The sequence below is a fragment of the Colletotrichum jinshuiense genome, chromosome 1 (assembly GCF_051148585.1).
Source record: "Colletotrichum jinshuiense chromosome 1, complete sequence".
NCBI lineage: Eukaryota > Fungi > Ascomycota > Sordariomycetes > Glomerellales > Glomerellaceae > Colletotrichum > Colletotrichum jinshuiense.
Window position 1 is genome coordinate 3007435 of NC_139302.1, and position 137190 is coordinate 3144624.

The 137190-nt window shown below is 54.1% G+C and overlaps 31 protein-coding genes across 31 annotated transcripts; 14 read left to right on the plus strand and 17 right to left on the minus strand.

Moving 5' to 3' along the window:
* Positions 1–8202: 8202 nt before the first annotated feature.
* Positions 8203–10324, minus strand: EsH8_I_000759 (phosphoprotein phosphatase CDC14; the record flags this gene model as incomplete). The annotated part of the gene is made up of 3 exons (XM_083268172.1): positions 8203–9716; positions 9769–10086; positions 10297–10324. 3 exons carry the CDS (start codon positions 10322–10324, stop codon positions 8203–8205), a joined length of 1860 nt encoding a protein of 619 aa, XP_083118610.1.
* A 1258-nt stretch (positions 10325–11582) lies between these two features.
* Positions 11583–11993, plus strand: EsH8_I_000760 (chromatin DNA-binding EKC/KEOPS complex subunit PCC1; the record flags this gene model as incomplete). The annotated part of the gene is made up of 2 exons (XM_083268173.1): positions 11583–11623; positions 11708–11993. The coding sequence occupies 2 exons, from the start codon at positions 11583–11585 to the stop codon at positions 11991–11993; spliced, it is 327 nt and encodes a 108-aa protein (XP_083118611.1).
* Positions 11994–12478: 485 nt separating this feature from the next.
* Positions 12479–14575, minus strand: EsH8_I_000761 (basic helix-loop-helix domain-containing protein; the record flags this gene model as incomplete). Its single annotated transcript, XM_083268174.1, has 2 exons — positions 12479–13957; positions 14012–14575. 2 exons carry the CDS (start codon positions 14573–14575, stop codon positions 12479–12481), a joined length of 2043 nt encoding a protein of 680 aa, XP_083118612.1.
* Positions 14576–19213: 4638 nt separating this feature from the next.
* Positions 19214–20798, plus strand: EsH8_I_000762 (uncharacterized protein; the record flags this gene model as incomplete). The annotated part of the gene is made up of 7 exons (XM_083268175.1): positions 19214–19290; positions 19351–19429; positions 19560–19759; positions 19829–19965; positions 20099–20219; positions 20307–20349; positions 20418–20798. 7 exons carry the CDS (start codon positions 19214–19216, stop codon positions 20796–20798), a joined length of 1038 nt encoding a protein of 345 aa, XP_083118613.1.
* A 7951-nt stretch (positions 20799–28749) lies between these two features.
* EsH8_I_000763 (uncharacterized protein) lies at positions 28750–29223 on the minus strand (the record flags this gene model as incomplete). The annotated part of the gene is made up of 1 exon (XM_083268176.1): positions 28750–29223. One exon carries the CDS (start codon positions 29221–29223, stop codon positions 28750–28752), a length of 474 nt encoding a protein of 157 aa, XP_083118614.1.
* Positions 29224–32879: 3656 nt separating this feature from the next.
* EsH8_I_000764 (uncharacterized protein) lies at positions 32880–34372 on the plus strand (the record flags this gene model as incomplete). The annotated part of the gene is made up of 2 exons (XM_083268177.1): positions 32880–33134; positions 33203–34372. The coding sequence occupies 2 exons, from the start codon at positions 32880–32882 to the stop codon at positions 34370–34372; spliced, it is 1425 nt and encodes a 474-aa protein (XP_083118615.1).
* Positions 34373–34594: 222 nt separating this feature from the next.
* On the minus strand, positions 34595–38902 carry EsH8_I_000765 (AAA family ATPase peroxin 6; the record flags this gene model as incomplete). The annotated part of the gene is made up of 3 exons (XM_083268178.1): positions 34595–35225; positions 35280–38661; positions 38722–38902. The coding sequence occupies 3 exons, from the start codon at positions 38900–38902 to the stop codon at positions 34595–34597; spliced, it is 4194 nt and encodes a 1397-aa protein (XP_083118616.1).
* Positions 38903–41708: 2806 nt separating this feature from the next.
* On the plus strand, positions 41709–43883 carry EsH8_I_000766 (Alpha/Beta hydrolase protein; the record flags this gene model as incomplete). Its single annotated transcript, XM_083268179.1, has 1 exon — positions 41709–43883. One exon carries the CDS (start codon positions 41709–41711, stop codon positions 43881–43883), a length of 2175 nt encoding a protein of 724 aa, XP_083118617.1.
* Positions 43884–44567: 684 nt separating this feature from the next.
* EsH8_I_000767 (ATP11 protein-domain-containing protein) lies at positions 44568–45530 on the minus strand (the record flags this gene model as incomplete). The annotated part of the gene is made up of 1 exon (XM_083268180.1): positions 44568–45530. The coding sequence occupies one exon, from the start codon at positions 45528–45530 to the stop codon at positions 44568–44570; it is 963 nt and encodes a 320-aa protein (XP_083118618.1).
* Positions 45531–46110: 580 nt separating this feature from the next.
* EsH8_I_000768 (bZIP transcription factor) lies at positions 46111–47353 on the minus strand (the record flags this gene model as incomplete). The annotated part of the gene is made up of 2 exons (XM_083268181.1): positions 46111–47126; positions 47200–47353. The coding sequence occupies 2 exons, from the start codon at positions 47351–47353 to the stop codon at positions 46111–46113; spliced, it is 1170 nt and encodes a 389-aa protein (XP_083118619.1).
* A 539-nt stretch (positions 47354–47892) lies between these two features.
* Positions 47893–48867, plus strand: EsH8_I_000769 (uncharacterized protein; the record flags this gene model as incomplete). The annotated part of the gene is made up of 1 exon (XM_083268182.1): positions 47893–48867. The coding sequence occupies one exon, from the start codon at positions 47893–47895 to the stop codon at positions 48865–48867; it is 975 nt and encodes a 324-aa protein (XP_083118620.1).
* A 1102-nt stretch (positions 48868–49969) lies between these two features.
* EsH8_I_000770 (heme peroxidase) lies at positions 49970–51167 on the minus strand (the record flags this gene model as incomplete). The annotated part of the gene is made up of 3 exons (XM_083268183.1): positions 49970–50188; positions 50248–50621; positions 50675–51167. The coding sequence occupies 3 exons, from the start codon at positions 51165–51167 to the stop codon at positions 49970–49972; spliced, it is 1086 nt and encodes a 361-aa protein (XP_083118621.1).
* A 2591-nt stretch (positions 51168–53758) lies between these two features.
* EsH8_I_000771 (uncharacterized protein) lies at positions 53759–56118 on the minus strand (the record flags this gene model as incomplete). The annotated part of the gene is made up of 5 exons (XM_083268184.1): positions 53759–53933; positions 53983–55188; positions 55581–55684; positions 55757–55972; positions 56047–56118. 5 exons carry the CDS (start codon positions 56116–56118, stop codon positions 53759–53761), a joined length of 1773 nt encoding a protein of 590 aa, XP_083118622.1.
* Positions 56119–59054: 2936 nt separating this feature from the next.
* Positions 59055–63259, plus strand: EsH8_I_000772 (SacI homology domain-containing protein; the record flags this gene model as incomplete). Its single annotated transcript, XM_083268185.1, has 6 exons — positions 59055–59689; positions 59738–61030; positions 61079–61614; positions 61686–61795; positions 61852–61961; positions 62014–63259. The coding sequence occupies 6 exons, from the start codon at positions 59055–59057 to the stop codon at positions 63257–63259; spliced, it is 3930 nt and encodes a 1309-aa protein (XP_083118623.1).
* A 2252-nt stretch (positions 63260–65511) lies between these two features.
* On the plus strand, positions 65512–66171 carry EsH8_I_000773 (uncharacterized protein; the record flags this gene model as incomplete). Its single annotated transcript, XM_083268186.1, has 1 exon — positions 65512–66171. One exon carries the CDS (start codon positions 65512–65514, stop codon positions 66169–66171), a length of 660 nt encoding a protein of 219 aa, XP_083118624.1.
* Positions 66172–67014: 843 nt separating this feature from the next.
* Positions 67015–68354, minus strand: EsH8_I_000774 (14-3-3 domain-containing protein; the record flags this gene model as incomplete). Its single annotated transcript, XM_083268187.1, has 5 exons — positions 67015–67374; positions 67462–67549; positions 67612–67965; positions 68070–68077; positions 68343–68354. The coding sequence occupies 5 exons, from the start codon at positions 68352–68354 to the stop codon at positions 67015–67017; spliced, it is 822 nt and encodes a 273-aa protein (XP_083118625.1).
* Positions 68355–72348: 3994 nt separating this feature from the next.
* On the minus strand, positions 72349–73605 carry EsH8_I_000775 (Alpha/Beta hydrolase protein; the record flags this gene model as incomplete). Its single annotated transcript, XM_083268188.1, has 1 exon — positions 72349–73605. The coding sequence occupies one exon, from the start codon at positions 73603–73605 to the stop codon at positions 72349–72351; it is 1257 nt and encodes a 418-aa protein (XP_083118626.1).
* Positions 73606–74518: 913 nt separating this feature from the next.
* Positions 74519–75130, minus strand: EsH8_I_000776 (uncharacterized protein; the record flags this gene model as incomplete). The annotated part of the gene is made up of 2 exons (XM_083268189.1): positions 74519–74702; positions 74766–75130. 2 exons carry the CDS (start codon positions 75128–75130, stop codon positions 74519–74521), a joined length of 549 nt encoding a protein of 182 aa, XP_083118627.1.
* Positions 75131–76593: 1463 nt separating this feature from the next.
* On the plus strand, positions 76594–77293 carry EsH8_I_000777 (60S ribosomal protein eL36; the record flags this gene model as incomplete). Its single annotated transcript, XM_083268190.1, has 3 exons — positions 76594–76650; positions 76860–76960; positions 77131–77293. The coding sequence occupies 3 exons, from the start codon at positions 76594–76596 to the stop codon at positions 77291–77293; spliced, it is 321 nt and encodes a 106-aa protein (XP_083118628.1).
* Positions 77294–77659: 366 nt separating this feature from the next.
* On the minus strand, positions 77660–79264 carry EsH8_I_000778 (uncharacterized protein; the record flags this gene model as incomplete). The annotated part of the gene is made up of 2 exons (XM_083268191.1): positions 77660–79067; positions 79128–79264. 2 exons carry the CDS (start codon positions 79262–79264, stop codon positions 77660–77662), a joined length of 1545 nt encoding a protein of 514 aa, XP_083118629.1.
* Positions 79265–80075: 811 nt separating this feature from the next.
* EsH8_I_000779 (proteasome core particle subunit beta 3) lies at positions 80076–80886 on the plus strand (the record flags this gene model as incomplete). Its single annotated transcript, XM_083268192.1, has 4 exons — positions 80076–80078; positions 80143–80161; positions 80231–80682; positions 80743–80886. 4 exons carry the CDS (start codon positions 80076–80078, stop codon positions 80884–80886), a joined length of 618 nt encoding a protein of 205 aa, XP_083118630.1.
* A 275-nt stretch (positions 80887–81161) lies between these two features.
* Positions 81162–84334, minus strand: EsH8_I_000780 (calcium-transporting ATPase; the record flags this gene model as incomplete). The annotated part of the gene is made up of 4 exons (XM_083268193.1): positions 81162–81252; positions 81307–83930; positions 84001–84158; positions 84217–84334. The coding sequence occupies 4 exons, from the start codon at positions 84332–84334 to the stop codon at positions 81162–81164; spliced, it is 2991 nt and encodes a 996-aa protein (XP_083118631.1).
* A 3087-nt stretch (positions 84335–87421) lies between these two features.
* Positions 87422–87910, plus strand: EsH8_I_000781 (uncharacterized protein; the record flags this gene model as incomplete). The annotated part of the gene is made up of 2 exons (XM_083268194.1): positions 87422–87622; positions 87680–87910. 2 exons carry the CDS (start codon positions 87422–87424, stop codon positions 87908–87910), a joined length of 432 nt encoding a protein of 143 aa, XP_083118632.1.
* Positions 87911–90480: 2570 nt separating this feature from the next.
* On the plus strand, positions 90481–91137 carry EsH8_I_000782 (ribosome maturation protein; the record flags this gene model as incomplete). Its single annotated transcript, XM_083268195.1, has 3 exons — positions 90481–90644; positions 90893–91016; positions 91081–91137. 3 exons carry the CDS (start codon positions 90481–90483, stop codon positions 91135–91137), a joined length of 345 nt encoding a protein of 114 aa, XP_083118633.1.
* A 2125-nt stretch (positions 91138–93262) lies between these two features.
* EsH8_I_000783 (uncharacterized protein) lies at positions 93263–93806 on the minus strand (the record flags this gene model as incomplete). The annotated part of the gene is made up of 3 exons (XM_083268196.1): positions 93263–93322; positions 93380–93696; positions 93749–93806. The coding sequence occupies 3 exons, from the start codon at positions 93804–93806 to the stop codon at positions 93263–93265; spliced, it is 435 nt and encodes a 144-aa protein (XP_083118634.1).
* A 6047-nt stretch (positions 93807–99853) lies between these two features.
* Positions 99854–100403, minus strand: EsH8_I_000784 (uncharacterized protein; the record flags this gene model as incomplete). Its single annotated transcript, XM_083268197.1, has 2 exons — positions 99854–100193; positions 100264–100403. The coding sequence occupies 2 exons, from the start codon at positions 100401–100403 to the stop codon at positions 99854–99856; spliced, it is 480 nt and encodes a 159-aa protein (XP_083118635.1).
* A 573-nt stretch (positions 100404–100976) lies between these two features.
* On the minus strand, positions 100977–101769 carry EsH8_I_000785 (optic atrophy 3 protein-domain-containing protein; the record flags this gene model as incomplete). The annotated part of the gene is made up of 2 exons (XM_083268198.1): positions 100977–101630; positions 101704–101769. The coding sequence occupies 2 exons, from the start codon at positions 101767–101769 to the stop codon at positions 100977–100979; spliced, it is 720 nt and encodes a 239-aa protein (XP_083118636.1).
* Positions 101770–102996: 1227 nt separating this feature from the next.
* On the plus strand, positions 102997–106155 carry EsH8_I_000786 (uncharacterized protein; the record flags this gene model as incomplete). Its single annotated transcript, XM_083268199.1, has 4 exons — positions 102997–103335; positions 103389–103837; positions 103889–105563; positions 105616–106155. The coding sequence occupies 4 exons, from the start codon at positions 102997–102999 to the stop codon at positions 106153–106155; spliced, it is 3003 nt and encodes a 1000-aa protein (XP_083118637.1).
* Positions 106156–113567: 7412 nt separating this feature from the next.
* EsH8_I_000787 (tetratricopeptide repeat protein) lies at positions 113568–115894 on the minus strand (the record flags this gene model as incomplete). The annotated part of the gene is made up of 2 exons (XM_083268200.1): positions 113568–113809; positions 113875–115894. The coding sequence occupies 2 exons, from the start codon at positions 115892–115894 to the stop codon at positions 113568–113570; spliced, it is 2262 nt and encodes a 753-aa protein (XP_083118638.1).
* A 9453-nt stretch (positions 115895–125347) lies between these two features.
* On the plus strand, positions 125348–129082 carry EsH8_I_000788 (chitin synthase CHS3; the record flags this gene model as incomplete). The annotated part of the gene is made up of 3 exons (XM_083268201.1): positions 125348–125489; positions 125547–128597; positions 128649–129082. 3 exons carry the CDS (start codon positions 125348–125350, stop codon positions 129080–129082), a joined length of 3627 nt encoding a protein of 1208 aa, XP_083118639.1.
* Positions 129083–134196: 5114 nt separating this feature from the next.
* EsH8_I_000789 (quinon protein alcohol dehydrogenase-like superfamily) lies at positions 134197–136507 on the plus strand (the record flags this gene model as incomplete). Its single annotated transcript, XM_083268202.1, has 2 exons — positions 134197–135282; positions 135341–136507. The coding sequence occupies 2 exons, from the start codon at positions 134197–134199 to the stop codon at positions 136505–136507; spliced, it is 2253 nt and encodes a 750-aa protein (XP_083118640.1).
* Between the last annotated feature and the right edge of the window lie 683 nt (positions 136508–137190).

Consider the following 137190-nt stretch of genomic DNA (forward strand, 5'->3'; position numbering starts at 1 on the left):
AACACGATCGCATCCCGGGCAGGCTTTGCAAAGACCAGGACAAGGTGCCTTCGCGCCACGTTCGTCTCATCCACTTCCCCACCAGGCTCCTCGCTTCTCCCGACCCCCAAGGGACCTTTGGCCGCTTACTGCACAAGTTTCTCGAGGGCGACAGGCAGGCGGCTCCACCACCTTCCAAAACAGACGCAGAGGACAACGGCCCTGGTCGAGGTCGTCCCCTTGATCTGGGTTCCTGGGCCCATAGGCTGCGCTGATTTTAGACCTGTCAAGGAACCATGTCGACAAGTAAGGACCAGCACCCCCGCGAAACAATTGTGGTTATCTGGCGGGCTTTACTCAGCGCGATGCCCCTTTGGGCCCCGAAGCGAGTTGCGAAATTGATACGGAAGCCCTCAGCCCAACCAAGCGAGCAGGCGTCGTCCTCGTACCCTGTGCGTTGGAACCCAACACATCGGTCCCTTCCACCCTCATATATACGGCTCGCGGGCTCGAGCGAGGATTGTAGCGGTTTGGTGGAGATGAACAACAATTACAGCACATCCTGAATGCTCGGCCGGGACCTCGACGTGAAACGCTGGAGGAACATACCGGGCTCTTTCTTCTCCACGCTCTCATGTCTGAACACGAGAGGAGGTATGACTCCTTCTCGGGCCTGATTACTATGTATGTGATTTCCATCCTGCCGGGCGGACGGTCTGGACAAGTGCGGCGGGCCTTCTCCCTTCTTGCAGGTTTCTCAACAGAAGTCGATCCACGATATACCAACAAGGCTACTCGTTTACTACCTACACTTGCATTGCGGTGGTGCTGCTCCCCACCCACACTTGGGATTCCCCCATCACGCACCTTGGGCCTTTCAGCATGCGCATGCACGCTGAAATGCAGGCACAAATCGTCTTGGGTGGTCGTAGGGGTTGCGGCCCCTGGACCTGGTTGGTCGGCGGAGCCTGAAAGGCGGGCGAGATGTATCTTGGCATCGCAGGCACACGCCACCCGTTCCGCAGATGCTCACTGCTCGGCGGAGGAATCGCATCATTATTCCCCTTCATACAAGGCCGGACTGGGGGGGAGGAACGCTCTCTGGCACTTGTTATCTGTTCGTCTCCGCATGCCGTCATGGTTGTTCTCTATTGTTTCACAAAAACCTGACCCCGGGTAGCCACGCCTTGGGAGTGGAATCTAGTGCGCAACACTACCCTCACGGGGCCGAGCAAGTGCCATATACACTACCTCGTGGGTGATCCAGCCCTCTTGCTGGCCTAGACCGAGACCAACCCGGGGCAGTGCTCAAGGGACGGGCATGCGAAGAGGCCGGTCCGATTAGTTGCTCAGGTGGGCCAAGGCCTTGCGAGGAAAGGTACGATGGGTCGCTCCTCGCCGGGAGACTGGCGGCCTGGGGAAACTCGGTCGACCCTACTGCAGAACGCCAAATGAGGGAAGAACCATTGGGGCCGCGATGCGGAGAAGGGCGAAGAGGCTTGCGGGAGCTCATTTGCGAAATGATTTCCCCCAATTCTGCAGACACGGCTCGAAGAGGAGAGGCCGGCCGGGTCTGGGGTGCGGCACAGCTCACCAACGCGATGCGCGCGTTCTTGATTGCGTGCACTACGGTATGTATGTGTGTGTGAGTGTGTGAGTGTGTGTATGCGGTTGGAAATTCAACATGCAGCCGGCCAAGCATTACTTCTGCATGAGCATAGGCCGAGGGGTGGCGTTCGACAGCATGCCTAGACTATAAGGGAGCAGAACGGCACAGAAAGAAAAGAAAAAAAAGACCAGACGACCACGGACGCGCCCGCGATGTGGCTGCCTTTTTCTACACCCCCCCTGGTTTCTTCGCTTCAATCCCAGTTGGATGGGAGAGGAGAAAGAGAAAGGGGGGGTTGTTCGCGCTTCCTCACGCGTAGTCTGACATTTCATTTCGCAAGATCATTCCGCTTGCGGTTGAGGTTGATGATGGGCGGTGCTAGCGTCGAGACTATTGACTGATCCTCGCGGCAAGAAAGTCTACTCTGCCAGAAGTTCGGTAAGAGACAGCTGTCGAGATTTCGAGATTGTAGGGGGCAGAGAGACTTGGGATCTTCCTCACAGTAGGCAGACAGGCCATCCTTGATGCAACGTCGAGGTCTCGTTGATGGGAATTACCCGTCCTGTTGATCGACATGTCTGCTCCGCCAGGGTGGGCAGAAAAACGACAAAAAAGAGACCAAAGGGTAGCGCAGATTGGGGGCCCGGCGATCCGACGATGAGGGGGGACACCACGTTCCGAGCGGTTCCCCATTTCTACGGACAATTTTTTTCTCTCGTTTGTTTTTTTGGTGTTGCTAACTACACTAAACAATGGCTCTATCCACACCTGATGGAACCTCTCTGGCAAACGCGACCTAGAGAAACGTCTAGCTGTTTAGCCGTAGAGGAAAAAAAGGAAAACCATGGGCCCGCGGCCCCGGGACGGGTCGTCACATCGCGCGCGTTCTGTCGAAAAAAAAGGAACGAAGGGCGAAAAGAAAAGTAAGTGAAGCGCGGCCTTCTTTTTCTCTTTCCCGCGCAACGAGCCGAAAATCAGAATTCGGGTTTTTGTTGAGGGCAACGATCGACATTTCTTTGGTGTTGTTCATCCTTCCCCCCCCGGTCGTTATTGAAAGGGGCCCAAAACATGGGGACGAGTTTCTGCTTTACTTTTTTACTTTCCGTACTCTTCCGGCAACCCACGTCGGCATCCAAGGGTTCGATTGTTGTTATTATTTTCCCTCTTGGGATTTTACCCTCTTTGAATTTTCCCCCTTCTGTTCTTTCGAGTTCCCGCAAGGCGGTGAAGAGGGGTGTGTGTTTCCCATCACCCTCCCTCCCCTTCGCTTGCCATGACGGTTATGCGCGTGGCGCCCCCTTCTCACAAGGCCAACGGCGAAGCCAATTTAACTTTAATGCGATTGGCGGCAGATGCCGCGACGGGGCGATGCTACAGTCTCCTTTTCTTTTTCTTCTGTCTCGTCGGTTGAGTCGCCGAGGTTCGACGACCTGGGTGTGTGTTGGCGGCATGATGGTGGTTCACGAGGTCCCAGGTTTGGGGAGGGAGGGAGGTTATGTTGGTGGAGGGGAGGGTGTTGCCATACCGCATGCCGCGGCGACGGCGAGTCGGGACCGGGAGAGGCGGGAGGGAGGCCGGGGGTGGGAATTGCCGTCTTCAAGTGAAGATCTCTCTTTTTCTCTGCCTTTTGTTGGTTGATCGCTCTGCGGATGGCGAGGCAAAGGGCGGGGGAGTTGCGCCGCTTGGTGATGCCGAGGCAGTTTGGCAGTTTGGCAGTTGGGTTTCCTGGAGGGTGGTGGGTGGGTGGTCGAGGGCTCCCGCTGAGAGGTCGGTCGCGATCCCTCCCGCATGCGGGGTTGCAGGTGGTGATCGTACGAGTTGGCGGGTGGCTCGTTGGTCTCGACGCGCAGAGGCAGAGGAAGGCATCACCGAGTGGCGATGCCTCGGAACGCGGGGTTCGTCTCTGTCGCCTGGGTCGGCGTGTTTGATCACTCGAAAGTATTGTGTTCACGGCAACGTGATATCAGGCCACGAGCCTCGGATGCAGTGTCGGGGCGTCACAGGCGTGTTTCTGGGCCAGGGAGCCTTGATCAAAGAGACGGGTTGGAGGAGGGACCGGGACGATGAGCACGTGTAAGTCACTTCGTTCTTCTCGTCCATCACAGGCAAAAACGTCGGCGGAGAGATTGTTGTGGGAAAGCTGGGCGGTAAGTGATTGGTGGTGCACGGAGTGCATTGGGGAAGTATCGCACCCTCGGCGAGTGTGGCGATCGATGCTTGGAGTCGGGCACACCAGGGCGAGCAGTAAGCAATGTGTGGTTTCCAAGCGGGTGCCCTCGGTTGTGTTGCCCAGGACCGTCTCTTCGGACTCTGGGCCCATTCGCAGTTGTCCGTGTTCCTCGCGGCCGCCCTTCTCGAAACCAGAAAGTACCTGGAACGGAATAGGAGGGTTAACTGGCGGCTCTGTGCCCCATCAGACTTCCGAGAGCCTGTGTCTCTGTTTGTTGCGGACTTGCAGATCGGATTCGTTGCGGGGAACCCGAGTCGGGTCAAGTTGTTATCATGACCTTTGGAGCATGGACGGTCAGGGACAATGGGTACAAGGAGAATATAGTCATTGTAGTTACACGGGATATTGGTTCTTTGAAAGTTTATTTCTCTTACTCACCTTCCCCTGTTCTTGCATATTCTTACATTCTCGTACGTTTCTGTCTTGCTATCAAACTCTGACGACGACAACTATGTAGACACTGGAAACAAAATTGGTTGTCTGGCCTGCATTTGCCATCCGCGAAGTCTTCAAACCATAAATGTCCTTAAACATACAGTGTTTATGTATATATATATATGTTTTGTATATAGATAGAAAAGTACCATAAAACACAGCCTCATAGGCATACAAACGCAACGGCCCATATGTCTCATCGTAGTGTTTCCTGGAACTCGGCCGATGCCAGGAGTGCCTCGCTCACCCTTGCTGCTCTGGCAACTCCCAAACAACCCACTGCATTCTCGGAAATGCCGAATGGTCTCTTGCCCGCCCTTGGCTTGCGATGCCAACAGGCCGAAGCGCGGAAACGAACAGTCGGGTCCCGGCTTCTGAAAAACGCACAGGGTCTGAAGAGCGGGGGGAGGGGGTTCCACGGAAGGAGTATTTCAGCGTCGTCGTCAACCTGCGTCTTGTAAAGCGAGGCCCCGACCAACTCCTTCACACCCGGCTTCTGACACGGGGCAGCCAGTTTGCCTCACAGCCCAATCTAATCGAATGGCTAAACTTGTTTCCAGCCCTTGTTGCAAACCTCTCTGGGGAACACGTAGGGGTATAGATGTATATCCGGTGGGGCGTGCTCGACCCAGCTAGGCCTGCCAAAGCGTCTGACATTGACAACTGTATATGCAGGTCTGTGTGCTTGGTAGCGACCGGCCGGCAGAAGCTTGACGGCGAGAGCCACGACGTTGCAAACAATCGGTCAAAATGGCTCTCTGCGTCTGAGACAGGGAGCCAGAAAGGAAAAGGAAGATGGCTTAAATGAAACAAACAAAAAACAGCATGGATGAGAGGTTAATATGAAATCGGTCATCAAAGTGCTGGCTGTCATCGTCGACATCGTCCAAGGCCGTCTCTTTCCAGTTCCGTGCCTGACAACCGCCCGGCATATATGCCAGAGACGGGAGAAAACTCGGAATGACCGAGGGAGGCGGGTTGATGCCGAACGCGGAAGGCACTGGTGCTTGGCATGGCGAGTGAAGTATGGTCGCCACAAGTCTAGGGCAGTCTCATGATCTCTAATAAGCGGCGAGCCAGTCTTCACCCATGTCTGGTGATCTGGAAAAGTGCGTGGCCTGCGTTTTGAGCAGAACTTGTATTGCTGCGAAAAAGCCGCGCCTTCATCCGTCTTGTTGATAGCATGTCGGACTGCCCAGCCGCCGCCCCCCCGTCTTTGGAAAACCCCACCCCCCTATGCGCCGCATTGAGATGCTCCCACTGGGTGCCCGATATTGTTTACTGTTTTACCTGTACGAAGGCCGGCAAAAGGGGACGTACACGCATTCCCGCCGTGTGTTATGAGGTTGCGCGCCATGTTTCAGAGCCGGTGGCGATGCCCAGCGCTCCTGGCCGCTGCGTTGGCATGTAATGAACAATGGAGAACCCATCTACTACCTGCCCATTGCCCAGCTGGTTTTCTTCAACTTTTGTACGTGGGTTTCAGCCACCCCTTTTTTTTATTTTAAAAAAGTGACTGCCATCCGTTGCGCTAGTCTTACGGCTGGCTCCCGCCCTTCTAGAAGCAGCTTCTGCATAAAACCTCAGGTAGAGCGGTTTCTCTTTTGGAACTACGTCGTCGTTTTTGTCTGGGTCCTCTGGTAAGACTTCCGAGGCTTCGCCAGAGAATCTCCCAAACTACCAAGACATCGTCGAGGGTACAAAAGACTGACATATTTGGACACCACAGCTTGGGTTTCCCTACAAACCTTTTGCCTTATAAGCCCATCAAAAACCCAAAACCAGCTACAAGACATTATATTATTCGAACCTGGCAGCCGTCATATCACGAGGTCTGGATGACGCAAAGGCCGCGCAGCGCAGACACGAACGTCGTAGAACGCACCCAAGCACCGAGATGTACAGGCGTAACAAGGCTTAAACGGATTTGGTTGCGTCCTTGGCAGCACAGCAAAATCAAGATGCAGCTGGTGGTGAACGAGGAAATGATGAGGGGAGATGCGAGAGACGAAGCTTTTTTCGGGAAGCCAACGCAGGGGGAACCACCAGAGTTTCATCAACCAGGTGGTCGTCCAAGGACCCAGCTATCTCGCCGCACATGAGCTTCCGTCTGAGCCGATACAGAGCTCCGCGAGCGAATGAGTCCGGGGTAAATACAGCCCCTTGAGCGTCTGGCCGAGATGATGGCCTCCGTCCTCGAACCCGAACCACTCCCGATGTCTTCCTTGTTCGTCTTGACAACCATCTACGCCTTTTACGGGGTTGAGCGCGTTGGCACCCTCGGGGCCGTCGAGGCCCTCGTTAACTCCTGCGTCAAACATACAACCTGTCGGTCAAAAGCAACGCCGCTTATAAGGGCATGCGACCGAGCTGCGCGCCTCACGCTGCTTTCCCTACGAAAAATATGAGCAACTTTGGGATGCCGAATACAAGGGCCACTATGGAGGTATACACGGTGAGATTCCAATAAGAAGGGAAAGAAAGATGGGTTGAAGTCAAGTGTAGTTCCGGTAAATATGGTAGACGGCCGAGCGTGCACAGACCAGTCGGCACCAAGGGTGTATACAAGCAAGCCGGGGAAAACAGAAAGAACCACGAGCAGTACGCCCACCGACGATCAAATAAATTAAAGGGACTGTTACTCTTCTCTATAAGGTAAAAAAAACAAAAACAAAGAAGGCGAAAAGGTGGATTTCAAATCCCCCCCTTAAATCAAAGAGGCTGCAGAACAGGGCGCGCAGAGAGAAAGCGGCATTGGACCCTTAGGTTGGCCGGCGAATCAGGACAATCCCAGTTCTTTCAACGAACGGGACCGCCGCTAGTTGGTTGTCAACGAAAGCCCTCTCTCTCTTTTTCTCTCCGTGTTTTGTTTACAACCGGGACGAGCGAACATGCTGTAAACAAACACACGCACCCACACACACCCCCACCGGCCAGCCCGTACATCCGCCTCGGTTTGTCATGAACCCCATCATGTTGTCATGACAAGCAGACAGACAGACAGACCAGACCTAGCATCAAGTGCACACGCAATTTGCGTTCGGGGGTTGTGGGATGGAAAATCGTCGAGCGGGGCCTGGCTCGATGCACGAGTGAGAGGAAACAGGAAGAGTGAAGACGAGCGGGCTCCCTAACCAGGCCGACGACGCAAGAAGCCTAAAAAAGGCAAATAAATAATATGCCCAGCTTTTGCAGGCGTCTGTATGTGTGTGTGTGTGTGTGTGTGTGTGTGTGTGTATGTGTGGTAGACACAATTGACCGGATCCGGAAGATCCGATTCACGCAAGCATTGGACACAACGTCACAGATAACTCATCGAGGCAAACAAACATATTGTGTGTACTTTTGTATTGGTGCGGGAAATCAACCGGGCAAAACTCATTCGTCATGTGCCGTTCTGCATCTGGCGACGATGACTGCAACATCTCCCAGGAAGCCGCGCCGGCTGCACCGACTCTTCCTGCTTTGCCTTTGGCCCTGTTCGACCAAGCACGCGAGCGACGAAACAATGTCTGAAAAACAGCAAACAAGCAATGATAAATACAAATACAATACAGTCGAGAACCCAATGCCCTGAACGCCTCAAAAACCAAGCAATTTGAACCTGCCGATTGCCGAGCAAGGTATATATATGCATCGAATGCTTGGGGGGAAAGAGAGAGAGAGATGCAAAAGTCTTCACCAGACATACGCCGAAGTGAACCCGTTCATCATCATCATTGCAATGTCATGGACATCATGCCAGCCAAGCCGGCTTCCACCCGTGAACACCATCCCAGTTTGCCACAATCTCCAAGGTTGCCAGAACCCAACGCCAATTCATGCAGAACAACATGGACCGGTCGTGATCATCATCATCATTAGTGGTTAGTAAGCCATCGGTATGAGTCTAGTGGTCCAATGTAGAGACTCAAGATCGAGGGCCGGAGCGAACGGCTCTACGCGGCTGCTAGGCGCCAGAGACCTTCCGCGCAGTCGACGCTGCCGTTGCGGACATTGCTGAGTTGCCCACGCTGCCGACACGGCCACTCGTCTTGCGTACTCCGTCCTTAGACCTCGGAGACTCGCCCGATCGCTTACTGCCACGAACCTTGGTGAGCACGCCCGACGCGCTGCTGACGCGATCAACTTGCTTGACCCGTGTTGTTCCGATGTTCTCGACGTCGTTGCTAGCATCATTGTCGATGTATGTCTGGTACACAGTGGCGGCCGAGTGACTAACTGACCGCTTCTCACTGCGGCCAGGCGACGCAGAAGGCTTCCGGTGAGAGCGCATCCGGAGGTGCAGTTCCTCATCGGACTCGGTGCCGTGGGATTGCTTGTGGACGGTAATCACCTCGGTGTCTTGATGAATTCCGGTCTCCTCCTCCAATGTTGCTTGGTACGAGGCAGACCGTTGGTAGGGGTGATGCCGATCTGCTCGGTTCGTCTTCCTCGGCTGGCCTGGTGTTGGCGCCGGCAGGTAGTCTTCCTGAACCCCAATGTTATTGCGGTCGTGGTCGACTTCGCTCAAAGGCGTCCGGTTCGATGTGCTGCGGTGCGGGGGTGTGGATGCTTGGCCGTTGCGGAGCGACGTCTTCTGCATGGCACGGATCGGGGTGCTTGGAGCTGCTGCGTTGGCGGCCATCTCCTTCCTGAGCTTGCGCTCAATACGCTCCTCGATCCACCACTCCCGGAAGATGCCCTGGTTGATGTGCAGCCAGTGCTGCTGGGGACCGACGACCATTCCCGGGCGCATGAAGCGCATAAAGGCAATGATCTCGTTGGCCGTGAAGCCGTGGCGGTAGATGAGGTATGCGCCGATGAGGCAACCGGTCCTTCCAAGGCCAGCCTTGCAGTGAACGGCAATTCCCTTCTTCTTGACGGTGATGGTCTCGTGGGCCAGTCTGATGAACTTGCGGACCGTGGTGAGAGGGGGGCACGTGCCGTCGTCAAAGATCATGTCGAGGTGCGAGATGCCCATGGACTCGAAGAAGGACGGGGAGTAGAGAGGCGAGTTGAGGCGGACCACCAAGCCAATGTTCCTCTCGGTGAAGTGCTTGAGAACGTTCTTGAAGGGTTGGGGCAGCGTCTTGTTCGTATCAAGCTGGCCCATCGTCTTGGGAAGCGCGTCCCATTCCTCGGTGCCCTCCAAAACCTTGGCAACTGGCGTGTGTTGAGGCGAGGCAAAGGCCAGGAAATGTGGCGTGATCCAGTTGAAGTCTCCGTGCTCCACTCTTTCAAACTTCTCATACTCGTCGAGGTCGAAGTTGTCCAGGGCGCAGCAGCCCTCCTCCTTGGCCTTCCAGACGCCGTAGACGACGTCCTGAACGGTGATGCCGTAGTCGGCCTGACTGTATCCAGCGTCACGGAAGGGCATCAGAGGCGGGTCGACTTGGGCGATGGGGGCCAGGGCCAGATGCGGCGGCCAGTTCTGGATCAGAACCATGTAGCAGGCGAGCATGCAGGCGGCGTTTGCGCGACCTGGGTAATTGTTAGCAAGGGGATCCTGCAACGTCGGGGCGCGGCGACCTACTTCTGGGATCAGCTCTGCTCCAGAAGACAATTGGGCGGTCCTTGTTCTCCTTGGCTCCGAGGACGTCGTGGAACTGCAGGGCGAAGCGGTACAGATGACCGATGTGGAGCGGGCCAAAGTCATGGTGGAAGGCGTTGTACAGGAGGGTGTCGTCGACAGTGAAGTAGTGGGGAGCGAGGCGCGTGGATGTTGAGACGGGTGTAGGTCCTTCGGCGGCTCTCTGCGATCGCTTTCTGGGGGAAGACTGGACGGGCTCGTTGTAGGGGAAGATGGTTTCGGCCGTGGGAGGGTGAATGTAGGCAGCCAAGTACAGCCGGTCTGGAAGCCAAGTTAGAAGAGAGACGGGGAAGTAGGCGCAATAGAGGTATGGATGAAGTTGCGTCAAGGCATAGACGTAGGCGCCGTGTGTTGCGCTCGGGTCGGCTTGCGACGACCGAGGCGACGGAGACGGCACAGGGTAACAATGCGACATGATTGTGATGATGGGAATGGGCACGATTCGCGGTTGGGGCGCGAGAGGTTACGCACCTGGGATGTACTCAATGACCTGGCCCATGTTGGGGCTCTTGGAAGAAGGCGCCATTGGTCTCGTGGCCGTCGGTTTCCTCGGGTTGTTTCTCGACGGGACGAGGCAGTTGCTCTGGAGGCGGCGCCTAGATTGGAGATGCGAGCGAGAGCCTGGTTCGAAAGGATATGGCAGGTGCCGAGTTGTGCAGAGGCGAGGCTACTCCTTTGTATGCAAAGCAATGCGCGCGCTGGAGAAAACGGTCCCAGGGGTAGTTGCGACGAAAGGTATGTGTTCGTGCGTGGTGTGTGAGGGCGGGTTTCTGGTGCGGACGACAGGAATGTTGGAATGGCTGCTCTGAAACAATAACAACAACAAACTCTGTGGGTTGATGGGTCACCAAAGAGAGAACTGCACGCCCAGCTGAAGGAAAAGCGCACACGGCCCGAAGAAATCAGGGCGACTGGAAGGGAGAATACGGATGAGGTAAAAGGAAGGTATTGCGAAGCGCAAGAGAAGCCGACTGTGGTGTTTTTGTATGGTTTGCCGTGTGTTTTGGTGAAGCGGTCAATATGGGCCCCGGCCCAAAACAGCAAGGGTTAGTTGTTGTTAGCTCCTGGGTGTTGTGCTGCTGCCGGGCTGCCAGGTCGTTGTCAAGACAACCTGCAAGGGGAAGCACCGGCCACCTGCGCCTCCTGGCGAATCATTCGACTGGTTCAGCGCCTCAGGCAAACGCACCCGCCTCACATCCCGCCCCCAGCCCAGCCCAGCGCAGAGGCTCTAGACCCTTTCCATCGAGCCCCCCTCCCCTTGACGGCTGTTGACGACCGCCTGAGACCCCCCCCAAAACAAATCAAGCCCTCCGCTGGATGGGAGTCTGGGCTTGCTTATCGGCGGCACTGCGTCTAAGCTGCACCAGGGCAACCCCACGTTCAGGGACTGTGAGTACGGAGTACCTGGCACACAATCACAACACACACAACGCTGGAAGTCACCTTGGGGACGGGAGCGGTGGTCCTGTGCGCTGCTGCCGGGTGTCACACAACCACATGCCGCCATGGAAACAAGCCCTGTGGAATGGCGGGGCACCTTGTCCCGTCCATCCTGTCCGCCGCCGCGGTCCCTCCATCTCACACTCCCCCCCGGTCATTGTGTCCCGTCCCATTTTATTCCCGCCTTCCTTCGGTGGGCTGCGCCGTACACAACTTCTGCGCCGCCAATGACGACTTTTTGACAACGCCCAGCAGCTTTTCCCATTCCTGAACCCCTCCACCCCCTCCGAGCGCAACGCCGCGCCGACCGCATAACCATGGCCGACAACACCATTGACGACGGGTTTCCATGCTCGCTGTGAGTCGTCGCATTGTTTTTGCCTTGCCGCTTCCTTTTATTGTGTCACAAAAAGCCACCAGACACTGAGACATCGTGCCACAGAACCATCGACGTCCCGTTCCCTACCCCGCGCCTGGCTTCCGTAGCCCGCAAGGCCCTTGCCGTTGATCAGGAGCTGTCGCCGCTCGTCAGACGTACATTTTCCATCGACGACGACTCCTCCCCAACCGCCGACGCCGCGTCTGTCCTCCGCGTCCACTACAAGGCAACCACGAACCGCATGCTCCGCGTCGCCGTCAATGGCCTTATGGAGAGTCTCAACCTCGTTGTCGAGGTGATGGAGGAGCTGGACGTTGACGTCTTGGAGCACAACCGGGACTCCCAGTGACTCGTGTTGCAGGGTCCTTGTGGAAGCTGGACCTGACCTAGGTCTCTGAAAAAGGAAGCATACAACAAAGCACTCGCATGCAACAGGAACAGGAAACGGAACAATGCTTCATGATTCTTTTACATTTGTGATACCCTAGGATATATAGCCACATGATATGTGACGAATTTGTGACACTTTGGAACTTCGTCCATCGTCACCTGGGTGTCCGTCCGGACAGCTCATTTGCTGCTACACTCCCATCTAAAGTTTCTACAATATTGGAGCCCAAGCACGTATGCTTATTTTTTTGCCTTGGAAGAGAAGAAAAAAGGCCCATGTATGGCTGCGGAAATACAAAAGCCAGAGCATGCTGCCTGCAAATTATACAATTCCAAATGGCCCTCTACACCCTTGGATTATCTTGCATGCCATGCCCGTCTCCGACTGGCTCCCCCTTGCGTCTGTCTGGTCAGAAGGCTGTGGGCCTATCTTAATGCCCGCAATTAAGCCTCCGCCGCTTCTTCTTGCGCCGACTTCTCCTTTAGTGCCAGCTTCTTCTCAGCCTCCTCTGCCCGTTGGTTGGCCTCGGCGACCTCCTGCTTCAGCTGCTTGATATAATCGATCGCCAACTCAACGGTGCTGGCCTTGCTGTTCGGTGCGCCTCCCGCCTTGGCGTCTTTCTCTTTCTTCTCATCGCTTTCGCTGCTCTTGGAGTCTTTCGGTGGCTGTGGCAACAGGGTTGCGATTTCCAGCAAAGCCGAGTTGATTCGGTTCCGTCGGCCCTGCTCCGCAATCTTATGGGATGTGCGCTTCGACGTGAGGTTGGTCGACAGCTCGCTTGGGTATGTGACACCGGGCACGGTGTTGCCCTCAAGGATGTTTTGATAGTTCGACTTGGATGCCAATAGCCGGGATGCCGTGTCCTCCGCAGAAAATCCGCCCGGCGTTCCAGGCAAGAGCGGCTTGATGCTGGGGGAGATCCTCGGCCGCAAGGCGGGCGAGACATGTACGGAGCTGACGCTTCCCCTTTTGCCCTTGCTCCCCCTAGCCAAAAGCTGTGGCGTTCTCCTCGCTGAGGGACCCGACGACCCAGGCGCGAGGTTAGGACTTGCGCTTGCCGAAGCAGCAGCAGTGGGCTTTGCGAAGACAGGCGAAGGAAGCGGCTGGAATGATGACGCCCTTGCCGAGCCAGGGTCTGATGGCGATTGGGTTGGCGTGGCCGTGTCCAGTCTCGGAGGCTGCGGTCTTGAGGAAAAGTTGACGGATTCGGGTAGCTCGAATGATTCGATATGATCCGACGTTCCCATGTCTTGGGGGTTTGACGATGTTGAGTTGTTGGCACTGGAAGCAGGCAATTTCATGAGAGAGGCCGGGGTAGCAGGAGATGGCTTTCCTTGGATGTGTGCCGGTATTACGGGATTGGGTTGAGGTTGAGGGTGAGGCTGGATAAAAGGGGATTTGCTCGACTGCTTGTGTTGCGGTAGGGGCGGTGGCGGCATGTCTGACAGGTTCTCGGGCGAGACGGAAGCGTTTTCGGATTCCTCGCTGCTCATGGGGGCCGGCAAGGCAGTCGAAGGCAGCATCTGATCCAAACCATCCTCGTTCAATTCTCGCATCTCCGACAGTGCCTGTGAGACCATCTTTGGTGTGGGCGTTGCCTTCTTGCGCTGAGGCTTTGAGATGGGCGATTGTCGCACACTTCCTTTCGCCTTGGCCCTCGTGGCGTTGGTCTTGCGGGCCTTCTTTGACAAGTCCATCGATGGAGGCTGCGTGGTCGTCTCGACATCCATCTCGGCTGGTGAGTTGTGAGTCGAAAGGGAGGACCGCCTATCGTATAAGAGCCCCTGGTCGCTTTGCGCATGCAGTGCCGGAGAAGTAAGAGGGCTGAAATATGCGCCCGGAATAGTGAACCCGCCGGCTTCCATCTGGAAATGGGGATCCAACGGGGTCACTGCCGGCGAGACCAGCGGAGTAAACGCCATCTAGAACGGTCAGCCGGGAGCTCATATCAGGCTCAAGGGCGGCGGTGCTCTTACGTCTTGCTGCTCCTTCATGTGTTGGTACCTACTGCCAAACATGGGAGTCTGGCTTTGGTCAGTCGAGTAGAAGTGGTTGCTGGCAGGCGGCATCTCAAGACTCTGGGGCGTTGGGGGAACGGCCTGTGTCGGGTTCGCATAGTAGGCAACATGCTGTTCCTGAATCTGGCGATGCTGTTGCTGCATTCGTTGCTGCTGCAGATACTGTATCTGAGCGTCGATTTCCGTGATGGCATCTGTAGGCGTCGGCGGGGGAATCAGCTGGGTCGGTATGGTGGGATGTGCGGTGGCAGTTGTCATGTTGATGAGCTGCGCTTGCATGGCGGAGTTGGCGCTGCCCATGACCATGGATGCGTCCGTTCCCCCCATATGGGTGTCGAGCTGCTCCCGGCCGGCCTGGTGCATCACGCCGGACCCATTCCCAGTCTGATAGTCGTGGAAATTAAACGGTATCGAGTCGTTGAGATTTCCCATTCCGCCCATGTCCAAAAACTGTTGAAACTCCTCATCGTGACTTGGTGCCAAAGCCGGGTCCTGGGGGTTCCAGGAAGTGCCGTCCATCATGCCGACTGATTTTCCGGGTAGGTAGCAGGATTTCAGTCTCTCGACTGCGAGCGATAATAGCACCGATGCGCCGTCGTCGTTTTCGACGCTTCTCTTTGGCGGTTCCAGATCGAATGCTCTGGCTTGTCAGAATCGTAGGTCGATAGTGACAGTCGTGGGATAATTCCGGGGCGAGATCGGTCGGAGAGGGTGGGCAGATTGCGCATTAGGTAGGAAATGTGAGGCGCCGCTTGCCGTGGGGTCGTGTTCGAGATTCGTGGGGAAAGAGGGTTCAGGCGTAAAGCGTAGAGTGCAGAGCGCGGTGGCACGCGCCGAATATGTTCGGTGGCAAGCTTGAAGTCTCTCTTCGCCCAGCAGTAGTATTTCGACAGCACGAATGGAAGATGGGCGAAGCCGAGAAGGGGTGGTGGAAGTAGCAAAACCTGCCTCTCTTGGTGGAGAGAGGCTGGCGAGGGACGGCGAGGGACGGAGAGAGGCAGCGCCGGCGAGCGAGCAGCTGATAATGGTGGGGGGGACACCCCAGAGAGGGGTGGAGGCGGGCGACGGGGTGGTTCAAGTTGCACTGGCATTGGCCGACGGCGACTGGTCGACGAGCCCGTGGACACATTTTTTTGCGCACGTTGACGGATCCAAGCTTTAGGACTCTCCAGGGTACTGCTGCTGCCGTCTGGAACCTTTACGCGGTACGAGAGAACTGGCCCGTGCACAGCGCATTCTTGCTTCCCAGGACTCCCTGGTACAGGGTTTTTTTGTAGCTTGATTGTAGAGCAGTCGTGTGCGAGAAAACGGCTCACCACCTCCTCACCTCGCCTCGTCTCAGTAAGGGAAGCCAGGCATAAATCACCAGCAGGTCGTGACACGGTCACAAGACCGGACTGGCACCCCCAGTCTCTCTCCCTACCTACCTCTATCTCTCCTTTTCTGTCTCTTTCTGCGTTACACACACGCACACTCCTCACTCGCTTCAAACTGCACCGAATCATTTCTTTTGATACGAAACAACTGCCTAACAAGGTTCTATGTCCGGTCGCTTGCCGTTCGGGAATATCCGCCTTCACTTTGAGCACAGTCCGAACCTCGATTCCAGTAGGTGTGTGCAAGCAAGACATCTGAACCTCCGAGGACTGAGGTGAGGTGAAAACGTTGACTAAGTACGTTGTCAAATTGCCAGCCCAACCCAGACCGAGCTTCTCCGTGCAATAAAGCCACTCCATTTTTAGTTTTTATTTTTATTTTTAATTCGTCTGGGCCTTCTGTCTAGATCCATTACCACGCACGTAGTGTAGTACTCAGTACAGATCCTGCCCCTCTCGGAGTGATTGTCGGGGAAATGGTAACCTGCCGTCGAGGGAACCTAGAGGAATATGCCACTCAACCAACAGCCCGCGAGTTCCCCCGTCAGGAGAACGGCGAGTCAATAAGACGAGCAGAAATTTTCTCACACGATGTCTGTTATGGGCAGGCGCTCCGATCACCAGGAGGTCACTGGCCAACAAGATTAGCTTTTGTGGATACAGTCCCCTATCGGCAACGGCGCCGGTGCTGCGCTACCCAAGTTCGCTCGAAGCGAGCTCAACCGTCACCGCTCGCTCCATGCCGAATAGGCGAGGCAAAGCAGGTTGACTGACAGCTTCCCAGCCGCCCAGAAGAGATCCCGCAGCTCTGGGTCGAACTACTGGTACTAGGACTGGGCGAGCAATCGCACCACGGACGACAAGAGACGACGGCCAAGACCGACCCTAAGCTAGAGCCCAAGGGGTTCCGCAGCCTGGCATCACCACATTCCGTCCCGGCTGGCGGAGACATGTCCACACTGTCCGCCGGGCCCCCTTCCGACTTGCCCATGATAGGTGCGTGCTGTACTATGTAGCACCATTTAATATCCAGCCCGGGCTTGGGACTGCACTGCCGCATGTCATGTACGAATATGGGGACCAGACGCAGAAATGTAACCTGTAGATTTTGCCTTAATTTAGATGACCGGTAGTTGGGCGTCGGGATACAGGCGTATCGGCCTCGGGGTCACCTATGAATCGCGAACAAACGGAATCCGACCATGGAAAATCCTTGTTGGTCGCGTCCATCTCATATCAGACTCTGCCCATCTGGCCGATTGACGGCTGGGGTTTTCGCTCCCTCCATCAACGACATCTTGCCCCCTGTCCTACCATCTCACAACCTCGAGGTCTCGCTGGTGTGAAAGGCCCTGCGCAACGGGTGAAGCAGTCGTGAAACTCGTCCCGCTTCTGGATTGGCCCCGAGGAGCAAGCCTCGTACAGAATTCTTTAGGTAAATACGTTCTGCTTCTAGAACAGGTGCCCTCCTCGCTTCACTCGTGGGGGTTCGCCGCGGGGGGGTTGCAGAGCCCCTCGGTCCAACACGAAGGAAGGCCGGGTAGGTACGTACCCGCCCTATGTGTGTGTCTGGGTGACTTACCCACACCGCACATGGCTTCCATTTACATTACAAGCGACCGCGTAATAATCCTCCAAATCATGTGCAGCTCCCGGAGACCAGGAGCCTTTCCCCTGCGACTTATTTCCGTCATCTGGTCCCACCCGATCTGCTGCTGACAGGCGTCACCTTCGTCTTTCCAAGTCTCTTTCGGGGTCGAGTTTCGACTGTCCAAAGTCCTTGGGATGTTCTCGAGGAGAAGGGGCCAACCGCAGACGCTCTTGGCAGCATAATAGTGCGGCTATGACGCTCCAGCTCTTGTCCTTCCCGTAATGGTGGTGGCATCGAACCCACGTACTAGGCCTCAATCGGTCACCGACAACACAATGCCTCGACCAAAGAAGGAACATCGTCCACGCTAGAGATCTGCAGCACACTCGAGGGCTGTAGGAGTCGTTCAACTGTACCTTGTGACCGAGCCTTGTATTTGCGCTATTGGCCAACACTGGCGGCAATGCACATGCAGGCGTTAGAGCTGGGCCTCCGTTGAACCTTGTTCCCATTGTTGGGGAAGTAATGACCAAATTTATAAGAGAACGATCTCCTCGCATAGTTATCCGTTGGCCCCGAAGAAAAGCTTCGATATAGTCGTCAAGTCACCGGCAAGCAAACACTGGACAAGGCTCTCCGGCTACAGAGACATGCCAAGTCCATATTCATCGTCGACACCCAACACCGCTCCCAGGCTAACGAACGAAGCAATGACAACACCATTGGTCAGGCCTCTGCTGACCACGTTTGTTTTCAATGAAAAGACAGTTATCTATCACGGAGCCTAATATTCCTTTTGCTCCCTGGTATGATTTTTCTTCAGATGTCAACTGCAATAATAACTTTGATGCAACTTACTGCCCATCCGCCGTGCGATGGCCCAGCTGCTCCAAGCGGCGAAAAGTTACGGCAAAGAAACTCCAGCGTCTTCGACATTTACTTGCGTATATCGACCGTCGAGGAGACACAGATCCTTTGGTGGAGCTTCTATATGATGCTGGACAATGGAACATTACAAGAGACGGTTGCCACTAAGTTGTTTTGGAATAGAGCTTACCGGAACAAATGCTTCCCGGTGTCTGGATAACCAATATTAACAATTACTTACAAGAATGCTCTCCTTGCCAGGCTCCGAATGGAGAGAAACACCCAGCCTTTTGGTCTTGGGGGCTTGGCCCAAGACAAGGTAGACAGACAATCGAGGATGCGCCACCCGGCCGCACCGGTCTAGATTGAACTGGTCCATTTATGCGCCGCAACGATGCTGAGTGTGTAGAAGAGGCCAGGAGAGTTTTTCGAACCACAAGCCTCGAGAGGGCTTGGGGGCGATTTACGTAGGTAAGGAGGTAGGACATTACCAGTTGAGTAATCACTGGCGGCAAAACAAAGTGGGCAAGATACGCTTCGTGGAGGCGGAGTCTGTTCCGCGTCAAAGTCGGACAGTGATCGCCCGTCGATCGGGACTGTTTTCCCCTTGTCTCAGTCTGTCCAAACGGCGACTGGTTCTTGGGCATAGCCGCCCGCTGTTACTGTAGTGGCCGGATTAGTCTCTTCTTAGGTAGTAGGAGGCTTGACAAGTGAGTTTATGGGCCTGAGAAGGGTACAATAAGCTGGGCGAGCAAGACACCTACCCGGAAAGGTGGTGTCTTGGTGGAGGCCAGCTTAGCTCTTAGTTTCAGCGACAACATGCTGCTTCATGACCGCATGCGGCGAAATGGTTATGATTGGCCGTGGCTGCTTCTCCGAGTGTCGTCTTCGGGACCAATTACCGGGGATGGAGATATCCGTGTCGTTCAATTTCACTTCTCCCCGAGTGCTGCGTGTGTGGGTTTTTGACTTTACAACCGGCTTTGAGCCGGGCTTTGTGTCAAGCCCACCAGAGCAAGTCCTCTCTTGTGATTGTTCTGGGCCGCCCGCCATCTGTCCTTCAACCCGCCGGATGCGGAAGCGAAGCGCTCTGGCATGGGATGCTTTATCGTTCAGCCCAGAGCCTTGAATAATGTTATGATATTTGAACCCTTCCTTGGGGAGGCGGGACCTCATTCTGCCTCTCTGCCCTTTCTCGAATGCAACGGCTCTGTCTTCCGCGTCGATCCTCACCTGGGTTTTTTTCGTTATAAACTTCAGACAGCCCGCATACCTCACGTTGATGTGATAGATGAGCCGGCACTGCCCGTTCCCTCCACCGCCGCGATGGCAATGACAACCGGTACAAAAGCGGAGTGCTGGATCTGGTATGCCCTAGCCATCACTTCGGTCATCCTGAGATAGTGAGTTTGATCACCTCTTCCTCCTCGCCAAACCTCGAAAATGCTGACCTATTGGCGCAGTTCATCCCATTACATCGTTCGAAAGCGCAAGTTTTTCAATGGCATGACCGTGGACGACATTGTAATGATTTTTGTTGTTGTGAGTCTACCCACTCCTCCCGTCCTTTACCGAGACAAACCCCATTTCTGCCCGTCTCCCGCGACCTCGTCAAGCGGGAGAGATCCCGATCGACCTGATCCGCTGACGTAAATACTATTCGTGCGGATAGTGTGTATACACCATCGCAATCGCCAGCCTATACATATACTTTGATACTATCGATAAAACCGACTTCGATCATCTGACTCCAGAAGGGAACGCCGCCGTCGGCCGCAAATTGGGAATCCTGAACATTCTCGCCGAGACGGCCATTCAAACGACGCTCTGGGGCAACAAATGCTGCCTTTTACTATTATACAACCGCTTGACGTATGTGGCCATCGCTGGGACACTTCTCCGTGGGCTTCGATTCTTGGCATGGGAACTAACAAGCGGCAGCCTCTTTGGTCATTATATCAAGCTGTGGATCATTGTCTCGACGTACACCGGGCTAGCATACATTGGGGTTATGATAGCCCTGTACGGGGGATGGTGCCGGCCGTTCTCCCAATACCTGACTCTCCTGCCAACGAACTGTAAGTGACTCTGGAAGGGAAACAAGTTGGGAGAAGACAAAAGTCTGTCGCAAAAGAAAGGGGATGCGCAGAAGAAGAAGAAGAAGAGGAGGAGGAAGAAACCCAAGACCAAAAAGGCTGACATCGTCTGCAGTGGAATGTTTGACCTGGTGGCATTACAACATCTTTCAGCTCACGATGAACCTCTCCACGGATCTCATTCTGTTGCTCGTGCCCATCACGCTTATTAGCGGATTGAACATGAAGATCGGCAAGTATGTGCTCCCTGTCGGCCGCGACTCTGAAATGACGTTACCAAGACCCGGGACCCGTGTGCTGACGCTGCCGCCTCTCGTTTCCAGGAAGCTTTTGCTCATTTGTTTATTCAGCATGGGCGTGTTCGTGGTAGGTCCCCCCGAAGCCTCATACTCGCATGGTCGCAGCTTGGGTTCTAACGGCGATCCGCCAAACAGATGCTCTGCGCAATCCTGACAAAGGTTGCCGTCTTCTCCAACTCGGTGGGGCCCGTCTGGTTCCTGTGGTCCGTCCGCGAGGGGAGCACCGCGATGCTGGTCGGCAACCTCGTCCTGAGCATGCCGGCGATCCGGGCCTGCTTTCGGCCCTTCATCCCCGGCAGCGAGACGTCGACATCGGGGACGAGCGGGACGAGCGGGACGAACGGGACGAAAAAGACTGCGAAATACTCCGAGGGATCGGTGTCGGAGCCAGCATCGTCGACGTTGGGGTCGCCGGTGCGGGGAGTGCACGGCAGGCCGCCCGATGTGGAGTCACACGGGAAGGAGCCGGCAAGGAATGCGAGTCGGCGGTTGTCGACAGGTCAAGAGAGTGTATGAGGCCGCGCCGGCGGAAGGGGGCCTGTCGTTGTTGCCGTTGCTTGGTTGAGCGGATTAACAGCCACCTCGGCTGATAATGTTTAATAAGCTCTTGTGGGAAGCACACCATCTAATCTTACGATATGCATCGTTGAGACAGCCGCCTTCGAGTTCCTTAGCTGTCCATCGGGCGCCGTGGCCTAGTGCGTTTCAACTAGAGCCAACTCCTCCCGGAACCCCCTCCCCTCTTCACAGGATTTCAGCCTGTCAACGCCATCGGGATCCCGAGATATCTCCAATACGTCACTGTTTTACCCAGGAAAGATGTGATGAGTCCCCCTCCCCCCCTTCCTCTGGGGTTTGCTCCATCTGGGCTTTTGAATAGCTGCTTCCGTGAACATTTATCATGAAGCAAATTTGCCCTCTGTTTGGCACGTTGGCTACTTTGAGACGTCGGATACTTTGATAAGCTGTCTCGGATATCCCGAACATGCTTGACAAGTATACTTGATACTTGATCGAGAAACCGTAGACGCGCACATCATCGAACCCCCCCCCCCCCCCCCCCCCCAAGATTCTACGTGGTTGAGCACTGCAATTCTACCACATTGGATCTCTGGGCTAGTATTCCCCCGGGGGTGTTCGACTTGGTCCGAGGCGGGATCGGTGGCATATTCAGATCCAGCAGACCGTCCATCGTTTTGTTCAATTGGCAGACCCGCCTCCAATATCATGGGACTATAGAAAGCACGACGAGACGCAGAGCACGATGTATCTCTGGAATATTGTTATTATATTTCACGAAAATGCAGAGCGGCAAGAGAGCCTCGGAGCGCACGTAGAGGTTCATGGGGAACCCGATCCGCATGGTGGTGATTGATTGAGCAACTTGACCCATTTTGCAGCTTGAGTTTCCCGCCCGCTATAAGCTGTCGAGCCGAACCCCCAATCCCGTCCCTCTCTACTTCCCCGATCACCGCCGTCGTCTTGGGCTCCCCGTACAACTCTCAAGAATGCATTTTGAAACGAAACATACAGGGGGTCGGTCATCTCAGACACCGTTGGGCCTTGTGTTGTGCTCAGGGTTCGCGCAAGGCACCGTCGTGACGTGACCTGGCATACAGAGCACTCACATGCCGAGCAGGTGGCCCTTCAGACGGAGGTTTCTTAAAGGGTGTCTGTTCGACCTAGATGAAGAAGGATGGGAGAGGGATCACACTATACGCCCGTCTGGTTTTCCTGCTGCATGTCGAGGGAAGGCAGCCTGCCTAGGTATTACGGAGGGGAAATGCTTGAGAGGGGGCCGCCCCTTTCTCCGGCAACAACACACCGCCGGGCTATTTTCGAGCTGCTCTTCAGGGCGTGCGAACGCGCCGCCGCCGCCGCCGCCGCGCGCGTGCGTGTGCGGCGTTGATATCATATCTCGGAGTTGCACTTGTCTCAAATGCGACGAGTCTTTTATGTGGCGAGTGTTATTGGTTCACGCGGCCAATTCTATTTTTGGTGGTTTGGGCAGCCTGTCACGGTTGCCGCTGTCCTCCTGTCCCTCGTCACCGCCCGCCGTCTGTCTTCATCGTCCCTCGGTTGGTTCTTCTTGTTCACCGCATCACATCGAAGGGGAGGAGGGGTTGGGGGCGGGGGCGGTGAACATGGACCCCTTCAGGGCATGTCGCCGGGGAAACCCGTAATCTTTCGGGACACGGCGCGCGAGAGGCCAAGATGTTTCTTCTTGGAGGGCGCTTCAACGCAGAATGGCATGGTTGGTATGGCGTCCATCGTAGGTTGCCAATGATTTGACGCAGCTCAGGGGCGCGGGATGGGTAGAAAGCGATATGACACGCAGGCTCGAGCGCCCAGGAACTCTAACAACCCTGCTCCAACGCATCTTGTCTCCCGCATTTGTCGTCGAAGGCCGTAATCGGAATGTGATGTGTCAGGATGCAACGAGCCGCCTGCTTGGTATACCTCGTTGAACGACCGACTCCGGGGGGGTCCTCGGATGTGGGATGTAACAGAGGTCGGCGATCAACTAACCCATCCGCTGCAATCTGATCCTGGGCTAAACCTATGAGACGATTGCCTCTTCACCGGTCCTCGTCGTCATTCTGAGCCTATTGATATCGTGTAACTGGTCTGGATTGGGAAGAGACAGGAATAAGGAAAGCTAGGCGGAAGGAGAAAGGAAAGGGAGGTGGGCGAAATGCCTCGAGCTTCGACCTTCCGGCTGCGGGCGGGCGTGGCCATCCCGCCCAATGCCAGTCCCAAGATCCTATGATCCTACCGGAACGGAAGATTGCCGACATTTGCATGCTTTTTTTTCATCCTTAGGAACCCAGAATCACAAAATGACTGGTCGTAGCAAACAGGCAGGGCAGAGATGTGGCTGCGGACAAGGAATGGTACGAAGGGGGGCCAGAAACGAATCCTATAGCAGCAGCCACACCCAAAGAAAAACATCACCGCCAGTCTTTGTTCCCGTGCTCTACCAAGAAAGCCTTGCGGGGCCCCAATAACTGCGGAGATGTGCTCGTGGGACAAGTAATCTCTCAAACACCTTGGTTCTCGAAGAGAGGCTGTAGCCAGGGTGTTAAACGATATTGGACACAAGAAAGATTGACCAACCCAACCGTTCAGTCGCTTGACTTGGACGACTGCCACTGACCAGCAGACTTATCCGCCACCCCTCATCATCCTTATTTAGGAATAACTCTCAAGATATTCCAGTAGGATTAAGAGGATTTGAAAAAGAGGCCGGACCTGGCCGGGTTGGAAGTTGCGGCGGGCCTTGATGTGAGCTCGTGACAGGACGTCTACTTAGCGTCAATGGAGATATTCAGGAACGTGACTCTTTTCCAGCAAGCCGCTGGGCACCAAGCAAGCAAGAATGAGAGGACGACACGAGAAATGGGAGACCCCAAACATAATGTGGCAACCTCCATAATCACACCGCCGGATCGGCACCCGGCGCCACCATCTATGCTTTCTCGTGCACTAGTTAAGCATATTTACAAACCAAAGATCTCCTATGAATCCACCAGGAGGCAAGAATTTGAGCCATGCCGAGGCCCAAGGACTCTGTTATTGAGCCAATCTCGTGCTCATATTGCTGCCCATTGGAGCCTGAAAATACAGCCAAGAGAAGGAACAATAAGCGCCGCAAAGTTCCGTTTACTTGGCTAGCAACATCTTCGAATGTCCTAGCTCTGCAAGAATGACTATTGGTCGATGCTTGACTCGACACGCATGTGAACGAGGGACATCATGGAACCGGTGTCTTGGTGGTGTCGCCTGTATTAGCCCTTATTGTTCCAGTGGTGGCTTGGAGTTCGAACACACACACATCCCGGCTTCCATCGCGTCATTGGTCCAGGTAACAGAAGCGCTTTTTGAGGTCAAGGTGCTACGGAAATAAGTCCTCCAAGTTGACTCACCAAGAGCAAAGCGCAAACCAACATTGTCCAAACTTTCACTGTCGACGTTCTACTTGCCAAAACCCGACCCTTGATATTTTTGAAGACGGAACTGCTGGATCCGATCACCTGTAAGACAAGCGGCCGTAGCACGCAAATGCATCTTCGAGATTCTGTATGCGGGCCGGATCCAATACCAGTGAACTTTGGACCCATGCTGCCACTCGGCAAAGCAGCCAGGGCATACGGCTAGTCCGGTGCCGCACAAACTTCACCTTCCTAAACCACCAGCTTCGGTTACAAGCATCGGCCATTGGGTGCTACTCAATAGTGAAGACGAACAGTGCAACCCGCTAGGAAGGGGAGGCCCGAATGACCACACCTCTCTGGCCTTCTTCCAAGTATTGTGCAGTACCCCGCCGCAAGGAGTCCTGGAATACGCCCATGTTTCACTCGGGGAAGACGCAGAGTCCTTTCTCTACACTCTGATTGATCCCATCAAGGAACTGCTCGTGTCGCAGCTGGCAGACTGACAGCCAATGGTCCAACAAGTACAACGACAGACCGGCAATATCCTAAGCTGCGGACTCAGCTCCGGTCAGGTCCACGATGTGGGTTGTTTGGAATAGCGATAGAGGCCAATGAGGATCACCAGCTCGTGATGACCTTTCATGTACATCCCGCAAGTGGCAAAGCACACGGCAGGTGAGGGACGCAAGGTCTGCAACCAATGGGCGCTGTGCCGCCTCCACGGCCCTGGCCTGTCATTCGATTCAGAACCCTCAAAGATCCCAGGAACATGGTCCTGATGTGGGGGGAGCGACATGCAGTTTGCTACGCCTTGACGGGAGTATTGAGTGTGAATTGAAAGCGTTCCAAACGACACGCGACGAATCCATGCGTGTCATAAACTTTTTTTTTGCTAATCTTGGCCGTCGCGGCAGAAGGGGTGATGGTGGCAGCCGGCAAATCTCTCCAAGACAAGGTTTTATCACAGTGATGCACTTGTTCGGCGCAGAAAGTTGAAAAGTGATAGCTCACCCCTGACCCCGGCCGGAGAGAAGGAGCAGCAGGACTAGCAGCTTGACACCAGCGTCAGGGAACTTCAAGAGGGTTAGTATCCTGGAAGAGTGGATTTCCCTAACCCCCCGGAAATCGGGGTGCCGCCCAAGTCAGTCTGGCATACCGCTCTATGGCACTTTCTCGGCCATCATAGAGGCCCATCTGCACAACATCCTCGCCCTAATTCTTGCCCCGGATATTGTGTGGTTGACGCATTTCATCGCGAGGATATACGCTAATCCTCACTCGGTGAATGAGGATGTCTCACGAGAGAAACCTCGGTGAGAGGTGAGAGATCGTGCTCGTTAAAATTGTCATGCTGCAGTCAGATTTGTTTGCTTTTCTTGTTGCCGCTTACGATGGCAGAAGATGGAGGGTAAATTAACCCTGTATACTGCAGGTGAAAAGGAGTCGAGATCCGGCAGGCCCCTAGTTGATACAAATGGGCTTCGTGTTGAAATCTGCAAGAAGTCCCCCCGGCCATATCACGTCGGATATGGCAAGGTTTCCACATGCTGCGCACCAGAGTGGGAATGGCTTGGTCAGGTACCCGTTCCTTGATCCACTAATGCACCTCATCAGAAATTTCGAGACGATATTGCGCCAGAACAGGCCATAGTTTGGCCTGGTTGGTTGCTGTTGAGAGAACCAGCGACTGACAAGTGCTTGACGTGAGCTGAGAGCGGAGGATGCAGCTGCGTTAAGAATCATGAATCCTGCTTATCATCCCGCCGAAGCGAGAAATGGCACTGGCGATGTTCTGTTACTAGTAGAAATATTGAAGGGAAAAGCAAAGGTTATACATGTTAGAAGTCTCTGTAACCATTCGGAACGCAACGATTCGGAAGTCCATAATAGGGTCCTAGTCCAGAAGCCGTAAGCTTGTTGTTGCGCCAAGTGAGGCTTCGCCTCATCCTGGCCGACAGGGCCGTTCTGGAAGTCTCTTGCCAGGGATGAGTTTGTGCCTGAAAGGCTCACCGCAAATAAAGAATCGGGGCGGGAAAGAGGGAACAAACTGTGGCCGGGAAAATGGCTAAGCAAAAGTCCTACAACCTTGTGTAGAGTTTCCGACGAGGAATAGCGCACCACAAACGGGAGGTTGGCTCAGGGAAGCGGTGCAATGCCATGGTGCTGGTGCTGGTGCTGGTGAACAGAAAAATTTCGCAGGCCTGAAGAGCGCGGAAATCGTCCATGCATATTGTGTACTCTCGGTGCCACCCTGCATGCCTCCTACGCACCTCGTCGCCCGCATATAGACGCAGGGTCGATTGTCATATGTAAGTGAGCGCATGAGCGTGTGAGCGTGTGTGTGTGTGTGTGAGTGGTGCCGCAGTATGCAAAACATATATAAGCGTATGCATCCGGTCCCTCCAGGTCAATGGGGCCGTCAATCAACGAGAGACAACTTTGTCGGCAACTCGCGCGAAGAGCCATTCGAAAATCGGACCTGCTCAGCCTCAAGGAACCCTGTGTCGTGTTACAAGCCAAGCCCACTGTCTGCCTCCGCCGTCCGTCGCATTGCGCCGTACCTCTCGAAACTTGGCAGCCCCGGTTTCTCCGTCAAAGCAGTTTCAGCGGGCCGAGCCGTGAACACTATTCGAACGGCTGGACAAAGGCGACAAACCCGTCCCAACCTTACGCAAGGTTCATAAAGAGAGAAGATTCGACGAACTTAACCCGCTGCAAACCATGACCAATACGCCGGCGACTTGCGGCCGGTCCCATGTCGAGCCGCAAACAAACGACATGTCGCTTAAATTCTGTGATCACAACTCGGTTTGCGGTTGCGAAGAGCGGATATCAGCAGACAAGAGTCTATGTGACCGGTGCGCCCAGGGGAAATGCTGAGAGATCAAGTTTCAAGCGGAGGAAACGAATTGAGAACTGAAGGGACAGCTGGTTTGGACCCGTGGGAACCCAATTGTCATTGATCCGTTCTCAATACGTCGCCATGAGTGCAGTACTCATGCCGTTTGGCATACCGAGCCGCCTGCATGGCTGCCTTGATTACGATTATCGACTGGATGGCCGCCGGAGCAAGGGATTGGTTTCAGGTTGACTTGGTGCAAGACTCTCAGACGACGGTAGACAGCTGCAGCTGTTGCGCATACTGGACACGGTCACGAGCATAATCTGTAATAAGAGCGACAGGTTTGGTCGGGAGTTATTTGCCTTTGGGGGTCGGTTTTGTGTCTCGGATTCGGCGCGGTGCGTCGAGCTGAAAAGGGGAAAAAGGAATTCGGAGCCTGCGCTACTGTACACCGCATATATTAATTCAAGATATGCCCACATACGTTGCCACCTTTAGCTTGGACGCTACGAATTGACGGATGTGGTTGAATGTAGAAGCTGAGTTGCTCGATCGGTAGGAATCGACATGATCTCTACAGGGGTGTAGATTGCCGGGACCGTGTTGATGATGGTCGATTGGCGCACGACTGTCCGGATCCGAGGCGAAGTCGCTGAGCTTATCTTCCATGCAGAAACGAGGGCTGAACAGGATGAAGAGCAGCCATGTGTGACCGGAGATCAACATCGCAGAAAGGCAATGGAGGGGGGAGGGAGCTGAAACAGAGAAAATAGGACGATGAGAAGTCGTTGGATGTCTTTGTCGACAAGACCTAGAAAGCGGCCCGTTCCTTTCTTTTAGTAAGGTAAGATAGGAAACCACGTGGGCGAATCAGCACCGAGAGCCTGCCCGTAGAACATAATGGCCGCCAAAGGCAATTGCCATTGGTCGACACTGCTGTTAGCAAATATCCAACGGTTGGCAGTGCCTGGCTTTGGGGCGTTTAGGCGGTGGTACTGTCTTAGCCACATTTCGATCTTTTCGCCCGAGAGGCATTTCAAGGCCATTCGCACCTTGGCAAGCACGGCAAGGCAAGCAAGCCATGCTGTTCGGGGAAACGTGCAACGGAGCCCTTACGAGGCGCGTTGCGGTATGGCTAGGCATAGATAGCTACGAGATCCAGGATATGGGTATGTTCGGGTTGGAGTGGCTGATCTCGATAGAGCCCAAGAATCCTGCGCATTAGTGTAGGTGAGACGTTGGACCAATAGAACACACATGAGTGAGTCGGTGTAGTTCCTCGATGGATATTTTGAATTGAAACACCCTTTAACTGCGTCATTCACGAAATTCATCACATGCCAGCGCCACAAAGGCCATGAAAAAATATGGTCATCACAAGGTCGTATCATTCAAAACTTTGAGGGAAAAAAGAGTATGTGCACCATCTGGCGGGTATGGATGCAATCTCCAAATAGGTATAAACTCCTCCAATCCATCCAACGGCCAAGACAATGAAGTCTGGCCAGAAGTGAAGGCCATCCGGTAGCCGAGGCTCCAAACCGCTTTCGAAGAACACCCAGAATAGTTGTTAAAAATAAAAATAAAAGGTCTCCAATCAGCCTATCCCCAGAGAATAACAGTAACGTCGGTCGAGAATCGAATCAAGTAATTGTAACCAGACGTTCATGTAACGAGTGCCATATCCATTTTAGTTGAGTGCGACAACAAGACCAACGACGGCAGCCAGGAGACCGCTCTGGACGAAGAGACCAGAGCCGCCACTAGCAGCGGTCGAGGACGTGACAGCGGGGGATCCCGAGGTAGGGGCAGCAGAGTCGCCGGAGGTCTTGATAGCGGTGACGGTGGACTTGGTCCAGGGAGCAGAAGCGGTCGGGCCGGCGAAGCTGGTGGAGTTGGAAGCTGGGTAGTAGTGAGACGACGAGGACGACGAAGAAGAGGAAGACGACGAGGTGGTAGAGGTGGACGTGGAGGTCGTCGAGTTGATGGTAGGCAGAATCGTCGAGGTCGGCGTGTACAAGGGGCAGGCGGTGTTGGTCGGGTTGCACTTGGTGATGGTGACGGTCTTGGTGGTGGTCGCAGTCAAAGTCGTGGTTGTCTCGTCCAAGGACTGGGCGACGGCGACAGAGGCGGCCAAGAGGGCGAAGATGCTTGTGTAGCGCATTTTGACTGGTTTGATATCAAGAGGGTGGTGGTGTAGAAATGTTTCGAGTAATGATAAAAGTCGATATATGACCCAAAGCTGATTCTCCACCAAATTCAATGCTTGCTTGTTTGTCGGCGTGGGCGGGAATGAATGCAGTGTCAAGGGACTGACGAGACTGTCTTGTCGATAGAGATGGACTAAAAGAGAGTGGTGGGCAACTAAGGCACGACGACGAAGAACAGCAGTAAGAGAATGTGGGCACCGGATGCAGTGGTAATGAGAGCAACGGTGAGGAAACAAGAGCGAGAGTGTAAGGCGTGTGGGAGGGGGCAGACGAGGTATTTCTCCTTTTATCAATTCGGCCGAACCACGACAACGGTCAGCGGGGACTGGAGGACGCCCACAAGCGCTGCCGGGCGTGGGCTGCCGGAAATTTTGCGAGCGCTGGGCGACATAGCGTTTCCTGCTTGTGCCTTGCAAGCTCCTGTCGACCCCGTTGGTCGTCTACGCGGCTGGAGGGTGTGTAAGTGTGGGTGGGTGGGTGGGGGTGGCCGGTGGGTGTGCGCGAGGATATGGGGGGGCCATGCTCTGTGCCCTGCTAAGTTTTGCTTTTTGCCCCTTTGCCAATGAGATGAGGTGCATCCGTTTGCTGGACAAGGTGTGGACTGACCAAGCCCGGGGTTGCTACGTTGCTTCGCCGATCCAACTGCCAGAATTAAGTGAGAGGAGATGAGAGAGAGCTGGCCGCCAGGCAAGCTAGCACAGGCACACAGCCAGGGGCCGGCCCTTGTCACCGGCTGAGAAGTGAGGACCGCGGCATGGCCCATGGGATGATGAGAGGACGCGCAGTAAAACGGAAGTGAGATGAGGCCTAATGGTGTCTGTCTGTCCGATGTCCGATGTCTAGACCCAGGCCTTGGGGCCTCAGGGCCCTGGCCAACGAACCAGAGAAAGCTTGTGAGCCTGGACGGCGACGGATCGTGTCCAAAATTGGGTATTCGGCCTGGACGGACCCTGTCGTCGATGGTGGCCGGGGTGATTGGCTGCGCAAGCACAGCGGCGGACGCGGCAATGCATTGCGCTGCGCAAGCTTGCGCTTCGCTGACGGGACCTTGCTCTGGATTCCCTTAGCTCGTCTCGGCCTGCAGCTCCCACTGGTTCGTGCCTGGAAAGCCCTTGCGGATCGCCTCCGGAATCCCTGCTAGCAGGCTGCAGGAACAGCATGTCCTGGCCCGCTGGAAAACAACTCATCCGAACTTATGAGCAGATGGCAGAGTCAAGACCGACCTGCAAAAGGCCTCAAGGTTATCGTTGTCGCCAAGATGAGGTCGATGCTGTGGTGCTTGATTGCTTGTTGAGCATTGGGCATGCGTGTGCCGTTGTGTCCCCATCGCAGAGTCGTATCCGCAGGTTGCGTCGCACAGGGTAGACCTGGATCCCTCCCGGAACGTGGGAGGCCTGGGAATGCGCCCGCGAATCATTGCCTACCGAACCAAAGGATTTTCATCATAACGCTGATGGTTGTCGGTGTAATGTCGCTTTGTGCCCGCCACCCTCCTCTAGATCCAAGTCACGGCTAAGCCCTCCCGCCATAGCGCCGACGCCGCTTGCTATCCGCTGACCGCTGGAAAGCTATGTTGGCTTAGGGGCGAAGAATTGTCTAGCCATCTTGGCCAGCCGGTTTATTTCGGGAGGATGCGACTAGGGAGGAAAATAGATTTGACCTTGGTCTGTTGGCAATTGTGCCCAACCATATGGTAGATGTATCGATGGGTGCCCGCCCGCAATGACTGCTGTGCACCATCCGATGGTTTTCGGCCGCTCAAGGTTCAGGTTTCTCCCCTTTGCTCAGTCATTTAATGGTTCCACGGCGTATCCCCAGGTCTTCTAGGGCCCTGGCACTGAAACATCAGTCAGGTTGTTTCTCGCGCAGGCTATCTGAGACCCTTGTCCTGAGAAACTCATAAGCTGCTTCCAGAGGGTTTCCTTGTCAGAACAACTGTAAATCGGCAAGAGAAATGATCCCAATCATGGGGACCCCACCGCCATTTCCCGTTTGGAGGGGGGATGCGCAATGCTGTGTGAGGTGACGGTATACTATTATGACGGTCTTTGAATGCGATCGTCGTGACGAAATGGCGCTACCGGCACTGGTACCGCAGCAACCCGATCCGACTTAGGGTGTTGACCCATACACAGCATGTATGCATTGTGGTCAGTTGAGAAGCGGTTTGGGCAAACAGTTGTCAAATATCCGTACCTGCCACGAAATCCTACCAGAGCCCCGGAGCAGCCTTCAACGCTGGTCCGAGCCCCCTGAAACAATTGTTAGTCGCTTCTGGGTCGTATTGTCACATCACTGCGTGGATTGTAACCACGGCAGATGTCGCCAGCGAACCCTCAAATTGCAGTGACCTCTAATAGCAAGGGTGTCCTTGTTGAGTATGGTTGGGGGTTGAGGGGGTTCATACTACCTATGTATGTGCTGGTACTGTTTACCATGAAGTGCCAACTGACTTCCTCAGACCTGCAAGCTGCTTTCATCAATGATTCCTGCAAGACAAAGAGACTCGCAACACAATCAACAGCGTCGGAGTAAGGGCAAGGGATTGACCCGACGCTGCTGCTGAGCAGCACATGCCTGTCATTGCACTCAGTCTTCTGCGACGACACAGCGAACGATCAGCTCAGGTGATGGTCATTCATTCCTCTCTAGTCGCTGGACCAATCGGCGGACCGTCATGGCGTGCCGGTATCGTTGAGAGGTCAATCAATGACAAAGCGATGCGAGACTCGGTGGAGCATCGTGTCCTGAGCTTTTCTGCCCCAACTACCCATCGCATTGAAAGTCACCATATGACAAAGAGACAACATGCGCGACGGTCTTGAGGCATGCTGTTTTCTTGCAGAAGCTGCGGCAGTGCGGTGTTAGTGATGTGGGGTGCGGTTGCTTCTGCGAATGCATAGTCAAGGTGCCAGAATAATCCTCGAGGAGACAGGAAACAGCCCAAATCCGTTTGATCCCGCTCAAGCATCGGCGGCTGATTGGCGTCTGGTGTGATTTGTTTTTCGATTGACACTCTTCAACAGGATGGACTGGGTGTGGTGGTTTTGGTATTGATGTTGGGCGCCACCGCCTGTCGCGCATTCCACTTTTGACCACCTCACCTCACCTTGCAGCTTTTGCCAGCTCAGCTCAGGAGCCACTTTCGAATCATTGGGCAGGTACGATTAGGCGCGGCCGCTGCGTTGTTCAGCCTCGGGCAACTCACGTCGCTGAAAGAATGACCCCGCCCCCGCATCTTAACCGTAAAATACAGAGTGCTACCACCACGACCCTTCGGGTTTCATCTGCGTGGAACCTCCACTGGCTGGCTGACTTGCCCACGTACGCATCGCCTCGTCTGGAACGCCGACACTCGTCATAACCCAGAACCCCAAAGAACCCTCAACCAAAGGTGCGCAACGCGAAGCTCCATTCCATACCATGCAGATCCGTCATCGTGGCATTACTTCCATCTAAATCTCGATGACTCGATTAGCGTTGCTGACTGACTCTCCCCCTCTAGCTTCCTAGCAGCTGGTTCCCATCCTCCCAGAAGCTCTTCCCTGCAACCCCTCCAACTCATCTCGCTCCGAATCGACCCGCCTCGAAGAACCCAGAGCCAAGAACCATGGCAACCGCAACGACTTTTTCAACTGATCCGGCTCTCTGGATCTTCACCTCTTTGACTGCCGGATCCTCTCACATTGTCACCGCTACATCCCGTCTCGAGACAATCCTCCGCGCCAACCGCGTACCGTTTAAGGCCATCGACATCGCGACTGATGACAAGGCCCGCATGCTCTGGGGCCGCCGTGCCGGCAAAGATGCCTCTGGTCGTGTGAGGAAGCTTCCAGGTCTTGTGCAGGAAGGTTTGGTGCTCGGCGTAAGTGACCCCTTTTTCTGACCTCCGTTCAGGTGGAGCCATATTCTGACAGGGCGTTCTTTGTCCAGGACCTCGTCGAGATCGAAGAATGGAACGAATATGGCGAACTCAAGCAGCACGTCAAGATCTATTACGACGAATACACAATTCCCGACATCAACAATAAGCCAAAGGAACCTATCAAGAAGAAGATTATCAAGAAGGTACCCAAGGGCACACTGTCGGGGTCTGCCTCCACCTCCGCATCCGCGCCCCCGCCCGCACCCCCTTTGCCCAAAGCCGAAAGCTCGACCACTGCTGCTGCGAAAGACAAGGCGGCCGAGCCTCCAAAGGTCACTGCTGGAGGTTCTGCTACACTTGCCCACCGCTCCATCGCCGACGAGGCAGCCAAGAAGGCTAAGGAACTCCGGTCGCAGTCGCTGCGCGATAAAGTTTACGGCAAGAAGGACGCAAAGGGCGAGAAGGCTGCAGAGGAAAAGAAGCCGGAGACTGGGGCACCGGCCGCTGCTACTACGCCAGCCGAAGCCAGCACCACCGAACCCGAAAAGAAAACGGAAACCACCGCCGCCGCCTCCGACGCCGCTGCGACACAAGCAACGCCCCGAAAGACCTCTGTAACCAGCATCAGCAGCGGTCCGTCAATCCACAGCGCCAAACCCCCCGGCCTTCAGTCTCCAACGACAGGCTCCTGGGGCGCGTCCACTGCTACCAACCCAGACGCCCTCCGCGAGACGCTGCAGTCGCCGACAACGGCCCGATGGAAACCATCTGACGTTGATAAGCCCGTGACGGTGCACATGGGAGCTGCGGTGGCATCAGCGTCGCAGGAGGAAATTGCAGCAGTTGAGAAGGCCGAGACAATCGAGGAGGAGCCCGAAAGTGAGGACAGCGACGATGAGGTGTCGCAAAAGAAGATTGAGGCTGTAGAAAAGGCCGAGGCTATCAAGGAGGAGCCCGAGAAAGAGGAAGTAGAAGACGACACAAAAGCTGCCGCGCCACAGAAGGAGATTGCAGCGGTTGAAAAGACTGTGATTCCTAAGGAGCAAGACAAAAAAGAGTCAGAAGAGGAAGACAGCGACGATGACGATGATGAGGACAGCGACGAAAGTGAGGATAGCGAAGACGACGACGACGACGACGCAAGTGAGTCTGAGACGAAGACAGACGACACCAAGGCGAAACTGGGGACAGAGGTAGAGGCAAAGAAGGAGGCCAAGGCTGAAGAGTCGAAGAAGTAGTATGCTGTAGGGAAGGTGGGGGAAAGGGGTTGGATCCCGGGTGGGATGATGTATGATAGGAGATTGTACCCTCGCACTGGACAAAGGCTATATTTGTATGCTTTTGCTACATGAGGCGTCAGGTCCTCATCTAGTTCCTTCACCGTTTTGTTGAACAATCGTTCATCCGAATTTACTCCTCAGATGCCAAGCAATGTGCTACATCCACCGACGTATTGCGTTCTAGTACAGTCCTTCGTCATCACTAGCCGTCCCATCCTGGAACCCAGCAATAGCCTTGCCCTTACCCTTGCCCTTTCCGTTTGTCACCGTGACGTTCCCCTCAGACTCGTACTCATCGTCGCTATTCAGGGCCACGGCCTTGCCTTTCCCCTTGGACGACGCAGCGACCGCCTTCCCCTTCCCCTTAGAACTAACCCTCGACACTGCCGACGAGCCAGATACCGCCCTGATCACACTGGCCGTTGGCCGTTGTTGTTGCTGTTGCGCCTGCTGCTGTTTATCCTTGTCGGGCGACCCTTCAAACGTGGCGCGCACGCTCTCGTAATGCGCCAGCTCACCCGCGCTGACACTAGGCACGAGCTCGTTGTGGGCGTTCATGAAATCCTCCTCTGTAACCATGACGGCGATATCGTCCGGCGTGGCATGGTGGTCGAAGAAATACGCCGTAGAGATGGGTCCCTGATGTCGGTCGGCGTTAATCTCGCGAATTTTGGCGTCGACGCTTGCGGCCTGTCGCGTGACGGCCTTGAGCATTGCGTCGCTACAGAGGGCGTAGAAGTCGGCTCCTGTATATGTAAAAGGCAGGCGCTGGGCGACGGCTTTCAATGAGACAGAGGGGTCTAGTGTGAATCTGAAGTAGAAAATTAGCAAATGCATAGGAAAAATAAGGTTCTATAAAACTTACTTTCTGGTGAGTGCCTCCAGAATCTTGAGCTGCTTGTCGTGGGTGTCGGACACGCCGAGGTAAAGCATCTTGTCGAAGCGTCCGGGACGGAGCAGAGCGGGATCAAGCAGATCAGGCCGGTTCGTGGCACCGACGACAAAAACACCGCCGCTGGTATCATCTCCTCCCGACATGCCGTCGAGCTCTGCGAGAAGCTGAGAGACAATACGGTCCATGACACCGCCGCTGTCCCCTTGATTTCCACGCTTTGGAGCAACGGAGTCAAGCTCGTCGAAGAAGACAACGCAGGGCCGGGCGTCTCTAGCGCGTTGGAACACACGTCTGACATTAGCCTCCGACTCACCAATGTACATGTTGAGCAACTCGGGACCCTTGACACTGAAGAAGTTGAGGCTGTACTCCGTGGCGATGGCCTTGGCGAGCAAGGTCTTGCCGGTACCGGGAGGGCCGTAGAACAGAATACCTGATCTCTTCTTCATGCCCTTGGCGAAGAGTTCAGGCCTCTCTAGAGGCAACTGAATGGTTTCCGTCACGGCATCTTTGACGTTGTTCAAACCACCCACGTCGTCCCATGTGACGTTGGGAATCTTGGGGGCTCCAATGGCGCCTGCAAAGTTCTTCCGTGCAGCCTCGACAGCGACGTCGAAGTCGCCCTTCGTGACACACCGGGCCATTGGCCCACCAGCTACTTGAAGGTCACGGACTGTGACAGCCTGGCCAGTAGATTTTGTCTTTGAAGATACCTGCTCCAACCGGAGTCGCTGTGCGATGAGTCCCCGCTCTACCACATCAATAAGGTCGCCGGCCACCAATGCAGCGGTCTTCAGAGCTATGCCATTCAGATCGACTTCAGGGTCAAGATTGATACCACGGTCCTCGACAATGGATCTCAAAATGCCTTCACGTTCGGCTTCATCGGGAGCACCCATCTCGAGCTCGTGACTGAAAAGACCGCGAACCCCATCGGGAACCTTGTCAACGTCGCTGGTAGTTGCGATCAAGACCCTCGTGTCTTGCAGTATTTCTTTCATGGTCGACACCATCCGGTCGGCCGTCAACGCTTCCACGTGCCTGATCAGCAAGGCCGTCGTATCCGGGCCGCAACTCATCGCTCTTTCAGCCCTAGTCCGCAAGAGACCTTCTGTCTTAACGTCACTACCGCTGGTTCCCGCCTCGCTTAGAATGTCATAAGCATCTACCGAATACGTGTGGAGACCAATGTCGGAACAAGCTTCGGATGCAACAGTCGCTTTGCCGATGTTGCGGTGCGTGGCAGTGATAAGGATAGCAACTGGCGGCATCTTGAGATGGATTGCTCTGGTACTGGTGGCTGCGGCAAGCAACTCTCGAAGCCGCCGCCTAAGAGGCGAAATATAACGCTGGTCATGGTCAGGGAGCGTTAGTGCCGAAGCACTTGGCGCCTTGGTGGGCATCTTCTTCACTCCGAGATAATACGGCCAAGTGTTCGACTTGGTTGCGGGTATGCGGCTTGTGGCGAAGCCGGAGCCATGCATCGCGACGGAAGAGCTGTCGATGCAAGCGATTCCTCCCCAGAGCTCATCGGATTGATCATTGTCAGCATCCGATTTCTGAATCTGGATGTGGCCGACCTTGAACCATGCTACTTGGTCGAACCTTGACGACCCTTCCTTTGAAAGAGCCATCACGTTATCCACCTCCGATCCATTACTTCCACTGGGTTGCTCTTGGAGAGCTTTGCCCAGCTGTGTGTCGATTGGCACAGCTATAAGATCCCCCGTCCGTACAAGTCGTATTCTTTGAGCAAAGTAGCGCTTGAGACCACCCAGTACTGCCGACTGATAAGCTCGCTCGGCGGTGATGGGTGACCGAACGTGTTGGATCGTGATGTCGCGGGCATACGGAGGGCGTGATGCGCTGGTAAACTTGGGGAGAGTTCCTTTTCCTTGATACGTTCCACGTTTGATAGGTGACAGCCGGAGGTACGATGGATCGTCGAGGTTTGCCAATAATATCGGCGATATGTAAGCAGCTGGACTCGTGGGTTTCTGAAGCTGGGACTCGAAGAACGACAATCTACGCTCGCCATGCTTTGCACTGGGTATCCGCGTCACAGGACGTTGTGAATACCCCTCGGGGAGGCCATATACTCTTACCGGGCGCCAATTACACTCGGCTGGCTCCAATGACGTAAAACTCCCGAGTCCGAAGGCACCGAATCCGTTGGCGGGAGGTTCTTCGGCAGCCTCGATTCGAACCCAGTCTCCCGAGAAGCAGCCGATCTTGGATAGTGAAGATATATCTACGAAGAGCCTGGCCTCGTCATCGTCTTCAGGGGCCGGTTTGGGGTGAAGAAGGTCGACGGGGATTGTTCGGACCAGCCCTTGGGCTTTGAAAAGCCGGCCCCGAGGCCGATCAGGGCGAGCAGTAGTTGCAGTAAAGTTGGAAAATACTGAAGCAGGAGTTGCGATTCCGTTGGTTTTCCTTCCCCTCCCAATCGTCATTGGTGTTCCGGGTTGCATTGTAGAAACGCCACTTGCAGCAGTCGTAGGCAGTGTCGGCGCTTGTAGAGAGATCATGTCGTCCATGGAATCGTCTGAGAGCTCGTCCTCTTGGTCAATACCAGAGAGCTCTGACTCTTCAGTCTCAGTAACAGAGTCTATCTCGGTATTTGCGGCATCCGTTTTGTACCGGTCTTCGGCAGCCGAGTAAAACTGGTCATTGGCGGTATCGTCGTCCTCATCCTCGGGAACGCCATTCAGGCTCCGATTTGGCGGGATCGACGGGGCGACCTGGCCGCGTTTCGTATGTACACGCCCTCGCATCAAGACAATCTTTGTGCTCGCAGACAAAATTCCCTGGCTTACGGGCTCGCACAGCATGATCTTTCCAGGATTCGGCGGGACGTGAGTGACTGGATGCGGGGGCAGCGGGAGGGGGAAGAGGTCGCCGGAGTGGAGGACCTTCAGACTGCCCAATGCCACGCGCAGAGCCTCGATGAGACGACCTTCAGGCTTTTCTGGAGTCGCAAGACCTTTGCCGTTGGATTGATTCGGGTGGTCACGGTAGAAGGTACCCTCGCCCTGTTCCAAGCGCTTCGTCAACTCGCTTTCAAGGCTAACGAATACCGTATCTAGCGAAAGTGCGACCACATCAAGTATTTGTATTTCGATACCACTTCGACTATTACTCGATAGCTTTGACGGTGCGACTTGTTGGAGAATAGTGGCGAAACTCTGCAAAGACAAGGATGAGGGCGAGAACTGGACGGTCGAGTGTTTAAGAGCCGAGGATTTGACCACTGGCACAACAGTCCAGGCCGTCTCGGTCGCGGACGGGTTCGGTTCCCAGGGAGCTATGGCGACATGGTGAATGTCCTCGAATCCATCCTCGGTAGAGTTTGCTGCGCAGCAATCATGTCAGCAACTGCGTGTGTGGTCTCCTTGGCAAAGGCGATTCTTACCATTCCGAAGGTGGGGGAAGAGGTCTGTGAAGAGATCCTCTGACAGAATGCCGACATCGCCCTTCACATCGTGGTCATCCAAGATCAGTCTAGCAGACAGCGCTGGTTTGTCATGCCGACGTCTTCTCTCCCTCCTGTTCCTCCTCGCCTGCGGCGGCGGCGCCAGCTCCGCGGTGGTCATTCTCACGTACGGCAGGCAAGACAATCCAAAGCGACGAAGCGAACAGCACCTCAGATGTGCATCGCAGGGGGGTTGTTGAGAAGGTTCGAAAACCGCACGCTAGCAGAAAAAGAGGTCTTAACAACAAGCAGAACAATCAATTGGCGTTGAGAGATATCAGTAGTCGCAGGTTGCTGAGTCCATGTCGCGAAGTCCACATGGAGGAGCTAAGCTATGGTCCCTGGACCGGGTTGGGGCTGGAGCCGTCGTCTCCAGCTTCGGCTTGGGGATGTCTTAGGCCTCGGCATTGGCGTACTGGGAGCTGCAGCCGTGAACCCCAACCTCCTGGGGTCTCCGCCGAAGACAGCCTGGACAGCTACAGAGCAATTCGTCTGTGCAGGTGCGGCCAAAAAACCCGAGCGGGGGAAGTATACTTACTAAGCAAATAAAGTTGGCTGGACTCCGAACCAGCTCCGATTCCATGTCCGACGCGCTTAATCAGTGGACAACCTCTCGGTGCTGCGCTGCCCATCATTATCTGCGTGACATAGGCTTCCTGTCCTGTCAAAGTCACGGTCCGTTTCGCTGAATAGACAGGTCTTTTAGTATTCGACCGAACTCCTAATATTCTCATCATTTTGCTCATGAGGTCTTTGGTCGAGTCATTGGGATTCCAAAGGCAATGCAGATGGGCATGCTCTGTAGGCTCCCGTACTCATTCAGTTATATTATGAAACTCGCATCGAAGCGAAAAGCTCTCGAAGCCAGAGGATAGGAATAATGGTCCATGTTGCAAATTGTGCCAATATACCAAGCGCATGTGGTCGCAACACCTTGTTGCACCGGCTGGTCACGAGCTGCACTCTTCATCAGTGCCTACCAATTCTCTGCGTGATGTGTGGTGAACTAAGCCGAGCCATACACAGGCTCTCTTCAGAATATGGAAGAGCAAACGAATAGACCAGCAAATACAAAAGCACCACAAAGGGCAAGAGATACGTTGAAGAAATTCTAGTCGTGGAAGTAGGGATATTACGGTGATGTGCTTCTGTTCGGGTTGCCCGCGGTTTCTGGCCAGTCGCGTGTCTATACTCCATTATGGGGTTGCTGTCTGAGTAAGCAGTGCCTCATCCGCTGTTTTGTAGGAAACTTCCTTGTGGCCAATGATGACGATGGTACCCCATACCAACGGAAGTGTAGCACCCGGACGGATCGTCCTAACCCTACAGATGGAGACAAAAGAATGGAACGCACAGCCTCAACCCGGATAGAGCCAGCCAGTTCGTAAGGTGGCAACTTCCAAAGCCTGTTAATGTTTCGCAAATGGAACTGCTTTTGTATCTGATCAAAGTTGGAATGGAATGACGAAAAAGGGACGCATTTCTCCATGACGCAACCCAACCATCTCTCTACACACAGTTAAGCAACCAGAAGTCGTCATCACAACATGCAAAGATGTAAACATAAGTGAGTAAAATAAATCAGTATTCAGTTGTTTTACAGGCCAGAATTGCGTGGTGATAGAGACCCCTGGTTAAGGTGGCCATGAAGACCGAAGAAACCATAGAAACGAAGAACACATAGAACGGATGGACAGACGTTGTATCTTTAAACAATTGTGGTAACCGGGACTGGGGAATAACACTGCCGGCAGTATATGTACTTGGTTCCTGTGTCCGTAGACCTGACAGAACTTTCCTGTGGTGGAAAGTGGCGAGCAGAGTTCATGATAGCCGCGTGGGATCATGGACTTTTCAATGGCAGTTTCGTAGCTGGATAAAGTGATTGGCAGACGAGACGCGATGCTCTTCCCCGCCTAAGCATTGCGAGTATCTGCTCGAGTCTTTAGTGGCCGTTGAAAGTCCAGTATAGCGGGTTCCTTGCCTTGTAGATGCTGTTGAGATTCCAAGGCATGTGTCGAGATCGTCACATGCTTTTCTGTTCTTCTCTACGAGCGACTCAACAATAGCCAATCAATGGTTGTCATTGAGCAAATGCTCCGAGCAACACACCGCGATGACGCAAGCGGGGCTCACCCCCGGCGCAAGCCACCCACTGGCTTAACAATAGCGATACCATAGCCCGGCTGCAATTGGTCCGGGCTTCTACGACGCCTCAATGCGCTGTCGCGCAAAATTACAGGGAATCAAAAGGGGTCAAACATAGGTTCTAATCGCGGCGGCTGGACCTCGTGGGTCTTTGTTTTTTCTTTGGGGTTTGACTCTGTGTTGTGCTGTGTTTTGAGGTGGTAGCATTGTCACTTGAGACGGCTGCTACCAGAACGCATTGTTGGAATCTGGAATCTAGGCATCATCATACCAGGATTCTTGCGGTGAGACCGGTTGGCCATGATCTTTGCATTGGCCACACGAGCGCATAGGTTAACGTCCGACTTTTCAATTCTGTACCTCTCTTATCTTTGTCAGTCCCAAGTTCGCCTCTCCCGTTTCATTCATCCGCCAACCTCCTCCTCCTCGCTGCTCTCGAACTAAAAGTATTGGTGTGCCATATCCTTACATCCCCAATTTACTCTCCCACCCCTCCCCCTTCTTCGTCCCGGATCTACGCTATGCTCCCCTGCCTTGGACCACCTACACCTCCATGATGCCTGCTCATGCCATCAGTGGCTGTGGAAGGGACATTTGAGAAACCAATTTTCCACCCCAATTCTTTACTTCTCTACTTTACCTCGCATATTCTTTCAGTCGCACGAAGGAACGCGAACAATCTCCCCTTGTCAGCGCCCAAATCCCTGCGTAGCACGAGATTTCATGCCATTTGCGACGCTGACACGACTTCTCGCGACTGAGACTGCTACCGCAAAGACATGGGTAACTTTTCCGACTCCCCGGACCGCAACCGAGACCGAGTACGCAACAATGGCGTTGTACACGCTGCCGTCGAGTTTGCTCAGCAAGCCCAGAAGCTGTCGTTGCAGAACCATGAGAGCAGCGACTCAGAGGTCGCTGCCGAAGCCCGCTTCGTTACACCCCAAGACCCCATCATAGTCACTTCGGAGGGCAACAGGCTTCCGGGAGTCCCGCTCCAAGAGGCGCACAAACTCAACATTCTCAAAGAAGAACTCCAAGATGGTCCTGCTGTGGTCAAAATCAAGCAGGGGAGCGACACGGAAGAAGAGATCGGCGATGCTGGCGAGAGCTCTAATAGGCAAGAAAGGGTCGTCTCGCTGCCGGCAGATCCAAACGGAACATCCGCTGAAGAGAGCTCCCTCCGTCGACAAACGCCGCCATCGCATACCAACCCGCTGTTCCCACCTTTGCCTCTCTATGGGCCGCCGTCGTTGCTTCGCAACCTTCAATGCTTAACTTTTCGCATATCGGCATTTTTTCTCAGCCTGGCCTTTCTTGGAGTAATTGTACTAGGCGCACTCTTTACCAGCATACCGCCATTATGTATGAGAATACTCTACCGTCTGACCCTTCGGAACCCCGACAAGAAGCGGCCATTTTTCGAAGAAGAGAAACGCAGGGAGAATATGCGTAGAGAGCAGGACAAAGAATGGAGGCGCAGAAAGTCCGGCGATAGAATAGAGAAAGACAAGGAGCTCGCTGGTGATTTCGTTCCTACGGAAGGCGGCCCCGACCCAATCGTCTGCGACACCGGTTACTACGCCCGTCGCGTTGGCTTGGACGTCGAAGAAATCACGGTCCAAACCGAAGACGGGTTTTTAATTGAACTGTGGCACGTCTACGACCCCAAGGAATATACGAGGATGAGCGAAGACGACAGATCGGACAGAGGACCCGACATTTTCACGGCCTCGAAGAACAAGCTCAAGGACCCCAGCCAGAAGCGCAAGTTCCCCGTTTTGCTTATACACGGTCTTCTGCAGAGCTCTGGCGCATACTGCACCAATGACGAGAACTCGCTTGCATTCTACTTGTGCAAGTCTGGCTACGACGTGTGGCTTGGCAACAATCGATGCGGCTTCAAACCCAAGCACACCTCGTTGAAGTACAATGATCCCCGAATGTGGTGCTGGAACATACGACAGATGGGTGTTTTCGATTTGCCTGCGCTCACTTCGCGGGTCCTCTACGAGACCGGATTCGAGAAGATCGGGTTGATCTGCCACTCGCAGGGTACGACCCAGACGCTCGTGGCGCTGGCAAAGGAACAACGACCAGAACTGGGCGAGAAGCTGACTGTCTTCTGTGCTCTGGCGCCGGCTGCCTACGCCGGACCGTTGATCGGAAAGATGTACTTTAAGTTCATGAGGATCATCACGCCGGGCATGTTCCGGTTGATGTTCGGCATCCACGCCTTCATCCCCTTTATGATGCAGATGCACCAGCTGCTCCATGCCAAGGTCTATGGGTGGCTCGGCTACAAGGTCTTCTCTTTCTTGTTCGACTGGACGGACACGAGGTGGGACCGAGGCCTCAGAGATCGCATGTTCCAGTTTGCGCCCGTATACGTCAGCGCAGAATCCATGCGCTGGTGGCTCGGCAGAGAATGCTTCGCGAGGCACAAGTGCATCCTCTCCACAAAGGAGGATGTTCGCGCCGAGGAGAAGGAAGACCACATCAATGGAAACGACTCGCATACTCTCAGGGCCGACGATGCCGATGGCATGATGTCCCAGCGGACTCTGGACGAGCAAATCCGGAAACCCAAGGGATCCACGGCGTGGTACAACGAGCAAGTGCCTCCCTTCGCCCTCTGGGTCGCCGGGAACGACGACCTCGTCGACGGCAGGAAACTGCTACGGAGGTTCGCGACGGGCCGTGAGCCGCACGTCAACGTGATGCACAGCAAGGTCATCCCCGAGTACGAGCATCTCGACGTCATCTGGGCCATCGATGCCCCCGAGCAGGTATTCACGGAGGTTCGGGAGGTGCTCTGGAAGACTTGCAACGCGCGGGACAAGTGCCGAGTCCCCAAGGGATGCGAGAATGTCGAGCAATGGGTGCCGCCGGTCAGAGAGGTGGCGAACGGGGACGTGGAGGAGAACCAGTCCAGCAGCGATGATACCGACTAGAAGTCCATCACTGTCCTGTTACGACGGCTTTTGGATATTACCGCGATGAACATAAACGGCGAGGGAGGGATGCAAAATTCGTATATTTCTGTGGCGATGGACATGCATTGTATTCCCAGCATCGCGAAGGAGTAATAGGGTTCGCTATTGCGTTGGATTATTGGGGACAAAAGGCACGGCATACCTTCGCATAATGGTAATGATTGAGTATAAATGCGGATGGGGCTTGGCTCTGAAGGATACAAACGTATACACAAGACTAGACAATACATTTGAATTGCCGAACTACCTGGCGCTCGTGCTACGGGGTGCCTAACAGATATTTCATCCCGAAGCTGGACGGTCTAACCCAAACGACTGGCTCTGCTGGCCAAGGGAAAATAACATGCGCACCACCATGTGAGTAACTTAGGACTTATGGAGGGTGAGTGGAAGGGTAGAGATCACAATTCGTGGTAGGTATGTCTTATTTTACATCTACAGGGTCGTTTGTACACACGCTTCGTGCCCGAGGCTCAAGGACTATGCCTTTCACATCTCGCGTAGTTGGGGCAGCATGGGACAGGGCGCCTCGGCCATGTCCTGAGAGAGCGCTACACGCGCATGCGTGCTTCCTCAAAATGCCTTCTATCTTGCAATCAAGCATCAAATGCCTAGCCCCCTCTCGGTATCTCCACCATCAGATCAACCAATCCTCTCCGCCTCCTCCATCAACTTCTCGACGCTGAACCTCTCATCGCCGTTCCGGAACCATTCCAACAGCCTCTTCCGCTCCTCCGCCCTCTCCTTCCCCTCGGACTCGCCGTAGAATCTCTGCAGGCACAGAACAAGCCACTGCGCATGCGCCGTCTTGACGCCCCTGTCCTCCAACACCTTGCCCTGCATCAGCACCAGCCCCCTCTCGTCCGCGAGATCAGTGTGGTGCGTGATGGTGGTGTGCGGCTGTGCGTACTCGCCCCGGGCCTTGAACTCGGCCAGCTGCGTGAACATGACCGTCGCCGTCTTGGACGCGGGGTCGAACACCCACTGCAGGAAATGGATCTCGGCGCCTTGCTCCTCGTGCGGCACGGGGAGGATGAACTGCGGGTTCTGCTTCGCGAGGGACTCCATCGAGCGGTATACCGAGGCGGGGATTACGGCGCAGAGGGATGTCGGGTCGGAAGCGTGGCGGAGGCGCCAGATTGCCGTGAGTTCCTTGTCGGGGAGCTCGCGCGCCTTGGGGAGGTCGAGAATCTCGTCGAGCGGCTTAACACCATTGCCCGACGAGCTGGGGACCGGTGGTTGCTGGGAGGCGTTCGTCGTGGTTGCGCCATCGCTTGTGCTTATTGTTGAGGGCTTCGACGTCGGCGCGGGCTCGTCGTTGAGGAGGTGCTCCAGCCCGGGCACCGAGATGGCGTCCTTCTTCTTCTGCTCCTGGATCTTTTCGGCGTATGCGGCTTTGAGCTCGTCAATGTTGGAGACACCCTCCTGGCGCGCCTTCTGCTCGAGTTTGGCACGGTACTTTTCGACGACGGCACGGGGCTGCTGGGTCGTGGCGAGGAAGCGCACGTCGTGGACCTGGGCCCAGCGGCGCTGGTTCGAGGCGCGGAAGGCGCGCCCCGAGGAGGTGACGAGGTGTCTGAGGGCGGGGATGCGGCAGGACGCCATTTTGCAGAGGTGTGGTGTGTGCTCTTCCGGCAACTCTGTTTTTCTCGGACAAATTGAAGGGTGGGCGGGCGGTGGTGGTGGATGTGGTGATTTGGAGATGAATAGAAAATGAGAATCTTCAGAAATGTCATTCAGACATGCAGCGTCTTCAATTGAAAAGCTCATGTGGGGCCCCGAACGGTGGGGCCGGTTATCGGCGCGGCCAAAATGCCGACCACAGATCAACTTTGGTGGTAAATGTTTTCAGGCAATTTAAATCTAGCGGTCGGGATGTGGTCACAATAAGTCCAGTTCAATGCCCGAAAGTAGCCTGGATGATTTTATTCTTTGCGCATCCTGAGGCTGGCCAGAATAGACAATTGTCTCTCATCTCGAACGCCATGCGTATATTCAGCCTTCGCTCAACTCTCATAAAAGAACTGCAATCGCCTCTTTGCCTCCTTTTGCGTTGCTTTCGTCATGTTATCATCGTCTAATTAGCCCTAGATCGGCGTTGTTCTTGGAAAAAAGCAAAAAAGAAAAAAAGCCTCAGGGCCAAGTGGCGACCAAGAAGCCTTTACATACGCTCAAATGCTTCGTGTTAGTCCTCACCCCTCATACTCCTCCACCACGCCGAAGCTCTGCCCACCTCACCCTCCTCATCCCCAAGCACATACTCCCACTTCTTCAAGAACCACGGCGTCGCCTCCCAGCTCCTCATATCCCACGGCGCACCGCTTCCTACCCCCGCTCCATCACCTTTCGACACCCTGAGCCCTCCCCAACACCGCAGTCCCTCGAGAGCGTCGATGCAGAACTCGTCCACATCAATCTCATGCCCCACCTCCATCAGCCGCTTCCTTGTCGATGGAAAGGGAAACAAGTCAACGCTTGGGTGGTGGCTCGTTGTAATCTGTAACTTGGTGGGGCGAAGGTCGTACTTGATCGTGCGGAAAGTACTCTGCACCGAAGCAACGACAGCCTCCCCGCCATCAGCAGAGCCATCAAGGTGTGCGCGGTAAAACGGCGACTCGGAATCGTCATCGAAATACATGTGCTCCGTGATTCCTAAAACCAGGCAGTTTGCCAGAAATGCTTCGACAACGCAGAGCTGGGGAATCCGGATTGTGTTGGCATACACGTCGGGAAGCGCCATGGCTCGTTGGTGGGAGAGGACGGTGGTCGGGTTCGGCATGACACTGACGCTAGCACCGATAACGCCGGCGCTGTAGAACACCTTTGGTTCGTGGTCTTCCCTGCAGGAACAGTGTATCATCGAGAACCGGGGCCCTTGGGGCGGGGCGCGGGATCGCGGAACCTCGATCACGTCGTCGGCTTCCCCCGCGACTACAGTTTGAGATGGAAAAGACATGTCCCAATCCCATATGTTTGGGGTCCAAGCACCGTCCTGTACCTGTGTCGTGGAGAACGGGACCAGAGAAAATCCGTCAATGGCACTGGTACTTCCTAGGGTTATATCTAGATCCCCGCAGAGGAAATTCTCTACGTCAAGGTGGTAGTCGCCTGCCGCGCTCAATGAAGGCTGCGGCGTTGGTGGTGGTCGATGTTGCGTCACTTGTGCTTCTAGGAGACGCATCTTTTGCCTTTGCCGGTCCCCTGTGTAATAGCATAAGAGTAAGCCTCGTTACTTCCCCTTTGCAACCCTGGACCGCCCGCATTTTCTACTTACTGTACGCTTTCTGCGCCTGCCTGTTCTGCAACCGCCGCTTCTCTGGGTCCCGGCGCGGGGCCTTGTGCACGGCGGCTGCCGTAATCGACAGCGGGGCCGGGGTTCGGGTCCCTTCTGAGCTCGACGTAGACGACGATTCGCTTGGTCCCAACATCTCGGCTGTTCCCGTTTCCAGTCAAATTCAAGCTGAGCACGATGCCACGTTCGTCAGCCAGTGATCGCGAGAAAGGCAATGGCTGAAGTAAGCCATCCATGGCTTACTCTCCCCCGCCCACTGCCTAACCCCTACGTATGCAGGTGCAGTGTCCCAATAAGGATAAATGTGGGGCAATAGTAAGCCATCGTCAGGGGGGGGTAGCTCTGGCTTAGAACTGGTACTCTTGCATCCGGCATATGGGTTCTGTAGATGAAAGACCCTTCTTGTTTTCTCACCTGTCCCCGGCTACAGTATCTACAAGCCCCGACAACGGCTCAAGTAAGCCACGATGAGGTGTACGTTGACTTACACGTCGATGATGGAGAGAAACGATGGCTTTCGAGTGGATATATATAATGGGAGACTCGTTCGAATAGACCGACTCTGTTCGACACAGATCAGACAGCATCATCCGCCTCATCAAGATACAAGACCTAAGTGAACTTTGAACTCTTACCTCTATTTACCCTTCAAGCTACATAGCCACCTCATCCACAATGCCCGGTACGGTCTTCATCACAGGTGCCAACGCCGGTGTAGGCCTCGCGACAGCCCGCCTCTTTCTTGCCCAGGGCTTTTCGGTCGCCGCCACCGCCCGCAACCCATCCTCCTCTCCAGAACTTCAGGAACTCCTCTCCCAGTACCCGTCCGCTCTCCTAGTCCTACCAATGGACCTTCTTTCCCCGGAATCTATCGACTCCGCCGTCTCCTCGGCCCTATCCCGCTTCGGCCGCATCGACGTCCTCGTCAACAACGCAGGTTACGGACAATACGGACCCCTCGAGCTCATCTCCGCCCCCGCAGTCCAGAATCAGTTCGCCGCGAACGTGTTCGGGCCGATCCAGCTCATCAAGCTCTTCCTCGCACAGACACCGCCCGCCGCCTCCAGCAAGGACGACGGCGCCGAGCGCCCCCGGCAGCCGACAATAATCAACGTCTCCTCCGGCGGACCGTACTTCGGTTTCCCCCTGGCCTCTCTCTACACCGCGTCTAAGGCCGCCCTCGACATGCTAACCGAGTCCCTCATGTACGAGCTCTCGGCGCTGTCGTCCCCCGTGTCTGCGAAGCTCGTCGTCCCCCACGGCATCATCATCGGGACGACCTTCGGCCGGAATCTCGAGGCGATGGGTCCCCTCTTCGCGCAGGACAACGAGGCCGCGGCGAACGTCGGCGCTCAGGCCAGGGCGGACTACGAGGCCCTCGTGGGGCGCCAGATGCAGATGTTCCAGGCCCTTGCGAGCAACCCTGCCGCCATCAGCGCCATGACCCCGGCGTCCCGCGTTGCGGAGCGCATCTTCGAGGCCGCCACTGACGGAAAATCGGACAAGCTGCGGTACTTTGTCGGCCCGGACGCCCATGGGGGTGCGGCGGCGGCGATGGATCTGAGGTTTGCCGGGCCGTCTTTTGAGGGGGAAGGGTTCGATGAGATTGATGAGAGGTACGTGAGTGGAGTCAGGAAGATTTTTGGATGATCGAGCTGTTTGGGGGTGACGGGGTCCCAAGGAGATGGTTCTCTCCGTCCGATTTAATCTTGTGAGCTGTTGGGGGGTTAGCCATCTTCTACGCCCGGGGAAGTGATGACGCTGATCGATGACGGGGGAGCTGCCCGGATATAAACACCCTACTCAAGTTTCTACTATAGGGGGAGACGAGGCCACATTACATCGACCACGTCTTCCCGCTACCATCTCATCTTGTTCTAATTGGTATCTTATTAATATATATAAATCTGGTTGAGAGACCTCTCGGTCTTGCGATGAGACTGCTTCTGCTGATGCGTCACGTCTCGTCGCCAGAATAGTGCAGGACTGAAACAAGTTCAGAAGAGGGGTATGTCACTGTCAGCATCGTCTGCCACGCTTCTTGATTAGACCATTATCCAAGATATCGAGGCCAGGAGATGCAAACAGAATGCGAGACCCTTCCCCTCTCCTCCCCCATGGAGAGGTCAGAAATGCGGGGGAAAGCCCATGTTCTCCGTCCGGGGGGGCCAACACTAGGGTGAGATGGTGATAGTGGCTAGCTATCAAGGCGCTGGGATTGGCCACACCACCCTCGCTCCAGACCGCAAATGACGCAACGAACAGGCCCGTCCTTCTGGGACCTGCAAAAGGAGTGTGCGACGCTTGCCGTGCGCGGGAGACGCGGGAAGTGGTGAGGGGAAACGGCTGTGCTGGGGTTGTTAATACTAGTGCAGACAATCCGAACCGACTTCCCTCGTCCCATCTTTATTTTAACTTCATGCCACCTGAATCACTTCATTTACGTCTCCGCGGGATGATCACGACTGGCAGCAGACAGTAACGGCAGGCCTTTCAAAGTTCTTGTTGACGTTGTACAGGAACTATGCATATAAACAACACTATAGAAACATGTCCAGGAGTGGACTATACGGTAGTCGCATCGCTCTAACCAGCTGGGGCATCTCGCCGCCGCTCAGTATCATCCTCTCTCTCAGTACGCTGTTCGCGCGGATATCTCTCATCTATGTCTATACCTCTCCCCGGGCTTGATTCACTCTCTGTCTCCAAACTCCAACCGCCATCTTTACAGCCACTTCGTTGAAGTGACTGTTTAGTCCTGCCAAGTGGGCTTGAAGGTCCAGCGCTCCTCGCTGCCCTGGGAGAAAGGAACTCCGAGCTCGAACAGCTTGACGATGACGTTGGAGAAGTCCTTGAAAAAGGCGTCGTTGTCATTGGCGTACTGCTCAACGTACTTCTTGAAGGTCTTGTCCTGGATCAGGGCATAGTCGGCGGGCAGCATCATCAGGGTCTTGGTGCTCTTGTCCTCGTACTGCAGGCTATCGTTAGCACGGTGTCCATTCGTCACGTTCGTCAATCAGCGAAGCTTACCTGGGCGGGCCCATCCCACTTCTTCCATTGCCACTTCTCGCCGAGGAGTAGCTTGTAGTAGTCGTTGGTCAGGACAGTGGGGGAGAAGGTCCAAGGACCGGTGAAACCGGAGCGGTCGGTATGGCAGCGGCCCAGAGCGTGGGCACCGGACAGGGCAACGATCTCCTGGTCGTTGAAGCCCATGCGGTAGAAGATGTCACGGAGGTGCTTCTCGCGCTTGGAGGCGTCGGGGAGACGGCCATCAGGGGTGCAGGCGGCGACCTCGCCGTCCTTGCGGCCAGGGCGGTAGGGGATGACGGGACCCTGCATCTCCTGAATAGCGGCAACACCACCAAGGATCCAGAGGTCAGAGTAGCTGATCCAGGGGAATTGCTCTGCGAAAGAGTTAGCGAGGTGCGTTCATTGACAGCAGAGCTGTTCTACTTACGCTTAACAGGCTCGAGGAAGTCACGGGCAGCCTTCAGGCCGGCGTTGGCACCGTGGTCGGCTTCGGGGGAGAAACGCATGGTAGCACCGTTGCTGCCACCAGTGCCGGTCTCCTTGTCGAAGGTGCCGGAGGCGTGCCAGGCCAGACGGACGAGGACGGGGCCATAGCTGCCGTCATCGTACTGGTCGTTCTCCTCGAGGCGGTCGGCGATGACCTTGTACACCTTCTCGTAGTCGGCCTTGGTAGGGTTGACAATCTTAGGGGTCGACCCGGCCGAGACGCCACCCTCCTTGGTGTAGAAGTAAGCACCGCCGGCAGCGGCCACGCCCAGACCAGACAGCCAGAGCCAGGTCGAGCTGCCGGACTTGGCGGGCTCTGAGGAGTAGAAGCGACGGCCCTGCTGGCGGAAAGCCTGGCGAGGGGCGCCGGCGAAAGCGGTTCTGGTGGAGGTTCTCAGCGCCGCGCGGGCGAATTGTCTAGTGGAAGCGGCCATCTGTTTGGTCATAGGTTGTTAGAAAAGGTGTTTTGTGGTGTGGTGTCGGGGAGAGGGAGAGGTGTTATCGGTGAAGGGCAAAGATAACAGCAGCTCAACAAGAAGTATGATGTATAAGCTGAGGTAGAGATGGCGGAGGGTAGTTACTAACCTTGCTGGAGCTTTCGTGATCTGGTTATGGAGTTTCAAGGAAATTCACAATCACAATGGCGATACTGAGGAAGAGAAGAAGCTTTGGGGAGGAGCGGGAAAGGGAGCGGCCAGCAAATAAATCTCGAATGTTCGTTGCCCCGGGGGCGTTTGAGAAATACCTTCGTACCCTGCCTGGCCTACACTAGAGTCAGTCCTTTGAGGGGGGGGTGGTTTGCGCTAGGGACCGAGGGAGGGGACCTGTGAAATGAGAAATTGGTGGCCTCTGAGTGGCCAGCAGCAGGAGCTCCCAGGCTGGACCGGGGGGTGGGGTGTCCCAGGTGCCACTTCTTTTTGTTCCGGGGGGCCTGCTTGCAAGGATCGTGGACGTGGACGGTTCGCGATGTGGGCTCCCGTTTACGTTTGCTGGCTTCACTGTGGAGCCCGTTCCATCTCGCGCTCGCCTGGTGACGGAGGGGCAGGTGTGCGCGGTTGCCATGTGTGTGAGCTTTGCTACGTTCCCACGTTCCGTATGCAATGGGGCTGGCGAGCGTACATAGCACGCTAGGGATTGATATCGACGTTCGAAACGTGCCGGTCCCCGGTGCCGCCGTATCTGTAAGAGATAAGGCCCAGGACGAGCCAATGTACCTTGCGCTACATGATAGGAGCCCGAGAGGGCTGCGAAAGCTGACACATGCCGTATGGCTTGCTCCCACTGCATGATTTATTTCGGCTCAGAAAAAAGTTGTTACCATAATGTAGGGTGTACCCTCGACTGAGCATCTCCGAGGGACGCGTTCCCCAAGTGAATGAGTCAATTTTAGAACACGACAAAGCTCGGTATTTAGGACTTGTCGTTGACGACACACTCTCTCCACGTTGCCAAATGACATTTGGGTGTTCCCAGTTGCTCGGCTAGTTTACCGATGTCTGGCCCCGCTGACCGCAGATACGTTGCCTTTCATCCAGCAGTATTTGTAATACATCTCCCGGGTCCCAGTTCTCCATCGTTGAGTCAGCCCCCAGAAGCCGATGTAGGATGGGGCCGGGGAGGAACAGACTATCGGGGAAACTGGCTGGAATCCCAATTTGTAACTTTTTGTACCGTTTTCGATGGTGAATGTGTTTACGCCAGAATGAAAAGTCAGACTCGGTACTAGCTGACTCGGCCTCGGCCGCCACCCGCCTCGCCAGAAGCCTCGGCCTTTGCTCTCGGGCCGTCGCACCTCAGAGTTAGTGTAGAAACCCTCGCCCTGGGCAATTGTGTCAATCCAGCCCGTCTACGCGTGGCCGTACCTTCCGCCATACACTCGGCTATTCGGGTCTTGCATCGGACCCTCAATGACGCCCAGAGGCATGCCGTTGTCGCCATCCACAGCTGCCTGCAATTGCACCTCCCCCCCCTCCCAACACACTCCATTTCCCGCCAGTTCGGATGCTCCCTCTCCTAGCTCATACCATGTGCAGACCAGGCAACGGCCGAACGGCACAATTATGAGAGCCTCTCGGAAACTTTCCTCCCCTCGTTCCGATTCGAAAGACAAGGCAACTGACTGTCTGCGGGTTCCCCTCCGAAGGAATCCTTGGAAGAAAAAGTAGGAAAAAATATGCATCTCATCGGATGAGACCTCAACCCTTAGCCTCGTGAGAATCCCAAACGGGCAAAAACTTCCTAGAAACTTTCACCCCCTAGCTATTGCTTTAGTAAGCAGCCATCATTATGGTTCGAGCCTCCGGCGTGTCTGTCTGTGTTGCTGCCCGTACTGTGCATATGTGGCTTGCTGACGTCTTACGCCTATCGCATGTGCACCAGAGGAAGAGTTTAAATACAACCTCACATTCGTCACACGTGCTTCTTCGCGTGCACTCGTTTACCATTACATTTTCTGGACCGTTTCCAATCCTAATGCTGCCAAGGCCGGCATCATCAATCCTTGCCCTTCCCCGCGGAGCCATTTCGGGAACCTCGGCGACTCCCGGGCTTCATCGACGGTGCTGCCCGTACCTGCGCCGCTCTTTCACAGGCAGCCGAGATTTACCATGATCACGTTACAAGAACCCAGTCACGATCTGCCATGATGTTATAACACTGCAACAGAACCCCCCTTTCTTTCCCCTTTTCATTTACAACTTGAATTCAACTATGCTTGTGCTATTATTTCATTGCGTCGATGATCGAATCGCAAATGTGAGAGCAGGAGTCCTATTGACTCGTGCTCGAAGCAACCCCCCCCTCTGGCCATGGTCTATCCGTGTGGACGACACGGTTTCCATCTAGACCATCTCATAATCACTGCATACAATACAATTTCCCCGAGGCTAGCCCACCCGCGCATATTCTGTCGTCAAACTGGGTCGTATAGTACAAGATAGTCGAGGAGTAGCTTCCAAAGCACTGCCGAGGTGCCGGGATCTCCTGAAGCAGGAGGAGAAACGCAACCAATAGATTGGGCATTTGCTTAGTTAAACAGCGCAGTTCCTTGGCCTTCGACGTCCGGTTCGCCCTGAAGCTCGTAGTACCTGAGGTACCTGGCCTCAGCTCGGTGTCTTGTTGCTTCATCCATCTCGGCTCCAGCAACTCCATTTTCTTTCCCGGCAGAATTGGCTTTGGTCAGCACAGAAATTGAACTTGGTCTGTCGAATCTTGTTAGCGCCATTTAAGCATTGCTAGATGGTGACTTACCCGTAAATCTCCCTGTCAATGGCCAAAAACTGCTTCATGGCGTCCTTGCCACCCCGCTGCTGTAGGTACGACAGGTAAATTTGATACAACTCCTTCTTTGTCGAAGCTGATAGTCGGCTCTTGGTACGAAGTTCGTCAAAGATCTGCTTCAAGCGATCGCTATGCTGATCCTCCACTTCCGTGCTCGTAGCCTGCTGCAACTCGAACTCGAACCACTTGTCCCAGAAGACACGGCTGTCGGCATACCATTGTACATTCTTGAGGAATACGCTGCGCGCTTCTTCGACTGAGCCCTTGACCTTCCACAGGAAGAAGGCCCATTCAGTGACCAGAGCCGCCTTGGTAAAAATATCCACTTGTGGAGAGTCAATCTGCGCCTTGAACACCTCAATAGCCGCATCCAGCCCGCTCTGGCGACGCTGGAGGTGGGCCCACGAGGTGATAGCCTCGATGCAATCGGGAAGCTTCATGAGAATGGCTGCGTGGATGTCCCTCGCAATGTCGATGCGTCCACAGCTCTCCTCGAAGTAGGCGAACTGCAGCCTTATGCCCGGTCGGCTAATGGGCACAAACATGGTGGAAGCCCGTTGGTAGATGATCCTAACCTCTTCCTCTTTGCCTTCCTGCGCAGACATCCATCGGGCGTACCGAAACCAGAACTCATCGTAAAAAGCGCATGTAACCAAGCATCGCTCATAGAGGAAGATGATACGTGTGACGTTTCCTTCAGACTCTTCAAAGTCGAGATATTTGCGCCAGTTGGCAAGCTGCGAGTTCTCGAGCTCTGTAACGTGGAAGTAAGGTCGCTTCATCTCAGATTCGTAAGTCCATCGCTTGTTGGTCTCGGCTTGAGTCTGAGTAAAGTATTCATAGTACATGGCGTCGATCTTGGTGCGAATGTCGCGCTCAACCTCTAGTTCTGTCCGCTGCACACCGGCAAACTGTGCACTCTCTGCCTCAACCTCGGCTCGGAATCTGTCCAATGTCTCCGCGGGGACCAACTCGCTGATTGGGCGGCTGTGGGACAGTTGGCGGAATCGCTCAAAGTACCGGGCATACTGGTGCATTGGGATATGAATGACGCGGGAAAGAATGGCGAAGATCTTGTCTTGGGCCTCCTGTCGCTCTTCATACTCGATGTACTTGTCCCAAAAGGGGTGGGCGAGAAAGTCTAGGCCGACACAGGTCGCGCCGCGTTCGAAAAGCCTGAAGCAGATGGTCAATACACGGCCAACGGCGGGGGGAGGGGAGTGATCAGGTTTATGGGGGAGGCGGGATATACAGGAAGGGGTATCAGGTGAAATCAACTGGCGAATCCAAGTCCAAAGCATTCCAATGAGAGCGGTATGGTGGAGATGCGACGTGAAGCGGGAGAACGGATCAGTCATCGTCAAGTGGAAATCAGCAGAGCCTGGTAACTACTAGCGTGAGATGGCATCCCAACAATGGGGCTGCTGTTGGCATTTCTCACCGACGGATACTTGAAAGACGGTGGAAGAAGTCCATGCATCGCTCGATCGAGGTCTTGAGCGGCCGGTAAGGCATGCTGTGGTGATGGTGATGTTAAGGGGAAGGAAAGCCGACCATCAAATACTTACTCCCTGACGAGGTGTGGGACGTGAGTGGTCTCCATTTTGAAGGAGCAATAGTCGGTCCACAAGTCGACAGAATTGGTGATGCTGGCGCATCCTCGCTCATAGACCTAAATGAATCGCGCCATCAGCCCAGCTCGGAAACAAGGGAGTGCAATGCGACGCGATGCGACACGACTCACCATCTCGGCTGACTCGGGTCCAGCGATGTTGAACTCGAGGTCGGCATACTTCTTCCAGTAGCCGAAAAGCAGAGGGAACTTGAGAAGAAAGCGGTCATAGGCATCGCGGAGAGTCGCAAGGGCCTGGGGGCTGGAGTTGCGGTTCAAGCCGCCTTCCAAACCTTCGCAGGCGCGAACCAGCTTCTCCCAGGTCTCGAAGTTATCGGGATCGGCATCCTGTCGGCGCGAAGAGGTTAACCATTGTACAATTGATAATAAAAAGCAAGTGCGACACTGTTGCAGTCACGTACCACGTCGGCTTGGAGCTTCTGGATCTCGGCGTGCTCCTCTTCGGAGCTCCCGAAGTTGTCGAAATCGGACATGGTGGGTGTAAATTGGATAAAACGAGTGGCGGAACGGGTTTACTGCTGAGGAAGGGGCTGGCAATGCGCAAGACCGTGATGAGCTGCGGCGGAGGGCAGAAACGGATTGCAGATGGCAGAATGAGGGCACTGCAAGTATCAAGGCTGTGGCCGTAGGAGTCGTTGATGGCCGGGTCAAGCTTCGTGGTCGCGAATGGAAGGGGGGGCTGGATTTTTTTATGAACGGGCACCGCACCTTGAGGTAAGGTACTTCGGGCTGCATGTAATGGGAAATGGGGCTGGGGCAGGTGCTGTTCTGCGAGAAAGGCACTGCGCAAGTGGAGGTACTCAAAGTCTATGTACCTTGACAGGCGAATCCCTGCTCCTGGTGCTTTATCAGTGACGCGCGGAAGCGAATGAGATCAGCCAAAGCTTGGAGACATCAGGTGGCCGGCAGTCAGCCTGCACGAGCACGAGGCAGCCGGTACAGCGGCCGTAGGTACCTTCTGTAGCCAGCTTTACAGTGTACGCTTTGTACATACTTGCAGCTAGACCCTGCTCTGCGGTGCTTGGAGGAGCTTTTCGTGCATCAGTTGCCCATGGAGGCAGCGAAGGGTTGGGTGGATCGTCCTAACCATATCAACCAACCTGCTATCTCTGCACCTGATGGGCATAGAGGTGTGGAGCTGCCTCCATCGTCTGGTCACTTCGCTCGCTCCACGTCAAGTCGTGATTTTTTTTGCCGGTATGTCTTAGGTAAGCAGACCGCCAAACGGTGGAGCCTATTTGACGTCCTATTCATGAAAAACCTTTCCGTTCTCTTTTTCTCTTCTTCACAATAAGGCTTATGATGATTACAAAACAATACATGATAGGAAGAGAATGACTGACCACCCAAGGTGGCAGCGTGATCTCAACTGATTTTCTGAAGCCTAGTCTGCGCAAGCATTGACACTGTCCTTTTACCCTCGCATGGGATTCCCCCAGCTTGGCCATCTTTCCGCGTCTCATCTTTATCATTTCCCCCTTTTTCATGTTTCCCCCGCACTCTCTGCTCGGAGACTACGTTCATGCCCATGATCAAGTCTGGAGCACTTTTAATCTAGCAGCTCTGCATTTACCCCTATTTGATCTGCAGCATCTGCGCAGTTCAAACAGCTGCCGATTATCTATCAGTTCGGTTAGCGGGCCAAGTATGGCTGTTTGATGTCTTGCGAGACTGGTGCTTCAGCACATTGTAAAATGCGATGAGTTGAACTGATATCTGTGAACATGCACTTTATTTTGCTATTGCTGCTGTTCATTGACCGAATCCGGTCTTTTGCTGTACCGGAGTCTAAAATGGGCAAGTTCAGAAAACGCTGCTGGAAAAATGGAGTGCGTCGTCAACCCGATGCCCCACGCCTGCTACGAGATGTCTACGGATACTGGGCGCGAAATCTGTAATTGTGCCACCATCAAACGTCCACTCAGTATGTCCACGTTCTTGGCCGTACAGGCGGGGCTGTGAGGGTAAATATCCCAAACATCTCTTCTTGGCCTGTCAATTCCAACATACGGAAACCGTACATCAGAAAGCGCCAGAAATACTGTAGGCGACCGTTGAAAGGATGCGCGCCAATAAGGTTGTCTTTCCCAAGAGCGAGATGTTTCGATAACCTTAACTTGGGCATCATCGCCAGATCGGAGAGGCTCGTTATAGTATTCCCATGAAATGGCACCGGGGAGCAATTGCCTGTAGACTACCCGATGCAATCTTTCCTTGAACACGCGGTAGCGTGTTGGGAATTCATGCGTGTCTTCGGTGTGCTTAAGCATTTTCTTGATGCCGGGAGATAATAGACACAAGTAGCTGTGCTCTTTGATGTGATAATGTGTACACTATATGCAACAAACCCGGCGGTTGAATCCAAGTAGGCCCAGTGACTCTGGGAGACTAGTATTTATGTTGACGGAGCCGAGACGCTTGATGTATGTGGCATCATCCGAACCACGTGCGCACTCTCATTCGTTGTTCGGCAGTATCTGCTGGTTCTGATGTGCAACGTGAAAGCTTATTCGTAGCCATATACTGGAATGTTTCCTCTGAACCCAATATTTAAGAGACATGAGGGAATAGCCGGGGTTGTATGATAAGATCTCTTGTTTTGTTTAGATGCTTGTTAGATGTTTGTTTTTCCGTAGTGTTTACTGTCCCGTCCCGTCTAGAGGGGGGTTCGTCGCATCTCTAGCTTTCTCACCCTCCGACTCTCAACAGGAGTTGGTAATGGTGCGATGCCGCCTGCCTCACTTGTATAGATATTGTTTCTCGCGTGTCTTATCACTGTCTCTATCCTGCAAATTGAGCCAGGAGAGTTTAGGTTGTTCAACTCATCCACTGGGCTCCACATTTTTGTCAAATGCATCCTGAGTTCCCAGAGGGTCTGCAGGGCAGCAAGGTACGTACTCCCCTGTTCACCTTCTAGAGGTCCTTGTAGGCATGTGCCAGTCAGCTCCTTGCTCTGCCACCCGGGATTTTACACTATTTTGTTAACCGCGTGCCTGCCCTGGGTTACAAGTTGGTCTGTGAGGCTGAAACGAAGGAGGAGCTGCCAGGCCGGTCGGAGCTAAGGCGGTAAGATACAGCGACCCAGCCTCTAAAGCCCCTTGTACCCCCGGCGGGACGGACGTCATTGTCGGGCTCCGCATTGGCATCCCAAATCCCGCTACAGTCAGCCACGACATCCTCCATCCCAAACCTTTTGATGACCGCAAGCCATTGTGCCTGCATTCACCTCTCGACAACGACGACGACGACAGCTCCCTACGAACTGCTCCCCTCCGAAGTCATCCCAGAGCCCTTATCACCTGCTGCCAACGACGGCACCCCTCGATGAACGCAGGCCAGCACTCTCGTTCAAGCATGCTTCGCAACATCTGCGCTTCCCCAAACCCTTCAGCAACACCTCACAACCACCATGGATTACTCCAGCAGCTCCGGATCGTGGCCTGCCCAAGTGCCGGCACCGGAGAAGTCTAGTCAAATCTATATTCGAGATTACCCGCATCGCTCCATAGCAATTGTCTCTTCGTCTCACGCCCTCATATTCCGATACAGCTCCGCCAGTATCGGCGCAACCGCCAACGGCTCCCTTACATCCCTCGCATCCACTCGGTCGCGACCCAACGGCGATGGTGCTGCCTCAAAATGCATGGTCGAATTTACTCAGATCACTAAAAAGACACTGGCTGACTACCGACCTCTAACCCCGCGACCGATCTTTGGAACATTGGGTCTTATATCCGTCGAGGGCGACGTCTTCCTCTCTGTCGTAACACATGCCACAAGAGTTGCCACACTTAGACCGGGGGAGACTGTGGAGCGGATTGCGAGCGTCGCCTTCTTCTGCCTCAACAGCAGCGAATGGGACGATGTTGTTTCTCTAGACCCTGTAGACTCCGAGCTGTCGGACGCCAATTCCGTCTATGGCCAGAATCTCAGGGGGCGGGAGGTCACGGTGGAACATCCATGTACAGACCTGCGCAAGCTTCTGGCAAATGGCACTTTCTACTACAGCACTGATTTCGATCTAACGAACAGATTGCAAGACAGGTAAGGAGGAGGTCTCCTCGGGTGCGTACAGTTGGCTGACTGTTTCAGGACGGTGAACTCTTATGCATTTGACATCGATAATTTCGACGACTCTTTCTTGTGGAACTCGTTCATGATTAGCCCATTGGTTCAGTTTAGATCCCGACTGCTCCCTCAAGAGCGCGAGGCTTTAGACTCATCCAGGTTTCTGACTTCTGCTATTCGTGGCTTTTGTCGTACTATGGCGATTCCGCAATCAAGCGCTCCTTTGAAGACTCGGTCAACTGGGCTGCCTTCATACCTGACTGTCATATCGCGGCTATCTTGTCGTAGAGCAGGAACTCGGTTTAACTCACGAGGCATCGATGACGACGGCAATGTGGCCAACTTCGTTGAGACGGAAACCATCTACTGGAGTCCCGGCGGCACTCTCTTTTCCTATGCTCAAGTCAGAGGCTCCGTTCCACTGTTCTGGGAGCAGACGGCGGAACTCATCCCCGGCAAGCAGAATATCACCATCATCAGATCGCCCGAGGGGGCACAGCCAGCCTTTAACAAGCATTTTGCTGATTTGGAGCAGGCTTACGGTGCCGTGCATGTGGTCAATTTGTTGAGTGAGGGTAAGCCCGGCGAGGCACAGCTCAGTCAGTTATACCATCTTGGAGTTGAGCATTGCCCCTTGAGCCAAGTTGGAGAAGACGAATCGCAAGACCACGCGCTATTGAGAGAAACCCACTATGACTTCCACGCGGAGACGAAAGGTCCAGGGGGTTACGAAGCAGCGCGCCAGATCCGCAGATACATTGAGAACTCGACAGATGGATTTGCGTACTATTTGGCCGAGGAGACGGAGGATGGTGTCGCCGATACCAACGACAATCAGGGCCCAAGCCGGATGGTAGTCGTTCTTCAGCAAGAAGGCGTCTTCCGGACGAACTGTCTTGATTGTTTGGATAGGACGAATCTGATTCAAACCCTCATTTCCCAGATGGCTACAGAAGCCTTCCTGAGCCACCGAGGCGAATACGCTACTTCAGACTTCTGGATGAGACACTCCACCCTTTGGGCTGACAACGGCGACGCTCTTTCCAAGATTTATGCTGGTACTGGTGCACTCAAGTCCTCTTTCACACGTACCGGCAAGATGTCCTTGGCCGGCGCTGTGGCAGACATGCGCAAATCGGTGCAGCGACTCTACCACAACAATTTCACGGACTCGGCAAGGCAAACAACGATTGATCGGCTTCTTGGACGTCTCGTCAACCAAACTCCTGTTCTTCTATTCGATCCCATAAGTGACTATGTTTCCGCCGAACTTACCAAGAGAAACGCCGAATTCTCGTCCGTCCAGGACATCGCCATGTAAGTACCCCGTCCATGATGTCAGTTTCTACGTACTCATACTCCTAGGTTGGTTGGTACATTCAATCTGAATGGTCGCACCGAGGGCATTGACAGTGACCTTGCGTTGTGGCTATGCCCAGAGGAGCTTGGCAATGTGCAGCCTGATATTGTCGCCGTGGGATTTCAAGAGATCGTCGAATTGAGCCCGCAGCAGATAATGAACAGCGATCCCTCAAGGAAACAAATGTGGGAGGCCGCAGTGAGAAGGTGCCTCAATCAACGTGCTCAGGTACAAGGTGGTGAGAGATATGTCTTACTCCGAAGTGGACAGCTTGTTGGTGCGGCATTGTGCATCTTTGTCAAGGCGTCGGCCCTCGGCAACATTAAGAACGTTGAAGGAAGCGTCAAAAAGACTGGCTTGTCGGGGATGGCGGGCAACAAAGGCGCGGTTGCCATCCGATTTGACTACGCGAATACCCACATTTGCTTTGTAACAGCCCATTTGGCTGCTGGATTTTCAAATTACGACGAGAGGAACAGGGACTATGCGACAATCCATCATGGTCTGCGTTTCCAGCGGAATCGTGGTATCGACGATCATGGTATGTACAGGAGTGAACCTCTTGGACTTGACTCTTGCACAACTGCAGTATCAAAGCTAACCTCGGAACAGATGCTGTTGTATGGCTGGGAGACTTCAACTACCGAATCGGTCTCGATTCCGAGGCCGCTCGCGGGTTGATTAAGAAGCGAGACCTGGAGACGCTGTATGAGAATGACCAGGTATAAGCGTGTTTCCCCTCAAGGCGACAACCACGCTAACAGTACCCTCTCTCTAGTTGAATCTCCAGATGATTGCAGGCCTTGCGTTTCCATTCTATTCAGAAGCCCGGATCAATTTCCTACCCACATACAAATTTGATCTTGGGACGGACGAATACGACACATCGTATGTTGCACAAGCTGGTACGGGCTACTGTATAGAGGCTGACTTGAAATAGTGAGAAAGCACGAATCCCAGCCTGGACCGACCGTATTCTGCGTAAAGGTGGAAACTTGCGCCAGCTGGCTTACAACTCAGCTCCACTGAAGTTCTCGGATCATCGACCAGTTTATGCCGTATTCCAGTGCAGCGTAAACATCATTGATGAGGCTTTCCGAGACCGAATCAGCAAAGAGCTTTACCAACGACGGAAAGCAGAAGTTGGAGACTCAACTGCAAATCTGGATTCGGAGGAAACCGACGATGAAGATTTGATTGGATACGAAGCCATTGAGCCAGGATTGCCTCCTGCAAGCTCTGACCGTCAAAAGTGGTGGCTAGAGAACAAGCAGCAGGCGAGAGTTGACATCAAACAGCCAAAGGCTCCCGATGGACACAGTACGGTCCTCAACCCCAATAGGCCACCGAACCCATTCACGCCAACAGGGGAGCCGGACTGGGTAAACGTGCCGAGGTCAAGATTGTCATCATTCTCTAGCGTGTCCACGTCACCATACGAGCATGTCTACGCTCCAAGTGATCTCTCATCGTCAGCCACCAACAGACCAACTAGGAGGCTGCCACCACCATATGATCCGTCAGCCTTACCATCGAAGGTCGGCGCGCTGAACATCAAAGATGATAAGTCACAACGAGGGGAGACACCGCCGCCGCCACCGCCGCCTAGGAGGCAGACGGGGGCCAATGCATCAATGCAACAACCTCCGCTAATCCCGTCAAACAAATCGCAGACTCCCACACCGCCTCCTCCACGACCATCCTCTGCGATATCTCAAATTTCGCAGTTGTCACAACAATCCAAGTCGAAACCAGCGCCGCCTGTTGCAAAGAAGCCGGCACATCTGGCTACGGCGCCCGCTGCAACATCGCCGGCGTTAGTCGGCAACGGATTCGGCCAGTACAAGGATGACCCAACAGAAAGACCGCCGCTGCCGGTCAGAGCCTCGACGGGCTTCAACAACCCGACTTCGGGCACGGGTGGCGGCTTTCCTAGGAAGCCGGTTCCTACACCGGTTAAGCCGCTGAAGCGGGCGGGAACGTTGAACATGGAGGTTGGAAGACAGTCCCCGATGGCCGGGGCGGTCGCTTTGCCGGGAATGAGAGCTGGTGAGGCACGTCCTAAACCACAAATCCCGGCCAAGATGCAGAAGAATGCACCAGTAGACTTGCTAGACTCATTTGGTGATGACGGACCCAGTGACATGGGAAGCTGGGAGACGCTGGTTCCTACTACGCAGAAATGACGGGTTAATGTCTAAGATGTTTGGGATGGACATCATACACCAGCGGGCGGGTGTTGTTTACACAATAGACAAATAAGGGATTGTAAAGGTTGGCCGGAAAAGAAAGGATAATGGCTGCTTTGGACGAGTTTACTGATGCCACAGCACCACGGGATTGGTTGTAGGTGATAAAGAATACAAAACAACCGCCACACAGCCTGGCTCGGTTTCACACAATATCTCCCTTTCCGTGTTCTAGGGACAAACTGGCGCATTCTATTGCTAAGCAGGTATGGTATTGATGTTGGCGGAGGCCCAATGTTTACCTCGCCAGAGCGTCAAATCTCGAGCCGACCCAGACCCCGATGTGGGTGAGCTGGGGGACCACGCCAACCGTAGACACCCACGCGACGTCATTTCAAAGTAACACTCACTTGGCCACAAACGGGTTTCAACGAGCTGGATTGACCGTGAGTTCGACATCGTAGAGGGGAGGCGATTTCTTCCTCCCTTATCATCACTCGCCTCCCTCCCTCTCATGGGCCGTTGGACACAGGATATCTATCTCGTATCAACACCACTACACCTCATCCTCCCATTTCCACCCCCCTCTTTTCCTTTATAGGTCATTGACATCTGACAGCGGCACGACCAAGCGCGACCGCCCTAGTCCAAGTCTAGGTCACGCCTCAAACGCCACACTGTACGAGGGGGTGTTCAGGCCTGGCTGAATCACTCATAGCACGCGCCGCGCCGCCCGCACCACTTTCTGTGTCCCTCTTCACCCGCGAAAGCCGCTTGCGGAACCCACTCAAACATGGTACCCAGGACCCCAGTTGGGTCAAATCAAAGGGCTGCTGCTTCCTGCTCCCAACACCACCTCTCTGCACTAGTGCAGCACGCCGGCAGTGGTCAACTGGACTGGGCCTGCCGATCGCGGGGCAGGCGAACCCCGAACCAGACAACGTCCCAAAGGATCAGGAGCAAAAGCAGTAGTAGCAAAGCGCCCTTCTCAAACACTTGTCTGGTCTCCTTTTGTTCAAAACCTCGACTCCGTACGAGCGGCGCGCAAGCCGGCCTGCTTCACCTTCCGGATCGCCCTCGTCCCGTCCCATCCTCCTTTTTTGTTTGTGATTTTTTGCTTTGCCTCTCGTTCCTCTAAACAAACCTTCAAACATCCCAAATTCGCAATCCTGTGCACTACTGCAGTTACGTACTCTAGTCACCTGCCGATCTCCCTTCCCTCCCCCCCTCTGGGATAGCTCAGCCCTTAGCTCGTAGGGCCGAACGACGGACGGACAGCCGGTCGTTGTCGAACGAAAGTCACCACCCCACCGCTACTTACCATCATCGCTCGTGTTGTTTTGTTTCCTTTTGAGACCTGCAGCAACCACCAAGCATCGACCATACCGCTTCAACTCCTATCGCCCCCACCTTACCACCTACCAGTCACAAGCCAACGTTGCCGTTGGTTTCCTTCTTCTTTTCTGGGCCTTGCCTGCTACTTTTCTTATTCCTTCTGGTTGGCTCACCAATCTTTTGTTTCATACGCCCAGAGGCGTTTTCGCTAGGGCCTCCCGCCATTTCCCTAAGACCGGATGACAAGAAAGAGCTTGACTCGTTCATCCATCCTACTGCATCATTTTGCTACCCTGGATCCAAAGCTTCGTCCACTTTGTTCCCTTAACCCACCATCAAACTGTGTCGTCTGCCCCATGCCAACTGCGTCCCCCCCCAACTAGGCTTTAGAATCCGGGGTTGGCGCCGACTAAACGAAGCCCAACCAAAGGAGCACATGAACGGTGTTAGAGACGATCTACCAAACAGTGGCAGACGCTCATAACATTCATCGGTCCCGTGCCACATATACAGAGCCCGCATATCGCTAAAATATACCCTCTTATCTTCTACTCTTCTTTTCTTCTTCCCCCCCCCATTGTTTACACTTTTGCGTGTCTTTGACGAAACCACCAAGCGGACGGATCCTGGCGACGCCCGTCCTCCACAGCAATACCTAATTCCTGCTTTGCCCAGAGAGTGCAGACCTTCTCGAAGCCAACCAAACCTTCTGCTTTCGGTCTTGGCTCTGAAGTATCATTCTCATTCCAATACTGCTAGCAACGCGAGACGTCCCAATCACCGCTTGCCGAGGACATCTCTGGAAGCCCCATCCATCGCACAGCACCTGATAGCATCGTACCGTACAAACAATTGCGAACAGCATATTCTCATAATCCCCTAAACTTGTCACCAACCGAAACAAATCCTTCAAAATGTCCCTCCACGACCCGTCCATCACCAAACAGCAGCGAATCCAAATCTGGCGCGAGGAGGTCGCAGCCTCAGCGTCCCTCTGCACCTGCCCCCCCTCTTCCCCGGCAGCGTCCGCCTCGTCGACGAACATCTCCCTCTCCGCCGCTTCGTCCTCCGCCTCCTCTTCCGCCTCGTCGCCGGGCGCAGGCGATGCCTTCACCTTCCCGAGAACTGATGTCATTCCGTCGCTACCATCACACTGCCCTACATGCTCCCGCCTAGGTGCCCCGCCAGCAATGGGTCAGGAACCCTCCGCCGCCTACCTCGATCAGACGCAAACTCTTCCCAGCGGGCACATCCCGGCGGGCAACTTCCGCGCGAAGCACGGGAATCGCGCAATCTTCCGTGGCATGCGCAACTTGGTCCGCAAACTTAGCGGGAGCAGGACCGGACTTATGCCGCCCCGTGGCGCGGAGGAGGCTACCAACATGTACCGCCGCGCAACCCACGCAACGATCCCCAACGCCGCCGCCACTCAGGATGCGGATGCGGATCTGGATTATGCCGTCGATGGGGCCGACTCGGAAGGGCGGGGCCATGTACCGAAACTGATTGCTGAGAAGCAAGCCAGACTCAGGAGGGCCGAGAGACTGCTTTCCAGGACACACGAGAGCCGTTGAGTATTGTACATACGTGAGGGGGCAGTCCAGGCTCGGGGAGCAGGGTTGTGTTCAGGGCGCTTGTCGAGGGTGAAATATGGAATGGTGGGTGCCAGGCGTTTTGAAATGTGTCGTTCACATAATTATATATCTGCTGTACATGGTCGTAATCGGGAAATACCAATTTGTTCATTTATCAATCATCATCCTGCTGATCCCTGAGACGGGATACATTTGAGCCATATTCGGATTACGTGTCAAATGTGCAAGGCTACATTGGCTGGGTATCGGGCCCCGTGGGCAGAATTGTTGATGAACGTTTGTTATTTTCTTTTTTGTCTTGTAGACTGAATAGACAGGGGCATTGGGGGGGAAACTTTCTCTCTCTCCGTGAGAAGACGCGCGACAACTGAAGGACCACTATGAGGAAAACCGAAAAGAGAACACGAGACAGCCGTAAACCATCCAGCACAGGGGTAAAAGCAGGATTCGAGGAGAACAAAAGGAGAAAGACTCTGGGCATGGACAAATATGAAGAAGGGGAAGGTTGGTAGTTAGCTGCCAAGTAGAGCCCTCAAAATACCTCCCGGTCCGAGACGAAACTGTTCCAGACCTGGATGGACATCCAAGGGACCAAAAGAGGACCATGCCACGCATTATTCCGTTCTCCGCGCCCAAATCCCCAAAGGCCTCCCCTTTCGCCAAGAGACCCAACGCGAGTCACAGATATCATGAGCCACCAATGTGGCGGCCAGATCCAGCCATCAGCAGGTCCGCATGTAGCGCATACCGACGGCCGAATAGACGAGCCATCTCAGTCTTATCGCAAACCGAGATGGAGTGGTATCAGGGTAAGACAGGAATTTAAGAGGCAGCAGGGGTCTCCTCGGCGGCCTTGGGCTCCTCGGCCTTGGGCTCCTCCTTCTTCTCCTCGGCGGCATCGGCGGTGCCCGAGGCAGCACCCTCGGCGTCACCGCTGTCGGAAGAGGTCCAGAGAGTGAGGTTGTCACGCAGGAGCTGCATGATGAGGGTGCTGTCGCGGTAGGACTCCTCGGAGAGAGAGTCAAGCTCGGCAATGGCATCATCGAAGGCCTGCTTGGCGAGGTGGCAAGCACGGTCGGGCGAGTTCAGGATCTCGTAGTAGAAGACGGAGAAGTTGAGGGCCAGGCCGAGACGGATGGGGTGAGTGGGGGTCAGCTCAGTCTGAGCGACATCGGTAGCACTCTATTAAAAGACCATGGCGTCAGCTTTGGTTTTGAAGGCGGTGACACTAAACACAGGGGGGGGGGGGGGGGGGGGGGTTCTCCTTACCTTGTAGGCCTCGTGGGCAGCAGTGGCAGCACCCTTGCGCTTCTCGCCGGAGGCGAACTCGGCAAGGTAGCGGTGGTAGTCACCCTTCCTGGATTACGGGACGCAGCGGTTAGTTCCGGATATATGGCAAACATGGGACACGCAACGTACATCTTGTGGTAGAAGACCTTGGACTCGCCGGTCTGGGCGTTGGGAATGAGGCTGTCGTCGAGGACGTCGAGGACATCCTGGCAGACCTGCTCGAGCTCGAGCTCAATCTTGGTGCGGTACTCGCGGATGGTGCCGACGTGCTTGTCGGAGCCCTTGCTCTCCTCCTTCTGCTCAATGGAGGAGATGATGCGCCACGAGGCACGGCGGGTACCGACGACGTTCTTGTAGGCAACGCTGAGGAGGTTGCGCTCGTCGACGCTCAGCTCACCGCCCAGCTTGGCGACCTCCTTCATGTAGCCAACCATCTCATCGTAGCGCTCGGCCTGCTCGCAGAGGCGAGCCAGGAAGGTCTTGCTGTAAGGAGATAATCAGTAAAACGTTGCGCGCAAGACCCTTGGCCAAGGGTGGTCTAGTTGATGGGTGGAGGTCCATCGACGAGGAGGCGGCTCGGCACAAACCTTTCACGCTAGAAGAGGGGCAGAAGTCAGCATACTTTCTTTCCCAGGGGATAGCAGTCATGAGTGATTTGAGGAGAGGGGGGGGAGTAGCAGGAGAGCGGCACATCGGCCTTGGCCACCTCAAGTGAAGCAAAAAAATCGAGGCGAGCGGTATAGGCGGAGGACTGCCGGTCGCATCATCATCGCCATCGTTGCCGTAGCACAGGTAGGCAACGAGGGGCGACAGAGGGGTTTTGGAGTGGTGTTGGGCGCCGTGGGGAAAATGGTACTTACATCGCCAGACATATTGAGCTCGGGGATTGAGGTGATGTGACTAGGTAGAGGTAATAGAGATCACAGAAGGTGTGAATGGATGTTTGGTAGGCGTGCGTCGGGGGGTGGTGAGAAGTTGACGCGGCTTTGTTTTGTTGATGAAGAGAGAAAAAGATGTGCGGTGGGAGAAGGAGGGAGCAAGAGGGTGTGTTTACGTGTGACGAATATTTTGGGAGGGGGAATCTCAAAGGGAAGTTGCGAGGCCAGTGAAGATTTAATCGGGTTGGCCCAAGTTGCTCCTTCCTCCTGCTGATTTCTCAGGTTGGGGTCACTGGTCGCTACTTCCTCCCCTACCACTTTACCCTTTACCTTATTACCTCGCCGTAACGTGCTTGCCCTGTGCCTGCTGGCTGCACCTGCCGCCGCAACCCCACTACGTGGTTCCCCTCCCCCCCCCTTCCCCTTCACTAACTACTGCTTGTGCTGGGCAATGGGCCCTGGATTGGACTGGACTTGACTGGAGTGAAGTGGTCAGGCTCTCGGGGGCTCGGGGACAGTTGTGCAGGTTCCAATTTGGTGGGAGGGGAAGAGAACTGGGGCGCCGGGCTGGGCTAGGCACACCTGTACCTTGCGCCTAACGTTACTAGAACGGTACGGCCAGTGAATGAGGCAAGGGAGGCGGGGGGAAGGGGGCCGGGGGTTTTAGTCCTCTCACTGCTTTTCTGTTCACATCACTATGCTCTTCACTGGGCGAAAGCTCCTTGCTCTGGTAAGATAGCAGGGCACCCGGGCAGACTGGGACTGGATGGAGACACCAGGGCCAATTTGCGTTAGCATTTCGGCAAGGTCCCTTTGGTGGACAATAGCCTTGAGATTAGCTTGTTGAGCATCAAATGTAAGATTCCGTGTCAAGAGCGACCTTGGGAGGCAATGTATCGCCCTTGTAGACAAGTGCTAGTCAGCCAGCAGAAAGAGCTGTCGATGTACAGAGGGGGTACTTCAACGACGATGAAAAAGAAAAGGAAGGGGAAAAAAAACACCCCCCTAAAAACCACATGCTGCTTCCCTTATTTCCCAAGTACCTCGCTGATGGTGCCTTCAAAGTCAAAGCCAATGAGTCCATTCTCCCCGGACCAGTGCCCATACGCCAATTACCGCTCGCAAGGACTGGTTGCCCATTTGAGCTCTTGTCACGAGGCCACCGGGTCTCGAGATTACATATACAGAGCCCAGGAGATTAAAGAAAAGAAATGGGCTGTCGAATCCGAGCCTGTGAGGGAGGGGGGTCATTCAGATAACTCAGGTGAAGGTCATTTGCCTGGTTTGTTGAATGTGTACTCAAGCGTGTAGGTGGACAGCCAGCTCAGCACAACACAGCACAGCACAGCATAGCTAGCACAGCACAGCAACATGCAAACCCTGGCTGCTGACTGGCTGACTGGACGTTCAGACACTAGACCTACCCTCCCATGCAGCTCCCCCGCTCTTGCTTTGAGACACGCCCACCATGTACGTATCTTTCAGCTTCAGCAGAGCTGCCTTTTTTTCCTGTCTCGTGATTCCTTCTCTGGTGATTCTCTCTTGTTCCAAGCACATCTACGCGTGATAGAGCCTGCTGGCCTCATACTGACCACACACCCTACAGTCAGCTTATCAGGAAAAATCCCGCCCCTCACCTCACCTCCCATCATGTCACATTCACTTCACCTGCTTTGCCCTGCCCAACACATCGATGGCGTAACCTTTAACGATACAAATCGACATTAAACAGACACCCGAACATATTGGGCAACTGATTGGGTTTGCTGACGTACAATCCATTGAACCTAATGGGTCCCAGGACTTCTTGTAGGTAATACGTCTGGATTCCCATTCAAACTGTGTAGCCTATCGAAGCAGGCCCCGGAATTCCAGACTGCGTCGGCTCATCTCGCACCAAATCTCGGGGGATGAGCATCTGCTCCATCACTCAAATGCCATCCCATATTGTCTCGGATCATCATCTCTTCCCTGGCTATGTCAACCTACACCCACAGCTGGCTCGTGAATCACCCTTGACTTCACTTCCTACCTTTGGCTCCATCGTTGTCGTCCACCTATTGACCGAGATGCACCGCACAACTTGGTCGGGACCATACGAGATTGCTTGCCAGACGAAGTTAAAAGGGAAGCGAACGTTATTATGAGCGCCAACCGACCCTAGACGACAATCCACCGGATTACCCTGGGAGGCGGGAAAAGACAAGGCCAGCGGAAATTCCATAGCAATCTGCCTCATCTTCCATTGCTGTTCACACGCGAGTTGCCCTTCGTCACCAACTGCTAGCCGTGCCCATGCTACCTGCGTATCTTGTAGAGCCGAGCGCCTTACTGCCGCCAGGAGCAGCAGCCACTCGGCCGACTAAGCCATGATGCCAGCCGACTTGCCGTCCAACCACGACGGCCCTCGCAACCTCTCAAACGGTTACCTTGCCCTGTGTTGGTCCTTGCTGCATCTCGTGCTGCTTGCACGCATGCTTGTCCAGAGGGTCATGCACGAAACCGCCTTGCCCACCCGGCTGCGCCCAATCTACAAAAATATCCGTTCGTTCATCATCAATCTGTTGTCGTCCCTCTACCTTATCCCCAAAGAAACCGGTTTCAACCCAAGGGATGATCCCCGTTCGATCAGCGCACTATCCGCCATCCCCGTCCTCCCCTCACTGAGAGTCCCAGCGAGTGAAACGTCGAAGGCTCGAATGCCATCATATGGTCATCCTTCTTTGCACATCAACCGAACCAAAACCAGCAGCAAGACCCAGCATGCAAATTTCCCCATGTCCAGTTCAGATCAGAAACTCTTTTGATCTCTCACACTTGACCTCTGATATCTAGTTTTTTCCCGGCACCCCTCTCCCTCCCCAGTTAGGCCATTCTCACCCTCCAACTCGTTGCCATCACACAGACATCGGTGACTCACATCCAGCACAGCCCATGGGGGGATCCCCCTCCATGCATTCGGGTCGAACAAGCGATTCGTATGCAACAGGCCCATGGTTGCCGCCTTATCGCGTGGCATCCTCTGGGCGGTTGCAGCACTCACAGTTCAAAACATCTTCTGCGATCCCGAGCACGCATTCTTGATGGACCAGCCCATGCGTTGGCAGTACCCCGTCCCCCTTTACGAGCCTCGCCCTGCTCTACCCCTCATCTTCCACCCCGGCATCCTATCTCCAAGTGGCATGAGACCTTGAACCCGGAGACGCGGGCGAAAAAAATTCATGCGGACAACAAGCCTACCCAGTCCACGTTGGGTCGGCGCGAACAGTAGAAGGGGGCCGATAGCCGCGAGGAATTCAAGCGAGCTTGGGATGTTACGGGCCATACCCACCCGGGCTGTACCCGGCGTCCGCATATTGCATGCTTGCGTGGAGTCCAACTCAGCGTAGAACCAGTGGAGCGGGAAGACTGACAGAAGATCACACGGGTGGAGAGGGGGGAGGAAAAAAGCCTGGTGGTAATTTTCTTCCCCCTCGTGAGAGAGGCAAACAAAACCCCTTGGTCAGCAGCCTCGTTTTCCCGTGAGGACTAGGCCTAGCTTACCATCATTGATCCATCTAGACCGGTCTCCCCCCCAAAGACCTTGTCTTCCGATGACTGCCTCGAGTTTCCCGCGTGGCAAATTTACTCACTGAGTAACTAACCCACCCGTTGGGTGGCAGGCGTGGCCGAGGAGGCCTCGTGTGTTCGTTGCCGATTCGTACTTCGGCCAGAGCGCCGAGAATTGGACCGCCTTGGTTGGCGTGTGCAGCGACTCAAGCCAGACGTGGTTAAACACCATTAGGAATTCTGTTTTGCCATGCAGTCTCAAGCTACGAATGGTTTTATCTAAAACAAAACGCCGGCTACCCGTTGAACTAAACGCCTCATCACCTTTGCTTTTCGTTGGCCTTCCGAATACACAACTGCACATACAATACTGTAACAACAACGTAAGATGTTTACACACGCTTCGAAGAGTGTTCAATGTCATCGCCTGCATCAACGCTTAAAGCTCGTCCGATATTACACCGTCGTGTAGACTGTACTTGTCTCTCCCCCAGTTTGCCGGGTCGCCACCAGGCATGCATAGCCCGAGTCTCCAGAAGTAATCCCTGTGGGCGAAGAGCAGCTGCCAAAGCTTGAGCCGAGCCGGAAAGCCCGGCAGCCTCTTCATCAACACAGCCTCGTCGTGCTGTGCCTTTGCAACCTTTTCCAAGTCCTGCACTCTAGCCCCGAGGAAGCTGCTGTCCCCTTTCGCGATGCAATTCGCATCACTGTCGCCGCTGCAGACGACTACATCTTCGAGGGAGGGCGAAAGCTCCGTTTTGGCGATATAAAACTCGCCGCCGTGCGGCTTGAATCCCCACTCGGCGAGAGGGAGAAGCGGCACCGGGTCGTCGGCGTGTGTTACGCGACGGTAAGTTCGCATCAAGAAATCCTCTTCCTTCTCGTTGTCCAGTCCGAAGACGGCATCGAGATAGTCACATAGGCCCTGGTTGCCGACTTTAGGCTCGCCAAACGTGGTGACGACGATGTTGTCCCAGCCGAAAGACACCTTCAGCTCAAGAGAAGCGAGCATCGCAACGGCACCGCCGAGACTATGACCAACCAAGTGGATGGGGTAGTCGGGGTATTGCTCTCTCAGCTTCTTCAACTCGGGGATGACCAACTTCCGCGCCTGACGCCACGATGCCAGGAAGCCCATGTGGACGGTGCAGTCTTCGCACTTGTGCTTGGGTTCCTTGGGCGCCTCTCCACCATCATCCGGAGACGGATAGGGCACATACTCCTGCGGTATAGTACTCAAATCAACAATGGTGTTGGAGATACTATAGGTGCCGCGGAATGCGACAATGATGGCCTTCTCCCCAACTTCACCGTTGAGCCTGTCCTCGTCCCCCGGCCTGCGAGTGCCGTGGTCCACAGCGATATAGCCGCAGCTGTCGCTCAGCAGAACCCCTGTATTCCATGTTGAGACCAGGGTGAATGATGGAAACTCCTTGCAGCGCGATACACAAGAGAATGGCTGCGATATGCCTGATGTGCCGACGCAGTAGGTTATATCGACGATTCGCGATGTGCGCTCGAGGGATCGGAAGAGTTTGACGGAGACTGGTGGTGGCGGTACGTCGTTGTTGCTATTATTGCTCGGCAGCAGTTCTTGGTACGAGTTGCCGGGCGGTGTAGCTGAAGTAGCTGAAGCAAGGCCAACCAGTGGCACGAGCTGGAGGAGGTAGAGGAGAGGTCGCATGGGGAGGAGCATGTTGTCGGTTTGAGATCGCCTTGCATCGACTTTGGAGAGATGTGAGCTATGGTCAATTGCACAAGCTGGAAAGCATTGCTCGAAGTTGTTTGACTTCACAATGTCACCGTCCGATTGAAGTGGGAGAATCGTGTGATATAAGTGCAGCGATTGAGGAGAATGGGCGTTGGTAAGTTGGTTGAATTGAGCGAGGATGGCCACGATCAATGGCAAAAGAAGCCTCAGAGCATGACCCTCCAGTAGCGCATGACGACGATTGCACCTGTGAGGTTCCTGCTAAAATAGTCTTTGTTGGTTTGGGTGTGCGTGTGCGTGTTCGGCGACGAGACGCACAGGACGGGAAGGATACCGACGTCTCAGGGTGATCTCGTGAGGTGAGCGTGGTGAGGTCATACGGCCATGCAGGAAAAATATAGGTAGCTGTAATTAGGTAAATGCTACGAATGCGGAGGCGCTCGGCCAAGCGACGATTGCCGATAAATGGTTGGCCCTGAGCGGCGCTATGCCCCTGGAGGTGGGAAGCGGCTGCCGGGGGGAAGCCTGGGGTTGGGCTGTCATGCCCCGCGAAATGCTGCCAATTCCGCCGCCTCCTGTGCTCTCCCCCACGGTTCCCTCCCTCACCTGCTTAGGGGAGCCCTTTGCTGGAGAGTTCTATTTCGGCAGTCTCAAGCGTACAGTGTATGGGCTGAAATCAATGATTTTATATCGGGTCTTTCGTCAAGGAAACCCGGTCTTGTCGTCGAGGTCTGCAGTTTCTATGTACAATCCCCGAAAACAGGAGATATTAGCCTGCTCCGGTCTGAGATGCATTCGTGACCCTTCTGCGTGATACGCCTCAGCGTACGTTTCTTTGTTTGCTACATTATGCATGGCAACACTGTTTCCTTTTTCCATGTTCGTCCCAAAATTGCCTTCAAACGACAGGAACTGGATTTATGCTGGAGAACCTCGATCTGATGTCGTCCGAGTTGGACTTGCATCCAACGGCTCTCCTGGCGCGCCTGTGCGACCGGGCAGCGTTGCTTGTGCCGTTCCCGGCGCCACCGTCACACACAACCGGAACAGCGGCCTTCCCGGACGTCTCGTAATCGGCAACACTGCGGAATAATCTTGTTAATTTCAAGCCGGGCAAAGGCAAGCAGGTTATGTGGTGTACTTACCCATCATCACCCGGGCAGACCTTCTCAATGATAGTAATCGTCCCGTTTTGCCATATGAACTGCACGAGGGGGTTGTCACAGGCATATCTAGCCGTCCTTCCATCGCTTGGCACTGGTACCGATGAAGAGTTTAGGTGGCACGGCGTGTTTAGGATTGTGCTGTCGTCGTTGAATGTAAAGTCCAAGGAGTCCACCGTTTGGCCTCCGTCTTGTGACTCAGCAGCGAAGGTTTGGATCTGAAAGTCGTCAGGCAGGTTGCAGTTGGTTGACTCGACCATAGCCATGAGTGAGTCGGGGACGGCTTCCATGTACGAGACCATGGCATGGGCCGCGGGGGCGACAACCAAGAGAAGTGACAGCTTCATGGCTTGCAGTATGTCGGCGCGGTGTTATCAAGTACTAGAGGATATTTCAGACGAAGGATGCCGGGTTCTGATCCAGGGTGTGTTGAGGTTTGGAACAGTAGTGAAGACTGAAGAGGCGAGATGGTTTACTACGCTGGTCTTTTGATCTGCTGCTTCCTGTAGCTTGACCTTTAATATGGCTGGGTGAACACAGGATCAGACCCAGATCTCCGTTGTGTACCTTGCAGATATACTCTCAGGGGCATGGCTAAACTCTCATGAAAGGCCAGCCGCCTGCCGATCCTGATGCAATCATCCGGGCCGCCCGCGTATACGGGATGGCTGAGGAGGATTCCTAGCTCCAGTTTAGGGGGACACAGATAGATACCAGCCGTCATTACGGAGTAGGATGGGCTTGTATGGAGAATGGGCTCCGCGAAAGTGAGAGGTTGATGCTCGCATAAACACACAAAGCGTTGCGTCGGTTGGCTCTATCCAGGGGAAGCCTGAGTTCTGATTGGCTTCTGTATGTTTCATGTTTCCCAGTCTGGCATCCTGCACTGGACCGCCGGCTGTTAATCCCCGCTGCTCCCTTTGGGAGAAAGCAAGGTCCTTGCTGGGGCAGATCCTTGCCCGTCATTCGTGGCACCGGATCTTGTTCGGGTGCCCCTACGTAGTAAAAGGGGAGCACGGGAGGCAGTGCTCAGGGGGTTGGCTGGGATTAGTGTACCGGTATTCAAGGGCAAAAACCTCTGGCGGTTGGGTGCTTCAAAGGTAGAGCTGCAGAGGACCACTTTGTCAGATTATCGAGGAAAGCGGTGAAGCAGACTCTGCTGGGTTGGCAGAGATGCCACTGCGCGTCTCTGGAGCAGCTGGCTTCACTTGGCTGGCCTACAAAAAAAGACCCTGCTGGACTTCGGGCCATCACTATGTAACTTGCTGTGTCTCTCAAGACAATCGTGCCTGATGTAGATACGAGACGCATGAGTTGCATTGAGACTGGTCACCAAAGACATAGCATATAGTGTAGCGGTCTAGATGTGTACAAGGCGTGCTGATTCGGCGTGCCAAAAAGCCGGCGAGCTGCAGCAGAGGATCTATACCCTACGATACTTGATTGTCTATATTCGATTAACGATGCTTTTGTCTATCCGTATTCAAACTCAGTATTGAATCATTTGACCTCTCCCTCTCAAGTTCTTCCACGAAATGAACAGACCAATCAACACTCGGCGGTGAAAAAAGCACCAGCCCCTCCACTCCACTCCAGTGTCCCGGCTGGCACCACGACTGGACCCGTCTGCAAAACCTGAAGCGGAAGGCCAGTCAAATCCTTTCGCTAACCCCAACCACGTGACCACACAAACCCACACCGAAAATCCCATCCACCATACCGCGAACTTTTTTTTTCGAGAAGTTCTCCTCTCTCGACCATCACGACTACTAACCCGCCCACCGCCCATCAGCAGCCAACATCGAGCAAGATGGCCAAGGAAGCGCCCGCCCGCACCGGTCTGTCCACCGGTCTTAACCACGGCCACGTACGTCGCCTCACCACCCCGACCTGAACAAGTTTTGCGAAGCTTTCGAGAGAAAGATGGACACAAGACTTTTCAGAAATATCATCCCCGCTTCGTCTCACCTCGTGGAGGATCTCTGCACATGCCCTCTCTTCCACGAGGGGAGCGAGCACTATGCCGCTTTTGCAGAAGATGGACGCTGACCGGTTGATGTGATTTCGGTAATATAGAAGACCACCGCCCGCGTCGTCAAGCCCCGTGTCTCCCGTACCAAGGGACACCTGAGCAAGCGCACCTCTTTCGTCCGTGACGTCGTCAAGGAAGTCGCTGGGTAAGTCAACAACACTCTATTACATTTGGAAGTGGGAGAATCCCGGGCAGAGCAGAAGGCTGGAGTCGCGGGAAGACTCGACACTTTGCCCAGGATGGGAAATGCTCGGGATGCGAGACGTTGGGCACCTATCAAAGAACCAAGTGCTAATTCTTCGTCTCTTCTTACAGCCTTGCCCCCTACGAGCGCCGCGTTATTGAGTTGCTCCGCAACAGCAAGGACAAGCGTGCCCGCAAGCTCGCCAAGAAGAGGCTCGGTACCTTCGGCCGTGCCAAGAGAAAGGTCGAGGAGATGACCCGCGTCATCGCCGAGTCTCGCCGTGTCGGTCACTAAACAAATCAAAGAATTCGGGTGTACTGGCATTTTTGGGTTGGCATATGGGTTAAGGCGTGGTCACAAAAGTGGTCTTTTTACAGACTCCCTCACGGTTTCTGATATGCTGCATCAAGGAAAAGCTGCAGCTCACGACAAATACCAAAATTTCAAGCATGCCCATTGCTACCTAAACTGCTACTTTGAACTTGCTTGGTGCATTCTTCTTCATGGTGACGCTGCTATTGCATGTATGCTTTAAGGGAAACGACTCTAGACACCTCTATTCCAATGACTATGCCATGTCATTCCAAGGTCAACCCCTTATTAGTTGAACTTATGAGCGACAAACTGTAATCAGATCTGTACAAGGAACAGCTGCCCCGTCTATTTCTTTCCAGGCAGTTTAAGCCATTTAGGAAGCTTCTTTGCAACGTTGCCATCTCCACTTCCTTCTCTCTTCTCCGGTTTTGATGATGAAGCTGCGGGATGGTCCTCGTCCCTGTCATCGACGCCTCCCGGTATATCTGGTATCGTAACATCTGTAGCCTTCTGGGCAACGCTGCCTTTGAGGAAGGGCTTCTTGCGGATGTCTGTTGGCACGCTATCATCCCAGACCAGGCTCAGAAGTACGCTACGCGTGAGCTTATAATCGTGGATCAGTCGGTTTTTTGTACCATCCTCGTCTTTGACGACAACCTTGCTGCCGGGTACAACTAGCCTGAAAGCCTGAGTGTTGTGTGCCATGACGGACCTAACTCCCTGGTACAAAGTTGCGCCGGTGGCTTCGTGTCCAAAGGTCCATTGCGCAGAAGTGTTGTCTGGGAAGCGCACTTTAACTGCTACCGTGGAGACAGCAGCTAGACGGGCTTCCTCGGCTTGCGCTTGCGCCTCGAGTTCCCTGTCAGATAACAATCTCTTGTTTTGCGAGCTTTGCTGAAGTCGACTCTGATGCAGCTGTGCATGAGCGATCGTCGGGGTGTAGTCGTTTTCTTGTACCTCCGCAAGAGCTGCTGCCGGCGTCGTACCAGTTGGCGCACGGAAGACACTGACCGGCTGCAAGGGATCTGCTGGTTCTGGCCGATCTATTTCCATGGCATCTGCTGCTGTATCTGTCTGTCCTAGCACTTCTTGCGCTGGCGCTTGCTGTTTTTGCTGGGTCTCTGAAGCATCTGGGCTTTGTGAAGCTTCGGCTTCTTCCTCGGGGGCGGAAGACTGCACAGCCGGCTCGGCTGCCACAGACTGGCTTGTTTGCTCGGCAGCAGCCGTTGGTGCTTGACCGGTCTTTTTCGCCTCAGCCTCAACCTCAGAGAAGAACTGGCTGATGTGCTCCATGGCCTCATACAGAGTCTGGTCCGTCTTTCTAAAAGACAGTCGGATCAGAACACTGCCTGAATTGTATCCCAGTTGTGATAGGGTCTTTTGGAAGTCGCTAAACGTAGCCAGCTCCCGGCCCATGATGTTCAGAACTGGCGTTTCGTAATACATCTGGCCGCTCCCGCTCGCGCTTCCGCTTGTTGTTTGTGCAACCCCTCGTGCAGTAACGTTAAGATTCTTGCCTTGGCTGACAACGCCGCTCTCGAACTGGCGCAAGACCTTCCATATCGTGAAGTCGCTAGGGAGCTTCTCGACTAGCCGGCCGTTCGGGGCCGCGTTGGCATCTGGTGCTGGCAGTTGCAGTGCGACGGAAACGACGGAAGGCGTGTTGGATTTCTGAACGAGCTCGAGTTTGGCACCAGGAGTGAGACCGCTCACTCGCCAGACGGAGGACAGATCTACTTGCTTCTGCTTGTGTCTGTCGTGACGTTAGCTTCCCAGACAAAGTGACGTGTATGATTTGGTTATCTTGGCATACTTCAGGAGGTATTTATCACTTGACACGTTGAGCTTTTTGCAGGCTTCTTGGAGAACATCTATCAGATAGGTGCCTGGGTTGACCTTGACAGTGGCTCTCCGCAAATCCGTGCCGATTACCACCACATGTGACGACATTCTGACGAAGAAGAAACGCCTTTTACAGGCAGCCTAGGATTGTTCTCGGCAAACGAAATACCAGCTTAAATCGAATCGTAGATTGTCTTTTGGTGTTTGGGGTGATGTGTCGTGTCCGCTGTGGTGTTGGCGGGGTTGAGTGCTAGGCGGGGGGGAGTGGGCAGCTGTGTTGCGTCAAGCTCGTAGGTGGTGCTGTATTAGTCTGGTGGAAGATGGCGGAAGAGCGAGGAAAGACAACAACCGCAGATCCTTGGCGGCGTTCTGTGGCAAGAGGTTCGAATATTCCTCCAAGGAAAATCACTGTTCCGTTGAATACAGTCGTTGCGAGAAAAAAACAATCCAGTAAAGTCGAGGCACTTGGCTTGTGAGGTGAGGTCAAGTAAGGTAAGGAGCAGTACGCAAGTCCGAAGGCGGTAGGCAGTTAGATGCTCCGTCAGCGAAGGCAACCAGGGGGCGTGCATCATCGCTGAGCACCCGCTGAAAGCTGCCCAGGAAGCTCGGGCCAATCAGCAAGCTTTAGACCGCTGTAGGTGGATTTTCCGACCGCTTCGGCCGCGCCATGCGTGTTTGCCTTGCCCTGCAGCAGCAAGAGCAACAGCAGGTGCTACGCTACCTCAGCATTCCGATCTGGTCAACTTCAATCGCAGCTACCTTACCACGACCCGCCATCGACGACATCCTTCGACGCAACACCAAGGCTATCCACGGCCGATCCCGCGATTCGTCACGACGTAAATTCGAACGATAATTTCATTTCGATCCTCGGCCGAAGTATCCAAGTCCCAAGCGGTCCCTCGCTCCAGGAGCCAATATGGTATGCTCTTCATCCCCCTCCCCTCAGCCTCAAGATGCAAACCCCCAGCTAACTCAGTCTCCAGAGCTCCCCCTTCTCCATCAGTCCGTCTCCCCCTTCCCGTCTCAATACCGAATGATCCAAATGCGATATCCTAACCCTTACTTCTCCAGATGGCGGCGCCTGCGTCGCAATGGTCGGCAAGGACTGTGTCGCAATAGCCTGCGATCTCCGCCTCGGCCTGCAGGCCCTGACTGTCTCCAACAACTTCCCCAAGGTCTTCCAGTATGGCGACGTCTTCCTTGGCCTGACCGGTCTCGCCACCGATGTCTCGACTGTCGGTGACCTCTTCCGCTACAAGGTCAACATGTATCGTCTCCGCGAGGAACGCAACATCGCCCCCACCACCTTCGCCAACCTCGTCAGCAGCTCTCTCTATGAGCGCCGTTTCGGCCCTTACTTCGTCTCGCCCGTTGTCGCTGGTCTTGACCCCAAGACGGGCAAGCCCTTCATCTGCGGCTTCGACAGCATCGGTTGCATCGATTTCGCCAAGGACTTCATTGTCTCTGGCACGGCGTCGGAACAGCTCTTTGGCATGTGCGAGAGCTTATGGGAGCCGGATCTGGTATGTGGCACCAACCTGCGGGTGAAAATTCGCAGAAGCTAACATTAGATTCCTGCACAGGGACCCGATGAACTCTTCGAAACTATCTCTCAGTCACTCTTAAACGCTGTTGACCGAGATGCCCTATCCGGATGGGGCGCCCACGTGTACATTATTGAGAAGGACAAGGTCACTAAGAGACTGCTCAAGGGCAGACAAGACTAAATTTTACGACGGGGTTTGCTGTGAAGGGGAGCTCGATAGAACCGCTACAATGAGAGACGGTCTCTAACTTGTACCAATAGATGGAGGTGATCCACTATGACAGGGCTATCGAAGCCTACATGAACTAGACGAATGACCTTGATTTACAAGACTATGGTGACGGTTTAATGCCTCGATGTAAAGCTGCTGTGGTCTATGTACAGCTCTGTGCCGAAATGCCAGTGCTTCTATGGTACAAGTGATCTATGATCCAGCTTGGGCTGGGCTTTATCCATCTAATTCTCCTTCTTCGCCTTGGAGGACACAATCGTCTTCTTCTGACTAAAGAACGATCTCTCAACAGCCTTGAGACCCTCATCGATGAAACTGTGGGGTAATTAGCGCTTATTCATTAGTAGCGAGAGCTTAGGATAAACTTACATAACAGGGGCGCTGATGTACAAGACCGCCTTCCACTCGGTCCAGTTCAAGGGCAGAATGGAGAACAGGTTCTGAAGGAACGGGGTGTAAAGAAGGGCAAAGTGAAGAGCCATCGAGAGAGTGATGGCGTAGACAAGCTTCATGTTGGCCCAAAGAGGGAGCGTCAAGAGGGACTCGCTGGAGGACAGTGCGTTCATCGCATTGAACATCTCAATAGTGACTAGGATGGAGAGCGATACTGTCGAGGCTGACTTGGCAGAGCTGTTTGAGAACATTTGGCAGCCGATTTCCGGGAAGTCGGTAGAGCAACGGTGGAAACGAGCCAGGTGCGAGAAGTTGATCTGAGGACCTTCGGGGTTGTACATGAACCACCAAGCGTAACCGGCCACAGTAGCGACACCGACATAAGTACCAATGATAAGGTAGCGGAGGAAAAGCCAGCCACCGATGAGAGGTTCGTCGCGCTTCCTGGGCTGGCGTCTCATGATATCATGGTCGGGGGGGTTGAATGACAAGGCAGTGGCGGGAAGGCCGTCGGTGACGAGGTTGACCCAGAGAAGTTGAACGGGAATCAATGCCTCGGGCATGCCAAGGGCGGCAGTGAGAAAGATGGAGACGACCTCGCCGATGTTCGAAGAGATGAGATAACGAATGAATTGCTGGGTGTTGTTGTAGATTGAACGTCCCTCCTCAATGGCAACCTCGATGGTAGCGAAGTTATCATCGGCAAGCACCATGTCGGCGGCGAGTTTGGCGACATCGGTACCGGAACCCATGGCGACACCAATATCGGCCTTCTTGAGTGCGGGTGCGTCATTGACACCATCACCGGTCATGGCCACAACCTCTCCCTGCTGCTGGAGCAGATCGACAAGCTTAGACTTGTGGCTGGGTTCAACACGGGAGAAGAGAGATGCGTTCTTGGCAGCCTCAATCGCCTCGCTGTCGCTCAGGTTCTCGAATTCTCTACCAGTGAAGCTCTTGCCCTTGAGATCCTCGAATTCACCGAAAACGCCAATCTGCCTGCAAATGCTCTCTGCAGTGTTGCGGTTGTCTCCAGTGATGACAATAACGCGAATTCCAGCATCCTTGCACTTGCGGATAGAGGCGGCAACCTCGGGGCGAGGGGGATCCAACATGCCAACCAAACCGAGGAAAGTCAAGTTCTGCTCAATTTGAGCGTACTGGGCAGTGGTTTTCGCCGACTTCAACAGAGGGTTCTCGCCAATGTTGTCAACACTAGCGAGGGCAATGACACGAAGACCACGGTTGCCGTAATCAACGATTTCCTTGGAGATTAAATCCGAGAGCTTGCTAGTCAAAGCCTGTCGCTTTCCATTGGCTCCAACAAGAGCGTGCGAACACCGTTCAAGGATAGACTCGGGAGCACCCTTGACGAGGAGCTTCTTCTCTTGGCCATTTTGGACAACGACAGACATGCTCTTTCGGTCTCTGGAGAATTCAAAGGTGGCCAGACGGGGAAGCTGGCTCTCGTATTGAGAGCTAGCGTAGTGGACGCAGTCTTCGGGGTTGCTGTGGGATGGAGCACAGGGTCCAAGCTTCTCAACCAGAACTCTGAGAGCACCTTCGGTAGGCTCGCCGACGTTGGAATAGGTAGCACTCCTGGCGTCGTATGCAAGCTTGGAATCGTTGCAAACGGCAGCGACCTCGGTCATCTGGCGAACGGTAGCAGAGGAGCCAGGCAGATCCGTGACCTTCTCGCCACCAAGAGAAATTGAACCCGTGGGAGCAAAGGTGGTACCCTCGACATCATGCTCGACAAGACCTGACCCATTTTCACTGAGGTAGACGAGCTTGCTCACACTCATCTGGTTTGTGGTGAGTGTACCGGTCTTGTCGGAGCAGATAACACTGCAGCTTCCCAGAGTCTCGACGGATGGCAGGCTTCTGACAACAGCATTCTTTGCAGCCATCTTACGAGTACCAAGGGCCAAGCAGGTAGTGATGACAACAGCGAGACCTTCGGGGATAGCAGCAACACCAAGGGAGACAGCGATTTTCAAGTAGTAAATAGCACCCTTGGTGAAAGATCCGTGGCTGGGGTCGCTGAAGTGGGGGATGTTGATGAGCCACACCAGAATGCAAATGACCGTGATGACCTTGGCAAGGCTGTCGCCAAAGTCATTGAGCTTCTGCTTGAGAGGAGTTGGCTCCGAGATCTGGGCGGTGATGCTCTCGTGAATATCACCGATGGCAGTCTGAGAACCAGTGAGAACGACAACTGCCTTTGCGCGGCCAGTAACAATGGTTGTTCCAGAGAACAGCATGTTGACTTGGTCCTGCAACACAGCCTTCTCATCCGCGACAACATGGTCATGGTGCTTGCCAACACTCTCGCTCTCTCCAGTCAGGATAGCTTGGTCAACGGCGAAGTTGTTGCTCTCAATGGTAACGAGCCTGCAGTCGGCAGGAATACGATCGCCGATGTGAACAGAGACAATATCACCAGGGACGAGGTCCTCGGCCTTGACGCGGCAGACTTGGCCATTACGAATGACGTTGGCCTCGTTGGCCGAGTATTCCTGGAGGGCGGCGATGGCTTTCTCGGCGCTGCTCTCCTGTGAGACACCCACGACAGCGTTAAGAATCAGAATGGTCAGGATCTGGAATATCGGCATTGTTAGCTTGGGAAAGTCTTGGTATTGTGGGTATCTCGCATCAAGGATTACGTACCACTGCTGGGTCGACGAAGGCGCTCCAGCCTTCCTCGTCGTCAAACAGTGCGAGCACAAATGAAACGGCAGCTGATCCCAGAAGAATCAATACGAGTTGGTCCTTGAACTGCTCGAGGATGAGCTCCCAGAGGGGCGTCGGAGGGTCTTCGGGAATGACTACGGAAGGATAATTAGCAAGGAACCATCGCGGGGTTCGCGTCGCAAAGCAACTCACCATTCTTGCCGTACTTGGTCCTCGATGCGATGACTTGGTCATCGGTCAGACCAGTGGTAGGATTCACTCCCAGAGTAGAGAGGACCTTTTCGGTGGGCGAGGCGAATGCGCTCTCCATCGCGAAAGCTGCGCCGAGCGCGGAACGTGGCTTATTAGGAACCGGCAGTGTCTAGCCGATCTTTAGCGGCCGTCGGGGTTGATGCTGCAGCGGTGATGGACAGGAAAATCTCTTCAGCAGAGATGGAAGAGAAGAGAAATGTAATCCGAGCCAAGTACGAACGACGGTTTGAGGTATGAAATATATGAAGGAGAGAAGGTGCTGGAAAAGTTGCGATCAAATAGCCAGCATATCTTATTGCAGTCGCGGTGGGGCAAGAAGCTGAAATCGTCGCTGAACAGCCAGTTTCCAATACGCTCTACGTGTTCGTTCAGTGGCCCAGATTGCCTAGCTCCCCCTTCTGGAACCTTTTCTTTGCCGTCGAGGAAAGATCCCGAGCTTGTCCCTCTTCGGCTAGCGTCGGTGGGGGCCCCTGCATCAAGAATCAAGGCTCCCAAGGTCCCAGCATTCACCTGTGCGTCCCTGTCCATATTGGTGCGGCCGCGAAGTAAGAAAACGTGGGGCAATAGCCAATCAACATTACACAACTACAGCCGATAATCCGGAGGCCGTAGGGCAGGAGTGGAGGGGGATAGCTCTTGGCCGGAGAATCTCCACTGGAATTCCCCCCAGCTGATAAGCCTACAGTCTACCGGTATGTACTGAAGAAAGGCGCTTACATAACAATGACTTCACGTGACTGGTTACAAATTCCCGATCCGATTGTGCACTATCTCGCCGTCCCCGTCTTTCCTAGGTTGGGACTAAGCCGCTCCGGAAGCACTTCGTCTCCTGCCGAGACCGAGTCAGCTTTTGGAACGAGGCCGACCTACGGGGAACGGCCCGCATGCATTGCATCGTCCTCATTTCTTGCGTAAGGTAGGACGAAGGCGTGGGTCATTGGGGCAACTGACACCCACTCTCGAGTCTCGGGGTCTCTAGATCTCCCACATATCCAGCGTCATTTGGTATGGAGATGCTAGCAAGCCACGGAGGTCCATAGTTGGCTGCAAGAGCAAATGACCGGTACAGACAACTAGACTGATGGCCAGAGTCCTTTGTCTCTCGCTTGCTACGCCGCGCATCGAGACATGGCGCTGATGGGCTGCCGCCTGTCACCGCCATATCCAGTTTGTCATGTACGGGCGCGCCACTCTGAATCAGGCCCGCATCGAGCTTCAACAGGTACTCCGAACAGGCCGCAGCTTCATGTTCCGGCCAGACGTGTACTACGATACTATCCAGGTCCCATTGTCGACGCAAGATGCACAGATCTTGACCCGACAACGATGTGTACTAACGACGCATCTTCTAGTCCGGTGGGTTAGCTGCATGTTGCAGCCCAATCCCTCCCGACCGGTTTGTTGGTAGATTCGCCGGGTGCGACTTTCCACTGCAGGTCCGTACCACGCCGCGACTTCTCGTGGGAGCCAAGCCATGCAGCTTGATCGTCGTCAACGCCTTGAGGCCGGTCTAGCAAGAACGCTGAATATGTACTCCCGATGCTGTGGCCTCGGCTGGGGCCTTCCATCGGTCAATTAGTTACTTTCCTTACTTATCTCCTTCCTTACCTTCTCCGTGCTGTGCCTCCGCTGTGAAAGAGCCTTTCCCACCCTCAAACCCTCCTTCCCTCCTTTGCTCTAGCGACCCCCGCTGGCTAGTCTTCCCGTTTCTTGACTAAGGAAGTCCATGCCGGCGACATCATCCCGTTCGGCTTCAACCCTCTCAAGTCTCCCGCGGTTAGCAAGCAAATTTGCACCACTCACCTCTGGTGTTGCTACCGTACATCATGTTTTGAATCCTCTTGGACCTGCTTTTTGCTTCCTTTTTTGGTGTCTTGGAACCCAGTCTTACCTCTTCTTTCTTGGACTTCACAATGGCTTTGCCACCAGACTCTGCATCTCTTGGATCATGTTCCCGCTCCAGTTCTGTCCGAATCAACCGTAAGACAAGTCACGCCACGTCAATTCCCCCTTCGCCCGATTCACAGCAAGCTTCGACCAAGTCGGACGAGATTTTCGAAGATGTTGACCTTTCGTCTGGTCTCGACGGTCTGCACATTGACGGTTTCGAAGTCTGGGATACTCTGAACAGCATGGTTGCTTTAGGACTAGAGCCCAGCAACGGCGATTCCCACGACAATCTCATTCCGTTCCCCAGGATTTCAGTCGACGATAGTGACGACGCTCCTGAACTCTCTGATTCGGACATGCCTTCCAAATCCCGTGGCCCCTTTCACAAGTGGATGAAAACCCTCCAGAAACGAGCCAAACAACGGCCCCGACTCATGAACGCAGAAAGCACTTTGCCATGGAAACTCCTTGACCCGGCTGATAGGTCAGCGCTTTCTCGGAAAACCCGCCACAGGAAGTCATCATCAGGCTCGTCTTTCGGTTTCGTTGCAGCGATGAAAAGTGCTAGTGTCAGTCTTGCTAGTGGCAGCGATGTAACGCGCGTTCGGGGCAACAGCCGTCGTTCATTGGCATATTCCAAGACCGATTGCAGCAGCCGAGCCTCCTTCTCCGCAGCAAGATTCTCAGAAGACAGTTGTTATGTCGAATGGCCAGCTGAAGTTGACCCATTATCAACCGAGCGTGCTTTGCAGCGCCGGCGCATCTTGGAGGAGCTAATCAGCACAGAAGAAGGCTACATTGGGGATATTCGCTTTCTTATGAATGTAAGTTTCCAAGTAGAGCTCATGAAGAAACGCGGATAGCTAAGTTTGGCAGGTTTACATCACGATTCTTGCTTCTCTTCCAACTTTGCCCATGGGACTCAGATCTTCGATCAATCGGAATCTCACGGACATTGTTGAACTCCACGAAGAGCTTTTGGGAGAGCTTCATCGAGTAGTGCCGGACTCGGAGTACACGCAAATTGAGATTCCTCCAATGACTAACAAACCTGCCGGCCGTGGTCATCAGCGATTACGAAGCCTCGATTCTGTACCGGAGGATGACAGGGCCATAAGCTGGCTACAAACCGCACCTGGGATGATTTCAGAGGCTCAGATTGCCGGCGACGTGGCAAAGGTGTTTAGCAGAAAGGCAAGTGGCACAGCGATTACAATTGTCTCGGTGAGGAAGACGGCACTAACAGAATTTGCAGATGAACCGTTTCTTTATCTACGAAGAGTACGGGGCCAAGTACGAGATGATGATCAAGGACGTCGCCTCAGCTCATCGTACCATGCCGCAATGGGACAATTATCAAAGGGGTATTGAAGCATTAGCCTCGTCATTGGGTTCTGTGAACACCCATGTGGACCAGTCAAAGAAGTCACTGACAATTGGAGATCTACTCGTCAAGGTGAGCGGACCCTCGTCATGGATATGAATAGTGTCACTGACATTCACATTCACATAGCCAATTCAGCGCATCTGCAAATACCCGCTCCTGTTCGCCGAGCTTCTGAAGTACACACCCGTCGCAGACTGCCCAAATTCCCACATGGAGGTCGAAAGCGCCCTCCTCCGACTACGCGAGGCAACCGCCGAAATCAACCGAGCAACCAATGATAGTCGGATGAAATCCACCTTGGAAAAGACGTGGATTCTCCAAGATCGTCTTGTTTTTGCCGAACAGGTAATTTCCTAATCTACCGCCGTCGGAGTACTGTTGCTGACTGCATGAGAAGAAGCTTGACGCAGCATCAAAGAACCGGATCAGATCATTTGGCCATGTCGACCTCTGTGGAGCGCTACACGTTTGCTGGCAGACCAAAGAAGGCCCCAGGGGGCAGTACATGATTTGTCTTCTGTATCACAACGTTCTGTGCCTAGCCTCAGCAAGCAAGGTTGACCAGATTTATACGATCCAAGCATGTATCAACCTGAACAGCATCAAGATCGAAGAAACGGACAATGGACGAGGTATGTGCTTTTTTCCAAGCGGTCTAGGCCTCAACACTGATTGATGTGAAAGGTCTTCAATGCCACACAGCCCCGTTTTCGTGGAAACTCGTGTTCGAAAGCGACTCCCAGCTGTACGAGATTTTAATGACTGCATGTTCACCACGAGAACAGGACGAATGGCGAGGCAGGCTATCGAATGCCGCCAGGGAAGAACAAGAGCAAATTGATCCAAACTTATACAGTTCCATGTCTCTTAGCATGAAGAGCCTCGGTACAGTGTTTAGAAAACCAGGTAGGCCGTCAAATCCTGTTGGCCACCACTATTCATAACTGACAGCTAAACAGGCACTGTTGCTCGTCGAATATCGATTCATCGCGCCACAACGGTTGGCCCCAAGTCGCCGTTATGTCAAGTCATCTTGAAAAACACCAGCGTTTCACGAGATAGTTCAGACGCTATTTCCAACCCACCCATCAACCGCTCGCAGTCGTTGCTGATGACAAATCCTCGCATTCCGATTCTTGCCCCCCCGCGAGGTGAAAGAGCTAGGCTGGAGGCTCTTCTATCCGACATTTGGAGTCGAGACATACTTCCGTTTCCTGGCATGACTGGCAGATCCCGCAGCGAACATCTCGTGCGAAGCTCTGCGAGTACCATGATGCGGAAATTGAGTGTTGCGAGCATCGCTAGCTCTTTTGCAAAAAGATCCAATAGCGTTGCCAGCATAAGCAAGCTTGTGGTCGACGACGATACAGGAGAAAAACAAGAAAGCATGCATCACGGACATTCTTCTAAGCTCTGCAAAGCCGAGAGTACTAACGTCGAGCACGGTCCCGATGACGAGATTGATGAAACAACAAAGGCTCGGTTACCCAAAATCGACGACGATATCGAGGTTACAAGCACGGTTAGCGCACCAGCAACCCCGATGTTGAATCCCGCCAAGATTTTTGTGCACGCAGACCCCATGGGACAACTCCGGTTAGGACGTGGTCAAATACCTGGAGATACATTCCCATCAAGACCGACAGTTTTGCGCACCGCGTCTGGAAACAACCTGCCGCGAATCCGTGGAGCCCCAATTGCATCAAAAAGATCACCTTGTCCGTCAGAAAGGGATGGCAGAGATCACCAAGACCGGGCTCCAAAAGCACCTAAGCTCTCCCACAAGGCATCGATGCGCTGGGGGAAGGTTGGTGCATTAAACAGAGAGGATTTAGTGCAGGGAATCAGGAGCTTCTTCCGGTGAGTATCACGATCCAAATGATAGAGGGAGAGGTGGAGGTGGAGAGGGAGAGGGGAGAGACCCCCGCCCCCCGGGAGGTGCGTGTATGTGGGCGTTTGTGTGTATGATGGCGATTGACTTGGGTTTGGATGCCAGAAGTATGAAGATACCACATCCTTTATTTGCCTCTCCTTGGCTACCTTAATTTATGGCCTCCCAAAGGGGACTTGTGTGTCCATAGCTATTCTTAGTCCAGGCTGTCTGGTCGTCTTATTGACGAGAGTATAACGATACCCATCCATTTTATGATGCCCCTAGAACCATTGAAGCACTTTCGCCTTGTGATGTCAATGAGGCCATCGTGACTGTTTGCTAAAGTGGCTCAATTGCGTCCGCAATGCCTTGCTCTGGGGATGTCCGTCTCCTAGGTTGCAACATTCAGCTCCCGCCCCAGCCCCACCATAGCTTACTGCCACGGCCAGTGAGGTGATTTGCATTGGGGTACATCAAGGCAGGGTGGTGCGGCAACCGGGGACATGATTTCCAGGGCAAACGTTCCTTCCCCATCTGGATCATTCCAGCCGCAACGTGTGAATAGCCCTTTGGCCTATTTCTTGGTCTGAGATTAGTAGTGACGTACTTCGCTGGTTCGATGCAGGAACGCTCATAGTTCCCGGGTACCTAATGGCTACGTACCCGAGCAACAGGGCAAGCACGGATCACGCTGTTGCCCCGCTCCCTGCCTGGGCAAGCTCCCAATGGCGGGGCAGTGATGAAAGGCAGTCGCGTGTTTCCGCACCTATGACGTAGCTCCCGAATCACGAGCTACCCAGCTCCCGCCCTCTCTTCGCCCAGCTGAGGGAGCTCCCCTCTCTGTCTTGCCAGTTTAAAAAGCCTACAGGAAACTCTTCCCCAACCTTACTCTACAGATCAATCAATCAATCATCTACACATTTTAAGATACCCGACGACCTTCGTCTTTGACACACATCACTACAAACCAAGAGACCTCTAACAGAGCTCATCAACCAAACACCACACACCAACCCTTCCACACCACACCACCACCCCACACCCAACAGTCAAAATGGTTCGCGGCGAGGCTCAGCAGACTAAGGTCCACTACAAGGGCAAGGAGGACGACTTCATCGTCTTCGTTGAGGACGCCGAGTTGTTCAAGAAGTGGAAGAGCGACAAGTCTATTCCCCTGGCACACTTCATCTCCTCATTCAAGATCTTCGTCACGCACAAGTAAGTAACCCAATTAACTCTCACTCTCCGCCCATACATAATCGATGGTGCGATTTCCCACCGGCCCTTTGTGACGAGGCAATTGGCCTAGTCCGGCAATCGGTCGATGTCTCGTCTGAATCGTACTGTACCGCTGGGGCAATTGTCACCCACAGATGACGTGAAGCCACGCCATTGCCGCCGACTACTCTCACGGCCCACCCCCGCATCATCTCAAGACATTTACAGTGGCTAACCCATCAAACCAGGCAAGGCGCACAGGGTGCTTACGACGCCGCGTCCAAGTCCACACTGGAAAACGAGTTCGACACCAGTGTCGATGATGAGGTGATCAAGGCCATCCTGGAGAAGGGTGACGCTCAGAGCGTTGAGGTAAGTGTCGGATAGCACCTTTTGCTTTCCAGGTAGGCACATTGACTAACAACACCTGCAACAGTTCCCCGACCGTCAAGGACCCAAGAACGACTCGCAGGGTGGCATGGTTGCCCACTAGAGTGTTTATGAACTTACTACACATGACTGCCGTTGGCGTGGTACCCGACGGCGTACTGGCTTGAGGCGTTATGTTACGGCGGTGTTGTTGCGGCAATTAAAGCGAAGGAATTGCGCTTGGCAAGAATGCCAACAATGACACCTGGGATGGGATTATTCGAAATGAATATGAATCGCGTCTCTAATCACGATTTTTACCATGCAACGGAGGATTATGTATGAGGCTTGGCAAGTCGACCTACTATGAGAATGGGGGGCCGTCTTTCCAAATAACCTTAAAAAAGTCTCCGAGCCCACTCGAGGGTTCAACATCGACATCTAATCAATATGAGTCGATTGCATTGGGTTTACATAGCTACTAGTTAGCTGAATAAGAGTTCACGACTTCTCAAATTAATATAGGTCTCTTCTTGGCGTGCTATTTATTGTGCCAAGTTAGAAACTTATCAGAGATAAATTACCGCGCTGTTATGGCCAAGCTACCTCAGACCCAAAGCTGGCCCGGTCGCCCTCACGCTGCTTGGCCAGGCAACCCTAATACCTGCCGCTTGGTCATGAGGAAGTAATCAACTGGAGACCCGGTCTATATAAAGACTCGACTAAGTATACCAATATACGGAGGGCTGCGAGAAGTGGGGGCGGAAGTCATCTCTCGTGTTATGTGGTGCGCCCGTTTCTAAAGTGTTTCGGCCAACGCTACGGTCTTGGGGGCATGGAGCCGCGCGACGGCCCCTGCTTCCACCCCCAGCGCATCGCCTTCGCCTCAAACTGAAGGGATTTTTCTGGCCCCCTAGGAGTTTTCCCACGCTCCTTTTCCGGGGGCATTTCGTCGATTGTGCATGCCTACGCACACTCACACGCACGCGCACACACTTGATCGGACAAAAAGGATGTGAAGAAGGGGAGGGCTGCTCGGCCGGTTGCTGCCTCAAAACTCGGATGCATCACGAGCCAAGACCCTTGGCGGCCTGCCATCGGTCTAGCGGCGAACTGTCACCCGTGTCAGCATCCTTAGGTTTGAATCCCACCCCTTGACCCCCAAAAGACTAAGAGACACAGACATCGTCATCTCTTTGTTTGAAAAGGCCCCGGATGGAAGGACGAATATAGTGAGGGAGATAGAAAGGAAAGAAGAACGACAAAGTTTAGGGTAGGAAGGGAGGGAAAAATAAGTCGAGATGAATGCCGGGGATGATACTTGTCTGTCATGTGCCATGTGCACGTTTGATTGCCGTTTTGGGCACCACACCGAAGTCAATAGGTGGAGAAGGACGACATGGCATGCTTGGTTGGGGAGTTGGTTTTTTTGTTATTATTCTTTTTCTTACAAACTTTGGGTTTTTCGTTCTTTCTTGGGGTTTGACATTAGGTGTAGAATTGGTACGTTTGGTTGATCGCTATAGACCAAGACTACGTCTCTTGACAGCGTTGGCTATTCCGGACAGGAGTCCGTTCCTCTTCCCTCTCTTTCCATCATAACTCATCCATCCCGGGGCCGGCCCCACACAAAGTGGTGTTGAGCCGAGCGGGATGATACACCACACCCTTCAAGACATGGGGAGGGTTGTTGGCCCCTAAGCGCGATGCCAAGGGACCTCCTGTCTCCGTCTTGTTCCCAACTACATGCCGGCCACGCACCATACACGCACCACACGACCCTGCCACACAACGTCAACCCATGGTCCATATGTCCTAATCCGCCAGTACGAAACAGGATGAACGAGCAAGGCTACCCTTCTCGTCCAGGACACACGCACACCACCACCACCACCACTGCTACTGCCGCCGTTGCTCCAAGAAGTATGCACACGCTTAGATGACTTGAGAGAGAGGCTCGGTTTCCGAGCCGATTTTTACCAAGAGTTGAGGATAATAATGAGCCGTTTCATGAGGAATAAACGCCGATGCTAGATGCCGTGATATCGATTGTATCGTTAAAAAGAAATGTGTAAAAAAATGATAATGTTGCTCAGAGAAAGAACGGCGAGGGTTCGCTGATTTATCCGAGGTTGTTTTGGGGTTTTGCGCGTCATTGAGTATACGGTGTCCCTCTGTCAGGTCGAGGTACCATGCGAGGTCGAGACGGTTGTATAAGTTGACTAAGTTTAAGGGCGGGCGAGCTATCTTTAGACTCGAGAGCCGTTGCGGCCTCTTTGGGGGAGTGTCCAGGGCTTGGCGCAGATGATCTAATCATTGGGTTAGTTTTTGGGTCGTTGGGTGTGGAATGAGCCAATGCAACGTACCTCGCCTTCACTATAAGCCCAGAAGTAGACGACTAGTCCGATAAGGTAGTATAGAGCGGCGTTCGTGCCCTGGTAAATAAGTGCCGCGGCGAGGGTGGTGAGAGGCAGAATGATGAGGCGGAACTCCAGACTGCGGTGGATCGACGAGCCGGCGATGAAAACCAGAGGCCACTCCAGGGCTACCATAAATAAGGCCATGACCAAATTGATGATCTGTAACACCGGCACAGGCTTGACGGCCGGGTCCAGAGTCTTTGTCAGGAAGTCCCAAAAGATCTTGGGCCAGAAAAAGCCTTCAAGAGCGGCGGCAAACTGGTCTATCCACGAGGTTAGTATTGGCTACTTGGGTCCGATGGAGTGTTTACTTACAGGCTGCCGCGCTCATGACAATGAGCCGAGCCCAATGGTTCTTGATAAGACGACCCATCTTTCCAGATTAAATGTTGTTCTTGATCTTTGTCTTTGAACCTTCTTTTCCTCTCTCTTTCCGATTGTTTAGTTTCGTAAAATCTTGCGATCCTTCGGCGTTGATGTGACTTCGATGTGTCGTCCCTTTCCTCTTTTCCCAAAAAGAAAAAAACCCGTAATACCAGCGAATGAAGAGAACGAGAGAAGCGGTCGTCGAGATCGGGGTCCTCTCTTGTAAATAAAACGGGTAAAAGGCGACTCAGTCGAAAGAAACCGTACAACGGCGAAAGGAAAGGAATAGGTACCGGACCTGCGGGGTGAAAGAAGAAGTGAAGGCGTCGAGCAGAAGTATGTCGATATTAAAAGAAGGCTATCGACAGGCTAGTGCACAGCGCTGGCGAGGCAAAGAAGAGAAGGTGAAGTGGAAGGACAAGAAAGTGTCAACCGAACCCAAGGCGGGGAGGAAGACAGATCTATATTGAGATGAGAGTCGGGACGGATGAGACGACCTGAACTGAAGACCAGACCAGGGGGTGTGGTTGTGAAGGAGGTGGGGGAGGGTGTGGGCTTGTCCAGCCCAGAGGGCAAGACGCCGAGCCGCACAGAAGAGTGGTTGAAGCTTGTATCAGGATGGGCCCCGGGCTGGGTTGTTGGTCAGGGTATCACTACTGGGGGTTTCTGGCTCGATGGTGGAGCGAGTGCTCTTGAGATCCAAGTTCGAGCAATCTGATCTATGATGACAGCGGGCATCCGAGCGGCATTGAGACGTTTCTGGTTGCACGAGGGTCCTGGTTCTGCCAGAGTTTGGCCAGGCAGGATCAGAGGCGGAGCCAGGGGGTGGTCAAGTGTAAGTGGTGGTTGAAATGGTGGTTGTGACGGCTGTGGCGGCGTATGATGTTCGTGGGAACTGTGGGATCCGAAGGCTGAAGCGTTGAGGCTCTGTGGGAATTATCCTCCTAGTGCCGGGAAGCTCTCGTGAGGCACGGGGTATGAGGCAGAGGTCGGGGTGGTGAAGTGTTGTGGTGGAGTCTATAGTACGTGATGTTCGTCAGGGATCTGTGCTCTATTGCCCCCGTCGCATGAAGGTTGTTTGAAGATCAGACAAAAAGTTGTCAGGGACACTGGCGAGGTAAGGAGGTGGAAGAGGGGACAGAAACAACGGATAGTCGCACACGCGGAAGATGGAGGTAGATGAGTTTTAAGAAACGCCAGCTCTTGGAGCCGGGGTGTGCATTTCTCCATCTGGACGGGATGGGATGCAAGAAAGAAGTGCAGTGCAGAAAGCGGCATCATACGTCCGTCCAGCATCGCAGCGTTACCATTACCCGCCCGACCCAGCCACGGCCGAGACCGCCCATCATCTCAGTCGAGAGCCAGTTGAAAGTGGTCACACACACGCGCGCGCAGATTGAAAGAGGGCGACTACGCACTAGCCAGGCCAGGACACAGGGGGGTTGTGGCCGTCACTTGACTGCAAGATGGGGATATACGTGGGTGAAGGATGTAGGCCGGCGGGTACGGATGCAATGATGGCCGGGATGGGGACGTGAGAAGAGGGACATGATTCCTGCAAGCAAACCTGCCAGGCGAGGCGAGGGACGGTTGAAGGGCTCTTGGGCAGAGAGGAATCGAGAATAGCAGACGAGGTTAACGGCCAAGGTGATTGGACTCGCACCCAGAAGTCGTGGGCGGTTAGAAAACGAGCTCAGACCAATAAGATCCATCGCCGCTTCACTCTGGTGATGTGCCCCTGCCGCCAAGGGGCCAGGGGTGAGACTGGGGTCGTCTGGTCTGCCGTCAGATCAGCACATCCCAGCGTCAGAGGGGACGGGATGGCTACCTGGCTTCCCTGCCAATTCTGACCTGAGAGCAGGTATCTGTCCTGTCGTCCCAGGTTTCCCCTCGCTCCTACCACACCGCAGCTCAATGCCTGCCCCTGGTCGTTCGCGCACAAACAGAGGGGAACGGCACAGCACAGCGCAGCGCAGCACCCACAGCACTCCCCCCAAGCAGGGACTGAGTGCCCTGGAGACACCAGCCTCCAGCGGCCCAGCGTGCTAGAGTGCTGCTCTCCTCCCCACCCACTTTTGGAGGAGAAAAACAATGATTTACGGACCAGCGGCCGATTTAATTAATTTATCTTCGGTCGCATCCGCAAATGAGAACCCGGACAAATCTACGATAGGCAATTGGGACGCAATGAAGCAGGTCAAAAGAAACAAATACCCGCAATTGCCTGTTCCTGGGCACTCAAGCGTGGTCCAAGAAAAGACACAGAGGCAAACGTTTCCTGCTGTTTGTATGCCCAACCCCTCTGCAGAGCCACACCAAGCGGAATGAGTCCGAAAAGACAATGCAGCCGGCTCACACCCTCCTCGGCCTCCCGCTCTCCCCGCTCCTACACGCTTCTCTTGTCGCACGAACTCAATCCATCTTTTCCAGATGGCGTCCCAGGCGTAACGGTGATCGCGCACACACAAAAAAACTGACACAGCCCAGGCCATCCCGAACTTCAGGGCCAGAATCACCTTCCTCTCCCAATTGTGTGTTCATGCCATCTGAACCTATGCAAAAGCCTGAGACGGCTGATCAAAACCGCCTCAGACAGAGGTGAGTTCCAGAATCGCGATGCTGAGGCACATTTGGTTTGAGAAGATGGGACGGCTGCCCACCGCCCGGTCGCAGTCACGGTCTCGTCCGAGACCAACCCTGTCGTCCACTTGACCGCTACGAATTGCCTCGCTGCATTTGAAGGGTTCCTACCGCAACAACAGAGGGAACCCTGTAACCGAAGGCTTTGGTGGGAGGTACTATAGTAGACCCTGGCCCCGTTGCCCCAAGAGAATTCCATGCTGGCTGGAGCCCGGACATGCCACATGGGAGATATTGGACATGGGTCCGGGTTTTCTTTCCTCTACCCCTGCTCTTCTAGCCTTGGGGGCGGGCGGGCACCGTCTTCAAAGTTGACAGCGACCATAATGACGACAACCACGGCCGGCAGTGATAGTGGAGAACGGCGAGTCCATACCCGAGGAGTGCAGCCTCAACGGCATCGTCCACCGAGAGACAGAAGGGAGGCCATGACACCCACCGCTCGCTGCTAAGCCTAATGAAGCCTCGCCCCCAGTACGAGCTGACGGCGCGGGTGACAACCAAAAGAAGACGGTTGCGCCTTGTTCAGCAAAGCTTTAATCTGCATGAACACCTGCCTCCCTGACGCCTCCCGTCTTACGGGCAGGTCCAGTCGACACCGTCTTGGCCCGATCAACAGACGGCTGAGGCAATAAGGATGAACGCTGCATCTCACAGGCAGAGAACAGACCACCGTGAGGACAGTGACGTTGCTTACATCAAATGCTGCCAAGCAACCCATGTCGAAAAAACCTTAAAGTCGAAGAGGAGAAAGGGGGAGGCTTTGCTTTGCTCCCGCTACCAATGGCGCTCAAGTCTGGCTGGTCCTCCTGCTGGCTTGCCCGTCCGCGTCGCAACAAAACCGAGCGCCCATGATTCTTCAGACGATCCTTTTGGGATGTAAAGCCGTTGTCCCCAAAGCGCCGAGGACCATGGCTGGCATCGTCAGCTTTCTGCGGCAAACGCCCGAGTGTCAATGCTGACAGCCCCGATCGTCTATTCGAAGCCCATACTTGGCGTAAAGGATTCTGGGTGCAGTCGTTGCACTTCTCCACACCTTGGCCGTTCACGGTATCAGCCTCTCGCCGCCATATCCTCACCAGAAAAACCTTCGGTGCAAACCGTCTTGGCGTAGGCACGCGTCCTTGTGTCACCTACGTCTCCGCGATATTGTACGTGCTCGAGTCGAGCACGGTGGACTGCAAATAGAGTGCTCAGTCGTTAATGGCTGCTTGCTTGATTCAGCGTTGTTACGGCTAGTCAATCGGGACGCTGAATCAATAGTCTCGGGCCAAGAACTTGGAGGGACGCAAAAAAACTGCTCAGAACGAGGTCGGCTCAGCAGGCGAGTCGCGGGGTTGGCTGGGCCTTTTTGATTCTTGTCAATTAACAATATGCACTCTTGCCGAATTAAAGAGCCTGCATCGCATCTCGCCCAACCCTCTCTGCATCCAAAGATCGTTACTGCGCAATGAGCACTAAAAATAAAGCAGACAGGGAAACCTAAAAACCCGCCGCTCGCTACAAGTGTATTCAACTCTATTTTGTCGGGCGGCTCAACGCTGCTGCTCATTGGTTCCCCTCACAGCAGCCCACATGGCCTCGACCCATCTGGCCAACCAGCAAAGCTGGCGCATCCGGTTGGAGGTGGCATTCGTCACTTGTGCTACTGCAACCGCCGACAGCAATCACAGTAATCACAGCAATATTGCATTCTCTTCGCAAAGAATTATGGAGGCTGGAAGTTGAGCAGAACCCTGGACCTGGATCTCGAGAAGCGGTCTGCATACTTTATCCACCGTTCTTGACACTCGGCACCTCAATTCACACGCCAGAAATAGCGTCTCCATGGTCAGATGGCTCCGGTGGCATGGCATGAGCAGATCTTGCCAGCCATTCCGGTGGTGCCATGCAACGCCAGCTCCTCGCCGAGCATTAATTTGCCCGAGAGCTGGCTTCACCGACATCGTCTGTCAAATGGCCACACAAGGTCGTGACAAGGTTGGCCACTTGCCTGTTGCGGGGGTTCCTGCCATCACTCGTCGCCCAGGGCGTGCTCACTTCACAATGTCACCTATATCACATCACAAAGCACGAGGCCATCACATGTCCAAAGCTCTGGCCAGATAGGCATACCGGCGCGGAATCCAGACCGGACCAAGCGTCTCGTTTTCAAGCTTTTGTGTGATATCGCATACCATGGCATAGTACGGGTGCAATACGGCTACAATATGGATGCAATACGGGTGCAATATGGAACTGCCCGTTCCCTCACTCTTAGTCCGGACAACTTCAGGGTCTTGCCTGGTAAGGTTTACGGCCATTTACCGATGATTTTGCACATGGTTGGGTGTGGCCTCTGCGGCACGACTCGGGGTCGGCTGCCAAGTGCCGTGCTGAAGTCACAAAATGCGCGTGCCTGTGTCAGTTTCTCCCCTCCACCCCGGTTCGCAGAAACCAAACCCTTGGAAAACCAGGCAATCCCCACCCAACGTGACCTTCGCATTGCAGCAACCCGGCGAGGCGGGGAGCCAAGAAAACTTCTAGAGCTTTCGGCAAAGGGTGCAAGATCGTCAAAGGCCAAAAAGGCAACAAAACAGGCGTAAAACTGACAACAATCATGGGTCGGGGGCAGGAAACTGACCAGTGCTTCGAGAGCAGCACATCAATCGAGAGCCAAGACCGGATAAGCGCTGGATCGGTCCCATAGCTTGCTTATCAATATGCGCTATTGACGTTGGAAACCGATCCTCCTCGATCAAACACGCACTGCTGCACGCCTTTCTCTATCTAACCTCTATCTCTGATCTTCGTTGGGTAGCAAAACACACAAGGGCCCCAGGTTGGCTTCTTGATCAGCACGGCCTTTGAGCAGAGCCGAGAGGGGAACCACGTCTGGCTGTGACGGCTCCCACCCCCCGACATCAAGTGCCTCACCTTTTTCCTGGCTGGCAGGGACACATCACACACACGGACACACAGATCCTTGCCTTTCATCCAGACTTTGTGAGACGATAGACGAGAGTTGGCAGGAGCTCCAAACGGTTTTCCCGCGGTGTCAACCGGTCTTCTGAGGCACGAACGACTGTCAAATTCTTTTGCTTTCCCTCCTCTGCCCGAGTGGCTCTTGTGAAGGATGTCTAGGCCTTCGCCACAGCTCCCCACCACGCGACATGATGGCATCGGCCCCTCTCGTCTCAATTCTTACATGGTGATGCACACGGAACACAGCCTCCCCGAGTCCTTCCCCATCTCCCCCATCGTATTCCTCTTCGCGGCTCAGCGAAACCCCAAGATCCGAACATTCCTTCAAGCGAGCGGCCGGAAGTAAGATGCCATCCGAAGCCAGCGTTGCATCGTGATCCTCCCTGTTCATCCTCGCTCCAAGCATCGAAACCGTCCCCCCCTCCCCTCGGGCCCCCCTTTTGTTGTTCCTCAAGTGAGGATCACATTCTCCTGAGCAAGGAAAGAGAGAACCCGTGCCCCCTCCGCCGGGCCCAGTAGGTCCAGGATCTGCGCCTTGCCCTGCTCGGTCTCGGCGAGGGCGGCCACTTCATGTGGTGACCTTCCAAGTTCGCTAAGAAGGTTGGTAGTATGCTCAGAGAGTGGTGAGCATCCGCTAGCCATGTGCTGGAGGAGGGAGAAAGGGGTGGGCTGTGCCGAAGAGGCGCTGGGATTTGCTGTGGAGAGCGAAGTTTGGAGGGCGTTGAGAGTGTTTGGAAGATCCGAGACAGAGGACAGAGGGATTAGAGGGAGGTCAAGTTTGTTCAGTATCCTTTGTTACGGTGTTGTTAGTCTTACACATTTATACAACTTGTTAAATAGGATTGGTGACGCTCTCCTACTCAATTTGCAGCTTCACAAACGCCCCCGTTGGATCGGCATCCTGCCCCCGGCCGTCGAGAAGGAAAATGATGGCCGCGTCCCGGCCTCCGTCAAGGTGGTAGAGCCGATCCAGCCGTTGCTCCTTGGCCGGCGCGCCCATGTCTGTTGGCGAGAGAAGGACGAGACGGAAGACACGACCATTTTCAGAGAGGGGCAGGGCGATATCGTGCGTGTTCAGCTTGCTCTCTGCGGTCGTTGTCAGTGACTGCCGGAAAGACAATGCTGTTTGAGTTCTACATCACCCTTGGCCTGCGTGGCGCCTTTGGACAGCAACGGAATCGCCGGAGCCCACTCCGGACGCTTTCGGAGGGAAGAGCAGAACATAGCTTCGATGCGGGTGAATGCTATTGGAGTGAGTTCAAGAGAATGCGTAGTCTGGGACTGGACCCCAAGTTGAAAGTTGAAAATGCTTCTTTTTTTTGTTGATTTGATTTGTAGCTATTGTCTTCTAGGTGAGGTGAGTCAAGTCTTTAAGGTTGACAGGAGCTACCTGCCCGCTCCTGCCTTTTAGTTAGTTTTCTTTCTTTCTCTCGAGAGTGAGATCCCGTCTAAGATGTCGCCCGTAAAGTTACATGTGCCGTACAAGCACAACAGGGGCTCGCCCGCTAAATGGTATCATTGAACATAGTACAAATCCGCGCCTCTCTTCTAGCCCCCTCGCTTCGGTAGCGCCCTATGCAGCAGACGCTGTCGGCGTCGGCGTCGGCTCCGGCAGCAGTTGCAGACTCGGCAGCAGCGGCTTCTTCGTCTTCGGGTCTCTCAACTCCTTCAGCGCAGCCTGCAGCGCCTCATACCTCTCCGTTCGCTGTTCCTCCCTCCGGGCCAGCTCCTCCTCGCGCCGCGTCAACTCCTCGAGCTTCTCGTCGAGAATCTTGATGCGCTCCGCGTTCTGGTCAGGCTTTTGCGCCGCCTTCCAGTACTCGTAGACAATAATGGCACTCGCCACACCGAGAATGAAGGCATCGCCAATGACGTCCGCGAAGAGGTCAACGGCCTTGGCCTCGGGCAAGGACCTGAACTTGCGCCGCCACACGCTTCTGGGCTTTTCCTTGGCCGTGCTGCTAGCAGAGGAGGCAGTACGTTTCGCGGCTTCGGGGTTCTCGGCATCGAGTTTCGCCTGGCGCGCCTTGGCGGCTTCTTCCTTCTCGATCTGCTCCTTCGTCTTCACCGTCGGCGCCTCGGCCTTCTCCTTGGCTCTCAACTCGGCGTCGGGGTTGCGGAGGAGCGCGACAGAGAGGCGCATATTGAGCTGGTGTATCGATTGGCCATAGCGGGCGGCGAGGGCGCGGAATTTCGGATGGTCGTGCGCGTGTGCCTTGATTTGGTTCTGGGAGGAGCAAGATGAGTCAGACTGTGTTGCTGGAAGAGCACGTTGGGAAAGAGGCAGAGTTTCAACTTACGGCGCCGTACTTGGACACGTGCCGCACGAAGAGGGCAGCGAGCTTGAAAAGCGGTAGTGGCACCATGGTGGGGTGTTTTTGCGAGGTAGATCGAGCGAGGGAGGTTTAGATGGGAGAGCTCCGGGAGCTTTGTGCTACGGCTTTGCTTGGCCTGGCCTTGGCGATCTCGTTTTTCGTCAATTGGAATGGAGTAAGTCAATTGACTATGGTAAAGAGCAATCCAGATACCGCGGAGACAGAGACACTATTTACAATGTCGAGGGACTCCGTGGGCCGGATTTATCGGTGTTGCTTTAGGCACCGGACGTTGATGCCGCCCGCAGTGGAAATAATTCGGAACACGCTCATTTGATGTTCCGCTTCTTTAAGCTTCCAAGGTTCGGAGCCGATTTCTGTCAGCACGGGCAACCCCGGACTGAGACCTTGAGCGTGGAAAGTTCCAGCTTAGGGAGTTGTCTGAAGGTGTCAGCCTCCAACGAAGGTTCTATTACAGAAGATACTTACTGTTCAATGCTTTTGGGGACATTTTGAACCTTTCCCCGAAGGAAACCTTTCTGGGTTGCTACTTCCTTGAATATCAAGCCATGATATAATTGATGAATGGTCTTCCGGTCCATACTTGCTTACCTAAGTCGCTCATATTAGCGGTTAAACAGCAGATGCCGTCTGTGGGGCCACAGTGGGCAGATTTAGTGGGCCCCCAGTACTGAACCCAGCGTTTCCAGCCTGTTGTTTCCGGGGCAACGGCACGCGAAGCGAAGGTCAACAGCGACGGCACACACCAACCCGGTCCTTCACTCCACCCCCATCACCAAAAGTTTACTGTTCGTTCAACAGCGCATCATCCCGACAACTCTTAGTCCGGTGAGTTTCTGCGACGGTTTTTTTTCTCGTCAGCAGCAGTTTGTTCGCCCTGGCCCTCGATTGCCGCGAACCCTTTGCCCAACATCTGTTTACACGCATGACAACGTTGCGAGACTGGTAAGTAAACATTCTCTTCGCCTTGTTGCTGCTTGTATTCCCGCTTGTGTTTTATCCCATGCGCTCGATGTGGCGGGCAACGCCTGCACGGAAATACTCTGCTCTTCCCAATTCCTCCCGGTTCCTTCCCATTGAATCACGAAAAGCGCTTAACCGTCTTTTCACCCACCGTTTTCCCCATGTTCTGACCGACGATCGCGCAACAGGTCCTTCCTCTCCACCGTTCGGGGCCGATCTTGATTTTGCTGTACACTTTCGAGAGTCCCTCCTCTCGAGCCTGCGTGGACCAAAAACACACTCGAGGCCACAGCCATGGCCCATAGACTCGTGGCAAAAGGGGGCGTCGATTTGGAGGCCTTGTCGCCTAGGGACGCCAACGCTCAGCGTATGCCCAAGGCAATCGAAATGAAGACGTCTAAGCCCGTCGCCCAGCTCAAAGCTGCCAAGGATAAGGAACCACCACCGCAACCACCCGCCACCGTCGACGAGCCCCCGAGCACCGACCGTCCCAATGGAGCCGTCTACCAGGTTGGCAGGATGCTCGGCAAGGGTGGCTTCGCCGTGGCCTACCAGGGATATCTTCTGCCGGAGCGCAAGAAGTATGCTCTGAAAATTGTGCGGAGCCAGATGCCCTCCAAGATGCAGCAAAAGGTCAGCATTCCGTTTCCGTATCTCGCAGAGGCCCATTCTAACCCGTCGCACAGTTCCAAACCGAGCTCCAGATCCACTCCAAGATGAACCAGAAGAATATTGTCCAGTTCTTCAGGGCCTTCGCGTTTCACGACTGCATGTATCTGGCTATGGAGCTCTGCTCCAACGGCTCTCTCATGGACATGGTCAAGAAGCGTAAGGGTCTGACTGAGCCCGAAGTTCGGTTTTACTCCATTCAGGTGGCTGGAGCCATCAAGTACATGCACGGAAAGGGCATCATCCACCGAGATCTGAAGATGGGCAACATCTTCCTCGACCACAGGATGAATGCCAAGGTTGGTGACTTTGGACTGGCTGCTTTGCTGGTTACGGGCCGGGATATGCAAACCATAAGAAGGACCACATTGTGCGGCACGCCCAACTACATCGCTCCCGAGATTCTCCAGAAGGGCAAGAAGGGCCACGACCATATGGTCGATATCTGGAGTTTGGGCATCATCATGTTAGTGCCTTTAAAAAACGATGTCGCCAGATCTTTCACTGACTAAAGCAGGTTCGCCATGTTGACATCAAAGCCGCCCTTCCAATCGACGAGCACCGAAGAGATTTACCGCCGAGCGAGAGAGCGAGACTACGAATGGCCGAACCCGGAAACTACGCAAAAGTACATCAGCGAACAAGCCAAGGACTGCGTTGCCACCATGCTTGAGGACGCCGATATGAGACCAGACCCTGATGTCATCGTCCAACACCCTTTCTTCACCTGCGGCTTCATGCCAGTGGAGGCCGACATGACGACTAGACTCCTTACCCTGCCGCCCGACGGTTCAGAGTTCTACACGGACCGTATGAGCCCTCAGTTGCAAGCGGTTACCAAGAGAAACATGGAGAGCATGTGCAGAGAATGCGGAGTCGGACCCTGGGCCCCTGTTCAGGTTGTTCACACGCAAACATGGAAGGAAATGGCTGCGGAGGAGAAGTCGGGTCTGACACCCATGATTCCTCTGGGAGAGGACGTTGTATACAGGCCCTTTGACGACTGGCTTCGCGAGAAGCGACAGGCTCGTGCTCTCGCTGCTTCGTCGTCGACACGCCCCGATGCCACGACAGAACCTCAGCTGAGCGCTTCGCAAACTGCCCCCACAGGCCTGCTGCGCCAACCTCCTCAAAGCTTTGCCGCGCAGCAAAGGGCACAGAACCGGCCTCCTGTACCGGTTGGTAGCACCAGGTCACGACCCCAGCCAGAAACGACCTCTCAGCCGGTAGAGGCAGCACGCCCTAGATCAGTCAGACAGTATAGCGCACCGGAATCTAGAACGAACCAGCTTGCCGAAGCGCCATTGAGAAAATCGACTGCCAGTCGAAGGACCCCGCTTCCGACAACACAGTCGGAAGGCGCTCTGCCCAGCCAGGCCATGGTCCCCCAAGCTTCGAACCAAGCCACCGTCACCATGACGGGTCTCCTAGACAATCTCAAAATCTCGTCGGACCAAACCGAGAAGGCATCCCTCTTCAGCCCGGCTGAGTGCGCCGAACCGGTAGCAGGCTCAAAGCCAGATGTTGTACTCGAGCGCCTCCGCCGGCTCCAGGCCGAGCTGGAGCGTGCTTTGAACGCTCGTACCATGGCCATTATCTCGTCCAAGGACACCACCCCGCCCCATCCCAACGTGGTTGTCAAGTGGGTGGATTATACTAACAAGTTTGGTCTTGGCTACATTCTGAATGACGGCGGTGTTGGTTGTGTTCTGCGCGATATCCCCACGACCGAGAGCAACAAGACCCTTACACTGCCCTCAGCATGCATGCTCGTGCGTGATGCTGAACGGCACATTGAGCGAAGACATGACGAATCATACCCCGAGAGGCACCAGCCGCTGCCACCCAAGCAAGATATCCACTTCTACGAGAACAACGGCGAAGCGGGCCTGTCCCGAGTATCTGTTTCCTCGAAGCAGTTCCGCGTGCCCGTTTACGAGGACGGAACGCCCGGGAAGCTCAACCCCGGAAAGGATGTTTTCGAGCACAGGAAGAGGGAGCGAGTCATTCTTTGGAAGAAGTTTGCCAACTACATGATCGCCTACGGCAGAGACGAGCCGGTGCCTGCCGAGGAAACCGTTACCCGTCCCATGGAGCTTTCTGTCAACAGCGCCCAGCCTTCGGATTTGGTCACCTTCTACCAACGGTTCGGCGATGTCGGCTGCTGGGTGTTTGGTGACGGGCATCTTCAGGTAATAATTTCACCATATACACTCAACAAGACAAAACTAACGATGCTACTAGTTCAACTTCCCTGATCACACTAAGATTGTTCTGAATGCCGCGGGAACATGGTGTCATTTCTGGCACCTTCCTATTGATGCAGCAGAGAACCTCGCCACCACTGGCAGTCTAGGAGCCGCCGCTCTTGACGAGAGAGCCATGCTGTCGTACCCTCTGCAGACGCTGCTGAACTTCCAAACTAAGCCCTCGGCGGCTCGCTCTACTCGCACGACTACGACGTCGCGCCGGCGCCCTGAAATCCCCACCGACCTTCAAGGAATTCCTGCTTCTAACGATTTCCGTCGAAAGATTGAATTCATCAAGAACGCAGTCAAGGAATGGGTTGGCAATGGCGGCCTGGGCAATAGCGCCATGGACCGCGACCACAGACTCCGCTGGGGAGGTCACCGTGAGACCGTCATGGGCAACACCTTTATCAAGGGTGTTTGGGTGACTGTCGGTGCTCGATGGGGCGACACCAGGCTATCAGCTTACATCGATCCCGCCAATCCCATGGAAATGGGAGAGGAGATTGACGAGTCCAAGAGACGACGCCACTGAAAGATTGCATTTGTGTTTCCTAATGGAGTTATGGGCAACATGGGAGCGAGGGAGAGAGAGACATGCATTGTTACGCATATTTATGGATAATTACATTTCAGCCAGTCCGGTCAGCCGGCTGGCCCTCACGAGTCACGCCATGGTCACCATAGCAGGGGATGGCCTTTGGGTCGGGCATGATTGGAGTTTTGAGGTCTTGCGGACATAGCAATGGCGTCATGGGAGCATAATATATTGTTACGAGTATCTATCTATACAGCGCTGCTTCGACGGTGTTTTGTCTGTTGCCATGTGAAAGGGCCGCAGGGTGTTATATTCGCTGTCCATTCTACTCAGCTAGGCTTGTCCTTGTCTTTAAGATGCAATATGCCGCTTATAATACCGTTTAGCGGGTTCACTGCCAAACCAATTTTCTTTACTTGCAGACCAAGCATCGATAGGGGACTTGTTGGGGACCCAACCAACGCAGATTCCCATTAGAATTCGATTCTCATTTGTTAGTTGGCTTAATTATTCTTATTGTTTTCACTTGCTGCCGAAGTGCTCATTTGACAGGCTACATACCGTGTGCGATGAGAGAACCACCACCGGGTGGGTGAGCCAATTCCGAAGGGAAGCTCTCAGCTTCGTGGACGAGTGGCTCTATGCAGGCCGACTCTCTGTCGTCTCTATCTCCTTCAGGATTCGCCGGGTGTTTTTCTTATTTTCATGTCTCCGAGTTTGGCTGATTCAGGGGGTTGCCTGGATTTGGCAATCGGGCTCGGGGGTCGTCGGCACATTATTACTGGCCTGCTTGAAAGAGAAGTCGCCGACCGAATGACTACAGCATTGATGACCGATTTGCACTCTCGGCTGATTATGATTATACGCAAAAACGCCAATCTTCAATAACGTGTATTCGGACGTGTTTGTGTTCAAGCTCGTAACTGCACAAACACCTGCTTTCATGAAAAGTGAGGGTAAATTTGCAGGCTCAAGAAGAAACATCACACCAAGGCGAGTTCCGCCGTTCCCAATTCTCAAAGAACCGGGCTGTCTCTGCGTGAATGGTCGATTCCTGCAGCTAGCAGTGTGAGTCTTTTCCTCGCCTCTTTCTTTGATTCGACTGGGTTTGAGAACCAACCTGCTAGACTGCTGCGCACGCCTTGATACGATACATCTACATGCTGTGGTTCTGTTGGTATCACAGGATACCCGTACGGGTAGTAAATCGAACGAAGAGCAAAACCGGTACTGTATTCTGTAGTTGTGTGTGTGTAGATGGAAGAAAAGAGAGGCAGCTAGCGGAAGCAGCAGTTGTGAAGATATCGCTGTTGGCGGCCCGGAGGTAGAATCTCCGGGCCCGACTGCTGCCGCTTCCCACGAACTGACCGCCTGCCCGTATTCTAGCTGGGTAACCCAACAGGTTCCATCCGTTGGCGAAATTCCATGGCCCAAAAATTGCTGCCGTAACAAACGTTTGGCATTGCCACGCATGGTAAAACTTCTTGTCTCCAGAACATAGCCGTAACCTTTAGGTTCATTCGAGATCTGACGTGGTCACTTTGCAACTGCACAGGCTATCCGGGTGTTACCCCAGGGCTATGCAACGTGTTCTGCGAGAATACTGTGAGTGATTCTAGACCAGAGTGGTGAATAAGCACTCACTCGCTAAAAGCAGAGGATGTTTGAATCACCCCCAACGAACTAGTATTCGCGACCACGAAAGCGTATGCATGTAAGTTTGTGTCCCCCGTAAACTATGGGGTCTACAACTAATGTGCAGCATGTAGACATATAAAACGGCAGCATCAACGGCCGGCCAGCATATGTCAAGTCGCATGTATTAGATACTGGTGACAAGTACGAAGTCTTGGCATCGGATCGCGATGTCGAGAAGCATCGCACGGCACGCAAGCAGTGGCACCTGCGTTTATTTCTCAGTCGCTCAAGGAATATGAGCATGTTATCCATCGCACATTGACGAGCTTATCCGCGAACTGATGGAATATCCTGCTGTTCGAGAGGGCATGGAACTTACTCCGGTTAGTTTGGACTCCTCTTATCTCGGACCATGTTGAAGACGTGTTACCAATAGAATTCTCAACGTCAGTGGTTTGGAAGGGCGACTTGTTATATTGGCGGAGAAGTTACCATGGGCCAAATTGTGGCAACGTGGAAACAGGTACGAACGCCTATTCTGTACGTACTCCGCTACTTAAGGTTGGTTGACGATGAGAACGTGGGAAAGGGTGAATCATTCAACCTAGAAAACGGTGCCGACATCTCCCATCTTCAAATGTACACTTCCCTACAGCCCGCGAACGTCACGTCTACGCAAGAGCTAGTAAGCTATGCCTTCCCAGGAACATCCTGATTCATTATATATCCACGGCGGAAGTGGCCATGTACACAGCTTCCGCGACCTTCAGCAAGGCTTTAGCCAAGAACGGGGATATCGGCGTAGATGTAGAGGAGGTCCCGTTGGACGAATGGATCTTCCGCACAAGGGGGGCTGGATTGTTGAAGGTGGTGGCTGCCGTGTCTCAAGGTCTGGGTAACGGGACACAGATCAATTTCCTGAGGCTTCTCACGCAAAATATTCAAGATTGAAGGAGATATCCAAGTTTCATTACTTTGAACAATACCTTTTTTTTTCTTCCTATTTGGCTCCGTGCTGATTCTGGCTGGGATGGTTATTCTTGTTGTAGTCGATGTGATCAACAACCAATGTGTTGCGTGTCTCGCGAACTTTTCTAGTGGCTGCGGCTAGTTATATTCCGTGTCACATCATGCTTAGCGCACCAACAAATGTTTGAATAAAAAGGCGACCAGTTGACCAGTTAGCTAGGCAGCTTTACGTGAATCGAATTTGCTGCAACCTTCCGAACAAATAAGTATATATCTACTATTGTTATGGCTCATTTATACATTGCGTATAATCTGATCTGAGGGGTTAGACAAAGTATAGAAACAGTAGAAGTAACAAGTCCTGTGGTTTAACCTCTGAGCGGATCCAAACACACATCCGTCCTATCCCACTACTTAAATGATAATAATACTAGCAACAGTTCGTAAACTGCAAATAATTAAGGTTGGAGCCCAACAAAATGCCACTGGCTGCCTTGAATATCTCGACTATATAGAATCCAATGTAGATTTTAAAAACTATTCCCACATAGTTTTGAGTTGTCCAAACTGAAGCCCGTAGTCAACTCTTTCTGAACCGACCCGCCCTTATATCCACAACTCCGAACCCAACTCAAGCACCCCACACCGCAAGCTTACCTAAATGGGAAGAATGTCTCCGCAACGCGGAAAGAACACGAAGACATACCTACATGAGCAATTAGGACGACGTCCTCTAGCATCCACTTCCCCATCCTAGGATGCGGGTTCTCAGGTAGGCCTTGTGGCGCAACGGTAGCGCGTTCGACTCCAGATCGAAAGGTTATCCGTTCAAATCGGGTCAGGGTCATATGATGAGGTTCAATGAAGTCTATCTTCAACATCTTTTTGCTTTTTCGTTGGTGGTGACGATTGGGGAGTCGTAGCAAGACCACACGTTGTTTTTGGGCGAGGTTTTGTGAGCCTCACTCAGCTCGCGGCTTATGGAAGTGGGTCCATTCAACTGCCTATGCAAACCTCTGCCTATGACTCCCATGGGGAAGGAACTTGGGACATTGTACGTTGGCCGAGGTGGCCTGAGAGATCATGCCAATGTTCAGTGTTGGGGGTGGGTATGAAAAAGGCTCTGCGGCGACCACTTCAGGCAACATATAGAAGACAACAGGAGCGGCTGCCTGTAACGTCAGTCACGAACACGTGATATGATTTACAAACTGTTAGCTGCTCGGGGGTTGGGGCCTAACATTAAGTTGATCGTTCAGTGACAAGTATCTAGTTTGATGTCTCGTCTGCATATGGTACCGTGCTTTTCAAGCTAGGACATTGACGGCTGCCGAAGCATCAGTAACCCCAAGTTTTCTTTTGAACAAGGATCCGTCCGCTCTAAGAGCAGATCTTTCTTTTTTGCCTGCTCAGAACCACCTACCCCGAGCTGGTACTAGTGATTGTCTCGATATTAACTTCATCTTGGTCAGGAGGCCAAAACTCAGCCTTGAAGCAACGAAAACGAGTTGATATTACTAGGTCTGTCTCTGTCTCTAATCGTCGATTCACTCGAAAGATATCCAAAGAGGCACTAGATATCGAGGTCCAGATGGAAGAGCTGAAGTGACGGCAAGCAAGCATGGCAACAAAACTCTGCCAAGCCACTGTTAGGTTTGATGAGCAAACAGAGAGGTTTGCCGACAGGCGTGAGATCGGTCTCTCAACCACTGCTCAGAGTATTGAAAAGGCCTCAATATGTCCTTTTCATCTAGTTTGACCCGGGTTTCTGTCCTCTTAAAGTGCTTGAAATGGACTTGTTAAACTCTGCGTCTTTGTAATACCTTGATGAGGTCATACTACTGGTGAATGCTCTCTGGCTTAGCCTCGCAGCTGACTCATGAGTATAGAGACTTCACCCAAGTACTGTGTATAAGACAACGTCACCTGCTCGACAATGCAAAGGAATATTTCTTGGTGTCGTCGGTCAGCCCCTTTCATAAGGTGCCAGAACCGTGGTTGGACGTAGCTAACCCATTGGTTTGGCAGACAGAGATCATCATTGTGTTCCAGGTTAGGCAACGCGAATGATATTGTTTAAATCCTACCAGAATGGTCACCTATAGGTGCTGAGAACCGAGATGATGGGCCCACCTGTGGGACAGTGAACGATGTTGTACACTTTACACTTCAGACGCCGTTTGAGGTGTTCTCTTTTGTGGTGAAGGAACCGCTGATGACAGTGTTGCAAGTTGACCCCTGCCAACAGCTCCGCCGTCGTCGTCGCCGTTGTCTGTCCGCCCCATGGCCACCTTCGAGCGATGGATATTCACCGAAACACATATCACATGGCAGTTTCGACGCAAAATCATCGATGGGGCATGTTACCCTCACTCAGTGAAGAGAGGGGTGTCCGAGTCGTCATATCTAGCGAGTTTAAACAAATACTTGTTGAATAAGAAAAGTGACGTTGCCCCGATCCTGAAAGGGGGTTGAGATTTTCATGGGGAGAAATCGCCAGTTGCACTGGCATGCAGTATATATGGCTGTTGCGATGCCCGGAACACCAAAAAGCCAGACGACAATCGAATATCACAAGAGCGTCATTCAGAAGGAGGGAGTCGCCGACAGTACACGCGAGGCCAATGCCAAAGAACGGCGAACCAAATGAAAGTGCTTCCCGGCAATTCCAAAACAAAACATCTGAATAGCCGCAACTTAAACAGTCACTTTTTTGGTCTTTAAGAAGAAGAAAAAGGCTTTACATGGATAGTCCCGGTTACAAAATTGGCAAAGAAACTCGAAGCCGAAAAGACCCCTCCACAATCTGCCAGTCAGGTCAACCCCAGATACTGCAGTTCAGGTCTATCAAAAGGTTCGAGACTTCCGCCACCCATGCATCTTTTCAAGACGATGCAGTGACGACAACTACGGGCCCTGCCAATCCAACCCCCCCTCGTTACACAGAGACCTATGTCAGGTATTTCTCCGCGACCGCAGTCCTCGAAGTCTATGTCAGCAGCTCGGCCCTGTTACATATCTAAACCATGAAATGTATAGGAAGTCGAGCAGAACACCCGAAACATCATCGACAATTTGAAAAGCGATGCCCGTCTCAGGAGTGAAATGCCTGCGGGGCCAATCTGTAACCGACAAAATTTCTTCCCTTTGCTTCTTCTCTTCACATTGAATTCACTAACACACAACACGGCAACGCCACCGCCAGTCCGAGAGAATCTCGCATTTTCCTCGGAACAGCGATCTCGGACTTGCCCCGTCATCCCAGCTTCGGAAACAGAGGGGGGCCCGGCGGGCGCCTCGAAGAGAGGCGAGACAGCGGGGACGCAGAAGAGACGACAACGGAGATTTAACAAGATGGAGGGAAGGGGGGCACCAAACAAAACGTCCCGTCTCAGCCATAACCTGGGCCACATTTTCCTACTTGGACCGTTTGGCCAATCCCTTGTATATTTATGAATATTGCCAAAAAAGAAGAAGAAACAAGTGATAAAATCAAATCAAAGGTCGACGCCGCTGATGTTGTCTTCAAAAACATTTTGAACCACCATCCCCTCCAATCGAGTCCGTCTCCCCACAACCCGGATCCAATGAGGGACGGCCGAGCATTCTACCGCCACCAGATAGAAAGAAAGGAAAAAAAGCCTCTTTCGCCCTTCACTCTTTACCATCCATTCAGTGTGAAATAAAAGACCATAAAGGCTCAAAGTCTCGGCACTCGAATCCTTAATCCTTGATGCGGGAATGCGAACAAAAACACCGCGTCCACAATATCCGGTATTTTTTTCCGCACTCGTATGAGAGTCCGCCTCCCCTCCTCATGGGACCTCATTTCGGGCCGTCTCTCTTGGCTAGGGGACGGCAGCATGTGTGGAACGGCGGCACTCGCAAAACCTCCGACACTGGTTCAGATCCTGGACCACTCACGGAATGGGGCCGAACAGGGACGACGACGCGCAATGTCCTCCGCGGATAAATTCTGACAAGCTGCCTCAAACAAAAACGAACGAGGCGCGCAACGGCCCGAACCCCGAAGCTGCGGGACCGAACCAGGAAGTTTTCCTAGTCGTCGTCACCAAACACCGTCGTATTTGTCTCTGTGAACATCGTCGTCATCACTGGATCAACACGAAACTGAAGTCTCCAAGACGCCTGTCCAAGACAGGGGATTATGGTATCTTGTATGTACAGGCTCCTCTGAATGCCCATCCAGGCGTACACACAAGTTGTCTGTCTTTGTCGCAATGCGGTTCCCTTCCCGAACGCCCTTTTCGCATCTAGACCGGGCATACGTTGTCAGAAGCCCTGACCATGAGGCATCTGTGTAAACCCGGGCCCCCATGCCATGCAGATGCAATTTCATGAAACCACCTTCCTTGCAGAAAAAAAAAAGAGAACAAAAACTGGAAAACCCGGAAAATGCGGTGGGGTGAGAGAGAGATGGAAAGTTTTCAACCCATAGAGACAGACATGCAAAGGGGCAAACAAGTCGAAACCATTCATTCAATGCGCAGCATCCTCTGCACTGAGTTCCATCAAAACCGCCCCAGAAACCGTCCTCTTTTTGTAGATGCCTGGCGATGCGAGTAAAAAAAAGAAAAGCCAGAAATATGCCGATAGGTATGGCCTCTGTGCGTTATCCAACGGTCGATTTGACGTCGTCGGCAAGAGGTTGCGCCTCGGAGTATTCGCGAAAATGGAGGCATACCTCTCAATCATTAGTGAAGTTGAATTTTCTTGTCGTCCCGCCCAACGCCGGTGTGGTGTAGCCGAGTCCCGTCGATGTCCACCCCGTATGTTTTTTCTCACATCACTATGCAATCCTTGTCGTCGGCGTTCTTCTTGATCTTGCCGCTACGTGGCGGTGCGACTTCCATCGGCGTGCCGCCGCTAACAGCCGCCTGGATGATTGCCAACCGCTGTTTTGCGCGTTCGTCGCCTGCGTCCGCAGCCTTGACGTACCAAACGTTGGCCTCAAGAATGTCACGACGGCAGCCGATGCCCATTTCTGTAAAGTAGCCCACAGCGTATTGCGCCTTGACGTACCCTGGAAGTCAGATGTTAGCCTTGTCGCTTCCCGGCATTTGCAAAGTACCAAAAGTCATAGCTTACCTAACTCGGCTGAACGCCGCGACCATTCGTAAGCCTCCTCCTCGTCCTTCTCCAGGATCGGTTCGGCCCCAACCATGTACCATGCGCAAAGGCCCATCATGGCGCCTGCGTGTCCTCGCTCAGCGGCACCTGTGTAAAAATGCACGCTCAACGCGGGATCCCGAGGGCAGTTGAGCTTGCCGTGCTCATACGCCTCGCCCATGCGGAAGTTGGCCTCCGGATGACCAAGCTCTGCCGCAGCGGTGAACAGTTCGGCTGCATAGCTCTCGTCTTTGAAGATGTCGTCGCCATATCCCGTCTCGAATAAGCACCCCAGCTGGTATGGAGCTGCGCTGTAGACGGTGTCGGCCGACTCGACTGCAAGCTTTACCCACTTGATACCTTCGCGGTACCGCTTCTCGCCCAGATCACCCGACAGACATGCCTTGCCGAGGCGGGACATGGCACCAGGGTGTCGCTTTGATGCAGACATGCGCAAAAATTGGACAGCCTTGGCCGGGTCCTTGCGACAGCCCCATCCAAACTCGTAGCACAGCGCAGTACGGTATGCAGACTCGGCGTGGCCGTGCTTCGCGGCGAGGACAAAGAGGGGGAATGCCTGGTTGTAGTCCTCCTTTCCTTTGCTGAACAGACCAGAGGCGTACCCGTCGGCGAGATAATACTGGGCAAAGGGGTAGCCGCCACTGGCGAGCTTCTGAAGAATACCCTTTGCCTCTCGGAGTAGTTCATGAGGAGTGGATGCTGAGGTGTTCTTGGGGCTCGAGTTTCCTTTACGCGGTGCTGGCTCGCTAGGATCTAAACCTTGTTCCTGGGCAGTGGAGATCAAGAAGACGGCGAATGAATACAGAATGGAGGCATCGTTGGTCTTCTTGACATTTTGGCGATACATCTCCAGCGTCTTTTGGGCGCTGAGAAGCGACGCATTGTTGCCGATGGCATTCCGTAGCTGGTTGTTGTCAAAGCTGATGGGAGCCGGTGCTGGTTGCGGGTATGGCACGTTCAATAGCTCTGCATACGATGCTGGTCTCGTTTCCGGTGACCTGCGAGTGCCCGACGGTGTCCGCATCTGAGATCCTCCAGGCATCAAGCCCGGGGAGCGCCCTCTAGGCGCATAATCAGAGATTGCAGAGTAAGCCGACGACGGCCGTGGCATCGAGGTTCTCCTGGCGAAGCCAGTCGGTGTCAGATGACGGTTGACAGGAGTTCCATCGGCGTTGAGGCTAGGGTTCGAAGACGACCGGCGGGCATCGAGTTCCTGGGGAACACTCGAGACACGCTGAGGATGGGGGGGATATTCCTGGTGGTGGTAGTACTGGAACATGGGGACGGAGTTGTTTCCTGGCATGTTGCCTTCCACGACTGAGCTCTCTGGAGACTCATCTTCCCTGTATTCAGATGGTTCGTTGATGCCAGAAACCGAGCTTGCACTCGTTGTCGCGGATGATTCCGCAGATGCTTGCTGCTGCGTGGTGCTTGAGGTGGTGTTCGACTCTCGACTATGGCGGTTGTCATCTTGGGTTCTTGGTGCGCCGTTGGCGCTGAAGCTATCTGACCCTTGGGTCTCCCTCTTTGACTGGTAGCCTTGATCTTGACCAACTTGGTTGGATGGGGGCGAGTTTGTAGGGCTCAGGTAATCGGATTCGGCAGTGTAGGAGGTCGAGGTCGCAAGAGGAGGCAGTTGTGTTCTGTCATGGCTGTGCATCTGGCGTCCAGGTTTGTCGTAACTCGAGCTGCGCGGAGGGAGAGGGGCGTTTTGTTCTCGGGAATGATCAACCGTGGAAAACTCTGCTTGATAGGGTTGCGCCAGTTCAATGTTCGCATTGGATGGCTGGGCCCAGTTCTCGGCTTGAAAGTTCACCCTGACCGGGGAGACGGGAGCCTCCCGAATTCTTGCTGACCCTGATTTGCGGCCCGCATCGTCGCCCAACGTTATCCGCTCGGGGGACATGTGCGTTCGAAGATGGTTTGGGCTTGCAGTCGGGGACATGACGGGCGGCGTCGAAGCCGTCGCGGCCGCCATTGAAGCAGTATGGAAGGGAAAGTTGGATATTTGAACGTCTCCTTTTCGCAACGACTGGCGATGGAAAATGGACTCGACCCAGGAGTATTGGGTTGTTATTTGGGGCCGACAACACCGTTCTTTACTGATATTCGAATCTTGTTACCCGCATGAGGGTTGAGAGATGCTGTTCCGTTAACCCTGGGTGTTGCGAGTCACCGTGGGGGTGGGGGACAGAGAAAGGGGACGGCTGTTTGACGGATGGGCTGTTGATGATTCTCTAAGCTGCCGGATGCGAACGAACGAGTGACCAAATACGCAGAAACCCAGCAGGTGGGTGCGGGGGTCGAGGAATAAGTGGCTAAACAGAAGAAGTGGGAAACTCCCAGATTAGTGGGAGCCAGACAGATGCAAAACCACCGGCGTGTATGAGTTATTGATCAAGCTGAATACTTGTAGACATGGAGTTGAGGTTTTGGAAATGGGCCCTTGGCAGCGCAATGCGTGGTGCGTGGCATGCTTGACTTGTTATGTAAGTCAACGACGGGGGAACCTGGGAGACGAGGAGGCGGAGGCAGCAGTAGCAGCAGCAGCAACAGAGGCAGCAGCACGAAGCAGAAGCACCTCAGAGACAGCCCAGCGCGGATCCCAAGCACCAATCCACCCACGCTCACCCACTCAACCCACCCACCCACACACACTGCGGTGGGAATCCAGGATTGATACACACAAGGCACCATGGCACCTTTCCACAGCCCAGCAGCAGGCGGGGGCCTGTTCGGGTTGGACTGACCAGGATTGGATGGCATGGTGGATGGTGCCTTGCTAGGGGGCGCCTGCTTCTGTAGCGCAGAGGGACCAAAGGAACCAGAGGGACACTTGCACCAAGAGGGGCTAGGCCGGGCTTGCTTTGGGAGAGAGGGAGGCACGGCTGACTGACGAACCAGCCCCGACCACTAACAAGGCAGTTTGAAGGGGACACAAAGGGAAGAGGAATAGGTACGACACAGAGCACTGGCAGGGTACTGCAAAGAGGAGGAGGGAAGGGAAGGGAGATACGTACACTGCTACAGAAGAACAGGGCAAGGCAGCACAGGGGTCCTTTGCGCTGGGCTCCAGCCAAAGTGACGTCGTCGTGCAAGCAAGCAAGAAACCGTTGACGAGTCCGAACAAGGACGGGTCGGACGAAGAAGAGATTGGGTGGAAAAGAGATGGCAGCGGATGAGCAATGCCCGAGATTCAGACAGTAGAGCGGACAATGGGACGGCGCAGAGGCACGAATAATGTAGTTCTGTTGGATCTGATTAGGTCGGCCCAAGACCTGCATAGCAACTCGGACGGAGAGACAGCACAGGGCACTTCTACCGCATGGTCAAATTGCTTTCAAGTTGGAGAGCGGCCGAGAGCGGCCGGCAAGAACGGCAAAAAGGGATAGCGGCGTAGGAATGGGGAAAGGTGAATATGGTGAGAGAGAAAAGATGGAGTTGACCAATGTGCTGGAGAAATGAGTCCGGAGGCCAGGACATGGAGGCCGAAAAAAACAAGAACGAAACAACCCGGCAAGGCTGTCAGCGAGGCAGTCTAGTATGGCGTAGTAGCGAGCGCCAAGCTGCTGGAGCTGGAGCTGGAGCTGAAGCTGAAGATGAACCGGAACCGCCATTGGCCGGAGAAGGAACAGTATGTGATTCCGTGGCTTCGGCCGCAATTCTAACGTCTTTCTCGGCTCGTCTCATCTCATCTGATTCTCAGGCTACCAGGCAGGCATACCGCGAACAAGACGAGGTGAGATTTCTTTATTTTTTATTCGTTTTTGAATGATTTTTGCCTCCTTGGGGTTGAGGAACAGGCAAGGTGTAATTCCACCGGCCGGCGTAGTTGGGGTGGCGTCTAATGTTTGTAGCGCTGCCAAGCGGCTTGACTGGAATCGACTGGTTGCGAGGGAGCGTCTCGGACGGGCCGGTCTTCACACGAGGCTCCAGCCCAACCTGGTGGGAAAGAGGCCCTCGATTCCAACGCACAGTAAAGTGCCTCGAGGTAGATCCTGCCCTGAACTAGACTCCAAAGGGCTTTCGTATCATGCCTCGTGGCGGATGGCAGTAGTGGTATTGGTGCTGGTGAGGGTGAATGTGAGGTGGTTGGCGGCTGACAGAGGGTCTGGGTACGGTTGCGGGCGGAGTAAGGCAAGACCAGACCTCTCTGCCTGCACCATCCTGCATCTTCCTCCAGCTATGCCACCTGCCCTTGCCCCCACCCGTGTTGCCCGAGTCCCAGTTGCAGCTACTGCAGATGCAGAGTACGGTCTGCGAACTGCAGCATATGGAATTCACCTACGCAGATGTGCGTCGTCGGGTCGCAACAACTGCCCGTCAACCAGTCATCCATGGGCCGCCCGTATTCAGAAGGCAAGGCGGAAGGCACCTTGGCCTGGTTTGCATCCGAAGGGCACCGTGGTATCCGTCCTCTCTGGGCCCTGGCTGCCATCGTCAGTCACCCTTTCACACAAGCAAGCCCTTACCGCTTCTGTTCGGCACACAGACGGTAGACGCGAACGGAACCCCTCCACCGCCAACGTCCTCCCCGACCACAGTAGTCAATTGCCTCTGTCAAACCCGGACCGTTGTCGCAACGCCGCTACGCTGTCATGTCACCTCGGATCTCCGCCTCTCCGTCAGGCCAACTGTCAGTTCTTGGACCAACTCTTAGAGAGAACTGGAACACAAAATATGCGCGCCAATTCCGTTCGCCGAGAGGGGGCTGACAATACACTCGCTCCTCCAAATGGCACTGGCAGAGGTTGATGGCCGAGACCCCAAGTCGCAACACGCAATTTGGTACTCATCTCCTCTCATCCCTTTTCCCTGTGTCTCCTCGCCTTCGATTCAGTACGTCTTGCTAATGAAGCAATAACGTCGCCCGTTTCACCTTGAACCGAAGGGGTGCCGAGCTCTCGGCCTTCTATTCGCCCCATCCTCACACTCACCCCTCGCCCAGCCTCACATCCCGTACTGGCACATCCCCCCTTCTGGGCATCTACTGGGATGTCAGAGAGCGAGAAGGCACGCAAAATCACCACCCTGCTTACGAAGATTCATGTCTCCGAGACCCCTGCCCTCACACACCTTGCGTACACTCGTCTGGGATACGGTCCCTTCCCCGCTGCAGCCCTGTGTAAAAGAAGGAAGAAAAAGAAAAAAGAAAAAAGAAGGGTAGCCTCCACCCACAGCTGAGACGCCTGCCAAAAAAGACGGATCCAACATGATCCCCGCAAGAGAATGGCTCTAGGTTCGAACCCAGTCAATCAATGTCATCGGCTCGGGCTAGGATACACCACTCGGAAGAGAAGCTACTCCCTGCGAGATCTGGCTCGTAACAAGATTCGATACGACGGACTTTTTGTGCATCCCGCCGTTCCCGTCCTCGTTTCGAAACCTTTTTGCGCAGCTTTTCTCAACCAATTCTTTAAAGCTTCACATTCTACCTAAACAGTCGACTACTTGGCCCGTCCAGGGGCGGTGGCATAAGTGAGAGTTGAGTGCCATCGCATCGTGGAAAGTAGGCGCACAGCTTTCCAATTTTGGGTGTGTCCAGCTTTGCCATCTCCCGTTGTTCCATGAATACTCATGTGGATTCTAGTCAGCCCCAGCGCCCCGGCGCCCCAACGTGGGTCGAATGGTCGAATCAGCGAGTTTTGGGGTCTAATTGATGGCCGCGCCAACTGACCCTGCAGCCGCTATTGAAAAGAGGAGCGAGCTTGGATAGGGGGAAGGGGGGGCTAAGGGGCAGAAAAAATAGTGCAACGAGCACGCAAGCCGCTGGACTACACTAGTTGGCTAAAGAAAGAGAGAGCTACTGGCAATAAGTGAGAAGCACCGTTGGTTCCGCACGCGCCTCATCCGAGTCTTTCGTCATCTCCATCCACTTTGTATGGTGTCGAGGAAGTTTTCGGAACCGCTGGATTCCACGAAGAAAAGCGGGTGGTGCGGATTTTGCTCGTCATGTGAGGCATCATCCCACACGAGCTGTCGCTATCGCGAAGTCGTATGCAGAGCAGACATGGATGACTGACCGACCTGGCTATGCCCCTCGTACAAGCAGGCACTGGCTACCTGGGATCACCACCGCAAACCCACTATTGTGCATTGCCAAGTCGACAGAGCCCGGTGCTCTACACGGCATGAGAGCCCCTTTTTCGATGCCGGACCAACCTTGTTCTCAGTACCTCACCCCAATGGGCCTTGTTGCTCGAATATTTCCGTTTCCTCTGTTTCCCACGGCGGGCCAAACAAGAAAGATCCAGATCTAACATCGCCCTGTCGTGTCGGCCCGGTCGAATCTCGCGCGTTTACCTGTTTTGTACCACAGGTTACCCGCCATTACCTTTCAGTTTGGAGTCCTTCGATGGCCCCGGTCATCCGTGGGTCAAACGTTAAATGGCGGCGGCCACGGCGGACATCGCGGATCTCCAGCCACTGTGTGCGACTGCAACATGGCAGACTTCGGCACCAATCATGATCGATTCTCTCGTTCCCCGCATAGCTAGAGGCGGCACCTTGAGCCTGGAGATTAAAGGCCCCGAAACCTTGGTGCTGGTTCTTCAAACTCTCTCTCGATTGGCGAACTTGGAGTCCCGAAACGCTGTGCTTCTCAGAAGTCTGGCGCCCGAAATGACGATGTGATGGCTGTCTTGTGTATCGACCGCCACCAGTAAGTCAGGAAGAGTGATGGCCCTGTAATAATCCCAGCCTCTCGCTGGCTTGACGAGAATCCGACCGAAGATCTCGGGGAATGAATAGGGGGCTCGTTCTAAACGCACCACAGATGCGCCAGGGTCAAGTTCATTTCTGGGGCCTTGTGCGAATCTAGCCAACAGAAACCCGGTGCTGAGACGGTGTTTATTCCCTAGGATTTTGGAAGAAGCACAGGGCGGCCGGCCTACTTCCATCCGGAGGTCTCGTATTTTTTGCGATGGTTAATGGTCTTGTCCAACGCGAATTGTATCCTTTTGTCTTCCACAGGCAGCCCGACTCAGCGCGGCGCCAGCTGTGTGCCAAGCCGCCGGCGTCTTCAACTCTCGGAGCACTCGACATTCGTACTGTTAGATAGAGCTAGTCCCTAATCTCACGCCGCCAGCACGGCCAACTCGAAGCCTTCATCAATACCTGATTACTGCCTGACTGTCACCAATATTATTGGTGCAACAGTCCTGCGGAAATGGCAACAAGCTATGGGCCACCCGCTGGACGAGACGCCATTGAATGAATCCATACGTTAATGGAGTCGCAGTTGATCCCAACAAAGTGCCGAGGGGCATATCTGGAAGCTCCAGCACAGAGGCTCGGCACTTGGCATGCCGGCTCAGGTTATTTTCAGATCAACAGCTCGGCACATGCTGTCTTACCGGATTGTCATTTTATCGCGTTCGCGTGTAGCTGATGACCGACAATCGCAATCTCGACACATCAAGCATCTGCTGTATAGGACCCTATTATCGGCCATCATAACAGACCTTGGACTGTTTATTTGGGTGCGTGTCCAGTTACGTCACGATGCTGATCTAATGTGTTGTGGCACCAACGCCATATTGACGACCTGCACAATATCTTCCTACGTGAACAGAAATAAAAATTGGAACTGACTTGCTGCATTCCATCCAACGCGAGAGACTCCGCCGTGATTTCCGATGTAAGGCGCTGTGCTAGGCTTGATATTTTGAGATAAGACAGAGGAGCCGGGATTAGCTGACTTGTCAAGCTCCGGGCGAAACAACCTCAGAGACAGACCGAACTGATGTTCGTCCGATAGCCAAGCCGAAAAGGTTGGACATCATAATCTAAACCGCGTACAAGCGAAGAAATTCGTACGATGTTATCTCACATCCACAAGGTGGGGCTTAAAGTGACGGATGTTAAGCAGTGAGTGTTTGATCTGCAACAACCTGCCTCGGATCTCGGGCAACCCATGAGGCAACTCAGCGAGCAAAAGTTTAACCCCGCGATTTATCAATATCAAAAGCTCGCTGCATACGCAGCTATTCGTCAGAGCCGGCAGGAATGGGTGGGACAAGGAAACGCGGAGAGCAGAAGAACGTGCGGCTATCTGTTGTGGATTCCACGATAACAACACAGGGCTCGAGTGGACGCTCCAGAGAGAGGCTCAAAACCAGGATTTCGTTCCAAGCGGAGGCGGCAAGGGGGACGCAGGGTGCCGAGAAGGCCGGTGTCAAGGCTTAGGCTCAGCATTGGTACGCCTTGCTGTTGCATTCGTCCACAGTCGACTTTTGGTGACGGCAGTGACAGCTGCAAGGGCAGCATACGTTGGGAGGAAAACATGAGGGATGGGGCACGCGTGCCACCCGACTGCAGACGACCCGCAAGACGAGGTGCGGTCTTATCCTTATCTGGCTTGCTATGATGAGGGATGCCAATGCGCATCGAAAAGGGGATAGGCAACAACTGAGAATGCCGTATGTTTGGTAAGGGAGGACATTCCTCAGTCGAACCCTGATCCAGCCGGACCACGAGACCGGCGACTATCTTCTTGGCTGTGGCATTGTACCTGGTGGTGTAGTCGAGAAATTCAATTCTTGATGACCATAAAGATAACGAAGGGTGATGTTAAATTCCGTATTCGGACTGGATTTGGCCAAAGGCAACGGGGGAAACGTCGGTCCCGGCCTCGCCCAGGACTGTCAATTACGAGAGAGGGCCCAGGGCGACCGTCAAGTACAATGCCCAGTCGCTGGACCGGTGCATGAACGGCCGGCTATTGACAATCGGAATTGGAAACTCGAGGTATCGGCCCTGCTATAGGCGGAGCTGACTAAGGACCGACAGCACAATCAAGACTGCCTTTTTCGTCTCCTCCCCAGCCCGTCCCACTTATTTGGCACCTCAGCACATTACCGGTATAGCACAGGTTAAAAACAGGAACGGCTTCAAAGCACAGGCGTAGGACCAAGGTTCAAGATGCAGATGCACGTAAGCAGAGACAAACTCTCTTTCTGGCCTGGTGGACATGTTGAAAGGCCTTTGGGGGCGGCTGGTCGGCTAGGCAACAGGGGGTCGAGCTTGAAAATAGCAACCCTGTCCTGCATGCTGATCTAGCTTCCTACGGCAGGCTAGTACGGGTAGAGTGCGAGCGGGTACCCGCACAATATATGCTTTGAATGGCAAGGCTATGAGTGGATGAGTGCAGTGCACCCGGCGCTCTCTCGTATGGGGTCCGTATTTCGGTGCCCATGCCCTTTGCCCCTGGCGAATTACAGAGTGACGTGGGTTGTAAATGGCATGGGACAACAAGTGCAGCAAAAGTGGCGGAGTTCCGTCCAGATTCGGCCATTGCGAGTGGGAGAGAGGGAGAGAAAAACACAGAAAAGCATGAAACAGACGAGTCGGGGCTGCAACGGATGGTTGGAAATCGGTCATTTACGTGCCAGAGCCATGTCTCTATCGATATTATGGACGCTGTATGGGGTAAAGTACCCATACTTGGCTGGTACTTTGCACGCGTCCGTGGGCTGGAATCCGACGCATCAAGTCTGCCACACAGAAGCACCCCCCCTGTTTCTTAGCGGAGGTATCGACCAGGTCTAACCTACCTTATCCTAAGCCATCGTTTTGATCTCCATCGGTTCAACGCCGTCCACGGCCGTGCCACTTTCTTGCACTGAATAAGATGACGGAGCGAATGTCGAGATGGCTTTGCATCCTCACGTACACAAGTGTAGCACGGTGAGGGCGAGCTGAGGACCAGCGGGTGTAATGGACGTAGTAAGTAGTAGCATTGACGAAGCGGGTACGCCTGGCAGCGTAGCAATGTACGCCAACTGTCAAAAACCACCAATACGAGATGGATGAGGCGAGGGTGCCGCCCGGCTGTGGCGGTTTGGAATGGGCTGGCACCATCGGGGGTGCCAGGACGGTACTTGTCCTGGGCGGCGTTTGCTTGCTTTGGAAGAGGTACCGATAGACCAAGACGGCGTCTTCGCCGGACTGGCTTCCCCTTTCCCGCATGTCGTCCTAGACTGTCCCAGAGTAATTCTCTGTGTTCGTCCCCATCGCCCATCGCCCATCGCCCATCCCTTCCCTCCAGGGCGCCTCACCAAGGAAAGGAAAGCGAAGTGCGTTGTCGCCCCCCTCAAACATCTCGTCCCTTCTTCCCGTTCCTTTTTTCTTACCTCTGATCTCCTTCTCGTCTCCTTGGCCTTGCGACAGCCGACTCACCTTCGTTTCCTCGTCTTGCCTCTTCAGATCACAGGCATCTCGGCGTCATTTCCGACGACTGACTACCGACTGCCCTGCTCTTCCCGGCCCTCACCCAGCCGCAGCGGCATCAGTGGTACTGGCAGACCAGGTTTTGCGCCCGATCGCGTCAGTCTGCCCACTCGCTCGCTCGACCGTTGGTGCACCTGCCTTCCACTCCAATTGCCAATCCCTGGCTCACGCGCAACCAGCCCAAGTTTGTCAACTGTCGAAACAGTCGGGTCACCATTGCCACCATTCTAATTCACCTGTCACCTCGCTGCCATTTGAAACTTTGTCCGCTGCACTCGCGCCGCAACTTCTTTCCGCCTGGGCTTTTCATCCGCCCAATCCGTCCAAACCGTTTTGCATATCGTCTCGCATCATCCCATCGCTTTTCTCTTGAGACGACTCACGACCTCCCGGTCCCAAGTTGTGCAGGGAACCAAGTTAAACCGCATAAACCGTGCGTGTGTTTGCTTGGCCACGCAGTCGCGCGAACAGACAGGCAACAAGCAGGAACAAAAGGAAAAGGGAGGGAAAAAAAGACACGGCAACATTCGTTGCGCCGTTCCATCGCCCGTTGGTCTCGCCAAATGCTGGGAGCTCCACTGGAATTGCCCACGACCACCTCAGCTTTTTGAGTTGCAGCAAGCACAAGGTAGCAAGCAAGTCGCAGTCCTGCTGTGCTTGGGCGAAGAAGGCCATTTGCTGGCAACTTCCCTGCTTGTCTTGTTGTCACCCCCGATTTGCTGGCGCAGAAACAGTGAAAAGCCGGGTCGAAGAAAGGGACGGCTTCCCCATTGATTCGCGGTCTCCCAAGGAACAACCCCCCGCTCTTGACAGGGGTGCGAGGCCTGGACATCCACAAATCCTGCCTGGAGGTGCTTTCCTCCCAATAACAACTCCTGTGAGTATGACCTCCTGTCAACGATCTGCTGCAGACTGTCGTCCTTTTATTGCTGTTGTGGTTTCTTGACACACAACTCCCCCCAAACCTCGTTTTTTTCTGCGAGTTTTCTTCCTCTCCCCTTCCTTGCATTGCCTCGCACCACCCTCCTCCTTACGAGAAACGAGCTCGGATTTCTCTGTCGCCTGTTTCAACGCGCGCGACGGAACAACGCTCCTCTTCGGAAAGGGTGAAGTCTCCCTGCCCTGAACCCGATTTTCAAAGCTGTCGCTACGCTCTTAAAGCTCTTGTCAGACTCCAAGCTAACGCCCGCCCCTCAGGACCATGTCTCTCCCCGATAGACCTGGAGCAGGCTCTCCCTACGAGAATGGAAATGCCTACAGAACCTCGCCGTCGCGACAGAACCGACCTGGAGATGTAGAGACTGGCGGCTACTATCCCGTTGGAGGGCGACCTTCTCATCAACGTGGGCAATCTGCGACTTCCTTCCCTGAGACGATCTCGTCTCCTAATCTCAACACAGAAAATATGCCTTTATCCCCGACCTACGATACCTCCGCCGCAGGACCGTCCTCCGCCGCCGCCGCCGACCAACCCTTCCAGAGAAAGAGAAGTTTGATTCGACCGGAGCGACACAGAATCGACAAGGACCACCCCAACTACTATTACCGGAAGCATGCCGCCAACATGAACGTTTTGCCCTCGGCGACAGGAAACGATCCGATAGTCGAGGATATGGAAGGAACGACTGACGTCTCTGGGCGCTCGCAGACGAACGATAACTTCTCGGATGCCTCCCCTCCGAGAGGAGTTCATAGTAGAAAGAATAGCGAGGAGGAGAAGAAGATCCCAACTCGAACCAAAACAAAGCGCTTGAGTCGCCACAAGTCTGGCAAGCTCACCAAGGACGGGAAACGGAAGCCGCCAGCCGAGCAGATTCGCGCGCCTAGTTTCTGGAACGTATATTGTGCCATCATCACCTTCTGGTGTCCCAACTTCATGCTGAAATGCTGCGGTATGGCGTCCAAGGACCAGCAGAGAGCTTGGAGGGAGAAGGTGGGCTTGATCAGCATCATCTTGCTCATCATGGGCTTCGTTGGCTTCTTGACTTTCGGTTTCAACCAGGCTGTGTGCGGAACCCCTCCCCCGCGTCTTCGAGTCAACGATGTGTCTGAGGGATACATGATTTTCCACGGAACGGCTTACGACTTGTCTGGCTCTCGCCATCCTCCAGCCGACGGCGTGCCCATGATCAACAGAACCCACGGCGCTAACGTCTTGTACGACTTGCCCGAGAAGAACGGTGGAAAGGATGGTAGTTTCCTGTTCCAAAACGTCAACGGCCGGTGCAAGGATCTCATTACGCTCGCTGATAAGTCGGATGTCCCGACAAACAGCGCCGGCGACCTGGCGTGGTACTTCCCTTGCACGGTTTTCAACCAAGACGGATCGTCGAAGCCCAACTTGACGATCCCTTACTACCTGGGATGGGCCTGCCACACCACGCGAAAGTCTCGTGACAGTTTCTACCTCGAGCTGAACGGCGCCGCCGACGTGTACTTCTCTTGGGACGACATCAAGAACAGCTCTCGCAACCTGATTGTTTACTCGGGCACTGTTCTGGACCTCGACATGCTCAACTGGTTCAACACCACCCAGGTGAAGGTACCCGATCGTTTCAACGAGCTCAAGGACAAGAGCTCTGCCGTCAACCGTGCCATCCGCGGACGCGACGTCACCAGGGCCTTCCAGTCTTCAGCGGATAAACAGATTGCCGAGTGCTTCGAGGAGATCATCAAGGTTGGATCGGTCGACACGGACACTGTCGGCTGCATTGCATCCAAGGTCGTTCTCTATGTTTCGCTGGTTCTCATTCTGGCCGTCGTGTTAACGAGGTTCTTCCTGGCCATTTTTTTCCAGTGGTTCATCAGCCGAACCTACGCCGCTGCCAAAACATCCCAGACTGGAGATAAGCGCAAGCGCAACCGTCAAATCGAAGACTGGTCTGAAGACATCTACCGGGCACCTCCTAGGCTGCCTGGTGATATCGGAAGCAGTGTTAATGGCTCCTCTGATCGCACCACCAGGCGTGGCAGCTCCTTCCTGCCCACAACATCTCGGTTCTCCACTGTTTACGGAGCTGGCGCAGTCCCGCAGGCTGGCGGGAAGCGGATGCCTACTACTATGGTTAGTTCGGGCGCTGGCAGCAACCTGCTCCCTCCCAATGCCATGTACCGCCAGGGCAACGATAGCCGGACCAGTTTCCTTCGCTCGGATCCTTACACGAGCAATGTCAGCCCGGCTGAAGGTCCTGGGCCAGCCGGCTTCATTCATGAGGCTGTGGTCCCCCAGCCTCCTGCCGACTGGATGCCGTTTGGATTCCCCCTCGCCCACACGATGTGCTTGGTAACTGCGTATTCCGAAGGCGAACTTGGTCTTCGAACCACACTTGACTCCATCGCCATGACCGATTACCCAAACAGTCACAAGGTCATCGTCATGATTTGCGACGGTGTCATCAAGGGCAAGGGAGAGACGATGTCCACTCCGGACTACTGCTTGGCTATGATGAAGGACCACACCATCCTCCCCGAGGAAGTCGAGCCGTTTTCTTACGTCGCAGTTGCCAGCGGTTCCAAGCGACACAACATGGCCAAGGTCTACTCTGGTTTCTACGACTATGGTGCCAAGTCGGCCATTCCCCTTGAGAAACAGCAGAGAGTCCCTGCCATCCTTGTGGTGAAGTGTGGTACTCCCGATGAGGCAACCAAGTCGAAGCCCGGCAACCGCGGCAAGCGTGATAGTCAGATTATTCTCATGTCTTTCCTACAGAAGGTCATGTTTGATGAGCGTATGACCGAGCTTGAGTACGAGATGTTCAACGGTCTTTGGAAGGTTACGGGCATATCCCCCGACTTTTACGAAATTGTGCTCATGGTCGACGCCGATACCAAGGTCTTCCCCGACAGTTTGACTCACATGGTTTCTGCCATGGTCAAGGATCCTGAAATCATGGGTCTTTGTGGCGAGACGAAGATTGCCAACAAGCGAGACAGCTGGGTTTCTGCCATTCAAGTCTTCGAGTACTTCATCTCTCACCACCTGTCCAAGTCCTTTGAGTCTGTCTTTGGTGGTGTCACCTGTTTGCCCGGTTGCTTCTGCATGTATCGCATCAAGGCACCCAAGGGAGCTCAGGACTACTGGGTTCCTATCTTGGCCAACCCGGATATCGTCGAGCACTACTCGGAGAACGTCGTGGACACTTTACACAAGAAGAACCTGTTGTTGCTCGGCGAGGATCGATACCTGACAACTCTCATGCTTCGGACTTTCCCCAAGCGAAAGCAGGTCTTTGTACCACAGGCCGTCTGCAAAACAACGGTGCCCGACTCATTCGCCGTTCTGCTTTCTCAGCGTCGACGATGGATCAACTCGACAATCCACAACTTGATGGAATTGGTCTTGGTCCGTGACCTTTGTGGTACTTTCTGTTTCAGTATGCAGTTCGTTGTCTTTATCGAACTGATGGGAACCCTCGTCCTACCTGCCGCCATTGCCTTCACCTTCTACGTCGGTAAGTAACCACTGTGACCAACCGCCAGAGCTCTGCTAACGATTTCCCCAGTCATCATCTCCATCGTCAACCAGCCTCCGCAGATCATCCCCTTGATTCTGCTGGGTCTCATTCTTGGTCTCCCCGCTGTGCTTATTGTACTGACCGCCCATTCCTGGTCCTACGTTTTGTGGATGCTTATCTACCTGGTGTCGCTACCCATTTGGAACTTCGTCCTTCCCACGTACGCGTTCTGGAAGTTCGATGACTTCTCATGGGGTGATACTAGAAAGACGGCAGGCGAGAAGACGAAGAAGGCCGGTCTCGAGTACGAGGGCGAGTTTGACAGCAGCAAGATCACCATGAAGCGATGGGCTGAGTTTGAGCGCGACCGTCGGACGCGCACCAACTACTGGGGATCCAAGGAGAACGTCGTAGGAGGTGGCAACGCCTGGTCGATGCCGCCGGGTCATCAGTACAATGACGAGTACTACTCTGACGCATAAAAGAAACCACACGGCAGGGCGTTTTTGTTTGAAGCATGAGGATACAATGGGTTTATATGAAAGGCGCGACCATGGGCCCTTTCTCTTCCGATGACGAATTTAAAAAAGGGGAAGCGAACTTATAGTTGAGGCTTGGCACTTGTAATAATGGGGAGGAGCCGAGTGTATTGTGTCGACATCATTGTTTATTTGTTGCTGCATTTTTGATGTTTTTTGTTGGTTGCCCGTAGGATTAGCATTGTTCGGCCCCCGATGATGGCCAACTTGTATACACTGGCTCATGGCCACCCTGAATGGAGCATTGGACCTGGCATTGGAAGGCGGGCGCTTTGTGTGTATTGAGAAGGTGCGCACATTTTCATGAACTGTACATAACTTGGAACGCATCAGTTCATCAGTAGTAATAGTAGCAGTAGTAGTAGTGCGTAGTAAACCAACCTCCATCCATCCATCCACCACGAGAAGAAAGATGTTGAACAAAGAGAGAGAGAGAATGTGTGTTTCGGTGACTGGGAGAAAGCGGCCAAGAAAGAAAGAGAAAAAAAACCCGAGGTCCGAAGATCAGGGTACACGTTTAGTTCCACGATTGTCTTCGACCGAGAGGCCCCCGCCCCATGTTTTGACTTTTTGTCTTCGTTGTCTTTGCGCTTGCCTGCCTCCCTCCTCCTCCTTCCCTCCTAGAGAGCTCACCTGGCCCGGGGGAGGGAGAAAGAGAAAGAGAGAGAAAGAGAGACGAGGTCCCGGCTGTTTCGGGTAGCTCACCAGATTGCGCCGACCCGTCGAGCGAAATGCAAGGGTCGGGTGGATGGGAGCTCGTCGCCGGGCATCCAAATCTTTTTTTGTTTTTGAAATAGTTTGGTAATTACCATTTGGTATTCTTCTGGGTCACAATGGAACAAACACACACGCACCCACGCACAGCTAGCCGCTATTAAAAGAAGCAACGAGGGCAGTGATGGGCGACCCTGTGTAACCACACGAATGGGTGTGATTGAACAGGAAGGGCTGGGGAGGCGAAGGCTAGAGGAGGGAAGAAGGGTAGTCATGCTGACGGCGGCCAGCTTCATTATTATCGTCCTTGAATTGAACTGGGTGTGGTAGGAGTAGCATTCACGAGTTTCCATCCCATCCTGGCCGTACCGGACGTTGAAGGGTGGCCTGCCCTGCATGATTCTCCCCCTTGGAGGCAAACGAGGGATGTGACGGGACGGATCTTATCAGGGGAGGCGGTATCCCGGCAGACCGGTGGGAAGGTGGAGAAAGAGCCCAGCAGACAGGTGGGAAACGACACTGGAACGAAAGAGGACAAATAATGATGGCGCCGTGATGCCAGGCACACAGACATCAGACGGGGGGTCAAGAAAACGAGGGGGGAGGGAAAGCATGGCTGCAGGTAGCCGAGACATGGCCATTTGGATTCTTCCGTGGCACTTGCGGTTACTTGCCTTGTCTGGTGATGTCTCTAGCTGCTGGCGGTCTCGTTCACCTGCATCTCGTTCGCCTGCGTCTCGTTTCGTCTGCATCTTATTCGCCTTTTGGTTGCATTTACAGCCTTGGGGGACTGATCGACGCACGGCCTTTGCCCGGCGAGTCTCACTGCGGGACTACGGGAGACTGGGACCCCTTTTCAGGTGTTGCTTTTTCTTCGTCATATCCGGTATGTCGTAGGACGGTTATGTGCTGGTACCCGAGGACTTTAGGTGGTTGGCAGACAGGTATTGGTCCTCGTTGATTTTTTTTTGTTTTTTACTCGTAGTGGTTCGGTTTCCCGCCCTCCACCCTGGTTTGAATAAACTTCCCATGTAGGAAACGTTGGTCATCTTGATACGGGACGTGAATCAAGCTGGACTCTTGCAGCTGAGTCGTCCAGATGTCCATCTAAGACGAACGAAAATAAAAAATATATAAAAAATAAACCCTATTGCCAAGACCAATTCTGGTAAATGGTTGCAGGTGGCAACACCAGAATGAGCCTTGCCATCTGTTGTTGCCAAAGGGGGTTGAGTTGGCCACAAACTTAGCCACAGAGAACGATTGCATATTTGCCGGGTTCCGGTTGCTCATGCCAAAATGTCAACCTTGGGCAACTCTGATTTGCCCAGTTCTCATCATGTTGGTCGACTGCACTTGCTGAAGGATTTAGCAGGCTGAGGTGATGGTGACTGGAGCTGAGGGTCAGTTGTGCGCATTTATTTGAGCAACAGACGTCTGTGAGAGGTGGGAACAGCCGTTCCCTGTCGTGCATCCTAGTCCCTGCGTACTAAGCAGGGGGCGGGCAGGCAACCAGAGGTTGAAAGCAGAGTCTGAGAGCAAAAAAAAGCAAAGACATGCGGAGCTGAAAGCCGGAGTCACGGAGGAGATGGGTTAGCATTATGTGGTTGAAACTCGGCAACTGCATGCTGTCAAATGTGATTTATCATCTCAACGGTCCTTCCCTTCTGTCACGCGCGCGTGGTTGGGGTGGACTCGCAAGTGGTCTCAGGGATTTAGATGCAGTCAGGCGTCTTTTGGTACGTTGATGTGGCTTTCTGACGAGGTTACTCCAAGTAGTTGGTCAGATTTGGAAAAGGTGCCGGCTTGCGAGTTTATGTCAGCTTCTATAGGTTTGTCTAGCGAATGAGACGGACGGGAGCCATGTAGAGCCAAAGAGCGCGCGTGGGATGTGAGTCCTTGCGAGTGTAAGTCTGCCACCCGCGAGGACGCCATTGTTTTTGGTCGTGACGGGAAGAAAACAGGCCGACAGATTAGGAAGAGAGGGGCCTGTTTCTGTTGTTTCTGCCCGGTTTTGCTGCCAGGTGGCAGTCGGTGAGTGTCTGTCTCGTCCGACCTGGACGGAGTGGGAGGGATATTTCCTAATCCAACGACTTACATGAGTGGGCTAGCATCCTAGGATGGCCAAGGCTATAAACGTGACCCTAGTGACAGGTCATATCGTGCGTAGTCGGCTTTTGCGGGACATTGTAAATGCTGCGTTTCGTCAAGAATCGATTCTGGCCAGCAATAAAAAACAAAAAGGCTGTCATCGAGTCGCTGGGAAGAGATGCTGAACTCAGAAAGGACCGTCGTCTTTTTGAGAGGGTGGTCGATTGAACTTCGGAGGATCTGCAGTGTTCTAGTATGCTTGCAGCAGGTCTCGAGTTTATTCGCGCACTAGAACAAGGTTGGGGCGTCGGCCTCAAGATGGATGGCTTCTTTGCGTTTGCTCATGACCAACTAGTGCAGCGCGAGAGTCAGTTTTCGTCGAGGCCGTTGGATGCCATTGTTGACCCGTCATAACGGCACCTCGGCTGTGACGTCAGTGCAGGTAGAAGGAGCGAAGCCGGCCCACGACATAGGCGCAAGGCATGTGAGGTGAAATGAGGTGAGGTGTGAACTGCGTTGGGATAGTGCCAGGTGCGTATCCGGAAGCAAGAGTCGATCGCATTCTCATTCAGTGTGAGACTCATGGCAAGAGCCCCCTGATTTTCTATTTGTGGCGACGTGCTTGCCGATAGTAATCCCTTGGACTGAGTGCAAGGACGCTTCTTGTGCGACATGGAGCGGTAGGCCTGGCCTGGCTAAGTTAAGTCAGGCAGGAGGCGGGTAGGGATAGTAGGGCGCTCTGCTCATGTATGTATTCGGACTGCGACACCGCACTGCGATCCATGCTGGGGGGGCTGCGTATTCTGTTGGGCTTGTTGCTGTGGCCATGTTCCCTTGCGCTCAGCTCAGCACACCATTTCCTTGTCAGAGTCAGCCATGCATACGATATTGGAGGTGGCGTCCATACAGCCGCCGTGGGGCCTGTATCTGAATACTAGACCGGGGTCGGTTTCCATAGTGGTCCTCCCTCTTTGCGCAGAAAAGAAACAGGTGCCCGTACAGCTCGAGGTCGAGGTTCCCAGTAGACAAGGTTCTTTGTATCCACGCCATGAGGTTGGCTGGCAAGTGAGAGTGGGCGTGCCCTAGCGTCGTCGTGGAGTTGTCGTCGCCGCCGCCGCCGCCGCCGCCGATGCCATCCCGTGAAATACAACGCACTGCAGCGGGTGGTTTCGCTGGTGTTGTTTGGATGCCTTCATATCGTAGTTGCAATGGATTCAGCGATGAACTCCGTGTTCAAGTATTCGGGCTGCGAAGCGGACGGTGGTGCAGGAATACAATGTCAGCTCTGAGGCAGAGACAAGGGCGGCTGTTCCTAACATCGAGTAATTTATTTCCGAGGAGAGCTGAGGGATCAGACCTTGTCACGGCAGCCCCAAGACGAGTGAGAGCCTGGTCCCGCACGCATGAGTATCGACTTTGGTGTACACCGAGCCTGGTGCATTTTGCTCACGATGCCAGGTACCTTTCCCTGATCGATCAAGTACCCCCGTACCCTCCCTCTTTTTGCTCCAGAGTCACTCATGTGCCCTACAAAGGCAACTCAACCGCCATGTCGCCTCACTGTAGCGTGCTGTGCTGAGCTGTGCCATGTTTGGTTGGTGCGCCTTTTTGATTGCCAGTGCCAGCGCCAACGCCCCATACAGAGAGTAGGCCCTTGGATCCCAGCGAAGGACATCCCGCTCGGGTCCCATTCCCGCTCCCGCCCTGCTACAACACCAGCTCTGGACTCGATCTGGTCGACTCACGCCTGTCTGCATTCCCAAAACCCAATCCAAGCCCAAAGTCCAGCGTCCATTCTGTCCGTTCGCCCAAACAAACACCGTCGACTTCCGTCACATACGTAACCTACGAGTACACAGGCGAAACGCTCACGTACCATCTTCAAACCCCCAACCATCGTCGACTCAAGTTTCGCTAGCCCAGACCTCACCGTTGTTGCCGTCAACAAAGACGTTGTACGCCAGTCGTCATCCGCGCCGGATTGAATTCTGTCTAGTGCCTTCGAGTCGAACAAGGAGGAGCAGGAGACGGAGCGCTGATCGGTCAAAGCCTGACGTTTGGTCCCCAATACCGCCCTGTTCCAGCGAGGGTTCCGGTCCTGGAGAAACCATCCGTCATCTTCTCTCCGGCAACCGCACGAGAGGACGCATCTATCCGACCCGACAACAGGTGCTGCTTCTTCATTGTGCAGCGAACCTCGATGTTCCTCACTCGGCCGCCACTGGCCACGGCATAAACCTGACGAGAGCACAATGCGCCCGAGAACATCAGAAACCACCTCCCAGCCTTCTCAGGCTCAGGCGACTCCCACTCCCTCAAACCATCATCAAGGATTCGGCTCTACCCCCCTGCCACTAGATGCTCACCAAGACCAGTACACGCAATACAGCCATCATCGCGAACCCGGTCAGCAGCAGCAGTCTCAAGAATCATCGACGCAAGGCGCAAACCTTACCCAGGCCTCGTTCCCTACCTCCACCTCCGCCTTTTACGAGCAGACATTCCCTGTGATACCGCCTTCGTACTACCACGAGCCCAACTCGTTCGCCAACGACGAATACGACGATTATGAAGACTACGACGACGACGAGGATGACGATGACCTGGACATGAGTGACAGTGACGGAGGTGCTCCCTTGGATCACGTCATGACAGTCACCAGTCTTCTCTCTCCTATGCCCGAGACCGAGGCCGAGATGACCGCCCCCGAAGCCTATTCCGGGAACCTCCACGATGGCCATTCCTCCCATGCGGTACACGAGGATCACCACGCCTCGACAGAGCCGCCGGCGCACATGGTGACATACTGGAGCATACCACTTGCCGCGGGGCATGCCTTCCTCGACCCGACAGGTCCTCAACATCCCACTCCGCTTAACACCACTCCCTTTCACCCTATGCTTCATGGTGGAAATATGGCCGACGATGACGAGGATGACGATGCCTTCTACCCGCCCGTCGCCGAACAACTTCAGCAGTTTCAAGTGGTGACTGTCGATGACGACGAGGCCGCATGGCAGGCAACAGGTCCCCCGGCCATCAGCAACCCTAATCCGAGTACCCTTGGGCCGGAAAACCCTGGGCTGACCGATTTCCTCAAAGGCTGGGCCTGGCGCAACCGTTATCAATCCCGCGGCCCCAGCCCTGGTATCCGTCAGATAAACGAACAGGCCTCCAGACACATCACGCGAGTGGGATACTCGGCACTCGAGGGCGATAGATGCGATGCCCAAGGTATCGACTGGGAGGACTTGGGAGTCACTCGCTGCAAGGCTCGCGAGCGTAGAAGCCTAGACTATAAGAACTACACCAACAGAACGGACTCGGATATATGGGCTGTAAGTTGCCTTTCAACTGCTTCGATATGCCAACCATTGTACTGACACAATTCTGCAGCCCCATCTGCCAGACAGAATCATACGGAACAACGAGGACTTCTTCAGGTTTCGCCGCATGGACATACGCCAAAATGTCCACTTGGCTCACTTCCAACTGCGCAACATTCTGGCATGCGCTGGACGAAGCCATGCCTTTTACCCAGGGCAGCGAGCCGTGCACCAGCTCAACCCCGTATCTGGTGACAGCGAGGTAGCCATGGATCTTAGCGACATGGTTGGCGTGCAAATCTCGACCCTAGATGCAAACTGCGGCATGTTGATAGCCGGTACGTTCAACGGCGAGTACTGCATGCGAAATATTTACAGCCAGGACAAAAAGTACACCGAGGGCCAAATCACCAACCACATCAGCGGCATTACCAACCATCTGCAGATCCACGAATCTCGGAACTCGTCAGCGCCACTAGCTGCCTTCGCCTCCAACGATCAGGGCTTCCGCGTCATGGATGTGGCCACGGAAAAGTTTGTCCTGGAAACGCAATACGGCTGCCCCATCAACTGCACTGCCTTGTCGGCCGATCGTCGCTTACGTGTGATGGTGGGCGACAACTACAACGTCATGATAGCCAACGCGGATACTGGCGAAGTACTACAGGAGCTTGGGGGCCATCGTGACTTTGGGTTCGCCTGCGACTGGTCGGATAATGGCTGGACCGTTGCTACCGGTTTTCAGGATATGAGCGTCAAAATCTGGGACGCTCGAAAATGGACCAACTCGGATGGTACCAGCACACCACTCACCACCATTCGCTCCGAGATGGCAGGTGTTCGAAGCCTACGGTTCTCTCCCACGGGTAGCGGCCCCCGGGTTCTTGTTGCAGCCGAGGAGGCCGATTTCGTCAACATTATCGATGTTCAAACGCTCGCTCACAAACAAACGTTCGACATTTTTGGAGAGATTGGGGGTGTGGAGTTTGCAAATGGCGGGGAAAACCTCAACATACTGTGCATGGACCGGAACCGTGGAGGACTGGTCCAACTAGAGCGTTGCGATGTTGGCTACAGCGCAGTTTTCGAGGCCGAGCACCAAGCCGCATCTCAGGATGCGTGGTGGAACCCCAGTCGGAACGGACTCTCGGCCTACGCGAAGGCGACCCATCGCCAGGAAATGCCGGCTCGGCGAGAAAGGACAGTGGCCCTTTTCGATGACCTAGAGCCCTTTTGAAGTACATGATACCCCGTAACATAACACCAACTCCTACGGTCGCATTTCTCCACAGTCGCCACGGCCACCGATGGACCGGCTTGGCCAGGTCTGTGTTAATGGAGTGGCGTTCCCGGAGCTTCTTACGACATTATCCATAGGACGGCGGCACTGCGATTTCCCGCTCTTTTCTTTTCTTTTCCATTCACCGGTTTTACTCTTTACGACACACGGCCGATATATAGACAGTGTCGGGCTCTGGAGAGCTGGCCTCCAAAGAAGGCGGAGGGAAAACCTGGTCTTGACTTTTCGAGCATATTTGTTTCAACTAGCACAGCGTGGTACCGGCTCATTTGCATGGAGGATTTTACGACGTCACGGAGGGCATCCATATCTGGTGTCTATGGTTCATTTCACCGAATGGAAAGGCTTGTGTGCTTCTGAATTTAATATAAGGGATTATTCAAAGGGGGATGGTTTGGACAGCATCAAGCTCATTATTTATGGTTAGCAGGAGGGACAGGAAACATGTGGACGCAATGCTCTCACGAAGACTATGACTTTTTGGAACTGAAAAGCATCCCAGCTTCGCACTCTGGAATTCACTAGCCAAGAAATATGACGAAGGAGGTAACCCCCCGTAGTGTAGGTGCATGCTTTGGAAATGGCATATGACGATGACGAACATTCACTCAATACACACT